Genomic DNA, 110,529 nt, shown 5'->3' on the forward strand with positions numbered 1-110,529 from the left:
TGAGCTGTTAATGAAGGGGTGGATAAATATATTGGGGTACATCAGCATACAGATGATAATTAAAGCTAAATGAATGGATGAGATCTCCCAAAGACATAGATGAAGTGACAGGCAAAGCCGCAAGACCGAACCGCAGCAAACAGGATAAAGAGCCGCATGAGGCTCCGGAGCCACGGGTTGCCTACCCCTGGTGTAACTGCTGCTGCTGCCCTGTGTCCCCCTTACTCTCAGTGGTACATCCCGCTGAGCTCCCCCCCTCTCTCACTCAGTGGTACATCCCATGTCCTCATCATTCAGTTGGTGGTTTCCCGTCTCGGATCCGCTGTGAGTAGAGTTGCCACCCAGCCGGTATTTTACCGGCCTAGCCGGTAAAACACCTGCCAAGGCCGGGGCCGGTATTACAAATTTATCGGCAATGCAGTTGCCGGTTATTTGTAATACCCTTTAAAAAAAAGCCCCTGGCCTGCCCCCAATTCGCACAGAACTTACCTTTTTTCCAGCGCTGTGGACATCTCAGCGATGTTGCACCGCCCCTTTTTGCGGCTTCCCACGTAGCTCCGCCCCCTTTTGCATCAGAGACCGCCCCCTTTTGGTGCCCGCCCCCCACTGGCCAGAAATATTTTTTAGTAAAGGTGGCAACCCTAGCCAAGAGTCCAGCCTCAGGGATATGGGACAAACCAATCTCGCAGCAAGTGGGGGCTGCTACTGAGGCCGGTGAGTCAGGATTGAAGCTTCTTCTTGAATTGGAAACCCCCCCCCAATACTCCGAGTGGTACAGGCCACCCCTTCTCTCTCTCTTGTTCCCAGTGCAGCTTGTGAGTCAGGTACAAAGGGAAGGGGGAGCCTTAAAGAGATAAAGTGTCCCCCATAAACCTCTCCCCCTGCTGCAACTGTCACATGCCTGGCTCCATGGAAAGCAGTGCAGTCTGCAGCAATCCCACAAGCCACTTGTGCCAGTTATAGGTGTGACACCCGATTGGCCAGTACTAGTAGCTTGGCTCCTGAACTCCATAGGCCATCTCCTGACTTTTATATGTGTCTTGTGCCTCTCACTTGCTTATGGGCCCCCTGGGTTGCTTCATTGGGGTACAAGCTTCTATTTCTACTATAGCAGCCCCCCATATCTCTTTATCATTTCTAGGGTCACTTTAATGCTGGGCCTCTGTGCCATGACAATTGCACCTCCTCCTGCTGCTGCCACTGATGCATTTTATACTGTGCCCACTCTCTGGCCAGAAGGGTACAGGGAATCCAGGCGAGGTTATTTGGGAATACAGGGGAGATTATTTAGGGGTACAGGGAATCCAGGGAAGATTATTTAGGGGTACAGGGAATCCAAGAGAGGTTATTTAGGGATACAGGGAATCCAGGGGAGGTTATTTAGGGGTACAGGGAATCCAGGGGAGGTTATTTAGGGGTGCAGGGAATCCAAGGGAGATTATTTAGGGGTTCAGGGAATCCAGGAGGATATTTAGGGGTGCAGGGAATCCAGGGGAGATTATTTAGGGGTTCAGGGAATACAGGAGGAGATTTAATGGTGCAGGGAATCTAGAGGAGGTTATTTAGGGGTGCAGGCAATCCAGGAGGTTATTTAGGGGTGCAGGGAATCCAGGGGAGATTATTTAGGGGTTCAGGGAATCCAGGAGGATATTTAGGGGTGCAGGGAATCAAGGGGAGATTATTTAGGGGTTCAGGGAATCCAGGAGGATATTTAGGGGTGCAGGGAATCAAGGGGAGATTATTTAGGGGTTCATGGAATCCAGGAGGAGATTTAAGGGTGCAGGGAATCCAGGGGAGATTATTTAGGGGTTCAGGGAATCCAGGCGGATATTTAGGGGTACAGGGAATCCAGGAGGTTATTTAGGGTTGCAGGGAATCCAGGGGAGGTTATTTAGGGGTGCAGGGAATCCAGGGGAGGTTATTTAGGGGTGCAGGGAGTCCATGGGAGGTTATTTAGGGGTGCAGGAAATCCAGGGGAGGTTATTTAGGGGTGCAGCGAATCCAGGGGAGATTATTTAGGGGTGCAGGGAATCCAGGGGGGCAGGTAGAGGGAACAGACTCACAGTATCATTGCCGTTGGTCTGGTTGCCTTACAGTATGAGGCCAGGAGCACCCCTTTCTAAGACCCAAATCTAGAAGTGTCTGTCAGATCATTCACTGAGCCACATAGTGTTGAGCCTCCCAATATATATATATATATATATATACGGAGTACTTTAATAATATGAAGTGCTCATTTGGCCTTATTTAAATCCTAAGTGATTATTATATCTTCGGAGGTGTAGGTTATCAACATCTAAGAACACTGCAAGGACTTAATTTGCACCCTCTCCAAATATTTCACTGACTATAGTTTGCAGCGATTTGAATCTATGGATGTTTTTTCCTACACCGCTAACACTCGTGGTGCATGGAAGTATGAGCGGATGCCACCACTCCCGGATAGCGACTGGAACTGCACACAATGTATGACATTGGGACTTAGTAGATATTTTACATTTTTTTTTACATATTTATATAATAATTTTTTTGGGGTTTTCGTTTTTTGTTTATGTGGTATTAACTTGTGGGTTTGACCTACACACTTATATTAATGTGCTAAGTAATTCTTACCACTAGGGGCATTGGAGCATCACGCCAGTATTTATCACTAATATTCACTTTTTATAGAAAATTAATTTAAGATTTTTTTTTTTTTTTGACATTATAATTAGGGTGATATAATGAAATAAGGAATTCTTGATATGAATTTGTTGCACTGCTTCAGGGATTCGCTACACATACACATGTAATACACATACACACATTAGCTGTTCAGTTGCAGACACACGAGCAGGCAGGTGTCAGTGCTTGTCCGGTGAGAGAAATGGCCTTATTTAACTCTTACTGACACATGGGGTTAAAACTTGAAGAATGCATAAACAGATACACTAAAATGGGGTTTATAAGGGGGTGTGGTGACCCCTCATATATTTGGACGGTGTTGATGGGGTTATCTTATGAACATTTGCAGGGGTTTGTAGTTATACATTGGTGGGTAGTAGTTTTCCATTTATTTATTTATTATTTGGAAGTACAAATTTACATATACGAAGGATAGATCTCCAGAACAGGCTTGTCAACTACGCTCAATTGATATGTCTTTGCAACATAGTTTAATACTGAGATAGGGATGCGATAAGAGTTAACAAAATGTTACATTGAAACATTGTTATCGAAGACGATGATTTTAGCAAGAATTACATTGTTTAAATTTAGAGATTATCAATAGAAGCTATATATGTGCTATGCACTTTTTAAACATTTTTCTGTATGTTATTAACGATACTTAATTATCAGTTGCGTTTTGGGTGATGTTGTCAATACGTCATTTCCTATATGTCTGGTTTCCCGTCAATTCTTGTATTTAAGGCATTCTAACAAACATTTTGTCACTTTGAGAAAGGCCTCGGAGGAGGCTGAAACGTTAGGCTTACATCTTTGCAATAAAACTTCTTTATTTTTTACCTAAGACCTGTGAGTGCGGATCCCTTCTGTTGGTTGTATATCGAAACATTTTTGATACTGCACCCAGGCAAGTTATATTATTTATCGTGAGTGCTGGCTTTTTCGTGGACTATATATATATATATATATATATATATATATATATATATATACACCCCCTTATGAGCATTCCCAGCATGCACTGCATCCTTTACTATAACTGGCCCCTAACACTGTGGCCGCACTCACAGGGAATAGTGATTATACAAGAAATACATTTTCCTACAGTGACAAAAACACTGAAAAAATGTCATCAAACAGGAATGGGGCCCCGGAAACGGAACCCCCAGGGGCCCGAATGGGCTGAACATCAATAGAGAAAATGACACTTTCTGTTTCCTTCAAAAGCCCAACGAGTGCAGTAGAGCTGAGCGACCCTTCATTACAAGCAAATTGGGGGCCCGTTAAAGATCAGCCTCCCCCAGTCTGACAATGAAGTGTCTGTATGAACATGAAAAGGGGCAGCTAGTAGAACTAACACTCACACACCCTCAATGTTCATAATAAAGATCAGCTTGTGGCCAGTGGTAGAGGATCCGGCACCTCCAGGTAAAACTTAGTAGTAAAGAAAGTCACTGGCACACTCACCTGTAGTTGTAGGAGAAGCACTTGCAAACGTTGTGTAAAGGGATAGGAATCAATTACAAAACAAACCCATGTGCAATTAATACAAGATTAATATATTACTAATTAATAAAGCTCAAAGTTCATAATTCATATCTTGTGGAAGATTCCCAGTCTAATAATTATTGAGGAATCCATATTAGTAGAATAGAATTCACTCTAAATTGATATATTTGATGCAATTCCCTAAAAGACATGTGAATAGTTACATTTAATTAGAGATACAGTTAAACGATACTCTTACCCTACATATAGAGGATTAATAAGAATAGCTGATCTTTAGCCAATGATTGTGTTCTTATCTGTAAAGGAAAATAAACAGCTGTTAATATGGTTAATAAAAAGCAGCTCATAATAAACTCTTCATTTAACCCTTAGGATATATCTGCTTTGCAGTAATTCAAAAGGAAGAAAAAGTTAACCCTTGAAATGGCACCACCCCATCATAGAGCCCGATAACTCAGGGAACGATATTAAAACGTAACTTTTACTAATAAATGAAATGAAACCGTGAGTCCAGGAGAACATTTAAAATGAAGTTGGGAACTGGGAGACGAAGAACGTCGATTAGGTTAAGCGATAAATACAAACCATAAGTTGAGTATAGGGCTGATTCATTGAGTCTGCAGTGAAACACTATAGGGATAACTCGCTATAGGGCAATAAAGACAAATATCTCGTAGTCTATAGAAATAGGTCCAACTCAACTGCCCAACCTGGTACTAACTCACCTGTGAATCCCAATTGGTCCGTTACCCCTTCACTCTTGTTTGAACCCTCCCAGTTTCCTGGTACAAAGAGAGGGGCGAGTTACACAGATCAGTTACACACAAGCTGCCCGTTAAATTAAACTGCCCCTTCCACCACCAATAAATGTTCCAGCCTTAGTAATTCCACCACCCATTCACCGTACCCCAGAAAGAGGCTCCGTTGATCGCCCACTCCTTCACCCACAAAGCTTCCCTCCCGTTTCAGCAGTGAAGTGCGCCTGACAAAGCCTGATTAACACGGGTGAAACGGCGTCAGGCGCATTAGTTCCGCTAGGCAGGGGGACCGAACCATTATAGACTTTCATAGGCCACCGCTTCACTGCTGAAACGGGAGGAAAGCTCTGTGGGTGAAGGAGTGGGCGATCAATGGAGCCTTTATATATATATATATATATATAATAGACATAGTAATTGTCCTGCTGGAGACATGCAGTACCTCTGAGCTGCCACATGATGGAGCTGCTTGTAGTGTTCCCTGCATATTGTCACATGACACCGCATTCCTTGCAGCCACTTACCTGCCACTGACCTGCAACACAATAGGTGGAGCTTGGACCCTACACACTGACTTTCCTTGTGTAGGTGGAGCCAGGTACCTGCTATGCTCACTTGAAACCTTCATATAATGCCAACTTGTTCTGCTATGCTCTTCCCCCATATAATGGCCTGACATTTTCTGCCTGCCAAACGGGTAGTTCTCCTTTAAATGAACTCATTCATTTAATGTGATGCAGGCGATGAGATCCAAACTAAACGTGGGGGAACTAGGGATGTGTTACACTGATCCGCCAGCAGGTGGCAATGTTTGAGGCTGACAGGAATAGGGACATCCCAGGGACAGGTACACGCTGAGAGTTGCAGGCCTGTAGGAGAGGGGCAGGTACAGGAGTCGCTGGGAGTTGCAGGGCTGCAGGAGAGGGGCAGGTACAGGAGTCGCTGGGAGTTGCTGGGCTGCAGGAGAGGGGCAGGTACAGGAGTCGCTGGGAGTTGCAGGAGAGGTGCAAGTACAGGAGTCGCAGGGCTGTATAAGAGGGGCAGGTACAGGAGACACTGGGAGTTGCAGGGCTACAGGAGAGGGGCAGGTAAAGGAGTCGCTGGGAGTTGCAGGCCTGTAGGAGAGAGGCAGGTACAGGAGTCACTGGGAGTTGCAGGAGAGGGGCAAGTACAGGAGTCACTGGGAGTTGCAGGGCTGTAGGAGAGGGGCAGGTACAGGAGATGCTGGGAGTTGCAGGGCTACAGGAGAGGGGCAGGTAAAGGAGTCGCTGGGAGTTGCAGGCCTGTAGGAGATGGGCAGGTACAGGAGTCGCAGGAGAGGTGCAAATACAGGAGTCGCAGGGCTGTATAAGAGGGGCAGGTACAGGAGTCGCTGGGAGTTGCAGGAGAGGTGCAAGTACAGGAGTCGCTGGGAGTTGCAGGGCTGTAGGAGAGGGGCAGGTACAGGAGACGCTGGGAAAGGAACAGACAGAGAATCGACTGTATAAGAAAGTTTAATGGAAACTATTAGGGGCAGGGGGCAAGTGTATTATTATATAGGGGGGTCATGATCTGTAACTGAGACCCCCAGTACATGTCTAATGCAGACCCCTCCTTGAAGAAAACCTTGTTATTAGCCAGACGTCCCTCCACTCATTGCTCCCCCAGGGGACACCCCGTTATTTGCCAGACGTTTGCATCACTTTGCAGAAAGCCTCAAATTGTCGCTGCTCCAGCTCCATCATTTCCTTGTTGACATCGTAGATCTATGGGGGGAAAAATGGGGGTCAGAATGTTCAGCAACATGAGGGGCCCCACATATAACCCCCCCACACATGTACACCCCAAGAACAAGTGACCAGCTCTCTGTGTGTGACCCGATCAGAGTCTCATCCAATCAGTGTGTAGGAATCAGCCACCCCAGTTGTGAACCCCGCCCCCGAGGATCCCAGTGCATGGAATGAGTCCTGTAATCCCAGCATGCACTGAGCAAGGAGCCAAATGGGATTCCTAGAGCCACACACCCTGGGGCCCATCCGCTCCTCCTTTAGGGCCAAAGGCTGTAGGTCCCAGTCAAGCTGGGAAAGGTCACAGTGCAGTGAGCGGCCCCCGGGGGCAGATGAGGAGGGGTAAGTAGTGTGTAACTGGGGCACAGCGGCTACTTCATTAAGTTTTATAGTTAGAACTCAATGGGCCACCAATGTGCACTTGCTGTGTCAATGCTGGCTGCTCATTGGCCATAGCACTGACTCATGGCCCCTCCCCTTGCGCACATACAACACAATGCAGCACTTTAGCTCCAGTGCATTTTCCTGCACCTCTTGTTGCGACTTCCCACATGTTGTAGAGCGCCACTCAGTGGAGGAGTTGTGTATGGCAGGTAAGGGGGTAACTGCTTGTGCCATGTGTCTGCCAACTGCAGTGCCAACCCTCACGTCTCTCTGTGATTTAACCTCTGTCTGTCCTGCCTCCTACAATTAACTCAGCAACCGGAGTGACCCTACTCTGCTCTAGCACTGCATTATAGCTACCTGCAACTCCCGGCACCCTCTTCTCTAGCACTGCATTATAGCTACCTGCCACTCCCGGCACCCTCTTCTCTAGCACTGCATTATAGCTACCTGCCACTCCCGGCACCCTCTTCTCTAGCACTGCATTATAGCTACCTGCCACTCCCGGCACCCTCTTCTCTAGCACTGCATTATAGCTACCTGCCACTCCCGGCACCCTCTTCTCTAGCACTGCATTATAGCTACCTGCCACTCCCGGCACCCTCTTCTCTAGCACTGCATTATAGCTACCTGCAACTCCCGGCACCCTCTTCTCTAGCACTGCATTATAGCTACCTGCCACTCCCGGCACCCTCTTCTCTAGCACTGCATTATAGCTACCTGCCACTCCCGGCACCCTCTTCTCTAGCACTGCATTATAGCTACCTGCCACTCCCGGCACCCTCTTCTCTAGCACTGCATTATAGCTACCTGCCACTCCCGGCACCCTCTTCTCTAGCACTGCATTATAGCTACCTGCCACTCCCGGCACCCTCTTCTCTAGCACTGCATTATAGCTACCTGCCACTCCCGGCACCCTCTTCTCTAGCACTGCATTATAGCTACCTGCCACTCCCGGCACCCTCTTCTCTAGCACTGCATTATAGCTACCTGCCACTCCCGGCACCCTCTTCTCTAGCACTGCATTATAGCTACCTGCCACTCCCGGCACCCTCTTCTCTAGCACTGCATTATAGCTACCTGCCACTCCCGGCACCCTCTTCTCTAGCACTGCATTATAGCTACCTGCCACTCCCGGCACCCTCTTCTCTAGCACTGCATTATAGCTACCTGCCACTCCCGGCACCCTCTTCTCTAGCAACTGCATTATAGCTACCTGCCACTCCCGGCACCCTCTTCTCTAGCACTGCATTATAGCTACCTGCCACTCCCGGCACCCTCTTCTCTAGCACTGCATTATAGCTACCTGCCACTCCCGGCACCCTCTTCTCTAGCACCTGCATTATAGCTACCTGCAACTCCCGGCACCCTCTTCTCTAGCACTGCATTATAGCTACCTGCCACTCCCGGCACCCTCTTCTCTAGCACTGCATTATAGCTACCTGCCACTCCCGGCACCCTCTTCTCTAGCACTGCATTATAGCTACCTGCAACTCCCGGCACCCTCTTCTCTAGCACTGCATTATAGCTACCTGCCACTCCCGGCACCCTCTTCTCTAGCACTGCATTATAGCTACCTGCCACTCCCGGCACCCTCTTCTCTAGCACTGCATTATAGCTACCTGCAACTCCCGGCACCCTCTTCTCTAGCACTGCATTATAGCTACCTGCCACTCCCGGCACCCTCTTCTCTAGCACTGCATTATAGCTACCTGCCACTCCCGGCACCCTCTTCTCTAGCACTGCATTATAGCTACCTGCCACTCCCGGCACCCTCTTCTCTAGCACTGCATTATAGCTACCTGCAACTCCCGGCACCCTCTTCTCTAGCACTGCATTATAGCTACCTGCCACTCCCGGCACACTCTTCTCTAGCACTGCATTATAGCTACCTGCCACTCCCGGCACCCTCTTCTCTAGCACTGCATTATAGCTACCTGCAACTCCCGGCACCCTCTTCTCTAGCACTGCATTATAGCTACCTGCCACTCCCGGCACCCTCTTCTCTAGCACTGCATTATAGCTACCTGCCACTCCCGGCACCCTCTTCTCTAGCACTGCATTATAGCTACCTGCCACTCCCGGCACCCTCTTCTCTAGCACTGCATTATAGCTACCTGCAACCCCCTGCTCTACAATTGCATGATAGCTACCTGCCACTCCCGGCACCTTCTGCTCTAGCACTGCATGATACTTACCTGCAACTCCCGGCACCTTCTGCTCTACAATAGCATAATAGCTACCTGCAACTCCCGGCACCTTCTGCTCTACAATTGCATGATAGCTACCTGCAACTCCCGGCACCTTCTGCTCTACAATTGCATGATAGCTACAGTGGTGTGAAAAACTATTTGCCCCCTTCCTGATTTCTTATTCTTTTGCATGTTTGTCACACTTAAATGTTTCTGCTCATCAAAAACCGTTAACTATTAGTCAAAGATAACATAATTGAACACAAAATGCAGTTTTTAAATGAAGGTTTACGTTATTAAGGGAGAAAAAAAACTCCAAATCTACATGGGCCTGTGTGAAAAAGTGATTGCCCCCCTTGTTAAAAAATAACGTAACTGTGGTTTATCACACCTGAGTTCAATTTCAAAGGTTATAAAGCCATTTCTAAAGCTTTGGGACTCCAGCGAACCACAGTGAGAGCCATTATCCACAAATGGCAAAAACATGGAACAGTGGTGAACCTTCCCAGGAGTGGCCGGCCGACCAAAATGACCCCAAGAGCGCAGAGACAACTCATCCGAGAGGCCACAAAAGACCCCAGGACAACATCTAAAGAACTGCAGGCCTCACTTGCCTCAATTAAGGTCAGTGTTCACGACTCCACCATAAGAAAGAAACTGGGCAAAAACGGCAGATTTCCAAGGCGCAAACCACTTTTAAGCAAAAAGAACATTAAGGCTCGTCTCAATTTTGCTAAAAAACACCTCAATGATTGCCAAGACTTTTGGGAAAATACCTTGTGGACCGACGAGACAAAAGTTGAACTTTTTGGAAGGTGCGCGTCCCGTTACATCTGGCGTAAAAGTAACACAGCATTTCAGAAAAAGAACATCATACCAACAGTAAAATATGGTGGTGGTAGTGGGATGGTCTGGGCTTGTTTTGCTGCTTCAGGACCTGGAAGACTTGCTGTGATAGATGGAACCATGAATTCTACTGTCTACCAAAAAATCCTGAAGGAGAATGTCCGGCCATCTGTTCGTCAACTCAAGCTGAAGCGATCTTGGTGCTGCAACAGGACAATGACCCAAAACACACCAGCAAATCCACCTCTGAATGGCTGAAGAAAAACAAAATGAAGACTTTGGAGTGGCCTAGTCAAAGTCCTGACCTGAATCCTATTGAGATGTTGTGGCATGACCTTAAGGGCTATTCCACACGGGGAGATAGCCTTGCGTTTGCGGTCGCGGCGACAAAGCGCCGCGCCAGTCGCCGCGACCGGCGCAGGCGACAGTTTTGTATGGGCGCCTATGTAAAAACGCCTGTGCTAACCACACGAGGCGATGCGCTTTTCAACAGTCGCCTGAAAATGCCTCGCCAGGCTTTTTCAGGCGACTGTTGAAAAGCGCATCGCCTCGTGTGGTTAGCACAGGCGTTTTTACATAGGCGCCCATACAAAACTGTCGCCTGCGCCGGTCGCGGCGACTGGCGCGGCGCTTTGTCGCCGCGACCGCAAACGCAGGGCTATCTCCCCGTGTGGACTAGCCCTTAAAAGGCGGTTCATGCTAGAAAACCCTCAAATAAAGCTGAATTACAACAATTCTGCAAAGATGAGTGGGCCAAAATTCCTCCAGAGCGCTGTAAAAGACTCGTTGCAAGTTATCGAAAACGCTTGATTGCAGTTATTGCTGCTAAGGATGGCCCAACCAGTTATTAGGTTCAGGGGGCAATTACTTTTTCACACAGGTTTGGATTTCTTTTCTGTATTTATTACTCACACGCGACTGGTCCGCATCTATCCTCGTGGTGGCCCTCAGTCAGCCGGACTCCGCACCTGGCAAATTGGCAACATCCAAGAAAGCAATAGATAGACTGGAGCCAATAACCACGGGATATTAAAGATAAAAGAAAGTCTTTATTTCCAAGCATCTTTAAAAACACAGACAGGCATTCTCCTGGGACTGTACAACTAAACCATAGCGTGTCTAGTCACCTGACGCGTTTCGTGCCTCTCTTTGGCACTTCATCAGAGGTGGAGTCTGTTCCTGGCTCTCTGTCTTATATAGTGAGTACAATTAAAACAATACACCCATTAAAATTAGCATATTACACTTGTGGTTTGTTTTCAGGCTATATTTTCTCTATTTTCTCTGTATATCTGTGGGAACGTTTAGTCAAAATTTATATAATAATCAGAATCTCAATAAATAAAAATTATTCTAGTATTTTAAGTTCACTTTAGTTTAAAGGAAGCATGAAACCTCCCAATCACTATTTAATCCCTGTGGAAGGCGTGTTTTTAATGTGAAAATCCAGTATACCTCCCTTTGATCTATTTTTTTCTGCAAATCTCCTCCTCTCACTCCTAGTTTAACCAGTTCTATACCTTGGAATTTTATTAAGTTGAAATTACCATTATGATTTAACATGATATGTTTGCTTACAGCTGATATTCTCCTATGGCTATGACGAATGTGATCCAGGTTATTCAAATTAATGGGTGTGAGGCGTTCTCGTACCCGTTCTTTTAAAGATCGGCATGTGCGACCCACATATTGTACGCCACACTCACACGTTGCTAAATAAATGACACATTTAGAGTCACAGTTAATGTAACTACGTATGGGGTAATTCTTTCCAGTTACAGTGCTATTAAAGCTTTCCTTTATCATTATGTGTTTACAAACCTTACATTTGTTTTTGCCGCATTTATAGCACCCATTTTTGTTTAACCATAGATCACTTCTTTTTCTAGTTTTTTTGTGTGAGTATAAACTGGGGGAGACATCACTTGCAATGGTTCTATTACGTTTAAATACATATCTGATATTATTCAGGACCGATTGGTCCAGTAGTGGATCCATTCTAAGGACGTCCAATCTTCTATTAATTATTTTCTTGATCTGATTTGCCTGGCTGCTAAAGGGAGTAATAAACAATGTTGATTTTTCATTAAAGTGTCTTTGTGAATTATTTATTTTGTTAGCCTGCTTATTATTAAATTTCTTATTTTGGGCTCCGCTTAGGAGATCTTGTCTGGAAGTGGCCACCGCTCTCTCATAAGCCTCTTTGATATCTCTCGTATCGTATTTCCTCTCCAGCAGTCTATCCCAAAGTGCCATAGCTTGGTCCTGAAAGGCATCCCAAGTGGTGCAAATACGTCTAAAGGTGGCCATACACGGATAGATCCGCTCGTTTGGCGATGTCGCCAAACGAGCGGATCTCCCTCCGATATGCCCACCTTGAGGTGGGCAATATCGGGCTGATCCGATCGTGGGCCCTAGGGCCCAACGATCGGATCCTAGCGTTCGCCAAATGGGCGGTCGGATCGTGGGACCGCATCAACGAACAGATGCGGCCGCGATCCGACGGGATTTTTAACCCCATCCGATCGAGATCTGGCCGACTTTCGGCCAGATCTCGATCGGGGAAGCCCGTCGGGGGCCCCCATACACGGGCCAATAAGCTGCCGACTTGGTCTGTCGGCAGCTTTTATCGGCCCGTGTATGGCCACCTTTAGACGCAGAAATTGCCCCACTGGGATGCCCCTCAGGACCGATTTGGGATGACAGCTGTCGGCTCTTAAAATTGTATTTCTCATGATGGGTTTCATGTATACATCACATTCTATTTTGTCATTAATGGTACCCTTCAAGGAGATATCCAAAAATTCAATTTTGTTTTTTTGCCAATTATGTGGGAAATGTAAGTTATGATTGTTAGTATTACAGTATTCCACAAATTTGATGGCTTCCTGCTCAGTACCCTCCCAAATTATAATCAAATCGTCTATATAGCGTTGGTAACTCTTTATACAGTGTCTGAAGGGGTTAATACGTCCATAGACGTTGCACCGTTCCCACCAACCCATTACAAGGTTGGCATATGTGGGGGCAAATTTTGCCCCCATTGCGGTGCCCCGTCTCTGGAGGTAAAAAACCCCGTCAAACATAAAGTAATTGTGTGTTAGGAGATATTCAATACTAAGCAGGATAAACTGTTGTGTATCTGTGTCATAGATATTCGAATAGAGTAGCCAAAATTCTATGGCCTTCATCCCTGTTTCATGCTGTATACTGGTATATAAGGAAGTGACATCTAGTGTCAACCAACTATACTCAGTTGACCAATCAATCTTTTCCACTATATTTAAGTAGTGGCCAGTATCTCTCACATATGATGGCAACAGTTTAACTATAGGTTGTAACAACGAGAGAGATTCTCATTTAAGCCATCAATTCCGGAGATTATAGGCCTCCCTTTGACCTGTTCAACCCCTTTATGAACTTTTGGTAATGCATGAAAAATAGGTATTTTAGAGTTATTAGATATTATTTCATCATGTTGGTCTTTAGTAAATACCTTCATGCCCACTCCAAAATCAAATATTGTTTCCAAAATAGCTTTATAATCATTGGTTGGATCACTGGACAGCGGCTCATATGTCTCACAGTCATCTAATTGCCTGGAGCATTCAGCAAAGTATTGTAGTCTATCCAATACTACCACTGATCCGCCTTTATCCGAATATTTTATTATAATTTCTTTATTTTGGGACAGCTCTTTTAATGCTTTTTTTTCTCCTCGACTAATGTTGGAATTAGCTTTGTATTTTTTTTGTACATAATTTAGTTTTTCTAAATCCTGTTCAACTAATTTTTGGAACAATTCGATATACTGCCCTCTATGTTGGATTGGGTAGAAGGATGAGGACCGGGCTTTGTCAATTTTTGTTGGAGTCACTTCTGTAAACACATTTCTATCTAGGCATGCATCTACAACGTTACATACATCAATAAAGTTAGAGCCATCACATGTCATATTGTCACTTTTATCATGTGAATTGGAGTTTCCTTCTGGAACAGATAGTGAAGTGTCCTTAAATAAAATTTGATCTACATTATGTGTTTGTTTGTGAAAAAAACGTTTTAAAGTGAGTTTTCGTGTGAATCGGTTCAAATCTAATACTGTGTCAAAAAGTGAAAAGTTATAATCTGGTGAAAAATTTAGGCCCTTATTCAAGAGGCTAATTTGTGATGGTGTTAAAGTGCTAGAAGACAAATTTATAACATTGTTAGGCTTAGACATTTCCATACTTATCTCTGATCCCCTCTGTCCCCCATCCCCAGTCCTGGATCCCCACTGTCCAGAAATCTCTTGTGTTTGGCGTTTAAAAAAACCCTGGATTCATCTCTCATCGGATATTCGGCGTCATCATCGCTGGTATTGGCCGTGTCTGAGAATGACACTCTACTAGATCCAGTATCTGAGTATGTGTTACGTGATCCTGATTTCTGATTCATGGTTTAGTTGAACAGTCTCAGGAGAATGCCTGTCTGTGTTTTTAAAGATGCTTGGAAATAAAGACTTTCTTTTATCTTTAATATCCCGTGGTTATTGGCTCCAGTCTATCTATTGCTTTCTTGGATTTCTTTTCTCCCTAAATAATAAAAACCCTCATTTAAAAACTGCATTTTGTGTTTACTTGTGTTATCTTTGACTAATAGTTAAATGTGTTTGATGATCAGAAACATTTTGTGTGACAAACATGCAAAAGAATAAGAAATCAGGAAGGGGGCCAATAGTTTTTCACACCACTGTATCTGCAACCCCCGGCACCCCCTGCTCTAGCACTGCATGATTGCTACCTGCAACTCCCAGCACCTTATGCTATAGCACTGCATGATACCTACCTGCAACTCCCGACACCTTCTGCTCTACAATTGCATAATAGCTAAATGCCACTCCCGGCACCTTATGCTCTAGCACTGCATTATAGCTGCCTGCAACTCCCAGCAGTGCGTGATTACTGAGTGGAAACTGCTGGTTTATATCTAACACTCACATACATTCGGGGGAATGTATTTATAAAGCACTCGCACACAAAAAAAAACAACCCCTGGCTGAAACAATCTCGTTCAGCCAAAGAGCAGATGTGGGCGGTTGCTATGTGGTTGCTATGTGGTTGCTAGGTGCCAGTAAATAACAAGGGCAGGAAGCAGCGACCACGGTAGGAAGGAAACTCAGTTGGTGCCAAATCACTGGGGCGGCAGGAAACCCTCCCCATCTAGAAATCAGGGCCCGGCTGCCAGTCTCACCCACACACCAAGGATGGGGCAATTCTGCATTTATTTGCCTGTCACTGGGAGCTGCCATACTGCCCCTCAACTGCACATCCCTCACACATGGTAGTGCCCCTTTATACAGAGGTGCCCCCTGGCCAACATACACAATACCGTTTTGTTATTATAAACAAGCAGTGGGGCATCTGTGGCCTTTGGAGCTTGCACTCTAGAGAAGATACTGTCAGGCAGAGTAGGTGGCACAGGTGAGAGGTGCAGGGTGTGACCCAGGGCCGGGGGTTGGTAAATGAGGATTTAGAGAAGGGCAGGAGGGTTGGGTGGGGCAGGTAAGTAAAATCTAAGGAACGAGCGAAACTTGAAACCCAACCGGTCTCTTGCCCCGGGGCAAAACTGCTCTGATTCCTGTCCTCACCCATCACCTGGTGTCCTGAGCACAATCACTGGGGGAGGGTAAAACAGCCTGATATTGTTATGTGCAGTATGGCAGCTCCAGCTCACAGGTATATCCCATATAAGACGGGGGCAGGTAGAAATCACTGTAGAAGCAGTGGCTCTAGATCTGCCCCAACCTGCAGCACCTGCCCCGGGGCAATAATATGAGCGACCTCTCTGTGTGATCAGAGGGAGGGGCAGGTTGTGGATTCTCAGTCCCACGTTCCTGCCTATAAAGGGTTAATCTCTTACTTGCTGGGATTGCCCCTGGGGGCAGAGTATCCTTGGCAATTGATGCCCCCGCCCACATTCCTTTCTCATGTGTCTGAGTAATAGACTGGGGGGGGAGGGGGCAGATTGTGTGTAACCACTAACCCTTCCCTCCAGCAACAGGGGGGGGGCTCACTGCCAACACCTACAGAGATATACATGCAGCACCCCTGCCCTTCCCCACACTCAGCTCCCCATGTATAAAGTTGTGGATTGCTAGCTCTTGTGCCCAGTGCCTGTATATATTGCTGCACCACATGTGGCTACTGAGTGGTACAGTGCTATGGTGTATGTGTGGCCCTTTATATAATCTGGGTGTGGCCCCTAGGAACACAGGAGACAACTGGTTTAACACTTCGTGCCTAAGGCTCCTGCACAATACACCCAGGGCCCCACACACAATATCACATTCTTTCATCTGGATTCAGTATTTCCCTGGCAGACAATTTGGGAGGATTAGGAGGGGCCGCCCATTGGCTGATCCTGTTTGGGTGGAGCACATTCTGACTCAATGTTTCTGTCCTCCTCTCCCCACCGACTGTGTGAGACTGACTGAGCTCCGACTGGGACTCCCCCCGGCTGCTCTCCTTCCTCTACCAGAGACTCCCCAGCTGCACCCACCCACCTACCTCTACCACCAACGAGACCCCCTGCTGCACCCACCTCTACCAGGAGATCCAAGTGCCTCTACAAAGGACACAGCTCTTCCACTCTCCCATCATCCTCTGCAAGGAGACCCACCTAATTCTCAGTGGCCGTTTCCACTAAGGACACAAGATGTTTCTGATGAAGCAGTTGAGCAACATGGGCTTCAACCCGGCAAGTGGGCAAGGAGGTGGCGGCGGTGGGCAGGGAGGTGTCGGCAATATTTTGAAGGGGGCGATTGGCAGCATCGCTAGTGCACAAGGAGGTGGCGGTGGCCAAGGAGGTGTCGGGAATATTCTGAAGGGGGCGATTGGCAGCATCGCTAGTGGCCAAGGAGGTGCCAGCGGTGGCCAAGGAGGTGTCGGGAATATCATTGGGGGGGCAATCAGTAGCATTGCAGGTGGCCAAGGAGGAGGGGCTGGCAAGTTTCTGCAAGGGGCAATCGGAAGCCTGGCCGGTGGAGGATCCGGACAAGGTGGAGCCGGGAAACTTTTTGCAGGTGCCGGTGGAGGTGGCGGTGGGCAAGGGATTCTGGGAGGAATTCTCAATGTTATAGGAGAAGTGATTGCCAACTACAAGCCAGCACCCCCACCCGTGCCTGTGGCCAATGTCTACCAGCAAGAGGCCAACGAGAACGATGAGCAGCGTCAGTTTCGGCGCCTGTTTAAGCAGCTGGCGGGGGAGGACATGGAGGTGAATGCCGACGAGCTGAAGAACGTGCTGGACAAGGTGGTGGCCAAACACCAGGACCTGAAGACCAGCGGATTCAGTATTGATACGTGCCGCAGCATGGTGGCCATCATGGACAGTGACGGCACAGGCAAACTGGGCTTCGAGGAGTTCAAGTACCTGTGGAACAACATCAAGAAGTGGCAGTGTATTTACAAACAGTTCGACACCGAACGCTCCGGGTACATCAACTGCCAAGCGCTCCCAGGGGCACTAAAGGCCGCCGGCTTCGACCTCCACGACCAACTGCATGTCCTGCTGGCACGGCGCTACGCCGACGAGAGCGGCAACATCAACTTCGACAGCTTCATCAGTGCCCTGGTCCGACTGGATGCCATGTACCGTGCCTTTAAAGCCCTCGATAGGGAGAACACCGGGCAAGTGCAGGTACGGATGCCCGAGTGGCTCAAACTGACCATCTACTCCTGAGGTGCCCGTGGCAAATAGAGGGCACCTATATCCACATATATCTCTTCCCTGGAGAGAAGGACTTCACTACTGAAAGGTGCCCAGCCAATCCCAGCACAGGGGCAGAGAGGCTCATGGGACATATCAGTGAGTCTCTGAACTGCATTTGCTTCTTCCCTCTTATGTTACTTACACCCCCTCAGCACCTTATTGCCCCTCAGTTGTCCCACTATTATACTGTCACACAGAGTTGCACTGGCAGCCAATCACAGCGCTCCTTTATCTGCTGAATGTTTCCATTTGCCAAATCTGCCCCCCCCCCTATAATAAACATCTGATGTGTAAAGGAGACTTGCGTGACACGTGTTTGTTTCCAGGCAGGTCAGTCAGTCTGCGGCGGCTATTAACTCATTCACTACTGGGGGGACAAACAGGAATAAACTGCGCAGGTAACATGTGGGGGTATTAAAAGGGAGGTTCACCTTTAAGTTCATTTTAATATGTTACAGAATGGCTAATTCTAAGCAACATTGCAACTGGTCTTCATTATTTCTTTATACTTTTTAAATCATTTCCCTTCTTCTTCTGACTCTTTCCAGCTTTCAAATGGGGGTCACTGACCCCGTACTAAAAAACAAATGCTCTGTAAGGCTACAAATGTATAGTTATAGCTACTTTTTATTCCTCATCTTTCTATTCAGGCCTCTCCTATTCATATTCCAGTCTCTTATTCAAATCAGTGCATGGTTGCTAGGGTAATTTGCAGCCTAGCAACCAGATGGCTGAAACTGCAAACCGGAGAGCTGCTGAATAAAAAGCTAAATAAGTCAAAAACCACAAATAATAAAAAAAGAAAACAAATTGTCTCATAATATCCTTCTCTGCATCATACTAACAGTTAATTTAAAGGTGAAGAACCGCTTTAACCCTATCAGTACCAGGGGAGACAGTCTGTGCAGGTACAATCAGTGTGGGGGGACGACTTAAAGTGCCTGTGGAGGGGCATTAAATGTCAGTACTGGGGGGAAGTGATTAACCCTCTCAGTACTACATACATGGCTATGAAACTTGTGGCCCCAGCAGATGAAAAGAACTACAAGTCCCAGCATCCACTGAGATCTGAGGTTTGCTTGTGGCTACAACATTAATTGCCCCAAAGACTGGTCAGGCTTAATTCTGTGCCCAGGGACCCTGCTGTATAGATGGGTCGGGTGTCAGGGCCTGGGGTTCCTGCTGTACTGATGTGTGGCTAATCTGTGTATATATATATATATGTATGTATATATATATATATATATATATATATATAATGAATGTACACTGGGAGTTTCCAGATATTGGTTGTACAATTGAATGCAATGAGCATGAATACATGAATCTGTGTGTATAGGGAGGTGACAAGCGAGTGCATCTCTCCCTGAGTTGCCCACATTCAGGCAGCCATATTGGATTGATGTGAGGTGCCCCTAGGGTGCAATGAGCGGGTCACAATAAGAATATGGGCGGTTGGATTGAGGGTCACATTAATGAACTGACACAGTCATCGACCCAACAGGAATATTAAATCTGACCAAACAACATCGGGATGATTTTCTGCCAGATATTGATCCGAGGAAGTCCGTCCAAGGGCCCCAAACGCTGCCAAATACTGTGCCCACACACTCAACCTGATATAACATTTTATACGATGTAGAGAGGGATATTCTGAGACAATTTGCAACTGGTTTTCATTTTTTATTATTTGTGGTTTTTGACTTATTTAGCTTTTTATTCAGCAGCTCTCCAGTTTCCTATTTCAGCCATCTGGTTGCTAGTGTCCAAATTCCCCTAGCAACCATGCACTGATTTGAATAAGAGACTGGAATATGAATAGGAGAGGCCTGAATAGAAAGATGAGGAATAAAAAGTAACAATAACAATATAGTTGTAGCCTTACAGAGTATTTGTTTTTTAGATGGGGTCAGTGACCCCCGTTTGAAAGCTGGAAAGAGTCAGAAGAAAAAGACAAATAACTATAGATCTATAAAAAATAAATAATGAAAACCAATTGAAAAGTTGCTTAGAATTTGGGGTTCTATAACATAATAAAAGTTATCTTAAAGGTGAACCACTCGTTTAGATGTGATCCGTATTGGCTGCATTATGAGCTGCTCATTGGGCACTAGGACCCGCCATTACATGAGCCCAATGTGGATGTCCGTGTGTATGAGCAGCTTAAAGGAGAAGGAAAGGTAAAAACTAAGTAAGCCTTATCAAAAAGGTCCATCTAAATATACCAGTAAACCCCCAAAGTAGTGCTGCTCTGAGTCCCCTGTCAAAAGAAACACAGCATTTCTTTCCTTCTATTGTGTACTCATGGGCTTCTGTATCAGACTTCCTGTTTTCAGCTTAAACCTCATTGCCCTGGGCAAGAGCATGCTCAGTTTGCTCCTCTCCCCCCCCCTCCCTTCTCTGCTGTAATCTGAGCCCAGAGCAGGGAGAGACTCAGGCAGGAAGTGATGTCACACCACATTAATACTGCAGCTCCTATTCTAAACAAACAGAGAGTTTCTAGAGCTTTTTACTCGGGTATGGTAAAACATTCTACAGAATAAATATAGCATTCTAGCTTGCACTATTGCAGCTAATCTATTGGCAATAAAATGCCTTCTTAGCTTTCCTTCTCATTTAATATCGCTCTGTCAGACCCGTCAGAAGCCCCACACACGGGCAGAGAAGCTGTAAATGAGTCTAAAGGAGCGATATGAGCAGTTTAATGTGCCCGTGTGTGGGAGGGGCCTCATTTACTTCATCAAACAACCAGTCGCCATGGCAGACATATTGCACAGGATTATGGGAGGGGCTTACTCATAGGGAAAGTGACGTCACAGTATTTGCACCAATCAGTAAGTGGAACTTCTCTATATAAGTCTGGGCAAGGGGCGGGGCATCTCTGTAGAGACCCCTCAGAGGGAGACGCTGTGTGACACACGGAGAGGCCAATGAGACAACACTGACAATCTGTGGCTTCTGGCAAATGGCACAGGGGCGGCTAGAAGTTGCCACAGACACTATTTAGTGGGCAGCTGGGGGCTGACTGGGCCTCTGGGTAGTTGAAATGTCAGGGCCTATTGTGACTCCCAGTCTGGAGCTGCTGTGAGGAACAGTCTCTATATGTCTCTATGTCTCTCCCTGACTGTGAGGAACACATATGTATAAACAAAAGGAACACCAAGAGCCCCAATAGTGTAATATGTATTGGTAAGGGATAATGAAATAAGAGTAGATAACATATACTCACAAACCAAGTTACCAATAGGCAACCACTATAAAGGCAGGTGGGGAGATTGTCCTGACCCCACTCAGGATTAAGAAGTCGCTCTCTGTAGATAGAAAAAGGGTATCAACCCTCCACCCAGGGTGGACTTAGTATTGTATAAACAGAACAGAGGCGCCAAAAGAATAAAAGGATATAAACGAGTTTAAAAACCAAAACTTGGTAATGAGAGGAGTCAGTAGTGGACTTACCTCCTCCAAGCAGACACATAACGACTGTAATTAAGTAGTCAAAATTTATTAACGAACTCCAATCAGTACAACGCGTTTCACGGGCTCAGACCCACTTCTTCAGGCAATAAACATAAGAAGAAGTGGGTCTGAGCCCGTGAAACGCGTTGTACTGATTGGAGTTCGTTAATAAATTGTGACTACTTAATTACAGTCGTTATGTGTCTGGAGGAGGTAAGTCCACTACTGCCTCCTCTCATTACCAAGTTTTGGTTTTTAAACTCCTTTATATCCTTTTATTGGCGCCTCTGTTCTTTTTATACATATCTATTTACAGACTACTGAAGCCAAAACAAACTAAAAACAGTCACGACAGGCCCAAAAGAACAGCAACTGCTGAAACACCGCGATACTTCATTTTCTCGTGCCCCGACCCCGCCATCTTTTCTCCACTCACAGAAAATCAGCCGCTCCGATACAAACGTGGCGCCATCTTGCAGCACCCGTCTGACGGCTCTACAAGGCTCCGCCCACATCACTCAGCTAGATAGAGCAGTATGGCTGACGCACGGGGGTCTCTTCCTAGGAGGACCATAATGGCGGCGTTCCCGGAACTTACCTCCGCTCTCTGGCGCTGCTTTAGCTCTTGTTGGGCTGATTTCTGCTTTGCTTTCTCCTGCCGATTAGCGGCTTCCTTCCCTTTGGGCTTTCCTCTGCGGCCGGCAGGTTCCATGGTGCTACTGGTGGCTGGCGAGTCACAGGCGGGAGACAGACATATTGGTGCACCCAAACTCAAAGAAAATAAATGATCCGTTCTCCTATATCCACTTTGGTAACGCTATGGCGGAAATTCAGCTCCCTGTAGCTGCTGCGTGTACCCAGCCCTTACTGACAATATCCACTTGCGATACACTGGGAATGGATGCTCCTTCTTTTGTTCTAAGGGTGTACCAATATGGCGGCTCGCTCGATAACCGAAAGCTTCCATTGTGCTGCCTATGGACGCAGCAAAGGCTTCTAGTTTGGCTCCTCCTCCATAGCTTTAAGAGGCGGGACTTTGTGGTATTGCTGTAGTATTGGGGATGCAAGTGCCTGTGGAAGTGTCTGGCCGCTAGAGGGCAATATTGGTACTTCCTGCCCCTCACCCCACTTATTCTGCTACCTGGGAAATTGCCCCAACTGATCCCAAGTGCCACTCAGTGCAATTCTCTTGTCTCTCTTAGGCCCAATGGGACACAGGCTTCACCTTTGTTATAGAACTGCTAATTCTAATCTTTCAATTGGCCTTCGTTTCATTTATTTTGTAGTTTATGGATTATTTCCCTTCTTCTGATTCTTTCAAGATTTCAATGGGGGTCACTGACCCCATCTAAAAAACAAATGCTCTGTAAGGCTACAAATGTATTGTTATTGTTACTTTTTATTCCTCATCTTTCTATTCAGGCCTCTCCTATTCATATTCCAGTCTCTTATTCTAATCAATGCATGGTTGCTAGGGGAAATTTACACCCTAGCAACTAGACGGCTGAAATGACAATCTGGAGAGCTGCTGAATAAAAAGCTAAATAAGTAAAAACCACAAATAATAAAAAATGAAAACCAATTGCAAATTGACTCAGAATATCCCTCTCTACATTATACTAACAGTTAATTTAAAGCTGAACAACCCCATAAATCTGTTCCCACCTGACTTGCACAAGATTCTGATTTGGTTGTGAAATCCCAGGTACATAGTGATCCTGAGCGACCCCTGTATTCCCAACACAAACGGGGCGCGCACATCAATGTAAAACACTCAGCGCCCTTAGACGCCAAGTCTCAGATCCGAGTCACAATTATATTAATTAATAAGGAATTGACTCAATCAGAAATTCATGAATAAGTGAGTGAGGTGCACAGGGGCCTGTTAGCAAAATACTCATCAAATTCCCACGTTGTCTAAAAAAGAACTTGAAATCGAAAAAAGGAAGAATTTTTTTTTTTTTTAATTTGTTTTTATTGAAAGTCAGTCATGTACATCCATGAAAACATTCGGACCTACCAGAGGTCCAGGACAGCAAGTGGAATAACATACAGTAACATGTACGTGAATCAAAGTCAGTAATGAAATAGAATGACAAACTGAAGAATAAACAAATAAACAGGGAGAATGAGCTCTGATATAGTAAGGTGTATATATAAAAAACAAAAAACAAACAAAATACTTCCTTAGGTCAAGGTCGATTACCGTAAATATGAAGCCAAAAGCCTGTTAGTTCACTGAGTCCAGGGGGGTGAATTCGGAGCTGTTGCGTTCCCAGAAAGTGTAGACTGAACATAGTGAGAGCTTTCCCGTAATAGTGGATTATCCCTGAGAGTTCCTAAGTCATACCATGTAGTGTTTTGAAAAGTATATGTGGTCAGATATTTAAGTGGATGTGGGAGGCTATTGATGTAAGTGCCCCAAACAGAGAAGAATTTGTCCACCTGTTGTTCTTTTTTGGTTGTGGCCAGTGGTGTAACTAGATGTTACTGGGCCCCACAGCAAATTAATTTTAGGGCCCCCAACATATCCAGTGTTTGTCCTGTTTTACCAATATATGTTCAATTTGCTCATCAATGAGAGCCTCATGGGGCCCCCTGTACCTCCTGGGCCCCCCTGCAGCCGCAGGGTCTGCTTCCTCTGTAGTTACGCCCCTGGGTGTGGCCTCCAGCCAGTCCATATGAAAGATGTAGTGTAGCTTTTGTTTGGTAAGTAGAAGGGATGGGCTGTCCGTAGAGAGCCATTGGTGTAACATTGCCTTTCTAGATGCTGCTGCCAATCGGGTCGCTAGGTGTTTCTCTTCCCTAGTTACATTTGTATATTGCTTCACCGAGCTAAACATTGCCCATTCTATAGTGGGTTGAATCGATTTGTTAGTTATCTGCGTCCAGTAAGAGGAGACATCCTGCCAAAAGTCTGTAATTTTGGGGCAAAACCAGAACATGTGCGAGAGATCTGCTTCGGGGGCTTGACAGCGAGTACAACCATCCGAGGGGAGATTTCCCATTTTATAACGTCTTTCGGGGGTTAAATATGAATTATGGAGAATCTGTATGGTCATTTGCTGATATCGACTGGCTGGGAGCAACTTTATCATTCGGACGTGGAGATTGAAGGTGTCCGTGGGGTTCATTTGTGGTATGGATAGCGTCCATTTAAACAGAGAGTCCCCTACTGTGTCTATATCTATGCTAGTGCGAATACATTATAGATTTGGGAGGTAGAACGACATGTTCGTTGGTCCTTCCAAAGAGCGTCTATCGTTTGACGAAAGCCTTTATTTCTTATAGCGGGAATAACAGTTCTAGCAAAATGCAATATTTGTATACAGAGGAAAAGACAGGGTTTTGTAAATGGAAATTTTTCATTCAATCCTGTCAGAGATAGCAAGTCTACTACATAGGTCACGTACATTATAGAAACCTTCTCTCTTCCAGGCCTGCAAAATTGGGTTGGACATGCCTATAGGAGATTTCGCATTTCCCAGCCAGGTAAGATATGGCGAATGTTGTTGAGAGCGTTGGGACTTTAGTCTTAGGGAACGCCAAGTCTTATAGGTATCTGCAAAAAGCGGATTATCTTTTAAAGGTTGTGCTATGACTGAAGGAGGGGAATGTAGGAGATAGTGTAGAGAAAGTATCTGGTATTGATCCAGATCTATTGTTGTGAACCAGTTTCGATCTGTGAAAAGGAAGAATTCTGAGAAAGACCCAATCCTCCTGTTATTTGTATAAAAAATAATTTAATAATGAAAGTAAAATGTAAGTGTTTGATACAGAGATCCGGCAGCAGGTTCTGGGCAGAGACTCACACGGTGCCAGATATAAATGGCTGGGAAATAAGCTGCTGTATAATGTAAGTGGGTGGGGTTAGTGATGTCATACTGCTGTATAATGTAAGTGGGTGGAGTTAGTGATGTCATACTGCTGTATAATGTAAGTGGGTGGGGTTAGTGATGTCATACAACTGCTCGTTAATTGAACGTGGGTGGGGTTAGTGATGTCATAACTGCTGTAGCTAATGTATAAGTATGAGTGGGGTTATGTGATGTCATACCTGGCTGTGTAATGTAAGTGGTGGGATGTCATACTGCTGTATAATGTCAATACAGCTACTGCTGTATAATGTAAGTGGGTGGGTAAGTGTCATACTGCTGTATAATGTAAGTGAGTGGGTAGTGATGTCATACTGCTGTATAATGTAGTGATGTCATACTGCTGTATAATGTAAGTGGTGTGGGTTAGTATGCATACTGCTCATACTGCTGTATAATGTAAGTGATGGGGTGCTGTATAATGTAAGTGAGTGGGGTCATATGTGCTGTATAATGTAATGGTGGGGTTAGTGATGTCATACTGCTGTATACATACTGCTGTATAATGTAAATGGGTACATACTGCTTAGTGACATATACGCTGCATACTGCGTATAATGTAACTAAGTGTTAGTGATGGCTGGTATAATGTAAGTGGTGGTTATGTCATACGCTGTATAATGTAAGTGGGTGGTTAGTGATGTCATACTGCTGTATAATGTAATGAGTGGTAAATGATTAGTGAGTCATACTGCTGTATAATGTAAGTGGGTGGGGTTAGTCATTCATACTGCTGTATAATGTAAAAGTGAGTAGTGATGTGTACAGTGATTCATACTGCTGTAGTGGGGTTATGACATGCTGTATAATGTAAGGGTGTTAGTGATGTCATACTGCGTATAATGTAAGTGAGTGGGGTTAGTGATGTATACATAATGCATACTGCTGTATAAGTAATTGGGTGGGTAGGATTCATACTGCTGTATAATGTAAGTGAGTGGGTTAGTGATGTCATACTGCTGTATAATGTAAGTGGGTGGGGTTATGTGAGTCATACTGCTGTATAATGTAAGTGATGTTAGATGGCATGCTGTATAATGTAAGTGGGTGGGATGTCATAGCTGAATGTAATGAAGTGGTTAGTGATTCATACTGCTGTATAAATGGTGGGTGGGTTAGTATGTCATACTGCTTATAATGTAAGTGAGTTAGGTATAATGTTGAGGGGGTTAGTGATGTCATACTGCTGTTATAAGTGAGTGGGTTAGGATGTCATACTGCTTTATAATGTAAGTGGGTGGTTAGTGATGTCATTGCCGCTGTATAATGTAAGTGGAGTGGGGTAGTGATGTCATACTGCTGTATAATGTAAGTGAGTGGTTATGATCATACTGCATGTATAATGTAATGGTGGGTAGTGATGTCATACCGCTGTATAATGTAAGTGGTGGGGTTAGTGATGTCATGCCGCCTGTATAATGTAAGTGAGTGGGTTAGGATGTCATACTGCTGTATAATGGAAGTGGGTGGGTAGTGATGTCATACTGCTGTTATAATGGAAGTGATGATGTCATTATAATGTAATGAGTGTTAGTGCTGCAACTGCTTATAATGAAGTGGGTGGGGTTAGTGATGTCATACTGCTGTATAAAGGTGGTGGGGTTAGTGATGTCATGCGCTGTATAATGTAGTGAGTGGTTATGATGTCATGCCGCTGTATAATGTAAGTGAGTGGGTTAGTGATGTCATACTCTGTATAATGTAAGTGGTGGGGTTAGTGATGTCATACTGCTGTATAATGCAAAGTGGGTGGGTATATGTCATACTGCTGTATAATGTTTGGTGGTTTAGTGATGTCATGCCGCTGTATAATGTAAGTGAGTTGGGTTATGATGTCATACTCTGTATAATGTAAGTGGTGGGGTTAGTGATGATTCATGCCTGTATAAGTAAGTGGTGGGTTAGTATGTCATGCCCTGTATAATGTAAGTGAGTGGGGTTAGTGATGTCATACTGCTGTATAAATGTAAGTGAGTGGGTTAGTGATGTCATACTGCTGTGTAATGTAAGTGAGTGGGCGTAGTGATGTCATACTGCTGTATAATGTAAGTGGGTGGGGTTAGATTGTCATGCGCTGTATAATGTAAGTGGTTGGTTTAGTGATGTCATACTGCTGATAATGTAATGTGAGGGGTTAGTGATTCATACTGCTGTGTATAATGTAAGTGGGGGTGTTGAGCTGGTATAATTAAGTGATATGATGTCAACGCCGCTGTATAATGTAAGTGAGTGGTTATGATGTCATACTGCTGTATAATGGAAAGTGGGTGGTTAGTGATCATACTGCTGTATAATTATGTGGGTTAGTATTCATGCCGCTGTATAATGTAAGTGATGGGTTAGATGTCATACTGCTGTATAATGTAAGTGAGTGGGGTTAGTACTTGCGTGCATATATAATGTAATGTTGGTGGTTATGATGTCATACTGCTTGTATAATGTAATGGTGGGTTAGTGATGTCATTCCGCTGTATAATGTAAGTGAGTGGGTTATGATGTCATACTGCTGTATAATGTAAGTGAGTGGCGTTAGTGATGTCATACCTGTATAATGTAATGAGTGGGTTAGTGATCATACGCTGTATAATGTAAGTGAGTGGGGTTAGTGATGTCATACCGCTGTATAATGTAAGTGAGTGGGGTTAGTGATGTCATACTGCTGTATAATGTAAGTGAGTGGGGTTAGTGATGTCATACTGCTGTATAATGTAAGTGAGTGGGGTTAGTGATGTCATACTGCTGTATAATGTAAGTGGGTGGGGTTAGTGATGTCATACTGCTGTATAATGTAAGTGAGTGGGGTTAGTGATGTCATACTGCTGTATAATGTAATGGGGTGGAGGTTAGTGATGTCATACTGCTGTATAATGTAAGTGAGTGTGGTTAGTGATGTCATACTGCTGTATAATGTAAGTGAGTGGGGTTAGTGATGTCATACTGCTGTATAATGTAAGTGGGTGGGGTTAGTGATGTCATACTGCTGTATAATGTAAGTGGGTGGGGTTAGTGATGTCATACTGCTGTATAATGTAAGTGAGTGGGGTTAGTGATGTCATACTGCTGTATAATGTAAGTGAGTGGGGTTAGTGATGTCATACCGCTGTATAATGTAAGTGAGTGGGGTTAGTGATGTCATACTGCTGTATAATGTAAGTGAGTGGGTTTAGTGATGTCATACCGCTGTATAATGTAAGTGAGTGGGGTTAGTGATGTCATACTGCTGTATAATGTAAGTGAGTGGGGTTAGTGATGTCATACTGCTGTATAATGTAAGTGAGTGGGGTTAGTGATGTCATACTGCTGTATAATGTAAGTGAGTGGGTTATACCATACTGTATATGTAAGTGTGTGGGGTTAGTGATGTCATACTGCTGTATAATTAAGTGAGTGGTTAGTGATGTCATACTGCTGTATAATGTAAGTGGTGGGTTAGTGATGTCATACCGCTGTATAATGTAAGTGAGTGGGGTTAGTGATTCATACCGCTGTATAATGTAAGTGAGTGTTAGTGATGTCATACCGCTGTATAATGTAAGTAGTGGTTAGTGATTCATACCGCTGTATAAATGTAAGTGAGTGGGTAATGATGTCATACCGCTGTATAATGTGAGTGAGTGGGTTAGTGATGTCATACTGCTGTTATAATGTAAGTGAGTGGGGTTAGTGATGTCATACCACTGTATAATGTAAGTGAGTGGGTTATGATGTCATAGCTGTATAATGTAAGTGAGTGGGGTTAGTGATGTCATACGCTGTATAATGTAAGTGAGTGGGTTGTGATGTCATGGTCATACGCTGTATAATGTAAGTGAGTGGGGTTAGTGATGTCATACCGCTGTATAATGTAAGTGAGTGGGGTTAGTGATGTCATACCGCTGTATAATGTGAGTGAGTGGGGTTAGTGATGTCATACTGCTGTATGATGTAAGCGGGTGGGGTTAGTGATGTCATACTGCTGTATAATGTAAGCGGGTGGGGTTAGTGATGTCGTACTGCTGTATAATGTAAGCGGGTGGGGTTAGTGATGTCATACTGCTGTATAATGTAAGCGGGTGGGGTTAGTGATGTCATACTGCTGTGGATTTAGTGGATCTGTATGACAGTTGGTGCGAGTACAACGGGACAGACATTTGGGAGGGAGAATATGAGAAATAAGCCCAGTGAGTGACACATTGGGGAGATGATCGTGAGCAGCAAAAATATTTCTACGATAAAAATATTGGGGGGAGCCAATTTGCCCCTCAGTTATTTCCCCTGTGATTCTCTATTATAGATTCTCCCCCTCAGTAAAGTTCCTCAGTTGCACCAGGAGGGGGGGGGGTGTCACTGTCCCTGTGCCCCCTGTGATGTCACATATCTGGGGGGCAGATCAGAGAGTCGGGGGGGGTTTAATTTACGGCTGGTGGCCAATGCGGGAGGAAGGAATAAGCCGGGGGGGGCAATTAAATTCCACCTGTAGTCCCAGAATTAAGTGTCGCCCCCAGGAGGGAACTAGAAGTTATTAGGCAAAATCATTTGATTGGGGGAGAGACATTAGTGAGCCCCCCGTAGCCCTGGTTTAATGAGGAGGTTTATACCCGGTGTCAGGGGAGGGGACAGAGCGTGACGTCCAATCAGAAATGCCAGTGAGAGTCACATGACTGGACTTATCAGTCCCTGGGGAGAGGGGGGGGAGAGGGGGCAAAGTTTGGCTTCAGCTTGAGAGGCGGCAGCTGCGACTTCTGACAGTTGGGACATTGGTGACTCCGGGCATTTACCCCACAATCTGCCCCCCTCCTGCACTCGTCTGGGCACATCAGCCAACTCTCCAGTCGTGCGCATGTGACCTGGTAAGTGCCAACCCCTGGGCCACTCTCTGCCCCCACCGACTGTCACATTGGGCTGATCAGCTGCCCGGGGGGGCGATCAAGCAGTTTCCTTTAGTGTTGGTTTAATAGATTAGTCTGTGGGGGGGGGCAGAGTCTTTATCACAGTGGGCATTACAGACCGGCACAACAGCTAGCACTCTAATCATCCATTCAAAACCATTTTGGCACTAAGGGGGGGTTTAACTCTGCCATGTTGGTTCCAGGGGGGCACAAAAGACTAAGGGGCACTCGCACCCACTAACACAACTGTCAGCTCAGGAGGTTACACAGCGACACTGGCACAATGGTGAGAGCAGGTTCTGCCAATGTAAACTGGCCAATTAATTGGCACCTCCCCCGTGTGTGTGTTGTTAAAGGAACAGTAACACAAATATATATATATATATACCCCCAGGGCTTCATAGAGACTCATTCCATCTGATTATTGGGGTGCAGACTGGCAGTGAGCTCAGCAATGTATTGGCATGTGTAGGGGCATTTGACCAACCTGCAGGTGAGTCCACATCCCTAGAGATCAGTTCTGCCCCAAATGCCCCAGTCGGTTGTACTGTGAGGGCTCCTCGTTGGCACCCGGGGGCAGAAGTACAAGACATTCCACACTGGGGCCAAAGGGTAAAAGGTTCAGATTGAGCCAATCACTTATCATAATAACAACATCTCCATGGCAACAGCTGCTCACCCACAACCCCTGTCCTGCCATTAAGGGGTGTACACCCTTTGGGGCCCAGAAATCTTTGTGTGACTATACAATAAGTATATATAGCAGGAGTGCTGCCCATACGTTGCTAATAGCAGGTTGTCCCATTAGGATCTATAATATAATTATTAGCTTTATGTGCCATGGGAAATATGACTTAACTATTGATTGATGGGAAATTGTATATTGATATAATGAAACCACTATTTCTTATGTAACCTTAACGTAATAAATATGTGAATGAAAAGCATGAAATAGTGATTTAGACTTGAGATCGACTGATCAGCAGCTAAAGGTCTCCTGGTACCTCCCATTTAGCTTTTGGGGACCCCTGTATTATACAGTCAAGCCTGTGCCTGGTGTGTATAGTATGTATATTGTGTATAGAGATGTATCTCCTGCAGCCTCCAACTGGTGTAATGGGGACAGTTGTAGTTCACAAAAAGGCTGGAGAACAACAGGTGAATAACAGATAATGGGGAGATACAGGGCAGAATATTGCCGCAGGCTTTGCCACCACTAATTGCACCCCCTTAATTATAATTATTACTATTTAGGTCGAGACCCTGAAGCAGGTTGAGAAGTTTTCAAGATTTGTGTGACTTTGCCCTTTTTCTTTGTGGTCCCTTTAAGGCTGAGCACAGGCGTCTCCTTATCTGGGCTCTATAGTTCTCTTATTATCACTCTGATAAGCAAATAAGTCATTAACCAGAGACCTTGAGAAACCTCTTATAATTAGATTGTTCCACAGTCCCGAGTGTCTCTGTCACTTTAGGTCAACATAGACAAAGTAGAGCAAGATGGAGACAGTAGGACAAGACGGAGACAGTAGGACAAGACGGAGACAGTAGGACAAGATGGAGACAGTAGGGCAAGATGGAGACAGTAGGACAAGATGGAGACACTAGGACAAGATGGAGACAGTAGGGCAAGATGGAGACAGTCGGGCAAGATGGAGACAGTAGGGCAAGATGGAGACAGTAGGACAAGATGGAGACAGTAGGACAAGATGGAGACAGTAGGACAAGATGGAGACAGTAGGGCAAGATGGAGACAGTAGGGCAAGATGGAGACAGTAGGACAAGATGGAGACAGTAGGACAAGATGGAGACAGTAGGGCAAGATGGAGACAGTAGGGCAAGATGGAGACAGTAGGACAAGATGGAGACAGTAGGACAAGAAGGAGACAGTAGGGCAAGATGGAGACAGTAGGGCAAGATGGAGACAGTAGGACAAGATGGAGACAGTAGGGCAAGATGGAGACAGTAGGGCAAGATGGAGACAGTAGGACAAGATGGAGACAGTAGGGCAAGATGGAGACAGTAGGACAAGATGGAGACAGTAGGACAAAATGGAGACAGTAGGACAAGATGAAGACAGTAGGGCATTATCTAAACAGTAGGGCAAGATGGAGACAGTAGGACAATATAGAGACAGTAGGGCAAAATGGGGACAGTAGGACAAGATGGAGACAGAAGGACAAGATGGAGACAGTAGAAGATGATGGAGACAGTAGAAGATGATGGAGACAGTAGGACGATATAGAGACAGTAGGACGATATAGAGACAGTAGGATAAGATGGAGACAGAAGAACAAGATGGAGACAGTAGGACAAGATGGAGACAGTAGGGCAAGATGGAGACAGTAGGGCAAGATGGAGACAGTAGAGGATGATGGAGACATTAGGACAAGATGGAGACTGTAGGACAATATAGAGACAGTAGGACAAGATGGAGACAGAAGAACAAGATGGAGACAGTAGGACAAGATGGAGACAGTAGGACAAGATGGAGACAGTAGGGCAAGATGGAGACAGTAGAAGATGATGGAGACAGTAGGACAAGATGGAGACAGTAGGACAATATAGAGACAGTAGGGCAAGATGGAGACAGTAGAAGATGATGGAGACAGTAGGACAAGATGGAGACAGTAGGACAATATAGAGACAGTAGGACAAGATGGAGACAGAAGAACAAGATGGAGACAGTAGGACAAGATGGAGACAGTAGGACAAGATGGAGACAGTAGGGCAAGATGGAGACAGTAGGACAATATAGAGACAGTAGGGCAAAATGGGGACAGTAGGACAAGATGGAGACAGAAGAACAAGATGGAGACAGAAGAACAAGATGGAGACAGTAGGGCAAGATGGAGACAGTAGGGCAAGATGGAGACAGTAGGACAAGATGGAGACAGTAGGACAATATAGAGACAGTAGGACAAAATGGGGACAGTAGGACAAGATGGAGACAGAAGAACAAGATGGCGACAGTTGAACAAGATGGAGAATGGGGGTTTACTGGGTATTACTGAGTTGCTGAGCACCCCGTAAACTATATTGTGTGTTATTTTCAGAGATATAAATCAGAGACAGAAGTCTTTACATTTCTCTCAATCAGATGCAGTCGTCCTTGTTGGTGACCTGAATGAGACGAGGCCCATGGACCAACTTCAGGGGTCACCAAACAATTCCTCCCAGGATTTCCACTCTGGTGAGTTTTCTTATTTACTTAAAGGGAAACTATCGCGAAAATGAAATTTTAATATAAGCTTCCTCATACTGAAATAAGAAACGTTTTAAATACAATCAATTGAAAATTCTGCATCGTTTCTAAATAATCAAGTTTAACTTCACTATTCCTCTCTCAGCATCTGTTTCTCTTCATTCTCTCTTCATGCAGCAGTTGGGTGTCAGATATTCACTGACAGTTAGATCCAATATATCTTATAGGGGGGCTCCTTTTGCCTAGAAGATGTATTAGAGGTCACTCTATTAAACTCACCAGACATCATGTCTCTCTACATGCAGGATTTGTGCAAAAGGCAGTTATTTTGTTACATTTTGTTTTTACTGGAATCAGTTATTTGAGTGAGCTCTAATTCATCTGCTAGGAAAGGAGCCCCCCTATAAGATATATTGGATCTAACTGTCAGTGAATATCTGACACCCAACTGCTGCATGAAGAGAGAATGAAGAGAAACAGATGCTGAGAGAGGAATAGTGAAGATAAACTTGATTATTTCAGAAACAGTACAGAACATTTAATTGATTATATTCAGAAAGTTTTTTATTTCAGTATGCGGAAGCTTATATTACATTTTCATTTTCGCGATAGTTCCCCTTGAAGGAGAGCTCAGGCTGAATGACTGTACTGATGGCCACCACATGGGGACCACATTGAGATGGGGTGGATCCTAAGAGTCAAAAACTCTCCTCTTTATCAGTTAAACTGCTTACTCCATCACTGCACCATTTACTGTATATATCCAGCAAGACAAGGGATCAGTATGTTGGGGGGGAGGGGGATTCTGATCACTATCTCCCCTGTCTTTTGGAAGGGCTCACTAACCCCTATACCAGGGGTCCCCAACCTTTTTCAGCCGTGAGCAACATTCAGATGTAAAAAGAGTTGGGGAGCAACACAAGCATAAGTTCCTGGGGGTGCACTGCCAAATAAGAGCTATGATTGGCTATTTGTAGCCCCTATGTGGACTGGCAGCTTACATGACTCTATGTTTGGCAGTACATCTGGTTATTATGCACCAAAACTTGCCTCCAAGCCTGGAATTCAAAAATAAGCCCCTGCTTTGAGGCCACTGGGAGCAACATCCAAGGGGTTGGGGAGCAACATGTTACTCACAAGCTACTGGTTGGGGATCACTGTACTATACCATTAATCCACAAAGGGATTTCTTTCTAGAATCAAATCTATCAAATGTCCGGTGTCAGACTCACTGGTCTGTAATTGTGATTAATGGAGCCCAAGCAGAAAGGGTTGGACAAATCACATGTTTTCCTATTTATTGGATATTGGAGAGATACCAGCTGTGCCACATGATTGGTGGTGTAACCAGCTGTTCTGTTCCAGATGAGGACGGGTGGCAAAACTCAGTGATTATCATTCCGGTTCTGCTCACGGGTGCAACGCTCCTGGTGGTACTGATTATTCTTTGGAAATCTCTTCGGAACCGGAGCAAGAAAATACATTGTGATTCTACAGCCCCAGGTAGGAAGGTAAACACACTCTGGACTCACTCCTCTACACAACTACACAACTACACACACACACACTGTGTTTACTGTTGCTGTAGTGCAATCAGGATCTGTCTCCTGCAGGTGAGGCCTATGGAGAATGGGCCATCAATGCTGCTGCTGTCTATGAGAATATTCCTGGCTTCCCAGACTCTGAGCTGCAGAGGTGGGAGCTGCCAGATGGGTGGACAATTGAGGACAAGGTTAAAATATGTCCCGGACAGTTTGGGCGCATCAGTGAAGCCTTCCTGAAGGAACCGGGGGAAACCAATGTGAGACATAGAGTGGTCCTCAAGGAGCTCTCAGGTGAGTGTAAAGGGTAAATAAGCAATACTAAATGTAGGCAACAACAGCACTACTTGGTCAGATACCTGACTATTTAACAACTGTCCTGCTGGGGGTGGCACCACCCTGACATATTGTTTCTCACAGCACCAGAATCTGTGGAACCTTGGCCCACTTTCTGTATCTTTAGAGCCTTTATCCATTGTCAGTTTCTGTAGAACCTTTATCCATTGTCAGTCTCTGTAGAAGCTTTATCCATCTTCATTTTCTGTAGAACCTTTATCCATTTTCAGTTTCTGTAGAACCTTTATCCATCGTCAGTTTATGTAGAACTGTTATCCATCTTCAGTTTCGGTAGAACCGTTCTCCACCGCGAGTCTCTGTAGAACCTTTATCCAGCGTCAGGCTCTGTAGAACCTTTATACATTGTCAGTCTCTGTAGAACCTTTATCCATCTTCATTTTCTGTAGAACCTTTATCCATCGTCAGTTTATGTAGAACTGTTATCCATCTTCAGTTTCGGTAGAACCGTTATCCACCGCGAGTCTCTGTAGAACCTTTATACATTGTCAGTCTCTGTAGAACCTTTATCCAGCGTCAGGCTCTGTAGAACCTTTATACATTGTCAGTTTCTGTAGAACACGAACACATAGGGGAGAGCACTCACCCACTCCCTCGCTAAAGGACACTGGATTCATTGTTGGTTTCTGTAGAACCTTTATCAACTGTCGGTTTCTGTAGAACCGTTATCCATCATCGGTTTCTGTAGAACAATTATCCATTATCGGTTTCTGTAGAACCTTTATCCATCGTCAGTTTCTGTGGAACCTTTATCCAAATCCATTGTCAGTTTCTGTAGAACCTTTATCGACCATCAGTCTCTATAGAACCTTTATCCACTGTCAGTATATGTTTTAACCTTTATCCACCATAAATCTATGTAGAACCTTTATCCACTGTAAGTATGTGCAGATAATGTTCCTAATGTTAGTCTCTGTGTATCTTGGTTGTGTCCCATAGAGAACTGCAGTCCTGGAGAGGCTCAGGACTTCACTGATGTCATACGGTTTTACTCTCAGGTCTGTAACCACGACAACCTGCTGAAAATGATTTGGTGTAGAACCTCTGGGAATCCAATTTACATCATCCTCAAAGCAATGACCCTCGGAAATCTGCTTCACTTTCTCTGGAGATCACGTGAGGTACCCAAACCCCAATATAGTTTCGTTAATATTAAGAAATTCAGGGCTGTATATTGATACAAAATATATCATTTTGGCATACATTCTTAAGGGATCTCGACATGGGCTATATATAAAATATATATATATATATAGCATTAAAAAGGGACACAAGTGATTCATAGATCACCATGTTGAGTGATACAGTTACACAATATACCATGCTGTGGAAATGTATTTGATGAAGAGACAGCTGTAGGGTCTTGAGCTATTTCACCTTTTTCCCACTCCCCATTGCAGGCCGACCTCGCTGCTAAGGATCCTCTTTACAACATCACAGAGAAAAAGGTCTTCTCAATGGCTGCCCAAGTAGCAAGTGGTCTGGTAGGTATTGAAAGACCTTTATTTACTACATTTCAGGCCAAACTTGGCTTTTCCTCAAAGGCTTTATGGCGATAAATTGCTTGAACCAGGAGCAATCTAGGGGGCTGGTAGAGAATGGCATGGCTATGGGCAACCAGTTTCTGTGGAACAGTTGAAGACTGTTCATTGGTTCCTTTGTATCTTAAGCAGAGCTAAAGGGAACTGGGCCCCTGTACAATTGACACCAAGATTATTCTTCCAGGTCACAGCAATCCAGTGAGGCTGATGATTCCATTAGGAGCAATGATAGTACTCATTGTTTAGTCTCCTTAAGGGGGTTTTAAATGGCCACCCCTGGTATTAGGAGCCATTGTCCATTCCCCATATTTTGAATGAAACCCAGTCCAGTTTTCTGCAAATTTCACCCTTTCTTGAGATCCATGATTTGGGACTATCCCACCTTAACTGAAAGCATTGGGTGGTAAGGAGGGGCATGGAGAGGAAATACCACAGGGTTTGAGGGGTGATAAGACTTGGCACAACAGTTATACACGCCACATGAAGTCATATATACAGGGAAAGAGAAGACAATAGGACCTCCCTGCCCAATATTTAGAGAATATTTTTGAGAAAGGGCACAGAAGAGTTCCAAATGGCTCCTAGGAGTGAAGATGAGGAGATCTCTGCTTTGTCATCTACAGGAGTACCTGACAGTTACACACAACCTGGTCCATGCCAACGTGGCAGCTTACAATGTGTTGGTTCACGAAGACATGAGTATCCAACTGTGCGGTCTGGGCATGGCGGCCATCATGCATAGGACCGGCTCCATTCCTGAGCGGAGAGCTGCCCAAGTCCCTCTGAAATGGCAGGCACCAGAGAGGCTGGCACAGGGTGGCATCACAGAGAAGAGTGACGTGTGAGTTGCTCAGGGGAATTCTTGTCGGGCACAACTGGGGTACGGGGGGGGGGGGGAGTGTGATTTATATATAATCATAACCAAAGGGTGAAGCTTTTGCTCATATTTTATTGGTTCCTATTAATAAGAGAGTAGAGTGGGTGGGTGTTTGTGCCCCTTATAGCTACCAAAGTGAGAGCTGCACTCTACATATATGTCTGCAAATTCCTGGGGCACAACAACCCACCCTACTGCTGGCACCAAATTCATTGACTTCTTCTCTCCCATCCAGGTGGGCATTTGGCATTTTGCTGTATGAGATGGTCACTTTAGGTAGGTTTTTACCATATACAATAACATTGGCTCAGCAGGTGAGTGTATGAGATGGGCACAGTAGGTGAGTAAGATGGGCACAGTAGGTGAGTGTATGAGATGGGCTCAGTAGGTGAGTGAGATGGGCACAGTAGGTGAGTGTATGAGATGGGCTCAGAAGGTGAGTGAGATGTGTGTAGTAGGTGACTGTATGAAATAGGCACAGTAGGTGAGCGTATGAGATGGGCACAATAGGTTATTGAGATGGGCACAGTAGGTGAGTGTTTGAGATGGGCACAGTAGGTGAATGGGATGGGCACAGTAGGTGAGTGTATGAGATGAGCACAGTAAGTAAATGAGATGGGCACAGAAGTTGAGTATATGAAATGGGCACAGTAGGTGAGTATAGGAGATGGGCACAGTAGGTGAGTATAGGAGATGGGCACATCAGGTGAGTATAGGAGATGGGCACATCAGGTGAGTGTATGAGATGGGCACAGTAGGTAAGTATATGAGATGAGCACAGTAAGTGAGCGAGATGGGCACAGTAGGTGAGTATAGGAGATGGGCACATCAGATGAGTGTATGAGATGGGCACAGTAGATGAGTGAAATGGGCACAGTAGGTGAATATATGAGATTGGCACAGTAGGTGAGTATATGAGATGGGTCCATCAGTTGAGTATATGAGATGGGCACAGTGAGTGAGATGGGCGCAGTAGGTGAGTATATAAGATGGGCACAGTAGGTGGGTGAGATGGGCACAGTAGTTGAGTGTATGAGATGGGCCCATCAGTTGCGTGTATGAGATGGGCACAGTAGGTGAGTGTGTGAGATGGGCACAGTAGGTGAGTGTGTGAGATGGGCACAGTAGGTGAGTGTGTGAGATGGGCACAGTAGGTGAGTGTATGAGATGGGCACAGTAGGTGAGTGTGTGAGATGGGCACAGTAGGTGAGTGTATGAGATGGGCACAGTAGGTGAGTGTATGAGATGGGCACAGAAGGTGAGTGTGTGAGATGGGCACAGTAGGTGAGTGTGTGAGATGGGCACAGTAGGTGAGTGTATGAGATGGGCACAGTAGGTGAGTGTGTGAGATGGGCACAGTAGGTGAGTGTATGAGATGGGCACAGTAGGTGAGTGTGTGAGAATGGGCCACAGTAGGTGAGTGTGTGAGATGGGCACAGTAGGTGAGTGTATGAGATGGGCACAGTAGGTGAGTGTGTGAGATGGGCACAGTAGGTGAGTGTATGAGATGGGCACAGTAGGTGAGTGTGTGAGATGGGCACAGTAGGTGAGTGTGTGAGATGGGCACAGTAGGTGAGTGTGTGAGATGGGCACAGTAGGTGAGTGTGTGAGATGGGCACAGTAGGTGAGTGTATGAGATGGGCACAGTAGGTGAGTGTATGAGATGGGCACAGAAGGTGAGTGTGTGAGATGGGCACAGTAGGTGAGTGTGTGTCCACGGAGTGTTTCATTACATGAGACTCGCAACTAATTTAACCCCTGAGTGTCTTTCCCTTTGGCAGGAGCTCCTCCTTACCCTGATCTTACCCGCTCCCAAGTGCTGCCCAAACTGGAGAAAGGGCACCGCATGGAAAGGCCAACCCAGTGCAGTAATGGCCTGTAAGTACAATTCTCTGTGTATTTTACTCATGGATTCCAACCAGTAGTGATCTACATCTTCCATTGTCTCTGAGCAGTCACCTCTTGTTGCACTACAACTCCCATGATGCTTGGGGATCTCTTCCCAATGTATAGTCCCTTATTAGTCTATAGATTGTTCCAGTTGCCCAACATTTGTCACCCTCTGATTTGCCCCAGGTATGAGCTGATGGGCAGCTGCTGGCGCCGGAATCCAGCCGACAGACCTGCTTTCACTGAGATCATGAAATGGTTAAACCAACATGGAGACCAAGCTGACGGGCACACGTCACTGACTGCCCCTGGCACTATTAGCCACAGTGACTACCTGCTCATGGCCGGGATTCCTTCCTGACGGCCCAAGACTGGCAGAGAAGCCACTCACCTGCACTGGAAGCCCCGGGGTGTGAGTGACTGTGGGGTGAGGAGCCCCCTCGCTATTGTCTTACCCTTGCCCCGGGCACATCACAAAGGAATGATCTCAGGGCAACATCCAGTGGCATCACCATTGTGCCCTCAGGATTCGAGTCAATCAACATGGCAGCAGCTAACTCCGGTATATCACATTGGATGGAAGAAAACCTGACGCATTTCACAGCAATCTGGTTGACACAGGAGACCAAAGAGCATCACCGTTTATTTCTCTTTATTCACAAAGACCCAATGTAATAATAAATAAACTCATTTACATTTATTTCTCAATCCTGAACTGTCCATTGAAATCCAATGTGTTGCCTACGTTGCAGCCAATCAGCAATGTGATGGGAAAAGGGAGCTGCCAATTGGAATTGACTCCGTCTCTCCAAGGTGTCTACTTGCCATTACTTCCTACAGTTGCCCCCCATAAATACCCCCTGCTACTCCCAAAACTGCACTCTATAGTTAAAGTACTGGGCACAGCCTGGGCACACCACCCACATATGCCCCTAGACTGGCACTGCACACCACTCACACTATGGTGGTACCTTGTTGTTCTCCCCAGAGCAGCATTTTACACCGTCATTAATACTCCAAGGTACCCCTGATACCCCACTCTCTTCTTGGTAATGGTCCCCTAAGTTCTCTCCATGCCTCATCCAAAGCTAATGGAGCTCCATGAGGGCATCTAGCAGACCTCACCTAGAACCCAAGAATAAAGCAGCACAGGAATGGGGGGGTCGCACTGTAGTTTTGGGGTGCTGCTGAACGTTGTGCTTGGGATGTTGGTTCGGAGAGTTGCCCTTTATCTTGGGGCACATTAGACTTTGCAGTTCCACAGAGATTCTGGGAAGAGAATGTAGGAGAGGGACCACATGAGGTGGTAGAGACAGACCATGGGGGAGAAGGAGAGGAACATCACACCAACACCTGCGGGGGAGGAAAGAGATAAAGTCAATGAGTTGTGGGGGGACCCTCCTGATGGACCCATGACCCATGCACAGAACTTCTACCCAAAATGAGTCACCTGTACCGTGGTCCAGTGTAATTGCCCCAGGGAAGGAACATTTACCCCAGCCTTACAAACACCTTGACTAAACACCCTCATCATTCCTGGTCTCCTGGAGACTTTCCTCTCTCACCTCCATGTGTCTCCTAGTCCAGGGTCTCATGACTTCTCCTCATTGGCCAGTCTCAGCTTGTGCTTCTGAAACCCAAGTCATGAGGGAATTTGGGAGGGTGCACCCCTGAGTACACGCAGCTTCTGTCAGTCAGTCCATGAGGGCTGCACCATGTCCCACAGGTCACCCAGTGATTACCCCAACCCACCACCCTTGGGCCTCCTGATGTGTGAGAAATGAGTGGGTTTGGGGTGAAGGAGTTGCCCGGTAGTAACATGGTCTATAGAGTAAAGGAAGTTCCTCACCTCCAGCAAAGACCAACTTCTTCCACAGTTGTGACTCCAGGATCTTATCATGAGGGTAGAAGCCATGGTCCACCATGAAGAAGATCATGACTATTGCTGTGGCCCTCAGGAGCAGCAGGTCGGCCCCAGTCAGTAGTGAAGCGCAAGCCAGTGTGGCCGAGGCGTAGGGACAGGGCAACCCACAGTAAGTGAAGGGGATTCCTGCCAGGGAAACGAGTATTACCAACATGGCATCATCGAGTCAATATCTGGGGCAGAATCGCTTTATAAAACGAGTGCAGGGACACTCTCTTATTATACACAATTCTCTCTCTCTAATACACAGTTCTCTCTCTCTCTCTAATACACAGTTCTCTCACTCTGTCTAATACACAATTCTCTCTCTCTAATACACAGTTCTCTCTCTCTAATACACAGTTCTCTCTCTAATACACAGTTCTCTCTCTAATACACAGTTCTCTCTCACTCTCTCTAATACACAGTTCTCTCTCTAATACACAGTTCTCTCTCTCTCTAATACACAGTTCTCTCTCTAATACACAGTTCTCTCTCTAATACACAGTTTTCTCTCTCTAATACACAGTTCTCTCGAATACACAGTTCTCTCTCTCTCTAATACACAGTTCTCTCTCCAATACACAGTTCTCTCTCTAATACATAGTTCTCTCTCTAATACACAGTTCTCTCTCTCTCTAATACACAGTTCTCTCTCTCTCTAATACACAGTTCTCTCTCTCTCTAATACACAGTTCTCTCTCTCTCTAATACACAGTTCTCTCTCTAATACACAGTTCTCTCTTATACACAGTTCTCTCTCTAATACACCGTTTTCTCTCTCTAATACACAATTCTCTCTCTAATACACAATTCTCTCTCTCTAATACACAGTTCTCTGTTATACACAGTTCTCTCTCTAATACACAATTCTCTCTCTAATACACAGTTCTCTCTCTCTAATACACAGTTCTCTGTTATACACAGTTCTCTCTCTAATACACAGTTCTCTCTCTCTAATACACAGTTCTCTCTCTCTAATACACAGTTCTCTCTAATACACAGTTCTCTCTCTCTAATACACAGTTCTCTCTCTCTAATACACAGTTCTCTCTCTCTAATACACAGTTCTCTCTCTCTAATACACAGTTCTCTCTCTCTAATACACAGTTCTCTCTCTCTCTAATACACAGTTCTCTCTCTCTCTAATACACAGTTCTCTCTCTCTCTCTAATACACAGTTCTCTCTCTCTCTCTAATACACAGTTCTCTCTCTCTCTAATACACAGTTCTCTCTCTCTAATACACAGTTCTCTCTCTCTCTAATACACAGTTCTCTCTCTCTCTAATACACAGTTCTCTCTCTCTCTAATACACAGTTCTCTCTCTCTAATACACAGTTCTCTCTCTAATACACAGTTCTCTCTAATACACAGCTCTCTAATACACAGTTCTCTCTAATACACAGTTCTCTCTAATACACAGTTCTCTCTAATACACAGTTCTCGCTCTCTCTAATACACAGTTCTCTCTCTCTAATACACAGTTCTCTCTCTAATACACAGTTCTCTCTCATACACAGTTCTCTCTCTCTCTAATACACAGTTCTCTCTCTCTCTAATACACAGTTCTCTCTCTCTAATACACAGTTCTCTCTCTAATACACAGTTCTCTCTAATACACAGTTCTCGCCCTCTCTAATACACAGTTCTCTCTCTCTCTAATACACAGTTCTCTCTCTCTCTCTAATACACAGTTCTCTCTCTCTCTCTAATACACAGTTCTCTCTCTCTCTCTCTAATACACAGTTCTCTCTCTCTAATACACAGTTCTCTCTCTCTCTCTCTAATACACAGTTCTCTCTCTCTAATACACAGTTCTCTCTCTCTCTCTCTAATACACAGTTCTCTCTCTCTCTAATACACAGTTCTCTCTCTCTCCAATACACAGTTCTCTCACTCTGTCTCTCTCTCTCTCTCTCTCTAATAGACAGTTCTGCAGTGCCACAGGTCTCTCCTATATGTCCCTTATTACTTCTCTTTATGGGGGGCAGGGCCCTTTTTACATCTTCTCTTGGTTGTTTTGTACATTTATTGTACTGAGCTGCGGGAATGTTGGCGTTGATAAATCCACAGTATTAATAATAATAATAATAGTAATACTGTAAATGATGACTGGGATATACAGAGCCATCGTAGAGCCTGTGTTCATTCCCTGTTGTGCTGAACTGTAACTCACCACTTGAGTAGAAGCACAGGCGGATGAACACAGCCAGAACATACCCGATGAACAGAATCCTCCCCACGGTGCAGTTAGTGTGGAGCAGCAGTGCAGTCGCTATCCCAAACGATGTAAAGTCTGCGAAATCATCCAACTTTGCACCTGCACAAACATGAGACCAGAACCATTCAGGTAAATGACAGGCCCGAAATTGTATCAATCACCTCCCCTTCCTTCTTGTCCTTCACCGGATCACTGCATATAATACAATCAGCTCTATACCTGGGTAAGTACTGGGGGAGATTGGATTCACTTACCCAGGGGGAGGTTCCTGTCTGACCATGGGAAAGAGAACAGCCCAGGAGCAGGAAGTACAGAGAATCAGAGCTCTGTACCTGGGTAAGTACTGGGGGAGATTGGATTCACTTACCCAGGGGGAGGTTCCTGTCTGACCATGGGAAAGAGAACAGCCCAGGAGCAGGAAGTACAGAGAATCAGGGCTCTGTACCTGGGTAAGTACTGGGGGAGATTGGATTCACTTACCCAGGGGGAGGTTCCTGTCTGACCATGGGAAAGAGAACAGCCCAGGAGCAGGAAGTACAGAGAATCAGAGCTCTGTACCTGGGTAAGTACTGGGGAGATTGGATTCACTTACCCAGGGGGAGGTTCCTGTCTGACCATGGGAAAGAGAACAGCCCAGGAGCAGGAAGTACAGAGAATCAGAGCTCTGTACCTGGGTAAGTACTGGGGGAGATTGGATTCACTTACCCAGGGGGAGGTTCCTGTCTGACCATGGGAAAGAGAACAGCCCAGGAGCAGGAAGTACAGAGAATCAGAGCTCTGTACCTGGGTAAGTACTGGGGGAGATTGGATTCACTTACCCAGGGGGAGGTTCCTGTCTGACCATGGGAAAGAGAACAGCCGAAGAGCAGGCAGTACAGAGAATCAGAGCTCTGTACCTGGGTAAGTACTGGGGGAGATTGGATTCACTTACCCAGGGGGAGGTTCCTGTCTGACCATGGGAAAGAGAACAGCCCAGGAGCAGGAACTACAGAGAATCAGAGCTCTGTATAAAAATTAAATTACACACAGAGAGGTTCACCTTTAAGTTAAGTTTGGTATGTTATAAAATGGCTAATTCTAAGCAACCTTTCAATTGGCCTTCATTCTTTTTTACCATTTTTATTTGCCTTTTTCATCTAACTCTTTTCAGCTAACCCTAATCCTAACCCTAATACCCTAATCCTAATACACTAACCCTAACTCAAATGGGGGTCACTGACCCCATCAAAAAACAGATGCTCTGTAAGGCTACAAATGTATTGTTATTGTTACTTTTTATTCCTAATCTTTCTATTCAGGCCTCTCCTATTCATATTCCAGTCTCTTATTCACATCAGTGCATGGTTGCTAGGGGAATTTGGACTTTAGCAACCAGATGGCTGAAATTACAAACTGGAGAGCTGCTGAATAAAAAGCTCAAAAACACAAATAATAAAAAATGAAAACCAATTTGAAACGGTCTCAGAATATCCCTCTCTATATCATACTAACAGTTCATGTAAAAGGGCGGTATTGTTTAACATGAGGGTTATGAGCAGAGCTTGGACTGAACATACTTTTGCCTTGTGGTTGAATCTTGTTCAAAATAAACTCTATAATTAAACGTCTCATTCTATTTCCTGATTGTTATGAGCACAAACAAAAGAAATCAGCAGCCCGTGAGAAACCTCTGGATAAACAAACCACTGCCTTTCCCCAGCTGCTGCCTTTGAGGCAGTGTGATATGGAGCAGCTGATTATATAAAGGGGAATTTCATTTGTAGGCCCATGTTTAGTAGAGGGTTCTGGGATTGTTACAATCGCATTATTATTTGGGTGGGTATTTGCCCCCCCTGCAGATCTGACAAGCAGATAAGGGGGCAATTATATACAATGACCCCTGAGTAGGGTGAATGGAAGAGTCCCTTTATTATTGGCTCATTATACATTTATTTTCTCATTATAAGCCTTATATAAATGAAGTGGCTGCTCAGTAGAACAGTTTCTTCTTGCAGGGACTGTGGATAAAGTCACTGAGATAAGAAGACTCAGCAGAGGCAGAACAAACAAACCACTGAGCTTTTACTCTGAAGTCAACCTGCAGCCCTAACCTTGATATGACATGGGAATGATGGCGTGACACTATACGCGTGACACTATACGCGTGACACTATACGCGTGACACTATACGCGTGACACTATACACGTGACATACCAGCGGCTCTCGGGACACATTTAGAAAGAATTGCCAGGGAAGGTGCCCGTTGGCAGAGAGACTGCCCGTATCTGCCCATTCAGCTATAAATACCCACAGTCACTCGGCCCAGGCAGGGGCCCAACTCTGAGCAGGACAATGGGACCAGGAGAAAGGAGGGGCCCAGGAGGAGAAAGGAGGGGCCCGGGAGCAGCTGCTGGGAATTGGGAAATAAACAAATCCTGTTGGGAATTACTGGGGACAATGAGAACATAGAGCGACTGTCTGAGCTGTGCCAAGGATACCAGTCAGTCTGCAATTGCCACTCATCTACTGACAGAGAATTACCTCTCTACTAAAATGTTCACTTTAAAGGAGAAGTAGACTTTTTTTTTTCTATCTATAAATTGACTCTAAACTGCCCCCCAAACAAATGTAGGGGAGTCCCTGCTGCCAGTCTGCTCTGGTTCCAGTGTTATCAGCAGTTTCTTTCCCCTTCTTCCTGGTGCAGAGTCAAGCCCCGCCCATTAGCTTACTGAGCTCTCCTGATGTCTCTGACTAGTCAGACAGATCATTTGCATACTGTGACATAGCAGGGAGGAGGGGCTAGTGGTTTTTCTGCTCATGTGCCACTCCCTGCTCCTTCTGCTCCATTCCAGATCACAGCAGCACTGGGAGGAAGAGCAGGAAGACTTGTCTGATACTGATAATGTACTGGAGCTAAACTAACTGCATTTAGATACTGTACAGATAATTATATATACACCAAGTGCTTCATCCAACACAAGGGCTCCTGGGATTTACAAAGTGAGTTCCCATTGATTCACGGAATTATTAGGGAGATGGTCTGCTCTGTGGGATCCTAGAAGGATAAATAAAATGATAATTTTGGGCAACTTACCCAGAGCTGAACAAGCATTGAGTTGTCTGGCAACGGCACCATCAGCCAAGTCCAACATGAAACTGACCAGAAGGAGCCAACAGGCCTCATGGCGACACCTACAAAATAAAAAGGCAAATCTCTCATAAATATTCAGTGCCAGCATTAAGGATATAAGGTTAGAAGATTTGGGAAAGGTTATAGTTAGAGGTACCGGGAATAAGTGAAGAGTTAAAGGAGATGAGTATAGGATATAGACCAAAGTAATTGGGAAGGGATATAGAGTTAGAGGAGTTAGGTGCAAATATGGAGTAAGAAGAGATGATAAGGGATATACAGTTAGAGCATTTGGGTAAGGATATTGAGTAAGAGGAGATGGGAAGGGATATTGAGTCAGAGGAGTTGGGTAAGAATTTGGAGTAAGAAGAAATGGGAAGGGATATAGAATTAGAGGAGCTGAGTAGGGATATGGAGTAAGAAGAGATTGGAAGTGATATAGAGTTAGAGGAGATGGGTAGGGATATTGAGTAAGAGGAGATGGGAAGGGATATAGAGTTAAAAGATTTGGGTAGGGATATGGAGTAAGAAGAGAAGAGACAGAGTTAGAGGAGTTGGATAGGGATATGGAATAAGAAGAAAAGAGACATGGAGTTAGAGGAGTTGAGTAGGGATATTGAGTAAGAAGGGAAGGGGTATAGAGTTAGAGTAGTTGGGTAGAGATGTGGATAAAGAATAGAAGGGAAGGGATATAGAGTCATTAGTTGGGTAGGGAAATGGAGTACAAACAGAAGAGAAGTGTTTGCTAGGCATATGGATTAAGAAGAATTGGGAAAGGATATGGAGTTAGAGGACTTGATTAGGGATATGAGGTAAGAAGAGAAGGGAAGGGCCATAGAGTTAGAGTAGTTGCCTAGAGATGTGGAGTAAGAAGAGATAGGAAGGGATATAGTTACAAGTAACATAGTAAGTTGAACTCTATTTTAACCTGCCTAACTGCTAGTTGATCCAGAGGAAGTTAGAGGAGTAGGGATATAGAGTAAGAAGAGAAGGAATATAGAGGGAAATTTACTTACCTCTGAACACCACCAGCGCTGGCTTCGCTCACATCCGCAACACCTCGCCAGGCGTGGATTCGGCAGGACATCGCAAATTCATGAAGATCCAAAGTTGCGCACAGGTTACCGAACGCTTGCGAAGTTGCGCTTGCGATAATACGATAAGCAGTCGGAAGTTACGCTAGCGATGCCTAATTAGCATACGGCGTGCAGTTAACGTACAATGGACGGATTTGCTGCAGCAACTACATTACACAAGCCCAGGGAAACATAATACAATTAAATAGAGTCTTATATTGCCCTACATGTGCCCACTGTATAGTTTAGGTGCCAAATGTAAGGGGGAAGGAGGGTACCCCAATAGGTAAAAAACGCCAGCATTTTTTGGGACTTTAAACTATTTTTAAATAGTTATTGCACTTGGCCTGGTCTGAGCTGGTGAAGTAAAGTCTGGCGCAAGAGGTAACGTTCAGTAAAATCCGCAACTTAGTTAAAGGGGTTGTTCACCTTCAATGTACAAATCTTATGAACCCACTAACAATGCTCTCAATGTGTTAGAAAAATGCCAATGTAAAAGCTCATTTTTATACCTATTAACTCAGTCCCAGTTTTCTGAAGTGATGGGAGGGGCCTATTTTGGACCTGACACACCAAGAACTTCCTATATGATGACATCATCATGCCCAGGCTTTGCCCTTACTTGTTTCCTATTGGATGTTGATACTGCCCTCCTCCTAGTAATTGATTGGGTGCTTGTGAACTGTAACCAGTCACATAATTTGAATGGTCATTGGTTGATTACTCAATTGTAATGGCAGAGGTTAACAGACGCAGCAGATAAACAAACCTGCCTTGTAACAAACAATCACACAGCCATGCAGACAAATACTACAGAAAAGGAAGGAGCAACATTGTTCTCCCAATTCTGGCCCTCTCCTTCTGCCTACACTAAAACTGAATGGAGAGCCAAAGGGGTGCAACCTTTTCTGGGAATAAATACTGGATTTTCTATATTTTTATCTGTTAATACCTTTGGCATTAAACATAATTGTACAAAATTGCAACAAAACCAGCAGTGACTTGCTTAGAAACGTATGTAAGTTACACATCTAGCAGGGACAGTAGGGCTGCACCTCACCCTTTAAAACCAAACACATATGAAATCCACAGGCTGCATGGCTAATTAGCAACTCATTTAGATGCTGCAGACTGAACTGATTTCTGTGCAGCCATGTATCATGCATCTAAATGAATTGCTAATTAGCCATGCAGCCTGTGGATTTCATATGTGTTTGGTTTTAAAGGGGTGAGGTGGAAACCCTAAGTGACAGGCAGAGCAGTGTTGAGGGCAGGTAGGTTTTTTGAACATTTTGTGCGCTCTCCTGGGGGGGCGGTGATTTTTCTAGGAAAACGATACCTTTTTTAAGTGTTGAATTTTTCCACTTCTGGAACAAGATTTAGAGCTCTAAATACCAAAAAATGAAAAAGTTATATTTTTCGTGATATAGGGATCTATACCAGAAAAATATTTTACTTTATGCACAAAAATTCAACTCATTTGCAAAGCCTCAAGCTCATACAAATAGTCCCGGAAGTCACGTCAGCTGCTGAATAATGATTTTTTATAAGGTAAATACACAAAATAATACATGGACCTCCCCCCCCCCCCAAAAAAATAATATATTTCTGGAAAGTACAAGTGTCGTCTCCCATAGACTCCATTATAATCCAATAATTCAAATTTTTAAAAATGATTTCCTTTTTCTGTGTAATAATAAAACAGTCGCTTGTACTAGATCCCAACTAAGATATAATTAATCCTTATTGGAGGCAAAACCAGCCTCTTGGGTTTATTTCATGTTTATATGATTTTCTAGTAGACTTAAGGTATGAAGATCCAAATTACGGAAAGATCCATTATCCGTAAAACTCCAGGTCCCGAGCACCTCGATCCCCCCATCTGCACAGTTGAAGTCTCTGCAGCACAAGCCCACACTCCCCCTCCCTCTCACAAACTTGTAACAGTTTCTCTTCAGTACCTGAATGCTGCTCAAATTCCCCAGCACAGGAAGCAGTGGCAGATTGACAGCAGACACAGCCAATAGGAGTTAAGTTAGCTGCCAGTACAATGTGTGATGTCATATAAGGAAGAGGAAGTGAACACTGTAGTGTTTTTGGGGGTCAGTGACCCCCTCCCAGCACAGGGTCTGTGTGGAACTGAAGGATTGGTACAGGGACACTTCTGAGGTGAATATCTCTTGAACTGTACTTTTTCTGTTAACTATTTCTATGGAAAAGTTTGTTCTATTCATGTGAACTGTTAGATTTGTCAATTTGTTACAAAGGTGAACAACCCCTTTAATTTAGTGTCGTTATTTCCCTTCACCAGAGTACAACCTGGCATAAGGGTGTGAAGTACCGCTACAGTCTGTCTATTTCACTAGCGAGTTTACACCAGGGACCCTTAGTAAATCAGCAAAGTGCCAAAATGACGTCACCCAGGCGAATTTTCACTAGCGTTAACCCTTTAGTAAATTTGCCCCATAGAGTTAGAGGAGTTAGGAAGGGATATGGAGTCAGAAGAGAAGGGATATAAGGTTAAAGGAGTCAGGAAGAATATAGAGCTAAGGAAGGAGAGATGGAAAACAGAATTACAGAGATACAGAGCCACACAATGCTCACACACAATGGATATGATAAAGAGGGAAATATCATTGGTACTGACCCATTCAGGCTGAGGAGAACTGATGTGAGACCCATCATGAGATTTGCCAGAGACAAGAAATTGGCTGCGTTCTTCCGAACAAACTCCAGGATTTGGCAGTGGGAGGGCTGAGCATAGTCCATCAGCTTCCTAGAATATTGCACAAGTCCTGCACAGGAATAAAGGGGAAGACATCACTGCCCATCACATTGGCCCTGGGGAGGGAGAGGCCACACCACTTGTTTTCCTGTAACATTAAAACTAAACTCTGCAACATACTCTGGAGTACTGGGGATGGGTTTGTTCTCATGAGTAAGGTTTGCTATGGAATGTAGGGAAAAGCATTGGGATTTAATCAAAAGCTTATAGTTGGCCACTGCTGCTCATAAATGGGATTCATTAAGTGTTAATTCCTTAGCCTCATCACTATACGACCCAACACTAGAGGCGTCATGTTCCTGAGTCTCAGAAGAGAAGCTCTAAGTAGTTACTGGGAGGGTGGAGCTCTTGCTACTCAAAGCATTGTGTATCTTGACAGCGCTATGTAAATAAATGATGATGCTACTCACTAGAACCAAAATGAAAACCATAAGAACTTACCAGAAGGAGGAAACTGCATTAACATTTTGGCTTCTTGATTGAAGACGTGTCTCGTTGCTTCTTACACTCTGCCTAAGGGACAAGGAACAAGTCATCAAGACTCAAAACCTAAACATAAACCTCAAATGACCATGGAGACTTAGGGGCACATTTACTTAACTCGAGTGAAGGAATAGAATAAAAAATATTTCGAATTTCGAAGTATTTTTTTGGCTACTTCAACCATCGAATTGGCTACTTCGACCTTCGACTAAGACTTCAAAGTGAACGATTCAAAATAAAAATCGTTCGACTATCGACCATTCGATAGTCGAAGTACTGTCTCTTTAAAAAAAACTTCGACCACCTACTTCGCCACCTAAAAGCTACCGAGTATCAATGTTAGTCTATGGGGAAGGTCCCCAGAGGCTTTCTAGCCAATTTCTGATCGAAGGAAAATCGTTTGATCGATGGATTAAAATCCTTTGGATTTAATCGTTCGATCGAACGAATATCGCTAAATCCTTGGACTTCGATATTCGAAGTCGAAGGATTTAACTTCGACGGTCGAATATCGCGGGTTAATTAACCCTCGATATTCGATCCTAAGTAAATGTGCCCCTTAGCTATGGATTGCCCATATGTCAATATGTTTGTGTGGACAAGGCTAGAGGCCCTCTATATATCTAAATATAAACACAAATACACAGCCACACATGGAAAATATATTTGGATCACTCAGTCAAACAATAAAATACTATATGATAACAAATGGCAGAGGTGTCTGAGTACCCATGGCCCCAGAGCTCCTCCGTCCTAGATCTTTTCCCTCCCATGTGTGGCACTGCCCTAGTGTTTCTAGGGCCTGTGCCAGGAGGCATTATCACTTCCTAGCATTTTCTAATGGGTCTCACGAGGCAGGATCAGCTGTGTCAGTTCTTAAAACTTAATGAGGAGATGGAGACAGTAGGACAAGATGGAGACAGTACAACAAGATGGAGACAGTAGGACAAGATGGAGACAGAAGGGCAAGATGGAGACAGTAGGGCAAGATGGAGACAGAAGGGCAAGATGGAGACAGTAGGACAAGATGGAGACAGTAGGGCAAGATGGAGACAGTAGGACAAGATGGAGACCGTAGGACAAGATGGAGACCGTAGGACAAGATGGAGACAGTAGTACAAGATGGAGACAGTAGTACAAGATGGAGACAGTAGTAGAAGATGGAGACAGTAGGACAAGATGGAGACAGTAGGACAAGATGGAGACCGTAGGACAAGATGGAGACAGTAGGAAAACATGGAGACAGAAGGGCAAGATGGAGACAGAAGGGCAAGATGGAGACAGTTGGACAAGATGGAGACAGTAGGGCAAGATGGAGACAGTTGGACAAGATGGAGACAGTAGGGCAAGATGGAGACCATAGGACAAGATGGAGACAGTAGGACAAGATGGAGACAGTAGGACAAGATGGAGACAGTAGGACAAGATGGAGACAGTAGGACAAGATGGAGACAGTAGGACAAGATGGAGACAGTAGTACAAGATGGAGACAGAAGGGCAAGATGGAGACATAAGGGCAAGATGGAGACAGAAGGGCAAGATGGAGACAGAAGGGCAAGATGGAGACAGAAGGGCAAGATGGAGACAGAAGGACAAGATGGAGACATAAGGACAAGATGGAGACAGTAGGACAAGATGGAGACAGTAGGACAAGATGGAGACAGTAGGACAAGATGGAGACAGTAGGACAAGATGGAGACAGTAGGACAAGATGGAGACAGTAGTACAAGATGGAGACAGAAGGGCAAGATGGAGACAGAAGGACAAGATGGAGACAGAAGGGCAAGATGGAGACAGAAGGGCAAGATAGAGTCAGAAGGTCAAGCGGGAGACAGTAGGACAAGATGGAGACAATTGGGTAAGATGGAGAGACAGTAGGACAATATGGAAAACAGTAGGTTAAGATGGAGACAGTAGGGTAGCAAAGAGAGACAGTAGGACAAGATAAGAGACAGTGGGGTAAAATGGAGAGACAGTAGGGAAAGATGGAGACAGTAGGAAAACATGGAGACAGTAGGACAAGATGGAGACAGTAGGGCAAGATGGAGACAGTAGTTTGCAGAACAGCTGCCTATACACCTGCCCATGGATTAGAGAAAACATTGCCCACTGCTGGCCCGGCCCTTCCCTCCCTGCACCATGACATTGTAGCTTTATGGAGTTTCTTCTGCTCTTCCAGGTGACCCAGCACTATGTTCATCAGACGCCATTGTATGGAATTGTGGCCCCATTGTCTCTGTCCCTGTGAGTGAATCCACCCAATTTAATTCATGGTTCAGGTGAAATTGTAAATGTATATTTATACCGAAATATGGGCGGAGTTATCAGTAGCACATAGGGGGAGGGGCAATAGAAGGATGGACAGTTACAGCTCTGCCCACTCATGGCAGAACACAGAGCAGAGGAAATACATAGAAAGGAAGGTGCACATGGATTTTGGACCGAGTCAGTCTCCTTCTTTCAGCTCACAGAAGACTCCATCCCATATAGAGCTGACTCTCCATAATCTTATAACAGACATATTTATAAAATAGCATAGAGACCCCAGCAAATAACAGCACAGAGACCCCAGCATATTATGGCACAGAGATCACAGAATAAAATGGCACAGAGACCCCAGGAAATAATGGCGCACAGACCACAGCATATAATGGTGCAGAGACCCCAGAATAAAATGCCACAGGGACCCCAGCAAATAATGGCGCAGAGATACCACAGCATATAATGGTGTCGAGAACCCGGCATATAATGGCACAGAGACCACCGCATATAATGGCGCAGAGAACCCAGCATAAAAAAGCAGAGACCTCAGCATAAAATGGTTCAGAGACCCCAACATTTGATAGCACAGAGACCCTAGCATAAAATAACGCAGAGAACTCAGACCCCAGTATAAAATGGAACAGTGACCCCAGCATAAAATGGCACAGAGACCACAGCATAAAATGGGACATAAAGAGACACCAGCATAAAATGGAACATTTAGAGACCCAAGCATAGAATGGGTCAGAAACCCCAGCATTAAAGGGCACAGAGACTCCAGCATAAAATGGGTCAGAGACCCCAACATAAAATGGTACAGTGACCCCGGCATATAATGGGACAGTGACCCCAGCAAAGAATGGGTCAGAGAACCCAGCATTAAATGGCACAGTGTCCCCAGCATTAAAGGGCACAGAAACCCCAGCATAAAATGGGACAGACAGAGACTCCAGCATAGAATGGCACAGTGACCCCGGCATATAATGGGACAGACAGAGACCCAAGCAAAGAATGGGTCAGAGACTCCAGCATTAAATGGCATAGTGACCCCAGAATAAAATGGCACAGTGACCCCAGCATAAAACCGCACAAAGACCCAAGAAAAAAATGGGCCAGAGACCCCAGCATAAAATGGGACAGACAGATACCCCAGCATAAAATGGGACAGACAGAGACCCCAGCATAAAATGGGACAGACAGACCCCAGCATAAAATGGGACAGACAGAGACAGACAGACTCTGGCATACTGTATAATGGCCCAAAGGCCCAGAATAAAATGGCACAGTAACCCCGGCATAAAATGGGACAGACAGAGACCCATAAAATGAAGAGTACTCGCACCCCGGTGCCAACAGAGAAACAGGTAACTTGGTGCCCGGCAATAGAGGCAACGGCAACCTCCAGTGAACTGTAGAAATGGAAACACGCTGGCACACAGGTATCTTGTTGCTGGTTAAACCAAGCACACATTGTTAATGCATAAGTGCGGTGCAACGTTTCAGGGCTACGCCCCTTTCTCAAGCATGGTGGATCCCTGTGCAAAAGTACAATTTTTAACTTGGTAGAAAATTTTAAATATTCATAGTCCATAAAATAATCTCAGAATTGATTATTTCCTAATAAAAAGTCCAGTGTTCAGTGACAAAGATAAATTGTAACAAAATAATTAGGGTCCAATTTGTTGCAAAATTGAAGTAACTAAAAAAAGCATACATAATAAACAGAAATAGTTACAAAAGTTAAAAGGTTATTAAAAGGATATCCAAAGGGTCTTAATGAGGAATTCAATATGTTTTGTTTTTTTTATAAAATATTGATTGGTCTTTATATCTCTTGCAGATGAAAAATGTATTATTATTGTTTGTAATTCCGACACAGGGACAGGTATTCTTTCTTGATGATTCCCTTTTATATATAGAGTAAGTATAAAATGGCACAGAGACTCCAACATAAAATAGCGCAAAGATGCCAGAATAAAATGGCACAGTGACCCCAGAATAAAATGGCACAGTGACCCCAGAATAAGATGGCACAGTGACCCCAGCATTAAATGGGACAGACAGAGGCCGAAGAATAAAATAGGTCAGAGACCCCAGCATTAAATGGCACAGTGACCCCAGAATAAGATGGCACAGTGACCCCAGCAAAAAATGGGACAGTGTATAAAATGGCACATTGACCCCAGTATAAGATGGCACAGAGACCCCAGCATTAAATGGCACAGTGACCCCAGAATAAGATGGCACAGTGACCCCAGCAAAAAATGGGACAGTGTATAAAATGGCACATTGACCCCAGTATAAGATGGCACAGAGACCCCAGCATAAAATAGCACAGTGACTTCAGTATAAAATGGCACAGTGACCCCAGCATAAAATGGCAGAGTGATTCCAGCATAAAATGGAACATTGACCCCAGTATAAAATGGTACAGACAGAGGCCGAAGAATAAAATGGGTTAGAGACTCCAGCATTAAATGGCACAGTGACCCCAGTATAAAATGGCAGAGTGACCCCAGCATAAAATGGCACAGAGACCCCAGCATAAAATGGCACAGACAGAGGCCGAAGAATAAAATGGGTCAGAGACCGCAGTATTAAATGGCACAGTGACCCCAGCATTAAATGGCACAGTGACCCCAGATTAAGATGGCACAGTGACCCCAGCAAGAAATTGCACAGTGATTCCAGTATAAAATGGCACATTGACCCCAGAATAAGTTTGCACAGTGACCCCAGCAAATAATGGCACAGTGACCCCAGTATAAAATGGCACATTGACCCCAGAATAAGATGGCACAGAGACCCCAGCATAAAATGGCACAGTGACTTCAGTATAAAATGGCACAGTGACCCCAGCATAAAATGGCACAGTGACTTCAGTATAAAATGGCACAGTGACCCCGATATAAAATGGCACAGTGACCCCAGAAAAAGATGGCACAGAGACCCCAGCATAAAATGGCACAGTGACCCCAGCATAAAATGGCACAGACAGAGGCCGAAGAATAAAATGGGTCAGAGACCCCAGCATTAAATGGCACAGTGACCCCAGATTAAGATGGCACAGTGACCCCAGCAAGAAATTGCACAGTGATTCCAGTATAAAATGGCACATTGACCCCAGAATAAGTTGGCAAAGTGACCCCAGTATAAAATGGCACATTGACCCCAGAATAAGATGGCACAGAGACCCCAGCATAAAATGGGACAGTGACTTCAGTATAAAATGGCACAGTGACCCCAGCATAAAATGGCACAGTGACCCCAATATAAAATGGCACAGTGACCCCAGGATAAGATGGCACAGAGACCCCAGCATAAAATGGCACAGTGACCCCAGCATAAAATGGCACAGACAGAGGCCGAAGAATAAAATGGGTCAGAGACCGCAGCATTAAATGGCACAGTGACCCCAGCATAAAATGGCACAGCGACCCCAGATTAAGATGGCACAGTGACCCCAGCAAGAAATTGCACAGTGATTCCAGTATAAAATGGCACATTGACCCCAGAATAAGTTTGCACAGTGACCCCAGCAAATAATGGCACAGTGACCCCAGTATAAAATGGCACATTGACCCCAGAATAAGATGGCACAGAGACCCCAGCATAAAATGGCACAGTGACTTCAGTATAAAATGGCACAGTGACCCCAGCATAAAATGGCACAGTGACCCCGATATAAAATGGCACAGTGACCCCAGAATAAGATGGCACAGAGACCCCAGCATAAAATGGCACAGTGACCCCAGCATAAAATGGCACAGACAGAGGCCGAAGAATAAAATGGGTCAGAGACCCCAGCATTAAATGGCACAGTGACCCCAGATTAAGATGGCACAGTGACCCCAGCAAGAAATTGCACAGTGATTCCAGTATAAAATGGCACATTGACCCCAGAATAAGTTGGCAAAGTGACCCCAGTATAAAATGGCACATTGACCCCAGAATAAGATGGCACAGAGACCCCAGCATAAAATGGGACAGTGACTTCAGTATAAAATGGCACAGTGACCCCAGCATAAAATGGCACAGTGACCCCAATATAAAATGGCACAGTGACCCCAGGATAAGATGGCACAGAGACCCCAGCATAAAATGGCACAGTGACCCCAGCATAAAATGGCACAGTGACCCCAATATAAAATGGCACAGTGACCCCAGAATAAGATGGCACAGAGACCCCAGCATAAAATGGCACAGACAGAGGCCGAAGAATAAAATGGGTCAGAGACCCCAGCATTAAATGGCACAGTGACCCCAGATTAAGATGGCACAGTGACCACAGCAAGAAATTGCACAGTGATTCCAGTATAAAATGGCACATTGACCCCAGAATAAGTTGGCAAAGTGACCCCAGTATAAAATGGCACATTGACCCCAGAATAAGATGGCACAGAGACCCCAGCATAAAATGGGACAGTGACTTCAGTATAAAATGGCACAGTGACCCCAATATAAAATGGCACAGTGACCCCAGATTAAGATGGCACAGAGACCCCAGCATTAAATGGCACAGTGACCCCAGCATAAAATGGCACAGACAGAGGCCGAAGAATAAAATGGGTCAGAGACCGCAGCATTAAATGGCACAGTGACCCCAGCATAAAATGGCACAGCGACCCCAGATTAAGATGGCACAGTGACCCCAGCAAGAAATTGCACAGTGATTCCAGTATAAAATGGCACATTGACCCCAGAATAAGTTGGCAAAGTGACCCCAGTATAAAATGGCACATTGACCCCAGAATAAGATGGCACAGAGACCCCAGCATAAAATGGGACAGTGACTTCAGTATAAAATGGCACAGTGACCCCAGCATTAAATGGCACAGTGACCCCAGCATTAAATGGCACAGACAGAGGCCGAAGAATAAAATGGGTCAGAGACCCCAGCATAAAATGGCACAGTGACCCCAGAATAAGATGGCACAGTGACCCCAGCATAAAATGGCACAGTGACCCCAGAATAAGATGGCACAGTGACCCCAGCATAAAATGGCACAGCTACTCTAGTATAAAATGGAACAGTGACCCCAGTATAAAATTATACAGTGACCCCAGAATAAGATGGCAAAGTGACCCCAGCATAAAATGGCACAGTGACTCCACTATAAAATGGCAGTGACCCCAGTATAAAATGGCACAGTGACCCCAACATAAAATGGGACAGACAGAGACCCCAGCATAAAATGGATCAGAGACTCCAGCATACTGTATAATGGCCCAAAGGTCCATAATATGGAACTGTAACCCCGGCATAAAAATGGCACAGTGACCCCAGAATAAAATGGCACAGTGACCCCAGTATAAAATGGAACAGTGACTCCAGTATAAAATTACACAGTGACCCCAGCATAAAATGGCACAGACAGAGACCCCAGCATAAAATGGTCCAGAGACCCAAGCATTAAAGGCACAATGACCCAATCATAAAATGGTCCAGAGACCCAAGCATTAAAGGCACAATGACCCAATCATAAAATGGTCCAGAGACCCCAGCATAAAAATGGGACAGACAGAGACCCCAGCATAAAAAGGGTCATAAACTCCAGCATACTGTATAATGGTACAAAGACCCAGCATAAAATGGCACAGTGACCCCCGCATATAATGGGACAGACAGAGACCCAAGCAAAGAATGGGTTAGAGACTCCAGTATAAAATGGCACAGTGACCCCAGCATACAATGGATCAGAGACTCAAGCATACTGTATAATAGCCAAAGGCCCAGTAATAAAATGGTACTGTAACCCTGGCATTAAATGGCACAGAGACCCCAGCTTAAAATGGCACAGTCACTTCAGCATAAAATGGAATGGACAGATGCCCAAGAATAAAATGGATCAGAGACCCCAGCATTAAATGGCACAGTGACCCCAGCATAAAATAGCGCAGAGACCCCAGATTAAAATGACACAGCGAGTCCAGTATAAAATGGCACAGTGAGTCCAGTATAAAATGGCACAGTGAGTCCAGTATAAAATGGCACAGTCACTCCAGTATAAAATGGCACAGTGACTCCAGTATTAAATGGCACAGTGAGTCCAGTATAAAATGGCACAGTCACTCCAGTATAAAATGGCACAGTGACTCCAGTATAAAATGACACAGTGAGTCCAGTATAAAGTGGCACAGTGACTCCAGTATAAAATGGCACAGTGAGTCCAGTATAAAATGGCACAGTCACTCCAGTATAAAATGGCACAGTGATCCCAGTATAAAATGGCACAGTCACTCCAGTATAAGATGGCACAGTCACTCCGGTATAAAATGGCACAGTGAGTCCAGTATAAAATGGCACAGTGAGTCCAGTATAAAGTGGCACAGTGAGTCCAGTATAAAATGGCACAGTCACTCCAGTATAAAATGGCACAGTGATCCCAGTATAAAATGGCACAGTCACTCCAGTATAAGATGGCACAGTCACTCCAGTATAAAGTGGCACAGTGAGTCCAGTATAAAATGGCACAGTCACTCCAGTATAAAATGGCACAGTGAGTCCAGTATAAAGTGGCACAGTGAGTCCAGTATAGTCCAGTATAAAATGGCACAGTGAGTCCAGTATAAAATGGCACAGTCACTCCAGTATAAAATGGCACAGTGAGTCCAGTATAAAGTGGCACAGTGAGTCCAGTATAGTCCAGTATAAAATGGCACAGTGAGTCCAGTATAAAATGGCACAGTGAGTACAGTATAAAATGGCACAGTCACTCCAGTATAAAGTGGCACAGTGAGTCCAGTATAAAATGGCACAGTGAGTCCAGTATAAAATGGCACAGTGAGTCCAGTATAAAATGGCACAGTCACTCCAGTATAAAGTGGCACAGTGAGTCCAGTATAAAATGGCACAGTGAGTCCAGTATAAAATGGCACAGTGAGTCCAGTATAAAATGGCACAGTGAGTCCAGTATAAAGTGGCACAGTGAGTCCAGTATAAAATGGCACAGTGAGTCCAGTATAAAATGACACAGTGAGTCCAGTATAAAGTGGCACAGTGACTCCAGTATAAAATGGCACAGTGACCCCAGCAGGCCCGGACTAGCCATCTGTTAATTCGGGCAATTGCCCGTTGGGCCTGTGCGGTGTAAATAAGCCGCACCATAGCAAAATCTCCTCCCTCACCAAAGATCTCCTGTGTGCGTAGTAACAGTGATCCAAGCAGATCACTTTCTTCTGTCTGAAGAGCCCGTCCCAAGGGCCGTGCCTGTTTTCTTTTTTTTTTCTGTCCGGACTGCTCAGCCTTAGCAGGAGGTGGGGTTTTGAGGGAGTGTTCAGTGGAGAGGAGTGACTGAGAGAACAAACGTACCTTGTGAGCCCTCAGCTATGGGACAAATAACAGCCAATTACAGGCAGGGAAAAAGGCGCCCGTATACGATTGCTTTGTCCATTACTGAACAGGCAGGAGGGATGGCAGACGCTGGTGCTGCAGATTCATCCTCTTCACCCCCCCACTATCAGTGCAGAGAGAATGCTGAGCAAGTAAGGATTCAAATCATTTTTATTACCATTTCTGGGGGTATTTATTCATGGAATTCTCACTGTGTTCATCCTGCTTTTAGTTCTGGGGTATTATACATGGAATTGCAACTATGTCTTTTGGGTTTTAAGTTAAATTGCATCAGTGTCTTTTTTTAAAAAAAATAAATGTTTAGGTGTCTATATTCAATATTCCTCCCATATTGGGCATGGTCAGATGGTCACCTCACATTTCAGCAGGAATAGCCCCCTAAGTTTGCTCATAGTCTGTACAGAGAGATCCCATAAAACTATGGTACATAGGTATTCCCTGTACTAAGGACATTTCAGCAGGAACAGTCAGGGCCGCCATCAGGGGGGGTACAGGGGGTACACCTGTACCGGCTCCAGGGCTAAAGAAATAGAGAATTTTACTTACCTACTTGACGTAAATTCCTTTTCTTCTAGTCCCGACATGTCAGTACACATGGGCATTGCCTCTCCCAGACCTGGGGGTAGGACCATAACACATCCAATCAAAATGAATCATGACCTTTAAGACCACATGACTTCCTCCTCACCACAGTTATACTTTTGCCATAGCAGTACAGTAACCAAAATACATAATTGGGATTGGAAACCCTGTATTGACATGTCAGGACTAGAAGAAAAGGAATTTACGTCAAGTAGGTAAGTAAAATTCTCTATTTCTTCTACGTCCCTCCATGTCAGTACACATGGGATCTACCAAGTCATGCCCCAAAAACAAGGGGTGGGAATAACCAACATAAGGCAAAAACCAAACTGATGCTAAGGAGGCCATGAGTAATAAGACCAGCATCACATCCATCCAACAGGGGAGCTGATAAAATGTATAGCTCCTGAAAATGGTAGATAAAGGCACAAGAACCTGAACAACATGTCCTAGGATATGGTAAGTGATTGACAACAAGAGCTACAAAACCAACCACTAAATTATAGAGACCGGCACTTGAGGATCAAGCATTGCAGATTAAGAATAACCATATTCTGCTTAAAAAGGACCCCTCAGCAATTAGAGGGGTACCTGCAATATGGTTATCTGACATAAAACCCCACCTGGGGAAGAACAAAAACCCTGCAACTGTTAAAACAAAAGGTTCCCTAGGACACAACCAGAATGATGGCAATGGCCATCTCAGAACTAAAACACCCTAGAAACCACCAGGATATCATCAGATCAGAAACTAAACACAACTTGAATGCATCTATCACCAGTGCTGGAGAAATACACGATCCTCAGCAATAGCAAGTGGCCCTAAAAAGACTTGGCCCACATTAGCCTAGTCCTGCAGCTTAATGGAAGCAGCTCAAACTAGTGCTGACCGGAGTCAACTCCACGCCAGAGATCAGCCCAAGATCCACCAACTCCATGCTAATAATACCTAATGAAGACTTAACTAGATGAACACTAAATCAGCATATCATTGTAACCATTGTAGAGCCACGCTGGTACAGCCCAGTAGCTCCACCAACCACCAAATCTAAACTGGGCATACAACAGCACAAGGATAAGCTGTTGGACCAGCCAAATGTGACTTAAGGCCACCTACCAGTAAGATATGCTATTGCCCCAGCCAACTGCTACACAAGCAAGCAATGGGACCCAAGCCAATTACAGTTCTAGAAAACACCCACAAAAGCCAAGGCCATTACATCTCAAGCTGCACAATGATACAGTTTATGCAAAAACTGAACCAAACCTGTGACCATACATAGAAACTACTGAATCCAATAGGCTACTGAACCAGCCAACAGCTGGGGTCACAATCCAAAATCAGGCATGCCAGAAGCTTATAGTCTACAAACACTGGTACCAACCAGCAATGATGCACAATCCACTGGCAATGAGCCAGCCACCATACATGCAACCAGTGGTGGACCAGCCAACTATTATGTATTCCAACATAGATGTGCAAGGCCATTGTCACACTAGCAGGCCAAGATGCCCAGCAGCTGCAGTATAAGCAAAACACCAGAGTGGAACTCTAATACACAAGCAATAGTACATAAGCCAGCTATTGTGAATGTCACCCTTGGGGACAAGGTCACTAACTGCACTGGCACCTGACACAAAAGTCAATTTCCATTCATGCAACAACGGAGCACAAGCCAGTTGTTGAACTTGCAAAACCCTGGTCCACAAGCCAGCCTTATTGATAATAAGCAGTGGCCTACAAGACCAAAAACAATGCATGTAAGGCAGAAGCAAAGATTAGCTGTAAGCCGACAACATACAACAAACCCCTAGCCGGTCCTGGAAATACCAGGTGTAATAAGATCACACTTACCTACTGTGTCTGCACAGAGAACTTGGGCTCACAAACCTAAGACCTCAGATGACATCAATACAAGAAGTCAGAGGAACCCCGGCACCTAACCAGATAATATTGGCTAGTCAGTGGGAATAATCCAGTCAGATCCTTGGTGTCAGGCTGCTTCTTAGGAACAAACTCAGGGTGTAACTACAGAGGAAGCAGACCCTGCGGCTGCAGGTGGGCCCAAAAGGTATAGGGACCCATGAGGCCCAAATAAAGAGCAATTTCAATATATATTAGTAAAACAGCACAACCTCTGGATATGTTGGAGGCCCTAAAATGAATTTGCTGTGGGGCCCAATGACTCAGGTTACAGCACTGAGCAGACTCAATGTAAGGAAGGAAGGGACTATTTTAGCACAAGGCTAGGACCATGGATATCTCCACACCTGCACTTCTTCCCAATAAGCCACAATTTACACATTATGTGTCTTGAGGCATCAGGTAAATTCTTCTCCATTACCTGGGAATCATCTCTCTGTGTCCACACAGAGGTAGAAAATAAACAAAAAATACAAAAGAAAAAACAAAAACTGTGTTTGATTTCTCTCAAAATTCACCAAAAAAGAAAAAAGAGTGAGGAGGGAGATCCTACCTCCCTGACCAGTAGGACAAAAAAAACAACAACTGTGTTTGAGCAGGAAGTCATGTGGTCTTATACGTCATGATTCATTTTCATTGGCTGTGTTATAGGTCCTGCCTCCAGGTGTGGGAGGGGCAATGTCCTGTGTACTGGAGGGACGTAGAAGAAAAATGTACGTGGAGAAGTGCAAAGTTAGGGATTATCTACAAGTTCCACCATCAGTAAACTCAATTTCAAGCTGTGACACAATGTACTACTGGAGTTTTCATCGGCAGTATGAAATTGGCAGACGATCTCTAACTGTCTAAAGCCCGCCCTGCCCCTGTGCTTTTCAGCCAATGACAGCTTCTCCCTTCCTCCCGCCCCTGTAAGCACACTTCCTGTTTTCTCTATGGCACAGAGAGAGCTGAGTGGCAGCATCCGGGAGTTTGCAGAGAAACATGAGAGACAAAGCAGTTCTGTGTATGTTGTGCTTAATAATTGCCTGGCTGTGACTCTTTCTAGTGTGATATTATATTTAGCTACAAACCTGTTATATACAGTGTGTGCAATACCCACTTATACAATCATTTGTTTTTTGTAGGGGGCCCCTGGCACCAATACTTTTTTTTTTTAATTTATAAAGGGGCCCTGACCAATGTTTTTTTTAAAAAAAAAACTTTTGTGAGACCCCAATCTGTAAATAGCATACCTCCCAACTGTCCCTTTTTCGGAGGGACAGTCCCTCTTTTGACAGCTCAACCCGCAGTCCCTCGTTTGTACTGGAAAGTCCCTCTTTTCTCTGCACTGAACAGTCAGAAAAAGAATCAAAGTTTCTCACTTAATTGGCTTTTAGCAGAGAGCCCAGAACAGCTAACAGGTGCAAATATTATAAATTTTGAGACACAAAAACACAGTTTAGATAAGGAGAAATATTTTCAAACTTTCATAACCTGCCAAATTTTGTAAAACAAACATGGTAATTAGGGGGTGTGGCCACACAAAGGGGCGTGGTCAAAAATTGTTGCGCTACGTGCGGGAAAAAATTTTTTGTCCCTCTTTTTACTTCCAAAATGTTGAGGTATGAAATAGGTTTGCCCCATTATCTTGGGGGGAGAGGGTAGAGAGCGAGGAGCAGCGTGTGAGTAGGGAGCAAGTTCTGACTCTCTGAATTTGAAATATTGATCCTGCTGAAGCAGAGAAACTCCCATTTGGTATCTGTGCAAAGAGGGAATGTTCTGATGATGATAGAAAGGCAAAAAGGAGGGCGGAAACCTCCTCATCTTAATCACCCTGTAAATGGCTGTACCCCCTCCAATACGTGTCGTGACCATTAATGTCGCCAGCGTTAAGTCTGTAGGCGCAAGGGGGGCGGCCTTCTTTTTGCTCTCCCGAGTTGAGGCAGAGATTTTATTTTTGCAAGAGACCAGATTATGTAATCTACTGGTGCTCCATAGAGCCAAAAAAGAATGGACACACGGTCCCTCCTACTGGTCTCTTGCGGCCGAGACCTACAGTGGAGTGGCGGCCCTTTTTAAGACCAATAAGGTAACAGTCAAACGGGTGATTGAGGTAGAGATGGGCAGATGTCTGGTCTTGGACGTCCTGCTGAACGGGCAGAATCTTTGCCTTATTAATGTGTATGGCCCTCACACACTGAAGGCGAGGAGGGAGCTGTTTAGCAGGATCAAGCCCTTTCTTTTTACAGCCCAGCCGATAGTGTTTGGCGGTGACTTTAACACCGTGACTAGGCCTATGGATAGGGGAGGTGCCGCAGGTCGGCTGGGCTACGATATAGCGATATTATCTTCCTTAATAGCCTGGTTAGTCAGGCCGGTCTAGAGGATGTGCAAATTCACCACTTCCCTAACCGCACGGGTTTCACCTTTTTTAGAGGAACGTGTAGGAGTAGGATAGACAGGTTTTTTGTTAATCAGGACTTCATAGTGTCTCCTCCTGAGGTGACAGCTGTGGAGTTCTCTGATCACTGTATGGTGGGAGTGTCCTTGAATGTCTCAGAGTCCCCTCCGAGGGGAAAGGGTCTTTGGCGCCTGAATTCGGCCCTCCTGGGGGAGGAGTGTGTAAATCAGTCCTTCAGGGATTTCTTTCAGGCTCAAGAATCCTTCTTAGATTTCTGCAACACTAAGGCAGAGTGGTGGGAGATGGTCAAAAAGAGGGCAGCAGGAGTCTTTCGAGGCCTAGCTAATGAATTACAAATTGATAAAGATCGTGCCTACCAAGCTCTCAGGAGAAAGTTAGACAAATTGGTGACTGATGGTGGCCAAGGTGGGGAAGTTGCCAGGGTCCGTGCCCTCATGAAGGAGTATCAGTATGACAGGTACTCCTCCCTGGTTTTGGAGAGGGACTACGGGAAGCACCACTCGCCTCACCCTTTCCAAAACTGTAGGGAAGTGTTTTCCCACAAGTCCATACAAGGCTTGCAAAATGAGGCTGGGGTGCTAGAGACTTCGGTCCCTGGTATTCTCAGGGTTGTTAAGAACTATTATGCTGAACTTCTGAAGGGACAGGGGCTCTCCCAGGCCTGTATTTTTTTCTTTTCTGGAAGAGATCCCTTTTCTGCAGGATGAGAACATTCCTTTTGACGAATTGGAGTGTGAGATTGGCGTTGAGGAGGTCAGGTCAGTGATTGAAGGCCTCGGCCTCAAAAAATCTCCAGGGCCTTACGGCCTAACGGCCGAATTTTATAAACAGTTTGTTGTTATCCTGGCCCCTCGTCTCACAGATGTATTCAATAGCACCCTGAAAGAGGGCATACTCCCTCCCTCTATGAAACACTCAGCTCTTATTCTCCTGTCCAAAGGTTTTGACCAGGCTATGGTTGAGAACTGGCGCCCCATCGCTCTTCTTTATACAGACAGAAAAATTCTGCCAAAAGTCATGTTTAACCACCTTTTCCCCCTCTCAGTACTGCACTGTGAAGGGCCGCAGCACCTTTTCTGCTCTCCTTGACATCTGGGAGGAGGGGGTCTCAGTATGTGAACCCCGTTGTGTTCTTTGTGAACACCTTTATTAAATACAACTATAACAACCTCCTTTTGGAGAAGCCTCCTTTGTGGGTGGAGAACTTCAAAGTTTGGGTACTTCCTTATCTTGAGTGCTGGCAGAGAGGCGGCTTGGTAAAGAGAGTGCGTGCTCCTTGTGGCGCTCTCTCGCCTTATGTTGTAGTGAGTCTGAAGGTGATGAGGCGGTGGTGTGTGTCTGTTGGGGAGATCAGGGTTTCTCCCAGAAGGGAGATCGATGGGAGAGTCTTGGGTTCCTACTTTCATGCATCACTGGCCCTGAAGGACTGTCCAGACGAAGTGTTGAGATCCGGGCTCACTTTAGTCAACTCCCCAATGGTCCCCCCAAAGTTTAGGGACATTGTCTGGCGCTCCTTCCATGGGAAGCTCTATGTTAATGACAATCTGAAGTACAGACGCACCGATGACGGTGATTGTCCGCGGGAGGAATGTTCTGGGGAAGTGGAAACAATGGATCACTTTTTACTTCAGTGCCCCTTTAACATAGATGTCTACAAACAAGTCTCTACTGCCTTGGACATTCCTTGCCTCTCTGGTTGTAGTTACCAGGAGTGGACCTATGGGGCATTCAAGCGGCACAGGGGTTATGATTTGGGCGCTCTTTTCTTAGTCAGCTCTGTTGTCCGCTTTTACAGCTGGAGTGCACGGTGCAAGGTTTCTCTGAGGCGTGAGGTCCTCCCCTGTCCAGTGGTGGTGGAGATGATACTGGGGGAGCTCGGGAAGATTCGTTCTTTGGAGACACAATAGATGGATGAAGCAAGGTGGAAGGGTCTATGCAGGGGCATCCAGTTTGACCCACCGTGAGTCATTTGCTCATCCTGATGTCTCTTTGTTGTTGGGCTATTTCTTCACCCCTGTAGATTTTTGCCATTTTCTATTTTTCTGAAAGGGCTCATACAGTTTTAGATGAGTAGCCCAATCGTTTGCCTTCCTGGAGTTAGTTAGTGTTTGAGTGGCAGTCATTCAGACTGTGCCACTTGTTTTGAATATGAAATGAACTGCATTTTGACTATTTATATACAGAAAACAGCTGTATAATGTCAATAGCATTATTCTGTCAAATGTATATATATGAATGATTATTTGGTATGCTATTTTATTAGCCTTTCTGTATTAGGATACAAGAGCTTAATAAAGAAAAATTTCCCCTGTACTAAGCACAATTCAGCAGGAACAGTCCCTAAGTTTGCTTGGGTTTGAGACCTATTATTCAGACTGCTCAAGACCTGGGGTTTTCCAGAAATCGGATCTTTCCAGAATTTGGATCTTCATAGTCTACTAGAAAATCATGTAAACATTAAATAAACCCAATAATCTGATTTTGCTCCAAATAAAGACTAATTATATCTTACTTTGGCTCAAGTATAAGGTTCTGTTTTATTATTACAGAGAAAATTAAATACATTTTAAACATTTGGATTGTTTGATTATAATGGAGTCTATGGGAGATGGCATTTCCATAATTTGGTGCTTTCTGGATAATGGGTTTCCAGATAACCAATCACATACCCGACGTGGGCTGCTTTGATTTATTTTGCCAGGGCTGCTTTTTTCTCCCAGTCCGGCCCTGGATCCCAGCATAAAATTGTACAGAGACCCCAGCATAAAATGGGACAGACAGACACCCAAGAATAAAATGGATCAGAGACCCAAGCATAAAATGGCACAGTGTCCCCAGCATAAAATGGGACAGACAGAGACCCCAGCATAGAATGGGTCAGAGACCCCAGAATAAAATGGCACAGTGACCCCAGCATAAAATGGGCCAGAGACCCCAGTATAAAATGACACAGAGAGCCCAGCATAAAATGGGACAGACAGAGACGCCAGCATAGAATGGGTCAGAGACCCCAGAATAAAATGGCACAGTGACGAAAGAATAAAATGGCACAGTGACCCCAGAATAAAATGGGCCAGAGACCCCAGAATAAAATTACACAGTGACCCCAGAATAAAATGGGCCAGAGACCCCAGTATAAAATGGCACAGTGACCCCAGAATAAAATTACACAGTGACCCCAGAATAAAATGGCACAGAGAGCCCAGCATAAAATGGCACAGTGACCCCAGAATAAAATGGCACAGAGAGCCCAGCATAAAATGGCACAGTGACCCCAGAATAAAATGGCACAGAGACCCCAGCATAAAATGAGACAGACAGAGACCCCAGCATAGAATGGGTCAGAGACCCCAGCATTAAATGGCACAGTGACCAAAGAATAAAATGGCACAGAGACCCCAGCATAAAATGGCACAGAGACCCCAAGATAAAATGGCACAGAGACCCCAGCATAAAATGACACAGAGACCCCAAGATAAAATGGCACAGAGACCCCAGAATAAAATGGCACAGAGACCCCAGAATAAAATGGCACAGAGACCCCAGCATAAAATGGCACAGACAGAGACCCAAGAATAAAATGGGTCAGAGACCCCAGAATAAAATGGCACAGTGACCCCAGAATAAAATGGCACAGAGACCCCAGCATAAAATGGCACAGACAGAGACCCAAGAATAAAATGGGTCAGAGACCCCAGAATAAAATGGCACAGAGACCCCAGCATAAAATGGCACAGACAGAGACCCAAGAATAAAATGGGTCAGAGACCCCAGAATAAAATGGCACAGAGACCCCAGAATAAAATGGCACAGAGACCCCAGCATAAAATGACACAGAAACCCCAAGATAAAATGGCACAGAGACCCCAAGATAAAATGGCACAGAGACCCCAGAATAAAATGGCACAGAGACCCCAAGATAAAATGGCACAGAGACCCCAGCATAAAATGGCACAGACAGAGACCCAAGAATAAAATGGGTCAGAGACCCCAGAATAAAATGGCACAGTGACCCCAGAATAAAATGGCACAGAGACCCCAGCATAAAATGGCACAGACAGAGACCCAAGAATAAAATGGGTCAGAGACCCCAGAATAAAATGGCACAGAGACCCCATCATAAAATGACACAGAGACCCCAAGATAAAATGGCACAGAGACCCCAGCATAAAATGGCACAGACAGAGACCCAAGAATAAAATGGGTCAGAGACCCCAGAATAAAATGGCACAGAGACCCCAGCATAAAATGGCACAGACAGAGACCCAAGAATAAAATGGGTCAGAGACCCCAGAATAAAATGGCACAGAGACCCCAGCATAAAATGACACAGAGACCCCAAGATAAAATGGCACAGAGACCCCAGCATAAAATGGCACAGACAGAGACCCAAGAATAAAATGGGTCAGAGACCCCAGAATAAAATGGCACAGAGACCCCAGCATAAAATGGCACAGACAGAGACCCAAGAATAAAATGGGTCAGAGACCCCAGAATAAAATGGCACAGAGACCCCAGCATAAAATGACACAGAGACCCCAAGATAAAATGGCACAGAGACCCCAGCATAAAATGGCACAGACAGAGACCCAAGAATAAAATGGGTCAGAAACCCCAGAATAAAATGACACAGAGACCCCAGCATATATTGGCACTTATTTGATGGTATATTACTGAATGGACAGGCCTGGCACCACTTTGTTTTGCCCAATTTTCTGCCAGTCACATTTCCACGTGCAGATCGGGGCATGTGAGCACCAACCTTAACTCTGAAATGCCATTTATTCTGTCCGAACCCAAAGTGCATTATTTATGTGCAAATAGAATTGTTTGTGAATTCCAAACTTTTGTTGTGGCACTAGTAATAGTATTATACATTGTATTTGCACGTGAGACATGGATCTCAAGATGAAAGGTGCCCTTGCAGATTGGCTCTTATCTGGTGCCAGCAAGTAGGTGCCATAGTGCCCCACATACTCAGTATTAGGGCTGGGACTGAAGGCAGAAGGGGAACATGATTTGGGCTCAGTGGGGGCACAATTGCAGGGGATTGCCATGAGGAGAGAGAGTGTATAGGAGCAATCAGAGAGGAAACTGAGTGGGGTTGGGGGGGGGTTTGTTTTGTCGCAGTGGTGGCGACTGTGTCTGGGGGTGCACAGGGTGGGTGCTAAGTACTAATGCCAATACTAGTTGGCCCAGCTTTGCCCAGAATTTTGCTGCACCCATGTAGAGTGACTGCCCAGTGGCAGCAGGTCTCAGATAGCCCATGTAAGTACAGGTAAGTACCCCTGGGTGAGTCACCTACAGTCAGACCTACAGTATTTGTACCTCCCCATTCACAGCCCCAGAGCGACTCAATTCACACAGTTAGTACAACAGCCTCTTTCATTAGTGAAGCCCAGGTCTATACGTACCCACAAATATACCCGCGTTAGACTCTGCCAGTGAGTCCCTTTATTCTCCTCTATAGAAACCCAGGGATAGAGGCCAAATGTCCTGTGGGAGAGATAAGTGGGGGGGAATCCAGTCTCTGGGTGGGTGCTGCAGAATTCACCCACCCGTTGTCCAAACAAATTCTGTGAGATGCAAATGTGGCAGTGCCAGGCTTGTGAGTCTCCAGACTAGTGAGATTCCTGGCACAGAGTTGGGCAAGCAGCCACCGCAGCGGACTCCCAGCACTCCCGGCACTCCCGGCACCCTCTATGAATGGACTCGCAGACACACAGACACCTTGCCAGCGCTATCTTTATAGGTCTGTGGGCAGGGCTGCGGGGCTATTGTTCTCACCCCCAAGCAGGGACATTACTGGAGTCTTCTAGAACTGAGGCTTTAGCCCATTGCAACAAACTAAGGGATAGGGGGGCTCTAAATGAGGTGGGAATTTGCCCCCATTAGACTGACAGCTCATTCAGACACATCATTTCTATTTCTGGTTATTACTCCTGGTACAGCCCCTGCCTGGATCACTCCCCCCTGTTCTCTATGCAGGATTTACTTATCAGATTGCAACCTGTTGTGCCCCCTCCCCATTCCAGAACTGTCTGGGATCTCTTCCTCGTCTCCCCGTCTGTTCCATGGAGAATCAGGCTCAACATCCGCCTTCCCTGCTGCTTCCCTGCTGCTTCCCTGCTGCTCCCGACTTCCCACCTTGCTCACTCTTTGTTCAGCTGAAGGGAAAGAATAACAAGTGGGGTTAAGGCGACGCCGTTAACAAGGTTCTACTGGGAAAGGAACCGGCCAGAATCTATTTTTCTCTATGGCCCTCACCTCAGTCAGCCAATAAAAGTAACAGCTTCCCCTGAGATACATTATCAGAATTGTGACTGTTACACGAGACCTGGATTTCAGCTGCACATGATTCTGTATAAGAGATCAGGGCAGGTAACAGGGAAATGCAGGTAGCGCCCCGTCAGTAAACAGCTGCACCAAGAACTGAGGAGGGAATTCTGGGTACTGGTAACCCACACCCCAAATACATCACTTTTAGGGGAGAAGGTTTCATCAGCAGCAGAGGAAGGGTCTCTACGCTGTATGTACAGAAGGGGCAGGCAGGAGGGTGGCATTAGCTGGGTGGCACGACAGGGTTACAGAACACAATCACCACTTATTTGGCTCTTAGAGTCGACTGTGTGAAAGGAACGTGACAGTTGAGTCATTTTGTCAGGGCATCCGGGCAGTGCCAAGCTGAACAAGGGCAGCGGTGTGTAATTTGTGGGGTGACAGGATAATAGGGGAGGGTATGAGAGAGGAACAATGGTGGGACACTAACTCTTTTGTCTCACTCGACTCAGGGGGTGAGAAGAGAATTGACCTTTTGCCAGTGATGATGCTGAAAGGTTCCTGCTGTGATACTCCCTACTGATATGTATCGTGGGCCCATTAAACAGCCGGGGCTTTGCCCTACACTGGCACAATATGTACAGTCTGGTTACCAGTGTTCCCTCGGCCAGTCGACTGTGAGGCCTCGGAGTACAGAGGGGGGACCTGAGAGTGGGGGTTCCTGAGTGATGTTTTGGGGGTGAGGGACCCCTTTTAAGATTCTGGTGCAGGGCACAGTAACACACAATGGAACAGAAGGTCAGTTGCCACCATGACTTGCCCCTCAGCAATATGTTCCCCACACCCTAAAATGTAACCCATGGGGTATTTATACCAGGGCTCTGAATAACAGGCACAGAGATAAAAGGGCTCATTTATGCACCCCAAGTGACATTTTGAAGGCAATTACCATGTTTTACCCACAATGCAACTGTTCATTGTAAATGACCCTTAAAATAAAAGGGACGGGGGGCAGCACAGAAGTGACCCATTCACCTGCTTCTCATCCCTGGAGCCAAATGTCCCAGGGGGCTCACAGTGACACTGGCATGGAGACCGTCTATTTGTTGCCCCTCTGCTTGGCCTGGTGCATTTCACTGTTAATTAGATTTAGTCATGTGCAACATTCCTTCCGACATATTCCGGCTGCCAGGCCTCCATCCCGGGCATCTCCCACCCCTGGCATCTGTGCCTCAGAGCAGTACATTCCCAGGGAGAGCACGGAACATTTCATTGGATGCACAGAATCAGGGAATTGCTACACGTCCCTTGCACTTCCGAATATTTGCCCTAAGTGACAATGTATCCATCCCGTGTCATGAGATGAATTGTCGCTGAGGAGCCCCGTGTCTTTATTCACTGATATAGTGCCAGTAACCCTAACCCTAATACTCTGGAACCTGAGCTACAGGGGAAGATGATGGTGGAACCTGAGGTAAAGGGGAAGATGATTGTGGAACCTGAGGTCCAGGGGAAGATGATTGCGGTATCTGAGGTCCAGAGGAAGATGATTGTGGTACATGAGGTACAGGGGAACATGATGGTGACACCTGAGGTACAGGGGAAGACCATGGTGGAAATATAATGAATTCCATTTTAGGTGGCTTCAGAAGAAGATAACAGAAAATAAATCTGTAACTTGGGAATGGACAGAAAGAGAAAGGTCATGAGGTACAGGGGAAGATGTTGGTGGTACCTGAGGTAAAGGGGAAGATGATGGTGACACATGAGGTACAGGGGAAGATGATGGTAGAACCTGCGGTCCAGGGTAAGATGATAGTGGTACCTGAGGTATAGGGGAAGATGATGGTGGAACCTGAGGTCCAGGGGAAGATGATAGTGATACCTGAGGTCCAGGGGAAGATGATTGTGGTACCTAAGGTACAGGGAAGATGATTGTGGAACCTGAGGTCCAGGGGAAGATGATTGTGTACCTGAGGTCCAGGGGAAGATGATTGTGGTACCTGAGGTCCAAGGGAAGATTATTGTGACACCCGAGGTACAGGGGAAGATGATGATGGAACTTGAGGTACAGGGGAAGATGTTGGTCGTACCTGAGGTAAAGGGGAAGATGATGGTGACACCTGAGGTACAGGGGAAGGTGTTGGTGGTACATGAGGTAAAGGGGAAGATGATGGTGGAAACCGAGGTACAGGGTAATATCATGGTTACACCTGAGGTACAGGGGAAGACCATGGTGGAAATATAATGAATTCCATTTTAGGTGGCTAGGTGACATCCAGTAGAAGATAATAGAAAATCAATTTGTAACTTGGGAATGGACAGAAAGAGAAAGGTCATGAGCAGACTTGGGCATCATCAGCATTAAGGGAGTTCTGCAGTCCAAATGACCAAATAGGTTTTTCTAGAGTACTATAGAGTGAGACCAACAGAGGGCCTGAGGCAGAGCCTTGAGGAATACCAACAGAGAGGGGGGACGAGGGGGAGCTAGAGAAAGCAATTTTAAAACAGCAATCAGAAAGATGGGATTTGAACCATGAAAGAGCAGTGTCACAAATGCCAATAGGGTACAGAATGTCTAGAAGGAGCTGGTGGTCAGTAATGAGATCTGGAAGAATGAGTATGGAATAGTTATCTTTAATAAAGAAGATCGTTGGTTACTTTGGGCACTTCACCACTCAATGATAGTTGTGCGAAAGTTTCAAAGGAAGGTTTTTGAGAAGCAGAGATGCTGGACAAGGTGGTTGCAAACAAGTCTCTCCAACAGTTTGGAGGGAAAAGGAAACAGGGAGACTGGTCAATAGTTGGTGGGAGGGGTTCAGATGAAGCTTTTTGAATATGGAGGTAAGTGAAAGTGATTTTATTATTTTTAAGTGGCTTGGGATTCAGAAATTCCAGTACCAGCATGCTTTTCCCTCAGTCATAGAACAGGATGGATCAGGGTGGAATGTTTGTCAAGTGGAAGTGGAAAACACCCATTCAGCTCATACAGAGAACAAATCCTGGCACGTGTCTCACCGGACTCTGCTCTCCATTTCTGCCCTTTGTATCAGTTAATCCGGTGCAGAGAGATGGCATTTTGTTGGGATAACATCATGGCAGGCTGCACGGGCACCTCCTCTCCTCCCTGTTATCTGCTGATGTTTGTGCAGTGCCCACCACTTCTCTCATCCAATCAGTAATGGTCGGTAATGGGACAAACAAACATTTGGGTGAAAGAATAAAATGTTGTCACAGGGAAAATATGAGCTATTTCAGCAACTCCTGGTTAGTCAGGTTTATCTTTTAGTGCTATGGGCACTGAGGCTCAGTGGGTGTCATATAGGGCTGTGGGTGAGGCAGTTGGTCCTGACTCAAATACGGCTTTAGCAGACTAATATTGGCCACATTCAGTCTCCAGCAATTTAGTTTAGGTGTGACTCCAACAGTTCATCTGTGGTTCTTGTGTGGCACCTGCAGTCCAGAGATTGTCCTTGGGTGGCCTCAGCAGGAGAGAAGCATCAGATGGTTGGACCCAGGGGACACAGCATGAAGTTGGAGGGAGGAAACCTAAAGGGAACATACAGAAATAAACCTTTATTGAAATGCAGATACAAACAAGAAATAGTCTTCTTGCAGATTTGGTGGGGATTAAGTCCAAATAAACATGGATGTGAAGGGAAGACTATATGGGCCAAATGAATATTTTCTGCAGTTGGGTTTCCATGTCCCCAGCAGTCTAGACATTGTTGTTGAATACTTAAGACACCAACCATCACGTTAGTTCTTTATTCACACCAGCGATCTTGTCCTGGTTCTTGAGTAACCCAAGTAGCCTAGTTCTGGCTCCTGAATTACACTAGCAGTTCTGGTTCACAAGCAACACCAGCAGTTTAGTCTTGGTTCTCAATTGATACCAGCAGTCTATTCCTGGTTTTTGAGTGCAATCAGCAGTCTAGTCCTGTTTTCTGGGTGATGCTAGCAGCCTAGTTCCGGTTTCTGAGAAACACCAGCAGTCTAGTACCGACTAATAGTCCTGGTTTTTGAATTATGTCTTAAGTCTTCTCCTGGTTCTTGTGTGACACCAGCAGTCTAGTCATGGTTCTTCTGTAAACTCAGACTATTAGTTCAGGTTTTGAATGATGCCTAAGTCTTCTCATGGTTTTTGCATAACACCAGCAGTCTATTCCAAGTTCTTGAATGACTCCTATATGTCACGGCCGGCACCCAATACCGGAACAAGTGCCAAGCACCCTGGTCTCGGCTCGGCTTCACCAGTAGTGTGACCACCGTTGGGCTTCGGGAGGAGCCCTCAGCTTACTTGGGTGCCACCTGGACTTAACGAGGGGTAAAAGGCGAGATGTTCTGGCTGGCAAGGGGGCACGGCTGGATCGAGGCAGGCGGATATCAGAATCGTCAGGCAGGCAAGGGTCAAAACCGGGTAGTCAATCAAGGGGTTAAGCAGGAGAGTTGTCGTAGGCAGGCAAGGGTCAGGATACAGATTGAAGAGTAGTCAGGAACAGGCAGGGTCAAACACAGATAATCAGATCAGAATTTTCAAGACAAACGCACAAAGCTCAGGAAAACCACTTAGAACAAGTTCTATCTGGTGGCAGGTGCTGCGGACTGAAATGGGCTTAAATACTTTTTGAATTTTTGCGCCTTTAAATGGAAGGAGACGCGCCGCGCGCCCTATAGAGGAGCCGGCGCCAGCGAAAACACGCTGGCGCGGCTAGGAAGAGGAATGGCGCGGCGGATGACCCCGCCGCACAGGTACCCTCACACTATATTGGTCTCCTGGTTATTGCGTGAGACCTTGAGTCTAGGCTCTTCTGTAAGCCCCAACTATTAGTCCTAGTTTATGAATGATCCTGAAGTCTTCTCCAGGTTTGTAACAACTCACCCTAGTGGTCTAGTGGGCTGGCAGGGACACCCGCCATGCTGTTCCTCTGCTGTAGAAGGGCAGGTTCATTAGGGCGTGCGCGTCCCACATCTCCTTGCTTTATAGGTGCATTGGCGCCCGGTCTGGACTGAGAATGAAAATAGGCCCTGGCATTCCAGGTACACAGAGGCCCAATCAGCCCACATAGAGACCCAAATAGCTCCCACCAGCCCACTAAATACTGACTTTCTATGGGACCTTATAGCAGCCCCTCTGGCATTTGCCAGAACCCACAGATTGTCAGTCCGGGCCTGATTGGCGCTGGCATAATGACGTCAGCATGCAATGGTGTGAAATTCAAAGCTATTTAAAGGGGACTTAGCGTTTGTTTCATTGCCCGTTGTTAGGTTCATCTCTTAGAGTTCCTGGGTGCTATTTCTGTCTGTTGCTGATATCTGATTCCTGTTTTGACCCCTGCCTGCCTGATTAATCTGACTTCCGTGATCCAGACCTGTGCCTGGTAAACCGACTACTCTGATATCTGTATTCCGACCCATGCCTGTTTGACCATTCTTGATTGATCTCCTGGCTTTGACCTCTGCCTGTCTGACTCCACTTGTATTCTGCTTGCACCGACCCGGCCTGGTTTGACTACGCTTTCTGTCTGCTCCTTGAATTGTGACCTTCTGCCCAAAGGACTTTGCTAACGATCGTGCCCCTCTGCTCCTCCAGAACCCTTAGATTGGCTCCTCTCTTATTAAGACCTGGCAGCATCCAATAAGCAGAGGGCTCCTCCCGAGGTGAAAGGCGACTGTTAAAGGCGAAAGCAAGAGCCGAGACCAGGGAGCTTAGCATTGGTTCTGGATTTTGGGTGCCGATCGTGACAAGGTTCTTGTGTAACACCAGCAGCCTAGTCCTTGTTTGTCTGTAAACCCAGACTATTAGTACTGTTTTTTCAAATGATGCCCAAAGTCTAGACCTTGTTCTTCTGTAAGTCCAGCATAACTCATGAAGTCTTCTCCTGGTTATTGTGTGACACCAGCAGCCTAGTTCTAGTTCTTGTTTAAGCCCAGTATTATAGTCCTGGTTCTTGAATGACATCTAAAGCTTTGTCCTGGTACACCAGTTTAGTCTAGGTTATTGATTGACACCAGCAGTCCAGAAATCTTGCCATGTGTTTGTCCCATCTGCAGCCACAAGTTTTTCAACACCCTGGTGCCACCTGATGGGGCAAAAGCTGGGAGTTGCTCTCTCTACATTGAGTGTGCCCAAAACATAATGGGTAACTAGTATTAATATTGCAACTGAACCACACCCCTAGCATGGCACTTCAGAATCAGAAAATATTGTGATCACAGGATCGGGTTGATGGAAAATATGGAAGTAAGGAATACGATATTAATGGAATGAGAAACAAAGAGAATAAATTGATGGTAGAAAGCAAAATATCAAGGGGAATTGGAGAGGAGATAATAGAACAATGGAAAGGGGGGGAAGAGCGGAGAGCAGAACTGAGAGAAGGAAGAGGGAGAGAAAAAGACAAGGAGTAAGAGTAGTAATCTTCCCTTGTCTGGTTGGTCCTTCATTATCTGACAAAATATGTCCCTCCATCTCTAAGATGTTCTACAGAGAACTGCTCAGTTAGGACCCAGCAATGGGAGAGCACAAAGGGCACCCAGAGTAGCCCATTGCCCTTCTGCCCTCGGTGTTACACCCCACTGTAACATAGTAACATAGTAACATAGTAAGTAAGGTTGAAAAAAGACACATGTCCATCAAGTTCAACCTTTTTTTTATGTCTGCCTAACTGCCAGTTGATCCAGAGGAAGGCAAAAAAAAAAAACTCATCTGAAGCCTCATCAACTTGCCTCAGTGGTGGAAAAATTCCTTCCTGACTCCAAAATGGCAATGGGACCAGTCCCTGGATCAACTTGTACTATGAGCTCTCTCCCATATCCCTGTATTCCCTCACTTGCTAAACACCATCCAACCCCTTCTTATACCTATCTAATGTATCAGCCTGTACCCCTGATTCACTTCCCAGCTCTCCCTGTAACACCCCTTTCCCTCCTCTAATCTCATTGGCTCCCTCCTGTCTGCTGGGAGGAGCTACTGGTGAATAAAGCATCCGACCCTTCCTTGTACCTATCTAATGTATCAGCCTGTACCACTGATTCACTTCCCAGCTCTCCCTGTAACACCCCTTTCCCTCCTCTAATCTCATTGGCTCCCTCCTGTCTGCTGGGAGGAGCTACTGGTGAATAAAGCATCCGACCCTTCCTTGTACCTATCTAATGTATCAGCCTGTACCACTGATTCACTTCCCAGCTCTCCCTGTAACACCCCTTTCCCTCCTCTAATCTCATTGGCTCCCTCCTGTCTGCTGGGAGGAGCTACTGGTGAATAAAGCATCCGACCCTTCCTTATACCTATCTAATGTATCAGCCTGTACCACTGATTCAGGGAGAGAATTCCACATCTTCACAGCTCTCACTGTAACAAACCCCTTCCCAATATTTAGGCGGAACCTCTTTTCTTCTAATCGGAATGGGTGACCTTGTGTCAGCTGGAAAGACCTACTGGTAAATAAATCATTAGAGAGATTATTATATGATCCCCTTATATATTTATACATAGTTATCATATCACCCTTAAGCGCCTCTCTCCAGAGTGAACATCCCCAATTTGGCCAGTCTTTCCTCATAGCTAAGATTTCCCTTTACCAGCTTAGTTGCCCTTCTCTGTCCCTCTCTAATACAATAATGTCCTGTTTGAGTGATGGAGACCAAAACTGTAGGGCATATTCCTAGATGGGGCCTTACCAGTGCTCTATACAGTGGGACCCCCTCCTCCCGTGACTCTCTGCCCCATTTAATACAAGTCAAGACCTTATTTGCCCTTGATGCTGCTGACTGGCATTGCTTGCTACAGACAAGTTTATTATCTACAAGGACTCCAAGCTCCGTCTCCATTATGGATTTGCCTAGTGCAGTCCCATTAAGGGTATAAGTGGATATTGTTACATCCCAGGTGCAGGACTTTACATTTATCAACATTGAATCTCATTTGCCACTTAGCTGCCCAGATTGCCAGTTAGTCAAGATCCTGTTGCAAGTGCCACATCCTGGATGGAATTAATTGGGCTGATAATTTTGTCTCATCTGCAAACACTGATACATTACTTACAACACCCTCCCCTAAGTCATTAATGAACAAGTTAAATAAAAGTGGCCCCAATACTGAGCCCTGAGGGACCCCACTAAGAACCTTACTCCAAGTAGAGAATGTCCCATTAACAACCCCCCTCTGTACCCGATCCTGTAGCCAGTTTCCTATCCATGTGCAAACGACTTCATTAAGCCCAACAGACCTTAGTTTAGAAAGCAGTCGTTTGTGGGGCACAGTATCAAATGCTTTGCAAAATCTAAATAGATCTACTGCCCCCCCACTGTCCAGCATCTTACTTACCTCATCATAAAATGCAATCAAATTAGTCTGACATGACCTATCCTTCATAAAGCCATGCTGATTGTTGCTCATAATGCCATTCATTAGGACAAAATTTTGAATGTGATCCCTTAACAAGCCTTTAAATAATTTGCCCATCACAGATGTCAGACTTACTGGCCTATAATTGCCAGGCTGAGATCATAATCCCTTTTTAAATATTGGAATAACATCAGCTTTTCTCCAATCCATAGGCACCATACCAGATGACAGTGAATCTGAGAAAATCAGAAATAGGGGCTGGTCTAAAACTGAACTAAGCTCTCTTAGAACCCGGGGGTGTATGCCATCAGGCCCTGGAGCCTTGTTTACATTCATTTGTATTAAAGCTTTATGAATCATATCCTGAGTCAGCCACTGACTAGATTGAGCTGAGCCATTAGTGCAGTTATAAAGTGAGCCTGGGAACTCACACTCCTCTATTGTATACACTGAAGAAAAGAACTGATTTAACACATTTGCCTTTTCTGTATCTGTTACAACCATACTGGTACCATTATTTAATGGAGCAACACTCTCAACCTGCATCTTTTTACTATTAATATACCTTAAAAACATTTTAGGGTTAGTCTTAGCCTGAGCCTCAATGCGCTCTTCATTTCTTTTCTTAGCCTTCCGGATTGGTGATTTACAACATTTATTACAGTGTTTATATTCATTAAATGCAGCTTCTGTCCCTACAGACTTGTAGTTATTAAATGCCTTTCTCTTCTTTCCCATTAACTTCTTTACTTCTGTATTAAGCCACACAGGATGATTCTTAGAGCTTCTACGTTTAGTCCTTAAGGGAATAAATTGAGAACAGTAATGATTTAATATCATTTTAAAGGACAACCATTTCTGTTCTGTGTTTTTAGCTGAAAACCTAATGCCCCAATCAATACTCTGTAGGGCAGCCCTCAAGGCACTAAAATTAGCTTTTCCAAAATTCCTGGTTTTTGTTGCCCCAGTATATATTAGTTTTTTGCACCAGACATTAAATGATATAACATTATGGTCACTATTACCCAGGGGTTCAATGACTTGCACATTTGCTATAAGTTCAGGCTCATTAGAGATCACTAGATCCAGAATAGCATTTTTCTGGTTGGCTCCTCAACAACCTGTGCCATAAAATTGTCATGTAACAGTTTATAAACTTGTTCCCATTAACTGATCTGGCAGTACTGTTGCTCCAGTCAATATCTGGCTAATTAAAATCCCCCATTATCATTACTTTACCCAAACTAGCAGCCTTTTCTATTTGCATCAGGAGCTTATCCTCGTCACTTACATTAGGGGGTCTATAGCGACTCCTACAATTAATTTGCTCAACTCTTTACAATTGGTGAAGAACTCCACCCATACGACTTCTGGCCCCTCATTTTCTAACATAACCTCCTCCTTTATATTAGATTTAAATCCTGCCTAACATACAGACATACCCCTCCTCCTTTTCTATTGCCTCTGTCCCTCCAAAACAAAGTATAGCCACTGATATTAATTGAAGCTCCTCTATACACGTCTGTCTGGAATTATATCTGTAAAATGAATAGTTAAAAAACCCCGATCAAAGGAACAGTAACACCAAAAAATGTAAGTGTTTTAAAGTAATGAAAATATAATGTAGTGTTTCCCTGCACTGGTAAAACTGATGTGTTTGCTTCAGAAACACTACTATAGTTTATATAAATAAGTCCCAGGAATCTTTATGGGGAGATTCAGCTGATATTGATATTCCTGTTGTTCCTGTGCAGCTCAGCTTTATTCAGCTCCTTCTAGAACTTCCTTCTCAGACTTTATTTACTTATGAATTAGACAAAGTGGAACAGAGAGAAACAGGACGGTGCCATTATCAGGTGAATCAATGGCAACTTATGGCACAAAGGTACCACTTACTTCTCCCCTCCCTCTGGAAAACCCAAAATGTGCCCAATAGAGATCTACCATTAAAGCTAAACCCAATCCCAAGGGTCTCAGTTCTACTTCTACTGACAGATCCCAGTTGCCCATCAAACAGATCCTGGAGCTGCGGGTGCCCTTCATGCCATGATGCCAACTCACATATAACACAGAGAAACCCATCTGATAAATAACATTGTCAATCACTTTCATTGATAAGATCTTCTCTCTCCCTCCCTGTTTCACTCTTTTTTATTTCTGCTTCTTTCTCTCTATTTCTAGTTCTTTCTCTTTATTTCTAGTTCCATCTCTCCCTCTTTGTTTCTAGTTCTCTCTCTTTCTTTATTTCTAGTTCTTTCTATCGTTCTCTTTATTTCTAGTTCTTTCTCTTTCTTTATTTCTAGTTCTTTCTCTCTTTCTCTTTATTTCTAGTTCTTTCTCTTTCTTTATTTCTAGTTCTTTCTCTCTTTCTCTTTATTTCTAGTTCTTTCTCTTTCTTTATTTCTAGTTCTTTCCCTCTTTCTCTTTATTTCTAGGACCTTCTCTCTCTCTTTATTTCTAGTTTTCTCTTTCTTTATTTCTAGTTCTTTCTCTCGTTCTCTTTATTTCTAGTTCTTTCTCTTTATTTCTAGTTCCATCTCTCCCTCTTTGTTTCTAGTTCTCTCTCTTTCTTTATTTCTAGTTCTTTCTCTTTCTTTATTTCTAGTTCTTTCTATCGTTCTCTTTATTTCTAGTTCTTTCTCTCTTTCTCTTTATTTCTAGTTCTTTCCCTCTTTCTCTTTATTTCTAGTACCTTCTCTCTCTCTTTATTTCTAGTTTTCTCTTTCTTTATTTCTAGTTCTCTCTCGTTCTCTTTATTTCTAGTTCTTTCTCTTTATTTCTAGTTCCATCTCTCCCTGTTTGTTTCTAGTTCTCTCTCTTTCTTTATTTCTAGTACCTTCTCTCTCTTTATTTCTAGTTTTCTCTTTCTTTATTTCTAGTTCTTTCTCTCATTCTCTTTATTTCTAGTTCTTTCTCTTTATTTCTAGTTCCATCTCTCCCTGTTTGTTTCTAGTTCTCTCTCTTTCTTTATTTCTAGTTCTTTCTCTCTTTCTCTTTATTTCTAGTACCTTCTCTCTCTTTATTTCTAGTTTTCTCTTTCTTTATTTCTAGTTCTTTCTCTCATTCTCTTTATTTCTAGTTCTTTCTCTCTCTCTCTTTATTTCTAGTTCTATCTCTCTGTTTTCTTCTCTCTTTATTTCTAGTTATCTGTTTCTCTTTATTTCTTGTTCTTTTCCTCTCTCTTTATTTCCATTTTTGTGCTCTCTCTCTTTATTTCTAGTTCTCTCTCTCTCTCTCTCTCTCTCTCTTTATTCCTGTATCTTTATATCTTTCCCTCTTTACCTTTTTCATTGTTTCAGTCACTACTGCATCTGCTGGAGGTAAGCTCCCTGCACTTACTACCCAGCATTAGATTGCTAGCTCTGTGGGTCAGGGTCCTGGTGTGACAAGAACACAGTGTGTGCAGGGCTGAGTGTAAGAATCAGCTCAGGATGAAGAAGGTGTTAATGTAGACGAGGGAGGGGGCAGTAATTAGGGGGTGATGCTGTAGAAGGAGCTGAGGGGTTAATAAAACTGGAGGATAGTCTGTGCTGATTGGCTGTGGTGCTGGGAATTCTCTCTGCTCACATTACAGCACCAATAACAAAAGCGCATATGCTGCACTCACTGGCCCGGCCCTATAGACTCAGCACTGCAGCATCAGCATCATCAACATCAACATCAAAATCATCATCATCGCTGAGTCTTCAGCCACTGCTGGAACCCAGGTGAGGCCAAAACTCCACATTCACCCCTTGACTTGCCCCCCCCCCACATTGTAACTGCCTCCTTACCCTTTATTTGCTGTCTCCCTCTACCTTGTCCCTCTGTCTGTCCATTTCCTTGTATCTCACTGTCTGTATCTGCCTCTTACCCAGCATGCTCCTTGTCGCTGTATCTGCCTTATTCCCTTTCATCTACTCTCTTCTCCCTATATTGCCCCTCTTTGAGTATCTTCCTCACTGTATTTGCCCCTTACCCTATATCTCCCCTCTTTCTTTATTTACCCCTCCCTGTACCTTCACCTCTTACTGTATCTGCCCCCTCTGTTTCACTATGGACCCCCCACTTTCATATTTCTGCCCCTCCTTCTCCCACTATCTTCTCCTTCTTCATTATAGTTGCCCCAACTCCCTGTATTTGTCCCTTTCCTATTACCTGCCTCTTACTCTGTCTATTCCCAGCCTTGTATCTGCCCTTCTTACTGATTGTGGGGCAACAGTTGGGGCAGGTGAAGATGTTTCAGCGGAGACTTTCTGATTGGTCAGATCTGGATACAAGCTCATTGGTGGAGCTGGAGGGATCTGAACTCCTCGGGGACTCGCCAGGGTCTGTGCCCAATGGAGGAGTTGACACAACCAGCTTTGTAAGATCCTATTCCTAATTATTTTCCCTTTGTACAGTGATATTGTCAATATTCTGAGGGTGCCAGTTGGGGGTGGGTATAAAAAACTTGGGGTCTTGAGGCCCTTAGTAAATAAAGCCCAGTGTGGCCCTCTGACTGTGCTGCTTCCTCTCTCCTGCTCCTCGTGGGCGGGGCAGTATGGTGAAGAAGAGGAAGATGATGATCCGATCTACATCCCACGCATGGACATTTGCAGCCAAGTCCCCAGGGGGAATGTTTTCAAGGATGGGAGAACTCCGATTGGTGAGGAATTGGTTTCATCTTCACAAATTTCCATATATGCCGATTAGCGTTTGTTCTAATTCTGGTGTTTGGCTGCACCTCAAAAAAGGAACCACCCCAATCATTGTAATTTATCTTAAATAGATACCCCAGATAAAAGGGGTTCACCCTCAGGGGTCCTGTTAGATGTTAATACAAGAATTCTAGAGCTGCTCCCCTTAGTCCCATCAGTTGCCTTTTATTATCCCCATTCCCTGCCCTGCTCTGTAAATACGAGACATGAACTGTTTAGTTTATACAAATTGATCCCTTTGCACCCCCTGCTCCCACATTATATTCTCTTTCTGTTCAGACTTTGTGCTGGTTTGGGAGGAGAAGCTTCAATCTTCCAAGAAACACAGGAACAAGGGGGCGGCCCGGGGGCCAGAGAGAGACTCCAGAGCAAAGGGGAGACAAGAGAACTATCGGAAACGTTTCCACCGAAACCTGCTGAAGGCCGGCCTCCTGTGCGAGAAGGTTGGTGGGGGTTGGGGTGCAGCCCAGTCACTTAGTAATAGTGGGGGGCTGTAGATGGGTAGAGTTAAAGGGCAACTACACCTCTATGATATTTCCATTTGTATTTGTCTATAGGAAATATCAAAGGCAGAATAGAGTGTTAAATACTAGGCCTGTTATTGCCTCAAACTCTTTCCCCCCCATTAATCCTGCTGTTGTGTTATAGTCCCCTCAGCCAGAAGGGGGTGCACCATCTCGGCTTGGAACCCTGTATATTTTCTAGTATTGTGTCATTGGCTACATGTTTCGTTACATTTTGCTCTGTGGCCCCCACACCCCATTGCTGACATGTTTGTGCTGTGAAAGTGGGGTTCATTCTCTTGTGGCCCCCAGGAGCAGACCTTGAGTGAGAGACGGTGCCTACACTACCTGAAGCTCAGCGCCCCCTGGGATCTGCTGGTGTACTACGCAGAGGAGATGTGCATGAGGGCCCCACTCCAGGTCTGTCCTCTGAACGGGGCTTGGGGGGCTCCATGTAAGGTTTCCCCGTGGGTCAGGCAAGAGTCCAGAGCTGCCAGGAATGAACTGGCAGATAATATGGGCACTGTACCTGATACACTAGGGGCACCTGGGCATCATTAATGGGGATCCCTGGGATTCTTTCCTCTTTATTCCCAGGCCCAGCCCAACCCAGACACCAACACCTCCCACAGGTTCCTCCAAAGGCTGCGACTCCCCAACCCCATGTACCAGCATGTGCCCAACAAACCCCTGGATTATTACACCTGCGCCTTCCGACGCTCCAAACTTCAGAAGTGAGTCACCTTGTTGGACTACAGCTCCCAGCATCCTCAGCAAGTCAAACGATTCATTGGCTAAATGGTTGTCTCTATCGCTTCTTATACATAAGTTAACCCTCTCCCTAGTTACTCCCATTTCTCTTTTTTTGATCACCTTTATTCTCACAATCATTAATTAACCCTCTGATGATTAGGGGCGTGGCCATTGATCTCAGCCAATCACTCAGAAAGAGGGTTTGTGACATGTGGAATTGACTCATATCTTTCTACAAGTCAATGTATCTACAGTAGGTACAAGTCTGTGTATATACAGTAGGTACAAGTCGGTGTATATACAGTAGGTACAAGTCGGTGTATATACAGTAGGTACAAGTCGGTGTATATACAGTAGGTACAAGTCGGTGTATATACAGTAGGTACAAGTCGATGTATATACAGTAGGTACAAGTCAATGTATATACAGTAGGTACAAGCTGATGTGTATATACAGTAGGTACAAGTCAATGTATATACAGTAGGTACAAGTCTGTGTATATACAGTAGGTACAAGTCGATGTATATACAGTAGGTACAAGTCGATGTATATACAGTAGATATAAGTCGGTGTATATACAGTAGGTACAAGTCGATGTATATACAGTAGGTACAAGTCTGTGTATATACAGTAGGTACAAGTCAATGTATATACAGTAGGTACAAGTCTGTGTATATACAGTAGGTACAAGTCAATGTATATACAGTAGGTACAAGTCGGTGTATATACAGTAGGTACAAGTCGATGTATATACAGTAGGTACAAGTCGGTGTATATACAGTAGGTACAAGTCGATGTATATACAGTAGGTACAAGTCGGTGTATATACAGTAGGTACAAGTCGATGTATATACAGTAGGTACAAGTCAATGTATATACAGTAGGTACAAGTCGGTGTATATACAGTAGGTACAAGTCGGTGTATATACAGTAGATATAAGTCAGTGTATATACAGTAGGTACAAGTCTGTGTATATACAGTAGGTACAAGTCTGTGTATATACAGTAGGTACAAGTCAATGTATATACAGTAGGTACAAGTCTGTGTATATACAGTAGGTACAAGTCAATGTATATACAGTAGGTACAAGTCGGTGTATATACAGTAGGTACAAGTCGATGTATATACAGTAGGTACAAGTCGGTGTATATACAGTAGGTACAAGTCGATGTATATACATTAGGTACAAGTCGATGTATATACAGTAGGTACAAGTCGATGTATATACAGTAGATATAAGTCGGTGTATATACAGTAGGTACAAGTCGATGTATATACAGTAGGTACAAGTCAATGTATATACAGTAGGTACAAGTCGGTGTATATACAGTAGGTACAAGTCGATGTATATACAGTAGGTACAAGTCGGTGTATATACAGTAGGTACAAGTCGGTGTATATACAGTAGATATAAGTCGGTGTATATACAGTAGGTACAAGTCTGTGTATATACAGTAGGTACAAGTCTGTGTATATACAGTAGGTACAAGTCAATGTATATACAGTAGGTACAAGTCTGTGTATATACAGTAGGTACAAGTCAATGTATATACAGTAGGTACAAGTCGGTGTATATACAGTAGGTACAAGCTGATGTGTATATACAGTAGGTACAAGTCGGTGTATATACAGTAGGTAAAAGTCGATGTATATACAGTAGGTACAAGTCGATGTATATACAGTAGGTACAAGTCGATGTATATACAGTAGGTACAAGTCGGTGTATATACAGTAGGTACAAGTCGATGTATATACAGTAGGTACAAGTCGATGTATATACAGTAGGTACAAGTCGATGTATATACAGTAGGTACAAGTCGGTGTATATACAGTAGGTACAAGTTGATGTATATACAGTAGGTATATGGGGGAGAGTGACTTACCTACTCACTATAGAGGTTCCTCTTTATATTTTGGCAGCAGGGCCCTATAGTAGCCCTGAATACAACACAATGATAGTGACACATCAGAAAGACAAGTGTGAGCTCAAGATAAAGTGTCTGTCTGTCTGTCTGTAACTGCAGGTTTCTGGGCAGCGAGTGCCAGGCCACGTACTTCAGTAACATCCAGCGGAGCAGAATTGTAAGTACAACTACATCTCCCCACACTCCACTGCTATGCTGTAGGGGCAGATTTGGCTACAGAACTTGATATTTCATATATAGGGGCTCTGAATGGGGGTCCCTCCTCTGCACAGTAAAATTACCCCACAGATCTGACTGGGAAAAAGGAAACTTTATTCTGATCTTGATCCTGTCTCCTGTCCTTACTCATTCACTATACTCATTCAGCCTCCTGACCCCGTCCTGTCTCCTGTCCCCCATTCCTTCCCTCCCTATTGTCTCCTGTCCCCCATTCCTTCCCTCCCTATTGTCTCCTGTCCCCCATTCCTTCCCTCCCTATTGTCTCCTGTCCCCCATTCCTTCCCTCCCTATTGTCTCCTGTCCCCCATTCCTTCCCTCCCTATTGTCTCCTGTCCCCCATTCCTTCCCTCCCTATTGTCTCCTGTCCCCCATTCCTTCCCTCCCTATTGTCTCCTGTCCCCCTTTCCTTCCCTCCCTATTGTCTCCTGTCCCCCTTTCCTTCCCTCCCTATTGTCTCCTGCCCCCCATTCCTTCCCTCCCTATTGTCTCCTGTCCCCCTTTCCTTCCCTCCCTATTGTCTCCTGTCCCCCATTCCTCCCCTCCCCATTGTCTCCTATCCCCAATTCCTTCCCTCCCTATTGTCTCCTGTCCCCCTTTCCTTCCCTCCCTATTGTCTCCTGTCCCCCATTCCTCCCTCCCCATTGTCTCCTATCCCCCATTCCTTCCCTCCCTATTGTCTCCTGTCCCCCATTCCTTCCCTCCCTATTGTCTCCTGTCCCCCATTCCTTCCCTCCCTATTGTTTCCTGTCCCCCATTCCCTCCCCTATTTCTCCTGTCCCCCATCCTTCCCTCCCTATTGTCTCCTGTCCCCCATTCCTTCCCTCCCTATTGTTTCCTGTCCCCCATTCCTCCACTCCCTATTGTCTCCTGTCCCCAATTCCTTCCCTCCCTATTGTCTCCTGTCCCCCTTTCCTTCCCTCCCTATTGTCTCCTATCCCCCATTCCTTCCCTCCCTATTGTCTCCTGTCCCCCATTCCTTCCCTCCCTATTGTCTCCTATCCCCCATTCCTTCCCTCCCTATTGTCTCCTGTCCCCCATTCCTTCCCTCCCTATTGTCTCCTATCCCCCATTCCTTCCCTCCCTATTGTCTCCTGTCCCCCATTCCTTCCCTCCCTATTGTCTCCTATCCCCCATTCCTTCCTCCCTATTGTCTCCTGTCCCCCATTCCTTCCCCTCCCTATTGTCTCCTATCCCCCATTCCTTCCCTCCCTATTGTCTCCTGTCCCCAATTCCTTCCCTCCCTATTGTCTCCTGTCCCCCTTTCCTTCCCTCCCTATTGTCTCCTATCCCCCATTCCTTCCCTCCTATTGTCTCCTGTCCCCCATTCCTTCCTCCCTATTGTCTCCTATCCCCCATTCCTTCCCTCCCTATTGTCTCCTGTCCCCATTCCTTCCCTCCCTATTGTCTCCTATCCCCCATTCCTTCCCTCCCTATTGTCTCCTGTCCCCCATTCCTTCCCTCCCTATTGTCTCCTGTCCCCCATTCCTTCCCTCCCTATTGTCTCCTGTCCCCCATTCCTCCCCTCCCCATTGTCTCCTATCCCCCATTCCTTCCCTCCCTATTGTCTCCTGTCCCCCATTCCTTCCCTCCCTATTGTCTCCTGTCCCCATTCCTTCCCTCCCTATTGTCTCCTGTCCCCCATTCCTTCCCTCCCTATTGTCTCCTATCCCCCTTTCCTTCCCTCCCTATTGTCTCATGTCCCCCATTCCTTCCCTCCCTATTGTCTCCTGCCCCCCCATTCCTTCCCTCCCTATTGTCTCCTGTCCCCCATTCCTTCCCTCCCTATTGTCTCCTGTCCCCCATTCCTTCCCTCCCTATTGTCTCCTGTCCCCCATTCCTTCCCTCCCTATTGTCTCCTGTCCCCCATTCCTTCCCTCCCTATTGTCTCCTGTCCCCCATTCCTTCCCTCCCTATTGTCTCCTGTCCCCCATTCCTTCCCTCCCTATTGTCTCCTGTCCCCCATTCCTCCCTCCCCATTGTCTCCTGTCCCCCATTCCTCCCCTCCCCATTGTCTCCTGTCCCCCATTCCTTCCCTCCCTATTGTCTCCTGTCCCCCATTCCTTCCCTCCCTATTGTCTCCTGTCCCCCATTCCTTCCCTCCCTATTGTCTCCTGTCCCCCATTCCTTCCCTCCCTATTGTCTCCTGTCCCCCATTCCTTCCCTCCCTATTGTCTCCTGTCCCCCATTCCTTCCCTCCCTATTGTCTCCTGTCCCCCATTCCTTCCCTCCCTATTGTCTCCTGTCCCCCATTCCTTCCCTCCCTATTGTCTCCTGTCCCCCATTCCTCCCCTCCCCATTGTCTCCTGTCCCCCATCCTCCCCTCCCCATTGTCTCCTGTCCCCCATTCCTTCCCTCCCTATTGTCTCCTGTCCCCCATTCCTTCCCTCCCTATTGTCTCCTGTCCCCCATTCCTTCCTCCCTATTGTCTCCTGTCCCCCATTCCTTCCCTCCCTATTGTCTCCTGTCCCCCATTCCTTCCCTCCCCATTGTCTCCTGTCCCCCATTCCTTCCCTCCCCATTGTCTCCTGTCCCCATTCCTTCCTCCCTATTGTCTCCTGTCCCCCATTCCTTCCCTCCCTATTGTCTCCTGTCCCCCATTCCTTCCCTCCCTATTGTCTCCTGTCCCCCATTCCTCCCCTCCCCATTGTCTCCTGTCCCCCATTCCTTCCCTCCCTATTGTCTCCTGTTCCCCATTCCTCCCCTCCCCATTGTCTCCTGTCCCCCATTCCTCCCCTCCCCATTGTCTCCTGTCCCCCATTCCTTCCCTCCCTATTGTCTCCTGTTCCCCATTCCTCCCCTCCCCATTGTCTCCTATCCCCCATTCCTTCCCTCCCTATTGTCTCCTGTCCCCCATTCCTTCCCTCCCTATTGTCTCCTGTCCCCCATTCCTTCCCTCCCTATTGTTTCCTGTCCCCCATTCCTTCCCTCCCCATTGTCTCCTGTCCCCCATTCCTTCCCTCCCTATTGTCTCCTGTCCCCCATTCCTTCCCTCCCTATTGTCTCCTGTCCCCCATTCCTTCCCTCCCTATTGTCTCCTGTCCCCCATTCCTTCCCTCCCTATTGTCTCCTGTCCCCCATTCCTTCCCTCCCCATTGTCTCCTGTCCCCCATTCCTTCCCTCCCCATTGTCTCCTGTCCCCCATTCCTTCCCTCCCTATTGTCTCCTGTCCCCCATTCCTTCCCTCCCTATTGTCTCCTGTCCCCCATTCCTTCCCTCCCTATTGTCTCCTGTCCCCCATTCCTCCCCTCCCCATTGTCTCCTGTCCCCCATTCCTTCCCTCCCTATTGTCTCCTGTTCCCCATTCCTCCCCTCCCCATTGTCTCCTGTCCCCCATTCCTCCCCTCCCCATTGTCTCCTGTCCCCCATTCCTTCCCTCCCTATTGTCTCCTGTTCCCCATTCCTCCCCTCCCCATTGTCTCCTGTCCCCCATTCCTTCCCTCCCTATTGTCTCCTGTTCCCCATTCCTCCCCTCCCCATTGTCTCCTGTCCCCCATTCCTTCCCTCCCTATTGTCTCCTGTCCCCCATTCCTTCCCTCCCCATTGTCTCCTGTCCCCCATTCCTTCCCTCCCCATTGTCTCCTGTCCCCCATTCCTTCCCTCCCCATTGTCTCCTGTTCCCCATTCCTCCCCTCCCCTTTGTCTCCTGTTCCCCATTCCTCCCCTCCCCATTGTCTTCTGTCCCCCATTCCTCCCCTCCCCATTGTCTTCTGTCCCCCATTCCTCCCCTCCCCATTCTGTTCTTCATTTTCTCAATGTGCCAAGTTTGTGCCAACAGAGTGTCAGTTCCGCCCCCTCTCAAAAGCCACTCCCTTGGCGCCAGGTGTCAATCATGACTATGGGCGGCAGCATGTACCCACTGGTGTTATTGGCACCTGCATGTGCAGTGTTAGAGTTTGGTTGCCCTGCAGAGAATAATAATGGCCGGTTGCTAGGGAACAGGCATTATACATAGAGTATACCCAGGAGCTGACGCTCTAACTTGCAGGGGGCATGCTGGAAGGTTTTGGGGATAAGTACATGTTTGTTACATATTCTCAGCCTTCTATCTATCATTATAAATGAACTGAGATGAGTAAGAGATCCACTGGATCCAGTCACACATTGTGATGTTGTGTTTGTTGTTCAGTTGTACGAGCTCCTGTGCCACACGGTGTATGGGAAGCGCAAACACGCGGAGGTTGGAATTGAGCGGCTGCTGAACGAGGGAATCTATACGGCAGCGTTTCCACTACACCAGGTGAACTGGCCTCCAACTGACAAGCTGAACAGTCTGTTTGGGATCCTAATGGGAGGGAGAATAGTGTTTGGGTTCCTATGAGGAGTAGAATAAGAGAGTGGAGATGCCATACTGATTTATCTCTCTTACATTCTACTAACAGGGTCCCCATGAGATGCCCGAGTACGAAGTGTCCCCAGAGACCTTAAATCCTCGCCAGATCCTCTACCGATACTGGGCTCGCTGGTCCCAATGGTACAAGTATCAGCCCCTGGATCACATACGCGACTACTTTGGGGAAAAAGTGGCCATTTATTTTGCTTGGCTTGGTAAGTTCTGTCCATAATTACAAATAATAGTAATGTCTCAACTGTATCACCCCATCATTTACTGTCATACTGGGGTCCCCCTTTTTGTTCTTTCTGTGTAACGTTATGATACAGCCAACGACCTGCCTCCCTGAGCAACAACCCCTCACACTTTATCCCTCCCATTCCCTTTATCAGTTTAGTCGCTCTTCTCTGTACTTTCTCTATTTCATTACTGTCCCTTATTTATTTATATATAGTGATCATATCCCTTATATATTTATATATAGTGATCATATCCCCTTATATATTTATATAAAGTGATCATATCCCCTTATATATTTATATATAGTGATCATATCCCTTATATATTTATATATAGTGATCATATCCCCTTATATATTTATATATAGTGATCATATCCCCTTATATATTTATGTATAGTGATCATATCCCCCTTATATATTTATATATAGTGATCATATCCCCCTTATATATTTATATATAGTGATCATATCCCCTTATATATTTATATATAGTGATCATATCCCCTTATATATTTATATATAGTGATCATATCCCCCTTATATATTTATATATAGTGATCATATCCCTTATATATTTATATATAGTGATCATATCCCTTATATATTTATATATAGTGATCATATCCCCTTATATATTTATATATATAGTGATCATATCCCCCTTATATATTTATATATAGTGATCATATCCCCTTATATATTTATATATAGTGATCATATCCCCTTATATATTTATATATAGTGATCATATCCCCTTATATATTTATATATAGTGATCATATCCCCTTATATATTTATATATAGTGATCATATCCCCTTATATATTTATATATAGTGATCATATCCCCTTATATATTTATATATAGTGATCATATCCTCCTTATATATTTATATATAGTGATCATATCCCCCTTATATATTTATATATAGTGATCATATCCCCTTATATATTTATATATAGTGATCATATCCCCCTTATATATTTATATATAGTGATCATATCCCCCTTATATATTTATATATAGTGATCATATCCCCTTATATATTTATATATAGTGATCATATCCTCCTTATATATTTATATATAGTGATCATATCCCCTTATATATTTATATATAGTGATCATATCCCCTTATATATTTATATATAGTGATCATATCCCCTTATATATTTATATATAGTGATCATATCCCCCTTATACTGTATATTTATATATAATGATCATATCCCCTTATATATTTATATATAGTGATCATATCCCCCTTATATATTTATATATAGTGATCATATCCCCCTTATATATTTATATATAGTGATCATATCCCCTTATATATTTATATATAGTGATCATATCCCCTTATATATTTATATATAGTGATCATATCCCCCCAACTGTCTCTTCTCCAGTGTAACCAATCCCAACTTGTCTTTCCCCATAACTGATCCCTTCCATTCCCTTTATCAGCTTAGTTGCTCTTCTCTGTACTTTCTCTTTTATTACTGTCCCATTTGAATACTGTGGAGCAAAACTGCAGGGTATATTCCAGATGGGACATACAAATCTAAACCCTATAACAGTAGTTGCTGCAGACTGGGATTGTGCTACAATTAAGCTCATTACCCACAAGGGCCCCCAGCAGGTTCAGGGGTTCAATATCTGACAGTTGGCAGAAATCTCACAGCCGCTCTGACTGTCAGTTGTTGGTTTGTGGATTTGTTGTTGATTTGTACCAGTCTCTTGGCACAGGTTTCTACACAGCCTGGTTGCTGCCGGCCGCCATCGTGGGGACAGTCGTGTTTATTTCGGGCCTGGTCACCATGGGGAGCAACACTGCCGCGTACGTGTCAGCAACTCAATAATACGAAACTTGGGGACCCCCCCCCCGATGTGAGACCAACATAAGGGAAGTCAGGGAATGGAAACCTAGACAGAATGTCAGACAGGGGGGTATACATATATATATCTCTCAGAAGCCCCAGAACTGAAGTGGTAGAAGAGGGGTGTAATATTAATAGAGACCCCCAAGGCTGGTGCATGGGATCATTATCTGGGGATAATCCCACAAACACAATCAGATTTAATTCGACTGATTCCTCTCCAGGCAGCAGATCTGTCAGAGTGGGACGCGCTACCTGATGTGCCCCCTGTGCGACACCTGCAACAACTGGTTCATCTCCGACATCTGCCCAATGGCCAAGGTGGGTCCAAACACTGACGGGACCACTAGTGAATATTGGGGTTCATACACAGGCGACTCAGGGAGAATAGAAAATAAAACAGCCACTACCCCCCATTATATTCACCACTATAGGGACTTCGCTGCTTTCCCAGGCCTCCTGGAATATTGGGGTTGTACTGGATTGTTTCCATGTGTCCCCCAATCAGACAAGGGGAAATGGGATTTACCAAAACCCTTCAGGAGTCACAGCGGCCCCTCTTTTAGAAAGTGTTTAAAGTGGAGGAACCTCATTTTACTCTCTGGCTGTTATATATATGGAAAGTGAAGGATTGGGGGAGCTGATGCTTTTTATTGGACTAAAGACAAACAGGAGACTCCCCCCATTTGCTTTTCTCATGGATGCGCAGGTGGGGTACCTGTTTGATCACCCCGGGACCGTCTTCTTCAGCGTCTTCATGTCCTTCTGGGCGGTGACCTTCCTGGAATACTGGAAGAGAAAGAACGCAACACTGGCCCATCACTGGGACTGCATGGACTTCCAGGAGGAAGAGGTGAAGCTCCACCCCCCACATACACCCCCCATATACACCCCCCATATACACCCCCCACATACACCCCCATATACACATATATACACCTATATATGCCTCCCTGACACTAGACGGTGCTCACCCCCCTAAGCCCAGCTGCCCCCCACATATACAGAATCTATACAACCTCTGCCTACAGATTCTTGTCTGCACCCCCATAGGAAAAAGAGGGGACAATGGCAAGACCACCCTTCTCTTGAGATCCCCAATTTAATGACATAACTAGATGTGACTGGGCCCCGGAGCAAATACAATTTAGGGCCCCAAAACATTGGTAAGATGACAACCGCAGGGTCTGCACAATGGGTTAGTGCCTAGGAACTAGCAATAGGATGATGATGAAGATGATGAAGATGATGAAGATGATGATGATGGGGTGACAAATTCTGCAGTGCTACGTCCCATCAGCAGAGGGCACTGTGCAGCTACTCCATTAGTTTCTGGCAGGGAAACTAAAAATCATCTGTGTCCCCCCAGAGGTGAGCAGTGTAGTTCTGCTTCATCATTATCAGTCTGGGACCACCTGAAATACAAGGTGCAGGGGGGCTTCATGTGACCCTCAGTTCAGCAGCAGGTTCCCTTGTTGTTCTGTGTACTCAGCACCACTATATAAACATACAAATGTATTCATTAGGTTCACCCCATTCTGTGTCTCCCCAGGAACAGCCGCGCCCAGAGTTTGCTGCTAAGGCCCCCCAGATGGAGCAGAATCCAATCACAGGGGTGAAAGAGCCCCATTTCCCCAAGAGAGACCGACTGTCCCGCATCCTCACTGGCTCCATGGTCATCATCATTATGGTGAGGATTTGGGGGTACAAGCCCCCCTCTTGGGTTTGGGGGACAAAGCAGCCAATGAAAGTCTTGGCAGCCGTTCGACTGGGGAAATCACATACTGAATAGTGGGTAGAGTTCAGGCCACAAGCAGCTGGGAAAATCAGGATGTACAGATCCAAAGTATGGGTAATAGAGGCAATGTGTTTGTTAATAATTAAATCTGAATATGCAAATGAATACCATTGTACTGGTTGCAGCCTACGGCTAATTGCATTTTTAGCACTAGGGGTTCCCCATTACTGTGCCCACAAATTCTAACCCTGTGCCTCTTCCCGGCAGCTCTGCGTGGTGATGATCTTCCTGGTGTCGGTGATCATGTACCGTGGGATTGTCACCATGATGATGTACCACACGGGGAACAACCTCCTAATGACACAGGTGAGATGCCCCCAGGAACCAGGCACACTGAACCCCAAATCTTCAGCCCATTCCACAGGCTCCCGCTTCTTGGTTGTTTCTAGTCCCAGTGGATCTCAATTTCCTAATAATGCACCAGCCAGACGGAGGTGCTATTCTATTGCAACCCTATGGGTAATACTGGCTCATTTCATTGATAAGGGGTGATATTTGCCCTTTAAAGAGCACATTACCTCTCATGCTAGGACTGCGGGGTATTTGCTGCACATTCATTTAGGGGGTCCCCTTGCTAAGCACCCTATATATATATATATATGTGTGACGCAATATTCTGCTCCTCCATGGGCACCGCTCTGACCCCCGGCCATTTCTGCTCCGACTCCAGGCTGGGAATATCGCCAACATAAGCAGCTCCATGGTCAACCTGGTTCTGATTCTCCTGATGGGCCAAGTCTACACTTCCTTGGCTGAGAAGCTGACCCGCTGGGGTGAGTAGCCGGGGTCCTCCAAAGGGCTTCAGAGAACTGAGCCAAAACCCATATCATTATCCTACGTTAGAATTCTTGAAGTTCATCTCCCAGAGATGAAAGACCCCCGGCCCAGTTCTGCCCTTTGGCTTATTCTCTACATAACAGAGTTTTTTTCCATCAGATTCACTGGATTTGGGGAAAACCTGTCATTTGCAATAAACATATTGGGCCTGTCCCTATAGGGCTCAGATCTGCCAATCACCATTTTAGCCACACCCATTAAATAGAGGGGTGCAGTGAATAAAACAATAGGGTTCCCCACATCACTGTAGGACGGGCCCCAGTGGGTCTGATTCTATCGCTGTCTGTGGCCCATTAGCAGGTTTTGCTCTCCAGTGACCCAGATTTCTCTTGGCATCATGTGAGATGGTTCTGCTCAGTACTGACCCACATTCTTCCTAGTATTACACCAGCTGGTACTGACCCACATTCTTCCTAGTATTACACCAGCTGGTACTGACCCACATTCTTCCTAGTATTACACCAGCTGGTACTGACCCACATTCTTCCTAGTATTACACCAGCTGGTACTGACCCACATTCTTCCTAGTATTACACCAGCTGGTTCTGACCCACATTCTTCCTAGTATTACACCAGCTGGTACTGACCCACATTCTTCCTAGTATTACACCAGCTGGTACTGACCCATTTCTCAGAGTTCTTGTGTGTGTCACGGCCCATTGGACCTTCCAGGGAACCTGTAGCAGATAAGTAATGAGAGGTGCAGAGTGTGGGACTGGGTGGAAGTGGAATGCGTTGCTGTGTATAGTGATACTGTGCGCTTTGTTGTGGCCCCAGAGATGCACCGCACTCAGTCTCTACATGAAGACGCCTTCACTTTCAAGGTTTTCATCTTCCAGTTTGTGAATTTCTACTCGTCCCCCTTCTACGTGGCTTTTTTCAAAGGAAGGTGAGATGTACAGACACTAGAACTCTGTTCTGGCTGGTCTACCAGTGATTGGGGGGCTTTCAGATTTCGGGCACAAATATTCCAGATGTTGCCCTCTCATACAGAAGCCTCTTATGGTCCAGGCTGCTGGGTGGGCTTTGGGTACTGGGATATTGGGGGTGGAGTACTGGTTTCTAGGGAGTGTATGGGAAACTGGGATTGTGGGTTACTACATTGCTGCTGTGGGTTGGGATACAGAGAATTGGGGGGTTCCAGGCTGCTGGGGAGAGATTGGGACATTGGAGATTGTAGGGTACCAGGATGCTTGGGGTATTTGGGATACAGGGGTTTGTGGGGTGCCAATCTGCTGGGGGGAGATTTGGGTAATGAAATAAATGGGCTCTGTCGCCCCCTGCAGGTTCATAGGATACCCGGGGAGATATGGGAAGCTGCTCGGGATGAGAAACGAGGATGTGAGTAATAACTAAATCCCATTTTGGGTTCAAGCCCCTTTTAGGGCGCAGTCTCCCCCTTCACTGACTCTAACCCAATGGTGGGGGGGGCAGTCCTAGAACTTGTAAAGTTCTGACCTATACCAAATCCCAAACATTTGATACATGTGGGGAATTCTATAACCACTTCTAAATGAGTTCCCAGGCTGACATATAGATTGTGAGCTCCTCAGACAAAGGGGCCTGACTGCACCAATGCAGGGGCCGGAAAAGTGAATGGTACCTGCCGCAGCACCTGATTGGCTGAAGCCAGGCCCATTATAAAGCAGCAGTCAGATGTGTGTACTGAGTGTGTGTAGGGACAAGCCAGAGTCGGGGTGCTGCAAATTCATTACTGTCACCCTGAGTTCAGAACCCGCCCCAGGGGCAGATCATATTGGGGTACTGGAGCCAAAATCCAGCAGCAACAGGTACAATAAACCGGAACATTGCAGGAGCTGGAGAGGGCCCACTGCTCAGTCCTGAAGGCACACATGACCTGGGGGGTATATAATAATGTGGGGGTACATTTAATAATATGGGGATACATATAATAAATGTGGGGAGATATACATTAAATTGGGGGTACATATAAGAATATGGGGGTATATAATAAATTGGGGGTACACATAATAATGTGGGCGTATATAATAAATTGGGGGTACACATAATAATGTGGGGGTATATAATAAATCAAGGTACATATAAGAATATGGGGGTATATAATAAATTGGGGGTACACATAATAATGTGGGGGTATATAATAAATCAAGGTACATATAAGAATATGGGGGTATATAATAAATTGGGGGTACACATAATAATGTGGGGGTATATAATAAATTGAGGTACATCTAATAATATGGAGATACATATAATGAATGTGGGGGTGACACCCAGTAACTGTGTCTGTGTTGTGCAGTGTGGGCCTGGAGGGTGCCTCATTGAGTTGGCTCAGCAGCTCTTCATTATCATGGTGGGAAAACAGATTATCAGCAACATCCAGGAGTTCCTCATCCCGTAAGTGCCGGGAGTTATACGTAGGTGACTTATGTGGGGGTGTATAGAGTATGTTGGGGTGCAGAGAGTATGTGGGGAGTATATAGAGTATAAGGGGTGCAGAGAGTATGTGGGGGGTGTATAGAGTATAAGGGGGTGCAGAGAGTATGTGGGGGTGTATAGAGTATAAGGGGTGCAGAGAGTATGTGGGGGAGTGTATAGAGTATAAGGGGGTACAGAGAGTATGTGGGGGTGTATAGAGTATAAGGGGGTACAGAGAGTATGTGGGGGTGTATAGAGTATAAGGGGGTGCAAAGAGTATGTGGGGGAGTGTATAGATTATAAGGGTGTGCAGAGAGTATGTGGGGGAGTGTATAGAGTTTAAGGGGGTGCAGAGAGTATGTGGGGGTGTATAGAGTATAAGGGGGTGCAGAGAGTATGTGGGGGGTGTATAGAGTATAAGGGGGTGCAGAGAGTGTGTGGGGGGTGTATAGAGTATAAGGGGGTGCAGAGAGTATGTGGGGGTGTATAGAGTATAAGGGGGTGCAGAGAGTGTGTGGGGAGTATATAGAGTATAAAGGGGTGCAGAGAGTATGTGGGGGGTGTATAGAGTATAAGGGGGTGCAGAGAGTATGTGGGGGTGTATAGAGTATAAGGGGGTGCAGAGAGTATGTGGGGGTGTATAGAGTATAAGGGGGTGCAGAGAGTATGTGGGGGTGTATAGAGTATAAGGGGGTGCAGAGAGTATGTGGGGGTGTATAGAGTATAAGGGGGTGCAGAGAGTATGTGGGGGTGTATAGAGTATAAGGGGGTGCAGAGAGTATGTGGGGGTGTATAGAGTATAAGGGGTGCAGAGAGTATGTGGGGGTGTATAGAGTATAAGGGGGTGCAGAGAGTATGTGGGGGTGTATAGAGTATAAGGGGGTGCAGAGAGTATGTGGGGGAGTGTATAGAGTATAAGGGGGTGCAGAGAGTATGTGGGGGTGTATAGAGTATAAGGGGGTGCAGAGAGTATGTGGGGGAGTGTATAGAGTTTAAGGGGGTGCAGAGAGTATGTGGGGGAGTGTATAGAGTATAAGGGGGTGCAGAGAGTATGTGGGGGTGTATAGAGTATAAGGGGGTGCAGAGAGTATGTGGGGGTGTATAGAGTATAAGGGGGTGCAGAGAGTATGTGGGGGTGTATAGAGTATAAGGGGGTGCAGAGAGTATGTGGGGGTGTATAGAGTATAAGGGGGTGCAGAGAGTGTGTGGGGGAGTATATAGAGTATAAAGGGGTGCAGAGAGTATGTGGGGGGTGTATAGAGTATATTACTGCACCCCACTAATTGCTGAACCCCCACTGGGCTCCTTTGTCTCAGGAAACTGAAGTCCTGGCGCCAGAAACGGCAATTGGCCAAAGTGAGGGGCACTCAGCTGAGTGAGGAGCCCAAGCGCTGGGAGGAGGACTATGAGCTCATTGAGTGTGAGGGGCTCTTTGAGGAGTATCTGGAGATGGGTAAGTCATAGCCACACCCACAGCCACACCCTCCGCATGTCATTATAAAACCCACTGCAGCTTCACTTGCAGCACAAATTCCTCCTCCTACTTATTGTCTCCGCCCCTATTTATATATCATTGACATTGACTCCTCCCCATCCCTCTAACCCCTCCTCTTTCTCAGCTTCCCTATTGCTTCATTCCTCTTGTTGCCCCTCCTTCTTTCCTTGTGGGATGTACACTGGGGGGGGGTTACACATGGGGGAGACCAGTTTAGAGAAGCCCCTATGGATTTTGTACATTTTGCCATAAGAGATGCCAGTCTATGGCCAGTAATGGCCCATTGCTTTCCCTATCACTTGCTGTCTCTCAGTTCTGCAGTTTGGCTTCATCACAATATTCGTGGCTGCATTTCCCCTGGCGCCGCTCTTTGCTCTGCTCAATAACTGGGTGGAGATCAGACTCGATGCCCAGAAGTTTGTGTGTGAATATCGCAGGCCAGTGGCAGAGCGGGCACAGGGCATTGGAGTCTGGTTCCTCATCCTCGAGGCCCTGGCACAACTCTCTGTCATTGTCAATGTGAGTCACCTGTCTCATATAAAGGAGCGAGTAAGGGAGAATATAAAGGAGCGAGTAAGGGAGAATATAAAGGAGCGAGTAAGGGAGAATATGAAGGAGGGAGTAAGGGAGAATATAAAGGAGCGAGTAAGGGAGAATATAAAGGAGCGAGTAAGGGAGAATATAAAGGAGTGAGTAAGGGAGAATATGAAGGAGCGAGTAAGGGAGAATATAAAGGAGCGAGTAAGGGAGAATATAAAGGAGCGAGTAAGGGAGAATATAAAGGAGTGAGTAAGGGAGAATATGAAGGAGGGAGTAAGGGAGAATATAAAGGAGCGAGGATATAAAAGAGTGAGTAAGGAAGGATTTAAAGGAGTGAGTAAGGGAGAATATAAAGGAGTGAGTAAGGGAGAATATAAAGGAGTAAGGGAACATATAAAGGAATGAGTAAGGGAGAATATAAAGGAGTGAGGAAGGGAGAATATAAAGGAGTGAGTAATTAAACATACAAAGGAACGAGTAAAGGAGGATATAAAGGAGTGAGGATATAAAAGAGTGAGTAAGGAAGGATTTAAAGGAGTGAGTAAGGGAGAATATAAAGGAGTGAGTAAGGGAGAATATAAAGGAGTGAGTAAGGGAGAATATAAAGGAATGAGTAAGGAAACATACAAAGGAACGAGTAAAGGAGGCTATAAAGGAGTGAGTAAGGAAGGATTTAAAGGAGTGAGGATATAAAAGAGTGAGTAAGGGAGAATATAAAGGAGTGAGTAAGGGAGAATATAAAGGAATAAGGGAAGATATAAAGGAAAAGGGAGGATATAAAGGACTGAGTAAGGAGCGACATACAAAGGAGCGAGTAAAGGAGGATAAAAACGATTGAGTAAGGGAGTATATAAAGGAGTAAGGGAACATACTGTATAAAGGAATGAGTAAAGGAGGATATAAAGGAGTGAGTAAGGGAGAATATAAACGATTGAGTATGGGAGAATATAAAGGAGTAAGGGAAGATATAAAGGAGTGAGTAAGGCAGAATGTGAAGATAAAGTGTAAATCAGGAGACTTACTATAGCTATGTCTCATTTAGGCCTTCCTTATTGCCTTCACCTCTGACTTCCTGCCGCGGCTCCTCTATCAATATGAATACGACAGTAACCTGGATGGGTACCTCAATTTCACCCTCTCCTACTCCCCGCACCCCTACGTATCTGCCAACCACACCATGTGCAGGTAATAAGCAACTAACCTCCTACTACAGGTAGAGCCCCTATTGCTTCAGTTGTTACATAGCTTGAGTACAGAGTGGGTGCTGCCATACTGCTGCTCACACAGGTGTTCCCCAGGTACAAGGCTTTCCGGGATGAGGACGGGAATTACACTCTGTTCTACTGGAAGCTCCTGGCCGTGCGCTTGGGATTCATTATTGCTTTTGAGGTGAGGGGCATTTTGTCTGGGGCAGAAGGGGGAGTTGGGGGGGCAGGTTTAGGAGAGGCCATAGGGGCAGCCAGTGGCCTCTCTTTCTTTCATGTTGTAAGATTCAAGCCTCAGGGTGGGGTTAGACTGGGAGTCAGTGGCAATAGGGTGGGGCTGAGGGGTTAAATGATTGGGGGGCAATTGGGAGCATATTTTGGGCAAGTACATGAAAAGTTGGCTCAGAGAAACGTCCTGTGATTGGTTGGCTCCTTCCTTGTTGGCTTTAGAGATTGGCTCTAAGAAAGGCAAAAGTATTTCTATTCTCTCCCCACACTTTGCTGATGTCTCTATCCCCCCGCCCACCTTAATGCCCCCCAGCACGTGGTGTTCTTCAGCCTGAGGTGCATCGACTGGATGGTGCCCGACATCCCCGGGTCGGTGGAGATCAAAGTGAAGAGGGAGAGATATTTGGCCAAACAGGCGCTCGCTGATAACCAGGAGGTGCTGCTGACGGTGAGTCCAGGCTCCAGCTCCGCAGGTCAGTGACTGGCACCCTGTGCCCCCCGTGTTCTGGTGTCTCCATCACCCATCCATGAGGAATTCATTGTGCCCTTAACCAGGGGCCCTTCCACTCCAGACCCAGTAGCCCATCAATTCTGGGTCCCATTAGATGTCGTGCCCATGTGGTGCCCGTGTGGTGTCGTGTGCATGCCAATGTGTCTGTGCCAACGTCCCGTGTTGTGGCTCTCACACTGATGGGTCACATATGGGTGGGTTTGGGGCCACAGGGCAGTGTGGGTGCCCATAGCTTAGACTGATGAAGGTGAATATACGCCCCAGTGGAGATTCGGGGGGCCTTTAGTGAAAATGCCATTGGTTCCCTCTGAGGATCTGCTCCCCATGTGTGGGGGTTACAAGGCCCCAGTGGCACCCGCTATACACACAGCTGAACTGGGGGATGTCGTTGTACTCTGACCCCCCATTTATTTACACAGGAAACAAACGTATGTAACAGACCAGTGACACATTCCTGCCCTGCACCAATCAGGGGCCCCTATTTGCCCAAAGTCTAAACAAAGTGCGGGGGGTCGTTGCCCACATGTTGTCTGTGTCCTGTGCAGCCTGCGGCATGTAAAACTCACCCACATTCATTGTACAAGTAAGGACCCCTCCTCGCCCCACTGAGCTTACAATCTAAGGTCCCTATCACATTCCCATCAGTCCCTGTCCCAGTGAGTTTACAATCTAAGGTCCCTATCACATTCCCATCAGTCCCTGTCCCAGTGAGCTTACAATCTAAGGTCCCTATCACATTCCCATCAGTCCCTGTCCCAGTGAGTTTACAATCTAAGGTCCCTATCACATTCCCATCAGTCCCTGTCCCAGTGAGTTTACAATCTAAGGTCCCTATCACATTCCCATCAGTCCCTGTCCCAGTGAGCTTACAATCTAAGGTCCCTATCACATTCCCATCAGTCCCTGCCCCACTGAGTTTACAATCTAAGGTCCCTATCACATTCCCATCAGTCCCTGTCCCAGTGAGCTTACAATCTAAGGTTCCTATCACATTCCCATCAGTCCCTGTCCCAGTGAGCTTACAATCTAAGGTCCCTATCACATTCCCATCAGTCCCTGTCCCAGTGAGCTTACAATCTAAGGTTCCTATCACATTCCCATCAGTCCCTGTCCCAGTGAGCTTACAATCTAAGGTCCCTATCACATTCCCATTAGTCCCTGCCCCAGTGGAGTTTATAATCGAATGTCTCTGGCCCAGAGAGTTTACAGTCTGAGTCCTATTCACATACAAAGGCTGCAATATGAAGATAAAGTGCAACTGCCAGTGTAATCCTATTGGCCACTTATTAGGAATGTAGGTGAGTAATAAGTAGAGGGACGCAGGGTAGCAGGGAGTTATTATCACTCTCTAACTGATCTTTCCTTTCCCACAGGGAGTTGCATTTCAGCCCGCGGCATGAGTCCCTGATCCTTTGCTGGGGAGAATAACAAGTCGAAAGTCAGAGAGAGGGAGTGACTTATAGAACTTGTAACGCAGCCCCTCGGGGCCAGAGACACCCCTGGAATGACACTGCATGGGGGTGACAATGAGTTAACAGTTTTCGTGCCTCTGGGGCATCTCTGGCACTAAAGTCTCCCCCACCTTGTGGATCTTCCTATATATATATATATAACCTATAGGTGCAGCTACAGAGAAGCACAAACTGTTGGCTGAGCATGCTGGGAAGTGAAGTCCAATGCTGATTGACAGATGAGCCCCTATGGCAAGATCACAAGCACAACCCCGGGCCTGCAACATGGCAGCACCAAATGACTGTTATTTTTTATCATTTTTATAATACAGGGGATGATGGGAGTTGTAGTTTAGCTGTCAGACACTGATACAATGCATGTAGCATTAGTCATTATATTTCCACATATGAGGATAAGCACAAATGAGTTGGGGGGTAAATAATATACAAAGTAGATTTTGTTCTTCTGAGCCACTGCCTGAGATAAATAATATGGAAAATATCTCTTTCCTGCCTCTCATTTGCTGCTCAGGATTTACTGCCTGTATACGATACATCAATATCATATCTGTCCTCTCGGAGCCGCCTGATTGGCTGAAATACATAACATCTGCACATTAACACTGTGTCTCCATCCAATCAGATGGCAAATGATTTTGTTGCATGAATTACACCCCTTCCAGCTGGGGGCGCTGATGAGCAGTATATTCAGTGTGTCCCTAATATACAGGGAGAAGCGACATGGCAGCTCCCAGCACATGGACCAGTAACCGCAGGCAGTGGGGGGAGGTTCCTACATTCCAACTCAAATTGCCATAAATTGTCATTTCATATTTTATGCTTTTTCTCTGGGCAGTTTATATGACGAGGGGCGGGGTCTGAGCGTGTCCCAACTGCTGCACAATAACGACTTTTCCAGGCACGTCCCCCCCAAATGTTTGTGAGTAACAAGCCATGATATAAATACATGCAATAAATAGCAACATTCACTACTGCAGCGACAATGTCACTCACTCAGCTGGGAGTTGCATGGGAGTTGCTTGGGACGTTGCTGCTAATAATGTCAGGGTACCATGTATGAAAGGAGGAAACCATTAAAGGGATGATTCTGCCCAGACATGCGAATTACCAGTGAGACCCCCATCTGAGCCGAATAGGAGGAAACATTCCTCTTTGACTCCAACAATCAGACCAGTCCGTTATTAAATGCATCCGACCCTTTCTTGTACCTGTCTATTGTATCTGCCATTCACTTCCCACAATCCCACCGTTTCCCAGCTCTCCCTTTAATCTGATTGGCTCTCTCCAGTCTGATGGGAGGAGCTAGTGGTGTCTAAAGCAGCAGAGAATTGTATGGTACCCTTATATATTTATATATAGTGATCATTTCCCCTTATATATTTATATATAGTGATCATATCCCCTTATATATTTATATATAGTGATCATTTCCCCTTATATATTTATATATAGTGATCATATCCCCATATATATTTATATATAGTGATCATATCCCCCTTATATATTTATATATAGTGATCATATTCCCCTTATATATTTATATATAGTGATCATATCCCCCTTATATATTTATATATAGTGATCATATCCCCTTATATATTTATATATAGTGATCATATCCCCTTATATATTTATATATAGTGATCATATCCCCTTATATATTTATATATAGTGATCATATCCCCTTATATATTTATATATAGTGATCATATCCCCTTATATATTTATATATAGTGATCATATCCCCCTTATATATTTATATATAGTGATCATATCCCCTTATATATTTATATATAGTGATCATTTCCCCTTATATATTTATATATAGTGATCATATCCCCTTATATATTTATATATAGTGATCATTTCCCCTTATATATTTATATATAGTGATCATATCCCCATATATATTTATATATAGTGATCATATCCCCCTTATATATTTATATATAGTGATCATATTCCCCTTATATATTTATATATAGTGATCATATCCCCCTTATATATTTATATATAGTGATCATATCCCCTTATATATTTATATATAGTGATCATATCCCCTTATATATTTATATATAGTGATCATATCCCCTTATATATTTATATATAGTGATCATATCCCCTTATATATTTATATATAGTGATCATATCCCCTTATATATTTATATATAGTGATCATATCCCCTTATATATTTATATATAGTGATCATATCCCCTTATATATTTATATATAGTGATCATATCCCCCTTATATATTTATATATAGTGATCATATCCCCTTATATATTTATATATAGTGATCATATCCCCCTTATATATTTATATATAGTGATCATATCCCCTTATATATTTATATATAGTTATATATAGTATTTATAGCACAGATATAGCTGAAATTACAAACTGGAGAGCTGCTGAATAAAAAGCTAAATAAATTAAAAAACACAAATAAATAAAAATGAAAACCAATTGCAAATTGTCTCAGAATATCCCTCTCTACATCCTTCTAACAGTTAATTTAAAGGAGAACAACCCTTTAAAGAAACCGGAGCTGCCATATTGTTTGTGTGAGCAGTATATATGAGGGTATAACCGCCACAGCTAACCTCAGTTTACATGCACAAAGCAATATGGCAGCTCCCAGTGATACGAATAAATAGGAATATACAGAGAAGAAAAGTCGATAAGTTCTGCCTTCATATGATTTGTATGAGCACAGCACTGGGCAGAGATGAACTACAAATACACACAGGGGAGTGAGTGGGACACACAGTAGTAGGAGGTGTGAGTAAACAGGTGAGTATGTGCGTGTAAGATCCATAACTGAGCACAGAGGGAGGGGACCCTATAATTCTCCCCACACCCCACATTCATGCTCGTCTCCTATAGGCTGAGCACAAGAGACATTCCTGGGCCCTACGGAGGTGCTCTTCTCAGTTACTCCCACGTGGTTGCCCAGGGCACATACTTGTGTTGCACCTAAAGTAACTGACTTGCCCATGAACCCATGTCTGGAGCTGTGGCCCCGGAAGGGGAGTTACACCCCTCGTATCCTCCTCTTTCTAATGGAAATTGGCTCCACCGCCACAAACATCTCTACAGCGAAATATGCCCCCCCCCCGCCACGTAACCAGCAAACTGCCCCCGATCTGTTATATCAACAACTGCCCCAATAGCTTTACTCCAGCCGGAAAACTCGTGAATGTGTAATAAGTGCCACTCACACCAGCTCTGCGTCTACTCACACCCACCTGCTTGTACCCCATCTACTCACACCCACCTGCTTGTACCCCATCTATTCACACCCACCTGCTTGTACCCCATCTATTCACACCCACCTGCTTGTACCCCATCTACTCACACCCACCTGCTTGTGCCCCATCTACTCACACCCACCTGCTTGTACCCCATTTACTCACACCCACCTGCTTGTACCCCATTTACTCACACCCACCTGCTTGTACCCCATCTACTCACACCCACCCGCTTGTACCCCATCTATTCACACCCACCTGCTTGTACCCCATCTACTCACACCCACCTGCTTGTGCCCCATTTACTCACACCCACCTGCTTGTACCTCATTTACTCACACCCACCTGCTTGTACCCCATCTACTCACACCCACCTGCTTGTACCCCATCTACTCACCCACCTGCTTGTACCCCATCTACTCACACCCACCTGCTTGTACCTCATTTACTCACACCCACCTGCTTGTACCTCATTTACTCACACCCACCTGCTTGTACCCCATCTACTCACACCCACCTGCTTGTACCCCATCTACTCACCCACCTGCTTGTACCCCATCTACTCACACCCACCTGCTTGTACCCCATTTACTCACACCCACCTGCTTGTACCCCATTTACTCACACCCAACTGTTGGGCAAGTTAAATATTATATTGGACAGAATGAGCCATTCAGGGGAGTCCTATTGGCAGAAAGCTCGTCTACTGAAACTGCCCCTGAGGTTCCAGACACTGGGTCAATCTGTGCAACTAGATTGGGGCAGTTATTGGGGTATTCTGCTGTGTGTAGGTACCAGATAGTTGGCAATGTTGCCCCCCAGCCATGACTGTACTGAACATCATTTCTATCCCAGGGAATTGTAGGCCAAGTATTGGGTCACACCAAACACAAGAAGGTTAAGGGGACCCAGTGTATGTTGGTGCTTTAGAAAGGAAATATAGGGGTACATGGAAGAGACTATTTCAAGTGACCCCTTAAGTTCTCCTAAACTGTAGGACTACCCATCTAGTGAGGCCACAAGGTGGGGAGGCTCAGCCATTGAGGGTAAGATTTGGGGTGTTTAGTTTGCTGCCTTATTTCCACCCAGCCCCCACCAGTGTGAGACCCAGAGAGCACTTATTAGGGTGTCAGATAACATTGGGGTGCTATCAGGATGTCTCCATATATTTCTACTTCTATTAGGATGGCAGCTGGGGGGCACACGGACTCTAACTCCCATTAGGAAGTTTAACTCTTTAGGATCCCTATAGAAGCTCCAGGGCCTCTTTGTACTCAGTGGAGCCACTTACCACACTGCTGCAAAGTAAGAGACATCCCTGTCATTTTACATAGGTGCTAAATTGCACCAGAGTAGTTCCCTGCAACAGCCAATCAGAGATCTGCTTTCATTTTCTAGCTACCAATAGTCTGCTCTACATGGATCTCTGGCAATGGAGCCATTTATTGCCCCAAATGTACTGACCCCATATATATATATATATTTACATATGAAGTGATAGGAATTTTTTTATTAGTAAAAACTTATAAAATTATAAAATCTTTGAAATCAAACAAAACAACACATAACAATATTCAATATATTAACAAATAGGAGTCCGTTTTCTTGACGGTACAGGGGATAAAGCATTTCCATTCTCCCCACATAATAAAATAACAAAGACAAGGAACTTGTTGCAGTAATAACTGAGGTGCTGGGACCAACCTACAATACTCAGTTGTTACTACTGCAATTTCCCCAGTGTAGTTGGGACAAAAGGGAAGGACAAGGGCATATGAAGATTAATTGAATATGAAGTGATAGGAGCTGCCACACTGCTTGTCTCTGTGCCCAGGCGAATGTGTTAGTGGCCACTAGAGGTTGTGTCTTGGCTCAATGTGGATCCCTGTCCTGCTGAGCCGCTGGGGGCATATTGGGGGCAAGTCATTAGCACTTGTGGGGGGTCAGAGTACAGATTGTACTGGGGGGGGGCTCTATTTGCTGCCCCTGACTCTCTACTTTCCCTAAGAAAAGCTTTTCCCATATTGTTTGTGTCTATTCACCCCCCACC

The 110,529-nt window shown here is 45.2% G+C and overlaps 4 protein-coding genes across 12 annotated transcripts; 3 read left to right on the plus strand and 1 right to left on the minus strand.

Annotated features, from left to right (window-relative positions):
* Positions 1-16,638: 16,638 nt before the first annotated feature.
* Positions 16,639-18,172, plus strand: capns1.L (calpain, small subunit 1 L homeolog). The gene is given in 1 exon segment (NM_001094441.1): positions 16,639-18,172. A coding segment is annotated over 1 exon segment (999 nt). The 5' UTR covers positions 16,639-16,845; the 3' UTR covers positions 17,845-18,172.
* A 5,822-nt stretch (positions 18,173-23,994) lies between these two features.
* On the plus strand, positions 23,995-40,178 carry LOC108705069 (tyrosine-protein kinase STYK1). Of its 2 annotated transcripts, XM_018241854.2 has the most exons (11): positions 23,995-24,469; positions 24,769-24,822; positions 33,171-33,263; positions 34,641-34,778; positions 34,889-35,110; positions 36,110-36,291; positions 36,571-36,654; positions 37,335-37,552; positions 37,824-37,864; positions 39,370-39,466; positions 39,665-40,178. In XM_018241854.2, exons 3-11 carry the CDS (start codon positions 33,212-33,214, stop codon positions 39,837-39,839), a joined length of 1,209 nt encoding a protein of 402 aa, XP_018097343.1. In that variant the 5' UTR covers positions 23,995-24,469; positions 24,769-24,822; positions 33,171-33,211; the 3' UTR covers positions 39,840-40,178. The 2 variants fall into 2 exon arrangements, with proteins under 2 accessions (XP_018097343.1, XP_041425861.1); XM_041569927.1 differs by lacking the exons at positions 23,995-24,469; positions 24,769-24,822 and adding an exon at positions 29,870-30,034.
* tmem269.L (transmembrane protein 269 L homeolog) lies at positions 40,116-71,319 on the minus strand. Of its 6 annotated transcripts, none has more exons than XM_041569928.1 (7): positions 70,996-71,319; positions 51,017-51,084; positions 50,438-50,585; positions 46,679-46,776; positions 43,560-43,703; positions 41,328-41,528; positions 40,116-40,831 (listed from the first exon to the last, which is right to left on the minus strand). In XM_041569928.1, the coding sequence occupies exons 2-7, from the start codon at positions 51,039-51,041 to the stop codon at positions 40,722-40,724; spliced, it is 726 nt and encodes a 241-aa protein (XP_041425862.1). In that variant the 5' UTR covers positions 51,042-51,084; positions 70,996-71,319; the 3' UTR covers positions 40,116-40,721. The 6 variants fall into 6 exon arrangements, with proteins under 6 accessions (XP_041425862.1, XP_041425864.1, XP_041425867.1 ...); XM_041569930.1 differs by having other exon boundaries at positions 51,017-51,088; XM_041569933.1 differs by lacking the exon at positions 70,996-71,319 and adding an exon at positions 63,602-63,616 and having other exon boundaries at positions 51,017-51,088.
* Positions 60,689-105,706, plus strand: ano7.L (anoctamin 7 L homeolog). 3 transcript variants are annotated; one of them, XM_041569924.1, is made up of 25 exons: positions 60,689-60,805; positions 83,785-83,917; positions 84,374-84,555; positions 84,732-84,837; positions 85,169-85,332; positions 85,705-85,812; positions 85,990-86,126; positions 88,171-88,228; positions 92,417-92,527; positions 92,670-92,835; positions 94,609-94,699; positions 94,964-95,060; positions 95,449-95,592; positions 96,292-96,429; positions 96,745-96,843; positions 97,208-97,310; positions 98,152-98,263; positions 98,661-98,715; positions 99,656-99,753; positions 101,091-101,227; positions 101,583-101,788; positions 102,852-102,994; positions 103,108-103,198; positions 103,556-103,715; positions 105,127-105,706. In XM_041569924.1, exons 3-25 carry the CDS (start codon positions 84,427-84,429, stop codon positions 105,159-105,161), a joined length of 2,688 nt encoding a protein of 895 aa, XP_041425858.1. In that variant the 5' UTR covers positions 60,689-60,805; positions 83,785-83,917; positions 84,374-84,426; the 3' UTR covers positions 105,162-105,706. The 3 variants fall into 3 exon arrangements, with proteins under 3 accessions (XP_041425858.1, XP_041425860.1, XP_041425859.1); XM_041569926.1 differs by having other exon boundaries at positions 103,556-103,690; XM_041569925.1 differs by lacking the exon at positions 60,689-60,805 and having other exon boundaries at positions 83,766-83,917.
* Positions 105,707-110,529: the final 4,823 nt, after the last annotated feature.

Source organism: Xenopus laevis, chromosome 7L (assembly GCF_017654675.1).
Source record: "Xenopus laevis strain J_2021 chromosome 7L, Xenopus_laevis_v10.1, whole genome shotgun sequence".
NCBI lineage: Eukaryota > Metazoa > Chordata > Amphibia > Anura > Pipidae > Xenopus > Xenopus laevis.

Bases quoted from the DNA above. Each gene is read 5' to 3' on its own strand.
- LOC108705069 (XM_018241854.2), top strand. From the start codon at position 33,212: ATGGACCAACTTCAGGGGTCACCAAACAATTCCTCCCAGGATTTCCAC. The intron at 36,655-37,334 runs GTAGGTATTGAA...TGTCATCTACAG, and splicing joins CCCAAGTAGCAAGTGGTCTG to GAGTACCTGACAGTTACACA. The intron at 37,865-39,369 runs GTAGGTTTTTAC...TCCCTTTGGCAG, and splicing joins GTATGAGATGGTCACTTTAG to GAGCTCCTCCTTACCCTGAT.
- tmem269.L (XM_041569928.1), bottom strand. From the start codon at position 51,041: ATGTTAATGCAGTTTCCTCCTTCTG. The intron at 43,704-46,678 runs GTAAGTTGCCCA...ATGTTTGTGCAG, and splicing joins CAATGCTTGTTCAGCTCTGG to GTGCAAAGTTGGATGATTTC. The intron at 41,529-43,559 runs GTGAGTTACAGT...TTTCCCTGGCAG, and splicing joins CCTGTGCTTCTACTCAAGTG to GAATCCCCTTCACTTACTGT.
- ano7.L (XM_041569924.1), top strand. From the start codon at position 84,427: ATGTTTCAGCGGAGACTTTCTGATTGGTCAGATCTGGATACAAGCTCA. The intron at 86,127-88,170 runs GTGAGTCACCTT...CTGTAACTGCAG, and splicing joins CGACGCTCCAAACTTCAGAA to GTTTCTGGGCAGCGAGTGCC. The intron at 99,754-101,090 runs GTAAGTGCCGGG...CCTTTGTCTCAG, and splicing joins ATCCAGGAGTTCCTCATCCC to GAAACTGAAGTCCTGGCGCC.